Source organism: Dysidea avara, chromosome 1, assembly GCF_963678975.1.
Source record: "Dysidea avara chromosome 1, odDysAvar1.4, whole genome shotgun sequence".
NCBI lineage: Eukaryota > Metazoa > Porifera > Demospongiae > Dictyoceratida > Dysideidae > Dysidea > Dysidea avara.
In genome coordinates this window covers 14753605-14884623 of record NC_089272.1, presented here as the reverse complement: position 1 = coordinate 14884623, position 131019 = coordinate 14753605, and the positions used below count along the sequence as shown (strand labels likewise).

General features: G+C 38.7%; 3 protein-coding genes across 3 annotated transcripts; 1 reads left to right on the top strand and 2 right to left on the bottom strand.

Moving 5' to 3' along the window:
• Window positions 1–23229: 23229 nt before the first annotated feature.
• LOC136260371 (serine-rich adhesin for platelets-like) lies at window positions 23230–90659 on the bottom strand. The gene is made up of 21 exons (XM_066054115.1): window positions 90631–90659; window positions 89496–90240; window positions 88126–89452; window positions 85895–86212; window positions 85528–85845; window positions 84309–84626; window positions 84150–84259; window positions 83942–84041; window positions 82119–82436; window positions 81748–82065; window positions 53572–53838; window positions 53228–53515; window positions 39535–39801; window positions 38670–38933; window positions 38292–38552; window positions 37948–38235; window positions 36334–36594; window positions 35720–36028; window positions 30661–30912; window positions 29565–29816; window positions 23230–23498 (listed from the first exon to the last, which is right to left on the bottom strand). The coding sequence occupies exons 1-21, from the start codon at window positions 90657–90659 to the stop codon at window positions 23230–23232; spliced, it is 6879 nt and encodes a 2292-aa protein (XP_065910187.1).
• A 9061-nt stretch (window positions 90660–99720) lies between these two features.
• On the bottom strand, window positions 99721–119801 carry LOC136260293 (sushi, nidogen and EGF-like domain-containing protein 1). The gene is made up of 6 exons (XM_066054013.1): window positions 119491–119801; window positions 118286–118579; window positions 117333–117370; window positions 114605–114727; window positions 112601–112900; window positions 99721–99999 (listed from the first exon to the last, which is right to left on the bottom strand). Exons 1-6 carry the CDS (start codon window positions 119768–119770, stop codon window positions 99721–99723), a joined length of 1314 nt encoding a protein of 437 aa, XP_065910085.1. The 5' UTR covers window positions 119771–119801.
• A 3051-nt stretch (window positions 119802–122852) lies between these two features.
• Window positions 122853–124415, top strand: LOC136260216 (mucin-22-like). Its single transcript, XM_066053909.1, has one exon. It carries the CDS (start codon window positions 122853–122855, stop codon window positions 124413–124415), a length of 1563 nt encoding a protein of 520 aa, XP_065909981.1.
• The last annotated feature ends 6604 nt before the right edge of the window (window positions 124416–131019 follow it).

Genomic DNA, 131019 nt, shown 5'->3' with positions numbered 1-131019 from the left:
GGCTCACAAAAAAGCAGGGCTATGCTATGATGTGTTACTTGTCCACACCGTTATACTAATTAATTTAGCACATGATCCAATCCAGATCAGACCCAGACAATCTGTAAAGAGGGATCTGGATGACCCGACTTGGTATTAATGCTGTTTAATATCATATTTATGACTTACAAATGGCTAGTTCATCACGAGTTGCTCTTACTGATTGATATCAACAACCAACTTTGTAAACCACCAAACCACGTGTGTTCAAATAATTTGGTGTAATGCTAAACTAACCACATGTATTCGAATAGTTTGATACACCTGTAGATGGAAACCCTACTGTAGTCTATTAACACTATCAGCGGTAGAACCTTGACTGATGGCCATGGTAAAGAAGAATAAAAGGTAAATTATGACTTTAGTGCAAGCATTGTATATGTTTATTAGTATACCAAAGGTTTTTTCTTCATTGAATTAGAAAAGTTTCTGTGAACAAATTAGAGCTGTAGCTGTAGCCAGTTTTCAGCTACACTTAACTGAACACATCAGGCAGGCAAGCATTAGAAAATTCCATTAAATTTATAAACATTTTTTAAAATTCTGTAGCAACTTGACAGAAACGTTTCAGGTCAATCTGAAGACACTTTTGGGCTTGATTTTACCCAACCAATACTGTCATGTTGAAAATTGAGGCAGGTTTTTGGGTTATATTATATCACAGGCCATGTCCATACCTTCAATGTCCCTACTATACAGTACCATCATACTGTATGATAGTAGGGGGACTTTTGTAGAGGTGCCTATAGAGAAACATTTTTGATTGGTCATATCTCAGCCAAGAAAAAAAATGGAACTATAGTCAACAGGCATGGTTATAAGACACTAATTTGACTGCCTATTGTAAACCTTTTGATTGTAGATTTCGACTATAGTGTACGTTCATCTCCATACCTGTTAGTTAGAGTTCCAGATTTTCTATTTTGGCTGAAATATGATTGATCAAAAAGTTTTCTCCATAGGTACCTGTACATGTAAATATCAAAGTCCCCCACTATTGACAACCATTATACATTTGTGACATCATTTTGAAGAGAGGTCATTCTGATGAGACTAAATTTTATGAATTTGGCTAATAGAAGCAACCATTACATAAGTAGGTACTGCACATTGATATTAGCCGCCTGGCAAATTTGGTTAACTTTAATGTTTGTGATGCTAATTCATCAAACTTCCATCATCTTTACAATACATAGCTAATACTGTAGATCTCTCTATTAATGAATATTATAGGTAAACATAACACAAACTTGTGAATGGCATGATACATCATTTGTAGCAAAAAATTCATAGATTTAACTGTCAAAACTTTCTTTGATGGTACATTTATCAATAATTCCAAAGGAATTTTACTTGACTTGAGAAAGTCTCAAGATCAAAACTATTTTGTATACCATTTGCATCTAAATGTGTTTTGAATTATTATTGTAAATGCGCCATGTTCATGTGTGGCAAACTTACCATACACAGTGATGGTACTGTTATTAGTTCCAGCATGATTAGTGACAGTACAAGTGTAATCCCCTCCATCAACTGTATCTAGATCACTAATAATAAGGGTGCTGGTGTTAGTAGTTGTGGTTGCTGAGAATCTATTAGTCCTACTCCAACTGTATTCTAAGTCTGGTCCACCCTCTGACAAACAGTTCATCTCTAACTGATCTCCATTATCATATGTGTTATCACCAATGATGACCACATTGTATGGAGCAACTGAAGGATGAGACATATACAACAGTAAGTTACTGTCTACCAAAAGACATGTGGTGGGACTAAGCAATGTCTTGTAACTACAAAGCTAAAAGCATTAACCAATTTGTTAGTCTGAGGGCGTCAGTTAATCATCAAGACACACGGTAGTGTGTCGTGCGGCCCAAGAAGCCGACGTGCAACACCAGTGAGGATATTGACAAGAAGAAAGAAAATGCAATTTTCGCACCTCCGTAGCTCTGTGCTGCCTTGACGAAACACAACGATTTTTGCTGTGGACTCCAACATCAGTACTCCACATTCCAAATTTGAGCGAAATCGCTTTGCGCGTTCCCGAGATATGCGACTTCAAAAGTTGGCTCAGTTTCTTCGTTTTTTTCTTCTTATTTTTATTGCTCTTGTTGCACACTTACAAAATCTGCTATGAAATGCGAATGCCATATCCGATTGCTTTGAAATTTGGCACACAGAAGGGGGGTATAAAGGCGCATCTCGGTACCAACGTTGGCTGGAATACGATAAATAAGCAAAGAGTTATGAGCGATTATTCACGAAAAATAACACCAATATGTTGTCACGCCTACAGGGCAAACTGACCGCGTATGGAAAGAAGCTGAAAATCGGTGGGTGAATAGGTTAACTATTGAACCTCAATCCTTTTGTGGTTTGAAAGAAATCGAGCTAAAAACCAGTAAGATACAACGAAAAAACCAACAGTGTGTAACAATTACGCAATCGAGATTAGCTATTAAAAAAACTACTGCTTGCCACGCCTACAAGATAAACCGCTTGGGGTAATGCTTTGAAAATTGTTGTACAGGTGGAGTAATCATCTTAGAAAGGCTCATCAATGGTGTAGAAGAATCAGATTTAAAGCCACTGAGTTATAACACGAAATCCAACTTGGTGCAGCAAGTGCGAGATCGAGATACTCTAATAGAGCAGTCATCCTAATAGAGCAGTCACCCTGAAGAGAATTCAAGAGATCAGCTAAAAGCAAGTAACCCTGTAGAGAGATCAGCTAGAAGAAGTTACCTTGCAGGGAGTTCATGCAACTATGGAAAGATATAGTTCAGCTAGAAGAAATCACCTTGTAGAGTTCATCTACAAAGAAACCACCATGTAGAGAGTTCAGCTACAAACAAATCGCCCTGTAGAGAGATCAATAGAAGAAGTTACCTTGCAGAGAGTTCAGCTACAAAGAAACCATCATGTAGAGAGTTCAGCTACAAAACAAATCTCCCTGTAGAGAGATCAGCTAGAAGAAGTTACCTTGTAGAGAGTTCAGCTACAAGGAAACCATCATGTAGAGAGTTCAGCTGCAAACAAATCACCTGTAGAGAGTTCTGCTACAAACATATCTCCCTGTAGAGAGATCAGCTAGAAGAAGTTTTCTTGTACAGAGTTCAGCTTCAAACAAATCACCCTGTAGAAAGATCAGCTAGAAGAAGTCACCTTGTAGAGGGTTCAGTTACAAAGAAACCACCATGTAGAGAGCTCAGCTACAAACTAGTGACTTTGTAGAGACATCAGCTAGAAGAAGTTACCTTGTAGAGAGTTCAGCTACAAAGAAACAATTCTGTAAAAAGCTCAGCTACAAACAAATCACCTGTACAAAATTCAGCTACGAACAAATTACCCTGTAGAAAGATCAGCTAGAAGAAGTTACCTTGTAGAGAGTTCAGTTACAAAGAAACCACCATGTAGAGAATTCAGCTACAAACTAGTGACCCTGTAAAGACATCAGCTAGAAGAAGTTACCTTGTAGAGCGTTCAGCTACAAAGACACCATTCTGTAAAGAGCTCAGCTACAAACAAATCACCCGTACAGAATTCAGCTACAAGCAAATCACCCTGTAGAGAGATCAGCTAGAATAAGTTATCTTGTAGACAGTTCAGCTACAAACAAATCACCCTGTAGAGAGATCAGCTAGAAGAAATTGCCTTGTAGAGAGTTCAGCTACAAAGAAACCACCATGTAGAGAGTTCAGCTGCAAAGAAATAACCATGTAGAAAATTCAGCCACAAACAAATTTCCGTGTAGAAAGATCAGTTAGAAGAAGTTACCTTGTAGAGAGTTCAGCTACAAAGAAACCATTCTGTAAAGATCTCAGCTGCAAACAAATCACCTGTACAGAATTCAGCTACAAACAAATCACCCTGTAGAGAGATCAGCTAAAAGAAGTTACCTTGTGGATCATTCAGCTACAAACGAATCACCCTGTAGAGAGATCAGCTAGAAGAAGTCACCTTGTAGATTGTTCAGTTACAAAGAAACCACCATGGAGATTTCTGTAATCAAAATAATTATGTATTATATATATATATATATATATATATATATATATATATGTGACTGGATTTTGGAAAAACGATCCAAATCACACATTAGAAGTTCCGAGATAAACGGTTTTAAAGAATTGAAGCCAGCATAACTCTCCAAGGATAGCAAGCACGCGTATGAAATTTACACAAAAGATGCATCAATCTGTTACCTTTCAAGCCACTTCCAGTACTTGTAGCTGCTTGTATAGTTTCCCGCCAAATAAGATAGAAAATCTGAGCAGTTGGACGAGCGAAGTAGTATCACGAGTGCTCACAAAGGGGTGGAGGCTGGGGGGTGGCGGGGAGGGCAAAAGTTAGACCTCAAAATGGACGCAGACCACGATTGGAGTCCAGACACCAGATTACAGGGCTGTGCTGGCTCCTTAGTGGCTGACATGTAGCAAAATCAGCAGAGAACACGTCTGGCCAACATTATAAGGCTGTCCACCAGTAAACCACTGACTCTTGCCAAGCCAGGTCCTTCACAAGGCCTGAAACCGCCATTTGAGCACTCCACACCACCCAGAAAAGATGTGTGTAAAAACCAGCCTCGTGTAGTTTGATTAGTGCTGAGGGTCAAAACTTGTAGTATGATAGTGCAGCTATCCACTGGTGGTGTTAGTTTGATTTTGCCTGATGTGCAATTTGGATCGGTTCTGTAAAATCTGGTCACATATATATAATTTGTACATTTACAGATAAAATATTTACAGTACATCTACTTCATCTTTTCTTCTTCCTGTGGTAAAGAAAAAAGATAGGCCATAGGCCAGCTTTGGGGTATACAAATACAAAAAGAAATGAAATCTAATCCAAAACAGCCAAACTGTAAAAAAGTGTGCATCCCTCAAAAAGGCTATGGCGAAAAAAGATGTGAAATCCAAGGTGGTGGCCAAGAAATAGCTGTGATGGTAGGTTAATGGTAAAACTTTTAATAACGACAATTCAGGTGAATTTTGTGCCAAGACCAAGCCGCACAAAAATTCACCTGAATTGTGGTTATTAAAATTTTTATCATTAACCTACCATCACAGCCATTTCTTGGCCGCCACCTTGGATTTCACATCTTTTTTTCAGTATAGCCTTTTTGAGGGCAGCACACTTTTTTTACAGCTTGGCTGTTTTGGATTAGATTTAGTTAGCAAGAACAAGTTGATGCTCTATTACTTTTAAAAACTAGGTGCCAAATATTTCCCAAGGTACATATTTTAAATATTTTCAAAACTATAGTATTATTCATTTCTTATTCATTTTGTAAGTCAGTTATGACCTTATTTTGCTGCTAAGGAAGCATACGTAATTCTGCTTTAAATCACAAGCAACACTTAGAACCATCTTTTTAACTGTGTTTATTGTTGTTTTCTATCTACAGTGCGTCTGGATAAAGACTTGGTTCCGCTCCAAAAGGGATGTTCCCTTGTTTTATCAGAAGACATATGCAATTTCTGATTGGAGTGAGCAAAGCAAGTGACAGCTCGCCTAAAAGTCACCAAAAACTTACCTTCATACAGACAGTGAAGGACATCACTATGACAAACCTAAGGTTAGCATTATAGGGTTAGGGTTGGGTTCAGCTCTTCACCTGGGTGTAGGTCTAAGATACAAACGTACAGGAGGAGGGTAGCTAGCAGTGGTAGCACAGCTGGTACCACACTGGCCTTACACACCAGTGTACACCCCAGTTGTCCAGGTTGAAGCCCTGGAAATTTTGAGGCTTTTTCATCTTGATAACGTTTTTGTCCAAGTTTTCTTATCATACACTTCCATATATTTTGTGTCTGAACGTGTGAAACAGCAATATTAATTACTGAAAAGTACAGTGTCCATTACGCTTTGTCTTCAGCTACATTCCACCAATACAAATGAAGAACAGTAAGAGAAGTGTCTTAGCAATCACTACAGAAAATATGATCTAATCCAAAACAGCCAAGCTGTAAAAAAAGTGTGCAGCCCTCAGAAAAGCTACGGTGAAAAAAGATGTGAAATCCAAGGTGGCGGCCAAGAAATGGCTGTGATGGTAGGTTAATGGTAAAAATTTTAATAATGACAATTCAGGTAAATTTTGTGTAGCGGCACAAAAATTCACCTGAATTGTCGTTATTAAAATTTTTACCATTAACCTACCATCACAGCCATTTCTTGGCCGCCACCTTGGATTTCACATCTTTTTTCACCATAGCCTTTCTGAGGGCCGCACACTTTTTTTACAGCTTGGCTGTTTTGGATTAGATTTCATTTCTTTTTGTATTTGTATACCCCAAAGCCGGCCTATGGCCAGCTTTGGGACTTTTTTAACCTATGTTTTTTTTCTTTACTACAGGAAGAAGAAAAGATGAAGTAGATGTAGTTTAAATATATTATCAGTAAATGTACAAATTATATATATAATACATATGTGACTGGATTTGCAAAAAGTGGCCTTCCACACACAATTTTCCAACTTTGACAATTGATAACTTCAGATTGGAAAGAGCTATTGCCTTGAAATTTGGGCAGTGGTCATTTCTTTGCACCTGAACTCTCTACATGATGGTTTCTTTGTAGCTGAACTCTCTACAAGGTAATTTCTTCTAGCTGATCTCTCTACAGGGAGATTTGTTTGAAGCTGAATTCTGTGCAGGTGATTTGTTTGCAGCTGAGCTCTTTACAGAATGGTTTCTATGTAGCTGAACTCTTTACAAGGTAATTTCTTCTAGCTGATGTCTCTACAGGGTCACTAGTTTGTAAATGAATTCTCTACATGGTGGTTTCTTTGTAACTGAACTCTCTTCGAGGTAACTTCTTCTAGCTGATCTTTCTATAGGGTGACTTGTTTGTAGTGGAATTCTGTACAGGTGATTTTTTTTGCAGCTGAGCTCTTTACAGAATGGTTTCTTTGTAGCTGAACTCTTTACAAGGTAACTTCTTCTAGCTGATGTCTCTACAGGGTCACTAGTTTGTAAACGAATTCTCTACATGGTGGTTTCTTTGTAACTGAACTCTCTACAAGGAAACTTCTCCTAGCTGATCTCTCTACAGGGAGATTTCTTTGTAGCTGAACTCTCTACAGGTGATTTGTTTGCAGCTGAACTCTCTAAATGATGGTTTCTTTGTAGCTGAACTCTCTACAAGTTAACTTCTTCTATCTGATCTCTCTACAGGGTGATTTGTTTGTAGCTGAACTATCTACATTGTGCTTTCTTTGTAGCTGAATTCTACAAGGTGATTTCTTCTAGCTGAATTATCTCTTTCTATAGTTGCATGAATTCTCTACAAGGTAACTTCTTCTAGCTGATCTCTCTACAGGGTGAATTGTTTGTGGCTGATCTCTCTACAGGGTGACTTGTTTCTAGCTGATCTCTGTACAGGTTACTTGTTTCTAGCTGATCTCTTGAATTCTCTTCGGGTGACTGCTCTATTAGGATGACTGCTATATTAGGCTGACTGCTCTATTAGGATGACTGCTCTATTAGAGTATCTTGATCTCGCTCTTGCTACACCAAGTTGGATTTCTTGTTATACCTCCGTGGTTTTAAGTCTGATTCTTCTACACCATTGATGAGCCTTTCTAAGATGATAACTCCATCTGTACAGCGATTTTCAAAGCATTACCCCAAGCGGTTTACCTGGTAGGCGTGGCAAGCAGTCGTTTTTTATTAGCTGATCTCGATTGCGTAATTGTTACACACTGTTGGTTTTTTCGTTGTATCTTCCTGATTTTTAGCTCGATTTCTTTCAAACCACAAAAGGTTTGAGTTTCAATAGTTAACCTATTCACCCACCGATTTTCAGCTTCTTCCCATACGCGGTTTACCCTGTAGGCGTGACAACATATTGGTGTTATGTTTCGTGAATAATCGCTCATAACTCTTTGCCTGTTTATCGTATTCTAGCCAAAGTTGGTACAGAGATGCGCCTTTATACCCCCCTTCTGTGTGCCAAATTTCAAGGCGATCGGATATGGCGTTCGCGTTTCATAGCAGTTTTTGTAAGTGTGCGAAAAGAGGAAGAAAAATAAGAAGAAAAAAACCCGAAGAAACTAAGTCAATTTTTGAAGTCGCATATCTCGGGAATGCTTGAAGCGATTTCGCTCAAATTTGGAATGTGGAGTGCTGAAGGCGAAAGGAGTGTCCACAGCAAAAATCGTCTTGTGTCATCAAGGCAGCACAGAGCTACGGAGGTGCGAAAATTGCGTTTTCTTTCTTCCTGTCAATATACTCACGGGTGTTACGCGCCGGCTTCTTGGGCCGCACGACACACTACCGTGTGTCTTGATAGGTAAAAATTTGAGCATAATAGGCTCAGGTCTAGTAACTTCTTTTAGCTGATGTTTCTACAAGGTCACTAGAGAGATAACCATCATTAACAATTGTGATGAAAAGATGTACAACAAAACAAATAGGCATGTGAAACCTCGGACAGCATGCGAACACAAAAAGTAGAGGACTACACTGTGGGCATGGCAAGGCAAAAACAACAACAACAAAAAAGACTAATTACTGTAATTACAAAAATAAAACTGTCTAATTTGTGCACCACTCTGTACAGTTCCGTGCTAGAAAAATTCTCTGAGAGGCAGAGATACTGGCAGAGGCAGCAGCATCTAACCATTCCTTAATAATGTGCTTCGAAATCCTTATATCTGCTTGAACAAAGTTTAACAAACTAGATAAATTCTTGATGGAAGACACTTGAAAATGACCAAGTACCGTGATTTCAATGGTGTCATAATAGTTAGCAATATTTAGGTGATCAAATTCAGCCAACAGCTGCAGATACTCAGTTTTGCTCTGCTTCCTATTGCGAGCAGACTGGATGTGATGGATGGAGTCCAGAGGGCATGTTAGTTCCAACAGAGTGATGGAAGAACTCTGGGAATTATATATTACAATGTCTGGACGGTAGGATGTAATAAGGAGACTCATCGGAATTGTAGACTGTGGAGAATTATCAGCATGGAAATTAGGTATATCAGCAAACACTTTAACAAATGGGATGTCAGCAAATGCTTCAGAAAGTTTAGTGGCCAAAACACGAAGAACCTGATCATGATGGTAGGTATACCGCTGTTGATTTAATGCTGCAGGGCAGCTACTTAAAACATGAGCAGTTGTTGGGCGCCGTGAATCGCAAAGCAAACACTTCGCTTCACATAGGATGGACCATCTCTGTAAATTCACAGCGGTGGGTAGAGTGTCAGATGCTGCACGAAGGAGGAATGACAATTGACCGGGGTGGAATCCCTTCAGTAGCCTGTTCCAAGTTTTACAGGAGCTCTCTAGTTCAGCGGAACTCTCAAACTTTGACTGAACAGTTAGTGACTGTAAATGATCTTTGCATTGAGCTTTGATGGAATCTGACAACTGGTGCTTAGCCTTAATATATAACGACCGAGCTGATGGGAAGGCAGATAATTGTTTTTGAGCAATCGACAGGATGGAATAGTGTTTGTAGTTGAACTCTATCTAATCCAAAACAGTCAAGCTGTAAAAAAAGTGTGCGGCCCTCAGAAAGGCTATGGTGAAAAAAGATGTGAAATCCAAGGTGGCGGCCAAGAAATAGCTGTGATGGTAGGTTAATGGTAAAAATTTTAATAATGACAATTCAGGTAAATTTTGTGAAGCGGCACAAAAATTCACCTGAATTGTCGTTATTGAAAATTTTACCATTAACCTACCATCACAGCCATTTCTTGGCCGCCACCTTGGATTTCACATCTTTTTTCACCATAGCCTTTCTGAGGGCCGCACACTTTTTTTACAGCTTGGCTGTTTTGGATTAGATTTCATTTCTTTTTGTATTTGTATACCCCAAAGCCGGCCTATGGCCAGCTTTGGGACTTTTTTAACCTATGTTTTTTTTCTTTACTACAGGAAGAAGAAAAGATGAAGTAGATGTATTTTAAATATTTTATCAGTAAATGTACAAATTATATATGTAATACATAATATTGATTACAGAAATCTCCATGGTGGTTTCTTTGTAACTGAACACTCTACAAGGTGACTTCTTCTAATTGCTCTCTCTACAGGGTGAATTGTTTGTAGCTGAACGATCTACAAGGCGACTTCTTCTAGCTGATCTCTCTACAGGGTGATGTGTTTGTAGCTGAATTCTGTACAGGTGATTTGTTTGCAGCTGAGCTCTTTACAGAATGGTTTCTTTGTAGCTGAACTCTCTACAGGGTGATTTGTTTGTAGCTGAAATCCCTACAACGTAACTTCTTCTAGCTGATCTTTCTACAGGGCGATCTGTTTGTAGCTGAGTTCTCTACAGGGTGTTTGTTTGCAGCTGAATTCTCTACATGGTGGTTTCTTTATAGCTGAACTCTCTACAAGGTGACTTCTTCTAGCTGATCTCTCTACACGCTGATTTGTTTGTAGCTGAACTCTCTACAGGTAATTGGTTTGTAGCTGAACTCTATACAAGGTGATACTTCTAGGTGATCTCTCTACAGGATTCCTTGTTTTTAACTGAACTCTCAACAGGGTGATCTGTTCATAGCTGAACTTTCTACTGGGTGATTTGTTTGCAGCTGAACTCTCTACATGGTAGTTTCTTTGTAGCTGAACTCTCTACAATGTGACTTCTTCTAGCTGAACTCTCTACAAGGTGACTTGTTCCTAGCTGATCTCTATCCAAGGTGACTTGTTTCTAGCTGAACTCTCTACAGGTGATTTGGTTGTAGCTGAACTCTCTACATGGTGGTTTCGTTGTAGCTGAACTCTCTACAAGGTAACTTCTTCTAGCTGATCTTTTTACACTGCATATTTGTTTGTAGCTGAGTTCTCTACAGGGTGATTTGTTTGCAGCTGAAATCTCTACATGGGAGTTTCATTGTAGCTGAACTCTCTACAATGTGACTTCTTCTAGCTGAACCCTCTACAGGGTGACTTGTTTCTAGCTGAACTCTCTACAGGTGATTTGTTTGCAGCTGAACTCTCTACATGGTGGTTTCTTTGTAGCTGAACTCTCTACAAGGTAACTTCTTCTAGCCGATCTTTCTACAGGGTGATTGATTTTTTTTGCATCTGAACTCTTTACATGGTGGTTGCTTTGTAGCTGAACTCTCTAAAAAGTGATTTCTTCTAGCTGAACTCTCTACAGGGTGATCTTTTTGTAGCTGAACTCTCTAAAAGGTGACTTCTTCTAGCTGAACTCTCTACAGGATGATTTGTTTGCAGCTGAACTCTCTACATGATGATTTCTTTGTAGCTGAACTCTCTACAGAGTGATTTGTTTGTAGCTGAAATCCCTACAAGGTAACTTCTTCTAGCTGATCTTTCTACAGGACGATTTGTTTGTAGCTGAGTTCTCTACCGGGTGATTTGTTTGCAGCTGAACTCTCTACGTGGTAGTTTCTTTGTAGCTGAAGTCTTTACAATGTGACTTCTTCTAGCTGAACTCTCTACAAGGTGACTTGTTTTTAGCTGATCTCTCTACAGGGTGACTTTTTTCTAGCTGAACTCTCTACAGGTGATTTGTTTGCAGCTGAACTCTCTACATGGTGGCTTCTTTGTAGCTGAACTCTACAAGGTAACTTCTTCTAGCTGATCTTTCTACAGGGTGATTTGTTTGTAGCTGAATTCTCTACAGGGTGATTTATTTGCAGCTGAACTCTCTACAAGGTGAAATTTTCTAGCTGAACTCTCTACAGAGTGATTGATTTTTTTGCAGCTGAACTCTCTATATGGCGGTTTCTTTGTAACTGAACTCTCTACAGGGTGATTTGTTTGTAGCTGAACTCTCTACAGGGTGGTCTGTTCGTAGCTGAACTCCCTATAATAAGGTAACTTCTTCTAGCTAATCTTTCTACAGGGCAATTTGTTTGTAGCTGAGTTCTCTACAGGGTGATTTGTTTGCAGCTGAACTCTCTACATGGTAGATTCTTTGTAGCTGAACTCTCTACAATGTGACTTGTTTCTAGCTGATCTCTCTACAGGGTGACTTGTTTCTAGCTGAACTCTCTACAGGTGATTTGTTTGTAGCTTAACTCTCTACAGGTGATTTGTTTGCAGCTGAACTCTCTACATGATGGTTTCTTTGTAGCTGAACTCTCTACAAGGTGATTTCTTCTATAGCTGATCTTTCTACAGGGTGATTTGTTTGTAGCTGAACTATCTACATGATGGTTTCTTTGTAGCTGAACTCTCTACAAGGTGATTTCTTCTATAGCTGATCTTTCTACAGGGTGATTTGTTTGTAGCTGAACTATCTACATGATGGTTTCTTTGTAGCTGAACTCTCTACAAGGTAACTTCTTCTAGCTGATCTCTCTACAGGACAATTTGTTTGTAACTGAACCTTCACATGATTGTTTCTTTGAAGCTGAACTCTCTACAAGGTGATTTCTTCTAGCTGATCTTTCTACAGGGTGATTTGTTTGTAGCAGAACTCTCTACAAGGAAACTTGTTCTAGCTGATCTCTCTACAGGGAGATTTGTTTGTAGCTGAACTCTCTACACGTGATTTGTTTGCGGCTGAATTCTCTACATGATGGTTTCTTTGTAGCTGAACTCTCTACAAGGTAACTTCTTCTAGCTGATCTCTTTACAGGGTGAATTGTTTGTAGCTGAAAGATCTACAAGGTAACTTCTTCTAACTAATCTCTCTACAGGGTGATTTGTTTGTAGCTGAACTCTCTACAAGGAAACCTCTTTTAACAGAGCTCTGTACAGGGTGATTTGTTTGTAGCTGAATTCTGTATAGGTGATTTGTTTGCAGCTGAGCTCTTTACAGAATGGTTTCTTTGTAGCTGAACTCTCTACAAGGTAACTTCTTCTAGCTGATGTATCTACAGGGTCACTAGTTTGTAGCTGAATTCTCTACATGGTGGTTTCTTTTTAAATGAACTATCTACAAGGTGACATCTTCTATCCGATCTTTCAACAGGGTGATTTGCTTGTAACTGAACTCTCTACAAGAAAACTTCTTCTAACTGATGTCTGAACAGGGTGAATTGTTTGTAGCTGAACTCTCTACAGGGTGATTTGTTTGTAGCTGATCTCTATACGGGTTACTTATTTCTAACTGATCTCTTGAATTCTGTTCAGGGTGACTGCTCTATTAGGATGACTGCTCTATTAGAGTATCTCGATCTCGCACTTGCTACACCAAGTTGGATTTCGTGTTATAACTCCGTGGCTTTAAGTCTGATTCTTCTACACCATTGAAGAGCCTTTCTAAGATGATTACTCCATCTGTACAGTGAATTTTAAAGCATTACCCCAAGCGGTTTGTCTGGTAGGCGTGGCAAGTATTCTTTTTGTATTAGCTAAACTCGGTTGCGTAATTGTTACACACTGTTGGTTTTGTTGTTGTATCTTCCTGGTTTTTAGCTCGATTTCTTTCAAACTAAAAAAGGTTTGAGGTTCAATAGTTAACCTATTCACCCACCGATTTTCAACTTCTTCCCATACGCGGTTTACCCTGTAGGCGTGACAACATATTGGTGTTATTTTTCGTGCATAATCGCTCATAACTCTTTGCCTGTTTATCGTATTCCAGCTAAAGTTGGTACCGAGATGCGCCTTCATACCCCCCTTCTGTGTGCCAAATTTCAAGGCAATCGGATAACGCGTTCGAGTTTTATAGCAGTTTTTGTAAGTGTGCGAAAAGAGGAAGAAAAATAAGAAGAAAAAAATGAAGAAACTAAGCCAATTTTTGAAGTCGCATATCTCCGGAATTCCTGAAGCGATTTCGCTCAAATTTGGAATGTGGAGTACTGAAGTTGGAGAGAATGTATACAGCAAAATTCGTCTTGTTTCATCAAGGCAGCACATAGCTACGGAGGTGCGAAAATTGCGTTTCTTTCTTCCTGTCAATATACTCACGGGGTTGCGCGCCAGCTTCTTGGGCCGCACGACACACTACCGTGTATCTTGATACATGGTGGTTTCTTTGTAACTGAACTCTCTACAAGTAGCGATTTCCAACCAACCAATTTTTCACACATATTTTTGCTACTTAAATTACACACCTTCAATAAATGTTTCACAAGCTGCCGTTCAAGTTAATGGCAGTCAATGCTTCGTACTTCGTAATGAACTTTACTGGATTAAAATCCATGCGGTATTTATTGAAATATGTCAAATCAAAGTTTGAGAAATAAAAATCCCCATAGGGAGCCCGTACAAATAATTGCGTACGTAATTCTAATTGGAAGAATGCGGCACCGGTGATAGTCAAAGTTTCCGAGTGTTTCCGCGTGAATCAATGGCTGATGAGGACGAAAAAAGTGTTCCTGGGCAAACCCTATACGCTGATTTCGATTCTGCCGTGTGTTTTTTGATTGAAGGATGATTGAAGTTGGATTACGACGAAAATATGGCTCTTTAAAAGGTAAATCGCCAACTAGCATTGTTCAGAATCCAGCATTACAATCACCCTGGACTTCAAGGCATCCTTCTGCATCGATGCGAGTATAGTTTGAAGGTGAGCAGTTTGTTGTCTTGTGCGGAATTGCAATAGAAGGTTCAAGGTTGAGCATAATCTTTTCAAAAGTGGAGACAGGCACGTGATACCATCCTTGCATGGCTTCACACTCACCTGTTGTTATATTCTGGTGTATTTATTGCTGTTTTTATCCATTTTATAGCAGCTTCAGTGATTGTAATTTTGGTCAGAAACTATTTATAATTTCTCTTTGTAGTATAGTGATGTCATTGTGTTATATAATAATTATCATCCTTAGTGCTTACAATGTGACAAATAAAGCTGAGCAGTGTCCAAACAAATCTATTTTTAAAATAATATTGGTCTTATATTCTGTTATCTGATTGTCATGTTTCCAAAGTATTTGTTGATTGTGACTTGTGATGTCACTACTTACCATGTTATATAATATTACTGATTTTTCTAGTTAGCTATCCCTGAAAATCCATTGGGTACCTGTGTATACTTAGTGTTACATAATACACACAGTTTTATTTGTGAATCACTTGCTTTATTCATGTAATATTCTGAGTGGTCAGTCTACAAAGAAATGGTCACTCTTGAGAGGTTTTACCTATCTCATATGCTGTTCTCTATAAAATAGATATGTGGTGAAAATTTCATGTTATTAATAGTATCCTATCTAGATTTATGACACTTTGAATATTGTGTTTGATATACATAAAAAGCGTTGAAAATGCTGTACACAAAAATCATCACACTGTCAACTTCTTTTGCCTATATCTTTTGATAGGAACCACCGATTGAGGTGGGGTTTGCACTAAAATGACCCTGAAAAATAGCACAATATTTGTCATACCAATGAATGCATGGAATGTTAGTTATTTAATTTAGTTGGAAATCTCTACTACAAGGTGACTTCTTCTAGCTGAACTCTCTACATGTGGTTTGTTTGCAGCTGAATTCTATACATGATGGTTTCTTTGTAACTGAACTATCTACAAGGTATTATTATCATTATTATCAATTTACCAAAAAGGAAGGTATACACGAAAGGCAAAGCCTGTGCAAGGTGTCCGCCTACAAAAAACAAACATACATATCAAGACACACGGTAGTGTGTCGTGCGGCCCAAGAAGCCGGCGCGTAACACCCGTGAGTATATTGACAGGAAGAAAGAAAACGCAATTTTCGCACCTCCGTAGCTCTGTGCTTCCTTGATGAAACAAGACGATTTTTTTTGTGGACATTCCGTCCAACCGCAGCACTCCACATTCCAAATTTGAGCGAAATCGCTTTGCGCTTTCCCGAGATATGCGACTTCAAACATTGGCTCAGTTTCTTCGTTTGTTTTTTTTTTCTTCTTTTTCTTGTCGCACACTTACACAAACTGCTATAAAACTCGAACGCCATATCCGATTGCCTTGAAATGTGGCACACAGAAGGGGATATAAAGGCGCATCTCGGTACAAACTTTGGCTGGAATACGATAAACAGGCAAAGAGTTATGAGCGATTATTCACGAAAATAACACCAATATGTTGTCACGCCTACAGGGTAAACCGCGCATGGGAAGAAGCTGAAACTCGGTGGGTGAATAGGTTAACTATTGAACCTCAAACCTTTTGTGGTTTGAAAGAAATCGAGCTAAAAACCAGGAAGATACAACGAAAAAACCAACAGTGTGTAACAATTACGCAATCGAGATCAGCTAATAAAAAACGACTGCTTGCCACGCCTACCAGATAAACCGCTTGGGATAATTCTTTGAAAATCGTTGTACAGATGGAGTAATCATCTTAGAAAGGCTCATCAATGGTGTAGAAGAATCAGACTTAAAGCCACGGAGTTATAACACGAAATCTAACTTGGTTAGGGTCCGCAATCCGAAAAATCAACTTTCACAAATCGATCCCCCTACCATTGTGGGATGTTCATTGTAGTATCCCATTGCTAGATCCACCATGAAACCGGAGGCACGGTTGTTGTCTTCACAGAACTATCGATTTTAGTATTTCGTGAGATGCAAAAATTATTTTTAAAATTTCGGGCTCCACACAAAGAACAGGATAGAACTTGCTGCTTAGCTAGATATTATCTAGAGTTAATGTAGTTTAAAAGTACGCACAGTAATAAACAAATGATTTACTGGGTTCCCGGCACAGGGTTGCTTTTTCTCAAAAAGCAGAAAACGAAACATGAATTTTCGAATTCAAACTGCCCTACCAGCCAAGCCAAGAAAAGCCAACTCTTCCTCATAGTGATGTGTTAAGGTTGGATGCATAGTCTGTCTATGCTGTTAGTTTGGAAAGGATCTGAGACTTCTCACCATCTGGGTGAAGAACGTCAAAATTTTCGTGCGTCATTTCAAGGGATTCTCTCAATGGTACCAAAGTGCTTTCCGGTACTTCTGATGCCACACTGGTCACTTAATTTTGTTTAGAATGATGATAAATGATGAATCAAAACGTTTGGTAGTAGTAGTAGTTGGTGTTTCTGTGATTTCATATGATGCAGTATACCAGCAGCTCACCAGGAGCTCCACCCAGCTCGAATAAAAAATGAACTATTTTGTGCATTTTTCGGTTTGTTTTGGGATATTTTGCAGCATAATGGTGATGTAGGGTGATCTAGTGAAGATTTGAAGCTGCTGTGGAGCGTTAGAGGTGAAGTCAAATTTGGACGATTTTGCTGCCTCCCTTGATGCATAGCTTAGAGCGAGGCGTGGAAGCTGTGGATGAAATAATAATTGACAACCGCTGTTACCAAACGTTCAGGGACATCTTTTGCCATAGTTTTAGTCTATAATTGATGATTGTTGTGGCTGCAGAAGCGCTGGAAATGGGTAGAATTCGCAACACAATTCTTTGATGCTGCAAAAAATTTTGACGCTCGTCACCCAGATGGTGAGAAGTCTCAGATTTATTCCAAACTAACAGCATAGACAGACTATGCACCCAACCGTATCGAAACACTATGAGGAAGAGTTGGCTTCTCTTGCCCTGGGTGGTAGGGCAGTTTGAATTCAAAACTTCGCATTTCTTTGTCTGTTTTTTCAAAGAAAGCAACCCTGTGCCGGGCACCCAGCAAACCATTTACTTATTTCTGTGCGTAGTTTTCAACTACAACAAATCTGGATACGATTTGGCTAGTAGCAAGTTTCATCCAGTCCTTTGTGTTGAGCACGAATTTTTAAAGATAAATCTTGCATCTTGTGAGATACTGAAAATGATATTTCTGTGAAGACAACAATCGTGCCTCCGGTTTCATGGTGGATCAAACAATGGGATACTACAATGAACATCCCACAATGATAGGGGGATTGATTTGTAGAAGTTGATTTTTCGGATTGCGGACCCTAACTTGGTGAAGCAAGTGCGAGATCGAGATACTCTAATAGAGCAGTCATCCTAATAGAGCAATCACCCTGAAGAGAATTTAATAGATCAGCTAGAAATAAGAAACCTGTATAGAGATCAGCTACACACAAGTCACCCTGTAGGGAGATCAGCTAGAAGAAGTTACCTTGTAGGGAGTTCATGCAACTATGGAAAGAGATAGTTCAGCTAGAAAAAATCACCTTGTAGAGTTCAGCTACAAAAAAAACCACCATGTAGAGAGTTCAGCTACAAATAAATCTCCCTGTAGAGAGATTAGCTAAAAGAAGTTACCTTGTAGAGAGTTCAGCTACAAAGAAACAATAATGTAGAGAGTTCAGCTTCAAACAAATCATCCTGTAGAAAGATCAGCTAGAAGAGGTCACCTTGTAGAGAGTTCAGTTACAAAGAAACCACCATGTAGAGAGCTCAGCTACAAACTAGTGACCTTGTAGAGATATCAGCTAGAAGAAGTTACCTTGTAGAGAGTTCAGCTACAAAGAAACCATTCTTTAAAGAGCTCAGCTGTAAACAAACCACCTGTACAGAATTCAGCTACAAATAAATCATCCTGTAGAAAGATGAGCTAGAAAAAGTTACCTTGTAGAGAGTTCAGTTACAAAGAAACCACCATGTAGAGAGCTCAGCTACAAACTAGTGACCTTGTAGAGATATCAGCTAGAAGAAGTTACCTTGTAGAGAGTTCAGCTACAAAGAAACCATTATTTAAAGAGCTCAGCTGCAAACAAATCACCTATACAGAATTCAGCTACAAACAAATCACCATGTAGAGAGTTCAGCTATAAAGAAACCATCATTTAGAGAGTTCAGCTTCAAACAAATCACCTGTAGAGAGTTCAGCTACAGACAGATCTCCCTGTAGAGAGATCAGCTAAAAGAAGTTACCTTGTAGATCATTCAGCTACAAACAAATCACCCTGTAGAGAGATCAGCTAGAAGAAGTTACCTTGTAGAGAGTTCAGCTACAAAGAAACCACCATGTAGAGAGTTCAGCTGCAAAGAAATCACCCTGTATAAAATTCTGCCACAAACAAATTGCCCTGTAGAAAGATCAGTTAGAAGAAGTTACCTTGTAGAGAGTTTAGCAACAAAGAAACCATTTTGTAAAGAGCTCAGCTGCAAATAAATCACCTGTACAGAATTCAGCTACAAACAACTCACCCTGCAGAGAGATCAGCTAGAAGAAGTTAACTTGTAGAGAGTTCAGCTACAAAGAAACCATCATTTAGAAAGTTCAGCTACAAACAAATCTCCCTGTAGAGAGATCAGCTAGAAGAAGTACCTTGTAGAGAGTGAAGCTACAAACAAATAACCCTATTGAAAGATCAGCTAGAAGAAGTCACCTTGTAGAAAGTTCAGTTACAAAGAAACCACCATGTAGAGAGTTCAGCTACAAACTAGCTACCTTGTAGAGACATCAGCTAGAAAAGTTACCTTGTAGAGAGTTCAGCTACAAAGAAACCATTCTGTAAAGAGCTCAGCTGCAAACAAATCACCTGTACAGAATTCAGCTACAAACAAATCACCCTGTAGAGAGATCAGCTAGAAGAAATTACTAGTGTTGCACCGATAATCGGTTCAATAATCGGTATCGGGCCGATATTGGCTACTAGCCGATTAATCGGTTTTGATTAAATCAAGGCCGATGTTAATCTCCACTGCGCTATGTAGTATAATGATGTGGGGGAGGCTAGACATAAGTTATTTGGCATTTTAATTAAGTTATGTGTTAATGGTTTAGCGGTGACTACAAGCCATGCCCATAATAAACTGTCAGGGTTTAGGCCATGCCCAACAATAAACTGAGGTTTTTAGGTTTCTATGTAGTACCAGCCACTTGTCTCAACTGTATAGCAGTAGTAAAATGTACTTAAAACCTGTTTACCATGAGTAACTTTTACTTGTGGTATACATCTAACTTTACATTTTAGCCTAGAATGAGCTGTATATCAATGGTTATGTCACTAATATGAGCCATTTAATAATGATGAGGATGAGTGTTAGTGTTATTAGTGTATATCGGATCGGTTATCGGTATCGGCTAATTCTGTTGCTTAATATCGGTTATCGGAATAATCGGCTAATTTGGATATCGGTGCAACACTACAAATTACCTTGTAGATAGTTCAGCTACAAACAAATCCCCCTGTAGAAAGATCAGTTAGAAGAAGTTACTTGGTAGAGAGTTCAGCTACAAAGAAACCATTTTGTAAAGAGCTCAGCTGCAAACAAATCACCTGTACAGAATTCAGCTACGAACAAATCACCCTGTAGAGAGATCAGCTAGAAGAAGTTACCTTGTAGATAGTTCAGCTACAAAAAAATCTCCCTGTAGAGAGATCAGCTAGAAGAAATTACCTTGTAGAGAGTTCAGCTACAAAGAAACCATCATGTAGAGAGTTCAGTTGCAAAGAAATCACCACTGCCCAAATTTCAAAGCAATAGCTCTTTCCAATCAGAAGTTATCAATTGTCAAAGTTGGCAAATTGGATGTTTGTGGAAGACCCCTTTTCGCAAATCCGGTCACATATGTATAATATATAATTTGTACATTTACTGATAAAATATTTAAAGTACATCTACTTCATCTTTTCTTCTTCCTATAGTAAAGAAAAAAAATATAGGTTAAAAAAGTCCCAAAGCTGGCCATAGGCCGGCTTTGGGGTATACAAATACAAAAAGAAATGAAATCTAATCCAAAACAATCTAATCCAAAACAGCCAAGCTGTAAAAAAAGTGTGCGGCCTTCAGAAAGGCTATGGTGAAAAAGATGTGAAATCCAAGGTGGCGGCCAAGAAATGGCTGTGATGGTAGATTAATAGTAAATATTTTAATAACGATAATTCAGCTGAATTTTTGTGCCTCTTCACAAAATTTACCTGAATTGTCATTATTAAAATTTTTACCATTAACCTACCATCACAGCCATTTCTTGGCCGCCACCTTGGATTTCACATCTTTTTTCACCATAGCCTTTCTGAGGGCCGCACACTTTCTTTACAGCTTGGCTGTTTTGGATTAGATACATATACCTACGGTACACTACAAACTAAACAGTACACAACAAAACACAAAACAGTGATTAAGAAGTTACTTGACACATAAGTAATTATAAAGGTGATGCCGGAAAGGCTTTCGATTACTGTCTTCAAGGATATGTAATGGCACGGTGTTCCAGAAGAAAGTTGTGTTGACAAAAAAAGAATATCTCCTAGAATTAATGGTGGACTGTGGAGGGACTAGTGAAAGATGGTGACTTCTGGTAGATGCTATGGAATTAAATGAACAGTGACCATTAAATGTAATAGATGTTTGCTGGTGATATATGTCATTGAGGAAACTGACCGAAAGGAAACTTCGTCTTGACTGGAGAGAAGGAAGGTAACTTCTTCTAGCTGATCTCTCTACAGGGCGATTTGTTTGTAGCTGAATTCTCTATATGATGGCTTCTTTGTAGCTGAACTCTCTGCAAGGTAACTTTTTCTTGCTGATCTCTCTACAGGGCGATTTGTTTGTAGCTGAACTCTCTACATGGTGGTTTCTTTGTAGCTGATCTCTATACAGGTTACTTGTTTCTTCTTGAATTCTTTTCAGGGTGACTGCTCTATTAGGATGACTGCTCTATTAGAGTATCTCGATCTCGCATTTGCTACACCAAGTTGGATTTCGTGTTATAACTCCGTGGCTTTATATCTGATTCTTCTACACCATTGAAGAGCCTTTCTAAAATGATTAGTCCATCTGTACAGCGATTTTCAAAGCAGTACCCCAAGCAGTTTATCTGGTAGGCGTGGCAAGCAGTCGTTTTTTATTAGCTAATCTCGATTTCGTAATTGTTACACACTGTTGGTGTTTTCGTTGTATCTTCCTGGTTTTTAGCTCGATTTCTTTCAAACCACAAAAGGTTTGAGGTTCAATAGTTAACTTATTCACTCACCGATGTTCAGCTTCTTCCCATACGCGGTTTACCCTGTAGGCGTGATAACATATTGGTGTTGTTTTTCGTGAATAATCACTCATAACTCTTTGCCTGTTTATCGTATTTCTGCCAATTGTGGTACCGAGATGCGCCTTTATACCCCCTTCTGTGTGCCAAATTTCAAGGCACTCGGATATGGCGTTCAGGGGCGGATCCAGGACTTGGAAAGGGGAGGGGCACAAACAGGCAAGTTGTAGGTGGTTAGGGAAAGCTATATCCTCTTGTTAGTTGCTGCATTTTTGAAGTAGCAAATAATACACCTCTTGTAGTATCTCACTGTTGGTTTTTATCATTTAGGCTTTTGCAGATAGCTGCAAAGTGTTTAAAAGGCTCTGAATGTCTTAAACAACAGCAACACGATAATTATTTTTAGAGGCGCTAACATGCACGAAGGTGCTGGGTGACAATTTCATAGCAAGTTTGACTTTGGTTCGCTTAAGTTTCAGGTTAATTGCTAATAAAAAGTGCATATTTTTCGTGAGTTTTATAAGCTGATCTTGGCCTGGCATAAAGTTTAGTATTTAATCAGAAGTATGGCTCCTCCACAAGGTGAGGGGGGGGGGGCATTTGCCATAAATTCCCCATCCTGGATCCGCCATTGGCGTTCACGTTTTATATCAGTTTTTGTGAGTGTGCAAAAAGTTAAGAAAAAAAAAAAACAACAACAAAAAAAACAACAAAGAAACTAAGCCAATTTTTGAAGTCACATATCTCAGGAACACTTGAAGCGATTTCGCTCAAATTTGGAATGTGGAGTGCTGAAGTTGGAGGGAGTGTCCACAGCAAAAATAGTTTTGTTTCATCAAGGCAGCACAGAGCTACGGAGGTGCGACAATTGCGTTTTCTTTCTTCCTGTCAATATACTCACGGGTGTTGCGTGCCGGCTTCTTGGGCCGCACGACACACTACTGTGTGTCTTGGTCCGAATGATAAAATTAGTATCCGGATAAAATCTTAACGAATGAATATCCAAATGAAATAAATATTTGTTGCAACTCTAGTGTCTATTGTACAGTATGTACTACAGTTGGCAAAAAAAGACAAAGTGACATCGAACAGTGAAAAAAAGTCAAGTCTGTAGCCTTATGCATTGTCGAGTTATGCTTTGGCTGAAGGCATCAGTTAGCAAAAAAAATCTGTCAAATAGTAAAATTTCAAAGAAACTTGTTAAAAAAATTTGGAGTCACTCTGAAGGCATTTTTGGGCTTGGTTATGTTTAACCAATTCCGCCAAGCTCTTTTGATGGAAAGCTGAGGCTGTTTTTCAGGTGATATTGAAGGGCAAGAAAGCCCAAAACTCCATACATGTATGTATAGTGTCAAAAAACAGCTTGAGATCTCAATGAGTTATGAATGAACCAATTCAACAAACATAAGGTGGTGGCTTGAGTAAACCTGCCTGGCTTTATAATCTCAACTCACCATTCACAGTGATGGTGTTCATACTAGTTCCAGCATCATTAGTGACAGAACAAGTGTAATCCCCTCCATCAACTGTAGCTAGATCACTAATAGTAAGGGTGCTGGTGTTAGTAGTTGTGGTGGCTGAGAATGTATTAGTCCTGCTCCAACTGTATTCTAAGTCTGGTCCATCCTCTGATGAACAGTTCAACTCTAACTGATCTCCATTATCATATGTGTTATCACCCATGATGACCACATTGTATGGAGCAACTGTACAGGGTATAAAGCATACAGAATATATGCATGCATTTACATGCATGTACAATATACTGTAATGATAGACATTGTGTACTAATTTCAATCACTGATTGATTGGTAAATTGGTGTTCATATTAATTACTGTCAAATCTTGGGGGTACTAATCCATAAATAAAGTTTCCTTCTTTGCTGGACAGTTATATACCATACAGTACGTAGCATTTTATTCAAATTAATTTCAAAGTTTAGTCAAGCTTTGAAGCTGCTTTCTATGAAGTAAAATTTGACAGTTCTTTAGTAGTCTTAGTCCAGTGTCTGGTGGTAAAGTTATAGCAAAGTTCTTCACAATGCTGGAATAGAGCCCGGTACATCATAGCTATGAGTCACTCACTTTAACCAATACACCATAAAATACCTCTCAATACAGGTTTATAGTAAAGGCATGGAATGGCATACACTGTAGGTGTTAATACATGCAGTTAACATAAATGATTTTGCCAAGTTTCATTCTACTAACATCCTTGAATTTATTGTACTGCAGATACAAAACAACAGCCATTAGACACTTTAGACAATTGCTTTGTTTGGCATTACAACAGTTTTGATACATGCAGTGGTTGGTAAAATAATCATCTAATGTCACTGGAATGCAGACAGACAGTCAGGTGGACAATTGTAAACTTTGGTGAAGCCACTTTGTCATCCTTGCCACACTACCAGTAAAAAAAACAACATTAGTTCTAGGTGAGAACTAGTGCTATAGGGTATTTACGAATACGGACTACACCACTTTACAGACAAGATGAAATAACTACTCCAAAACAAAGTGTAGCACTTTGGGTTTTTAGTAAATCAAGACACACGGTAGTGTGTCGTGCGGCCCAAGAAGCCGGCGCGCCACACCTTGAGTATATTGACAGGAAGAACGAAAACGTCATTTTCACACCTTTGTATCTCGGTGATCACTTATCTGATTGGAACCAAATTTGTTACACAGTTGCCCGCCAGCCAAGGGAGTCTACATTCCAAATTTGAAGGAAATCGCTCCAGCCATTTCCGAGATACGAGCTGCCAAAGTTTCTTTTTTTTTCTTCGTCTTTTCGCACACTTGCAAAAATTGCTATAACGAGCAAACGCGTACTCCGATCGCCTTGAAATTTGGCACACAGAAAGGGAGTCCAAAGGCGAATCCTAGCATCAAATTTGGTACAAATCCGATGAATGGTTCAGGAGTTATGACCGATTATTCGCGTAAAACAAGATCGATTTGTTGTCACACCTACAGGGTAAACCGCTTCATGGAATGAGTTGAAAATTGCTATGTAGATGGAGTAACCATCGTAGGAGTGCCTTTTGGTGGTTTGAAAGGAATCGAGATAAAGACCACGGAGATATGACACAAAACCCAACCTGTGTCACAATTACGCGATCAATTTTTATGAATAAAAAAGTATTAGTTTTCACGCCTACTAGGCAAACCGCTTAGAGCAATGAGCTGAAAATCGGTGCATAGCTGGAATAATCTTCATAGAAAGTCCTTGCAGTAGTACAGAAGAATCGGATTACAAACCACTGAGTTATGATTCGAAAGCCAACTCCGTGTAGCAAATGCGAGATCGAGATACTCTAATAGAACAGTCACCCTAATAGAGCATTCGGCTAGTTTATTTATTCCATTATAGAATTTTATTACATCACAAGTTATTCTGTAGGGAGTTCAGCTGCAAACAGTTAATCTTATAGACAGTTCAGCAAGTAGACAATCACCATATGGAGAGTTAAGCAAATATATCTAGAGATTCAGAACATTACAAGTCACACTGAAAAAAGTTCAGCTATAAACAAGTCATGCACTGTGTAGAGAATTCAGCTACAATTAAGTCACTCTCTAGAGAATTCAGCTACACAGAATTCAGCTACACACAAGTCACTGTGGAGAGAGTTCAGCTACAAACAAATTACTCTTTAGAGTGATCAGCTACAAACAAAACACTTTGCAGGGTGTTCAGCTGCAACAAATCAACCTTTAGAGCGATCAGCAATGAACAAATCAACACAAATCTACCTGTAGAGAGATAAGCTAGAAACAAATTACCCTGTAGAGAGTTCAGCTACAAAAAAATCACCCTGTAGAGACATCAGCTAGAAACTAGACACAATGTAAGGAGTTCAGCTACAAGCAAATCACCCTGTAGAGAGTTCAGCTACAAACAAACCAACCTGTAGAGCGATCAGCTAGAAACAAATTACCCTGAAGAGAGGTCAGCTACAAAAAATCACCCTGTAGAGATATCAGCTAGAAACAAATCACCCTGAAGATAGGTCAGCTACAAAAAATCACCTTGTAGAGAAATCAACTACAAACAAAACACTTTGCAGAGAGTTCAGCTACAAACAAATCAACCTTTAGAGCAATCAGCAACAAACAAATCAACCTGTAGAGAGATAAGCTAGAAACAAATCACCCTGTAGAGAGTTCAGCTAAAACAAATCAATCTGCAGAGAGATCAGCTATGTACAAATCACCTTATAGATAGTTCAGCTACAAACAAATTACCTTGTAGAGAGATCGGCTACAAACAAATCACCCTGCAGAGAGAACAGCTACACACATATCAACTTGTATAGAGATCAGCTACAAACAAATCACCCTGTAGAGAGATCAGCTACAAACTAGACACAAAGTAAGGAGTTCAGCTACAAACAAATCACCCTGTAGAGAGATCAGCTACAAACTAGACACAAAGTAAGGAGTTCAGCTACAAGCAAGTTACACTGTAGAGAGTTCATCTACAAGCAAATCAACCTGCAGAGCAATCAGCTAGAAACAAATCACCCTGAAGAGAGGTCAGCTACAAAAAATCATCCTGTAGAGAGATCAGCTAGAAACAAATCACCCTGAAGAGAGGTCAGCTACAAAAAAAATCACCCTGTAGAGAGATCAGCTAGAAACAAATCACCCTGAAGAGAGGTCAGCTACAAACAAAACACTTTGCAGAGAATTCAGCTACAAACAAATCAGCTTGTAGAGAGATCAGTTACACACAAATCAACCTGTAGAGAGATAAGCTAGAAACAAATCACCCTGTAGAGAGTTCAGCTACAAGCAAAACACCTTGCAGAGAGTTCAGCAACAAAGAAACCACCATGTAGAGAGTTCAGCTGCAAACAAATCACCTTATAGAGAGTTCAGCTACAAACAAATCACCCTGTAGAAAGATCAGCTAGAAACTAGACACAATGTAAGGAGTTCAGCTACAAGCAAATCACTCTTTAGTGAGTTCAGCTACAAACAAATCAACCTGCAGTGAGATCACCTACAAAAAAGCACCTTGTACAGAGTTCAGCTACAAACAAATTACCCTGTAGAGAGATCGGCTACAAACAAATCAACCTGTAGAGAGATCAGCTACAAACAAATCACCCTGTAGAGAGATCAGCTAGAAACTACACACAATGTAAGGAGTTCAGCTACAAGTAAATCACCCTGTAGAGAGATCAGCTAGAAACTACACACAATGTAAGGAGTTCAGCTACAAGTAAATCACCCTGTAGAGAGTTCAGCTAAAACAAATCAACCTGCAGAGAGATCAGCTACAAATAAATCACTTTATAGACAGTTCAGCTACAAACAAATTACCCTGTAGAGAGATCGGCTACAAACAAATCAACCTGTAGAGAGATCAGCTACACACAAATCAACTTGTAGAGAGATCAGCTACAAACAAATCACCCTGTAGAGAGATCAGCTAGAAACTACACACAATGTAAGGAGTTCAGCTACAAGTAAATCACCCTGTAGAGAGTTCAGCTAAAACAAATCAACCTGCAGAGAGATCAGCTACAAATAAATCACTTTATAGACAGTTCAGCTACAAACAAATTACGTTGTAGAGAGATCGGCTGCAAATTAATCAACCTGCAGAGAGATCAGCTACACACAAATCAACTTGTAGAGAGATCAGCTACAAACAAATCACCCTGTAGAGAGATCAGCTAGAAACTAGATACAATGCAAGGAGTTCAGCTACAAGCAAAATCACCCTTTAGTGAGTTCAGCTATAAACAAATCAACCTGCAGTGAGATCACCCACAAAAACGCACTTGTACAGAGTTCAGTTACAAACAAATTACCCTGTAGAGAGATCAGGTAGAAGAATTCACCTTTTAGAGAGTTCAGCAACAAAGAAACCACCATGTAGAGAGTTCAGCTGGAAACAAATCACCCAGTAGAAAGATCAGCTAGAAGAAGTTACCTTGTAGAGAGTTCAGTTACAAAGAAACCATCATATAGAGAGTTCAGCTACAAAGAAATTACCCCGTAGAGAGTTCAGCTAGAAGAAGTCACCTTGTAAAGAGTTCAGCTACAAAGAAACCATCATGTACAGAGTTCAGCTACAAAGAAACCACCTGTACAGAATTCAACTACAAACAAATCACCCTGTATAGAGATCAGCTAGAAGAAGTTACCTTGTAGATAGTTCAGCTACAACAATTCACCCTGTAGAAAGATCAGCTAGAAGAAGTCACCTTGTAGAGTGGTCAGTTACAAAGAAACCATCATGTAGAGAGTTCAGCTGCAAACAAATCACTCTGTAGAGAGTTCAGCTACAAAGAAACCGCCATGTAGAGAGTTCAGCCTCATACAAACCACCTTGTAGAGAATTCAACTACAACAAATCACCCTGTAGAGAAGAAGTTACCTAGTAGAGAGTTCAGCTACAAAGAAACCATCATGTAGGGAGTTCAGCTACAAAGAAACCACCATGTAGAGAGTTTAGCTGCAAACAAATCACCTGTGGAGAGTTCAGCTAGAAACAAATCACCCCGTAGAGAGATCAGCTGGACGAAGTCACCTTGTAGAGAGTTCAGCTACAAAGAAACCATCATGTAGAGAGTTCAGCTGCAAATAAATCACCCTGCAGAGAGTTCAGCTACAAAAACATCACCCTGTAGAGAGTTCAGCTAGACGAAGTCACCTTATAGAGAGTTCAGCTACAAAGAAACCATCATGTAGAGAGTTCGGCTACAAAGACACCACCATTTAGAGAGTTTAGCTGCAAACAAATCACCTGTAGAGAGTTCAGCTAGAAACAAAATACCCTGTAGAGAGACCAGCTAGAAGAGGTTACCTTGTAGAGAGTTCAGCTACAAAGAAACCATCCTGTATATAGTTCAGCTACATTTCAAGTCACCCAGTAGAGAGATCAGCTGCAAAAAAATATCCTGAGGGGCATAATGGGCATGTAATAAATATATGTATATAATTTGTATAATTACTAATAAAATCAAAAATAATTGAAGTACTAAAATTCTTCTTTAAGTTCTTTTCTTCTTCCTGTAGTAAACATAAAAACACATGGGTTAAAAAAGCCCCAAAGCCAGCCATAGGCCGGCTTTGCAGTATACAAATACAAAAAGAAGTGATATCTAATCAAAAACAGCCAAGCTGTAAAAAAAGGTGCGGCCCCCAAAAAGGCCATGGTGAAAAAAGATGTGAAATCCAAGGTGGCGGCCAAGAAATGGCTGTGATGGTAGGTTAATGGTTACATTTTAATAACAACAATTCAGGTGAATTTTGTGCCGCTTGGCCTTGGCACCAAATTCACCTGAATTGTTGTTATTAAAATGTAACCATTAACCTACCATCATAGCCATTTCTTGGCCGCCACCTTGGATTTCACATCTTTTTTCACCATGGCCTTTTTGGGGGCCGCACCTTTTTTACAGCTTGGCTGTTTTTGATTGGATTTTATATAATTTGTAAAATCACTAACTTGGACTGTTCCATGATATCCCTAGGACTTGTCTGTTCATAAATAAAATAATGCAGCTGTTACATTGTGAAGTATAATTGAATAATTAGGCATGAAACCGTGATGACTGGCTTAGGCAATTGCTTTCCTACTGCTAGGTTATTAGCCTGCAAAAATATGTACATGGATTGGTAAGCATTGTAATGGATGGTCAAATGGACAGACAGCTCTTCGGATAGTATGTAATTACTTGCAGACCTTAATCAAATTTACACATTAGTAGACAATTATCTTGCTGATTCATACAAAAGCCTCGACTTACCATTCACAATGATGGTATGGTTACTAGTTCCAGCATTATTAGTGACAGTACAGGTGTAATCCCCCCCATCAACCATAGCTAGATCACTAATAGTAAGGGTACTGGTGTTAGTAGTTGTGGTGGCTAAGAATGCATTAGTCCTGCTCCAACTGTATTCTAAGTCTGGTTCACCCTCTGATGAACAGTTCAATTCTAACTGATCTCCATTATCATATGTGTTATCACCCATGATGACCACATTGTATGGAGCAACTGAAGGATGAGATACACACAGTGAGCATATTATGTACATACATGCATGCACTGGCAATGATACCTAACTTATTGCCCCGGGCTAGATTGCCCTGGTGTGTGGTGGCTATTTCACATTCAATATGTAAAGGGTAGTTGGGACTCTGTAGGCAGTTATTTGACTTCATAATATACTTTATAGAGGTGGACAGATATGGGATTTTTCCAATATACAATAAATGTTAAAAACATTATGACGAAAAGCTATAAAGGTAGTTGTTAAAACGTTTTTGTAAAGAAAAAGAAAATGTGCGATGAAAAGGTGTAAGCAAAAAAAGAAAAAAATTACTTAACTTGGGAATCAAACTCTTAGTCACTGTAAAACACTTAGCAACTGCTCTACCCACAGTGCTACAAGATCAAACACACAGTAAGCTGAGCATTATAGTACTCAAGTGAAATATCTACTAAAAAGTTAACTTTTTACCAATACTGATAATAGTGATATAGGTACTGATAGCAATACTGACATTCATATTGGTGCACCTCTAATGTACTTTACATCTGTGTACTCTGTACTGCATAGTGAGTGGCACAAAGACTATTATTGACAAGTACTCCAATATGATATAGCAAATTTAAAGAGCTATGTTATCTCTTAATTAGATCTTATAACCACTACTATGACTGGGTATTATCTCTTTATTTCTAAATCTGCAGGATTTAACATACTAAACTGCTACGCGGCCCATACTACCCCCTGTCCTATAATACCAGCCTCTACTGCATGCAAACATTCACACACATTTTCAGAAAGTAATTTCAGTAAACCAGATGCACATGCAACTGGTTTAACAACACTCACCAAACACAGTAATGGAAGTACTACTAGTTCCAGCATCATTAGTGACAGTACAAGTGTAATCTCCTCCATCAATTGTAGCTAGATCACTAATAGTAAGGGTGCTGGTATTAGTAGTTGTGGTGGATGAGAATGTATTAATCCTGCTCCAACTGTATTCTAAGTCTGGTCCACCCTCTGATGAACAGTTCAACTCTAACTGATCTCCATTATTGTGCATGGTGTTACCCATAATGGTCTCTTCATATGGAGCAACTAAAAATTTGTGCACAAATAATTAAATGCATGAAAGAATAACACACAACTGCTTCTTGTCAACAAATACCATTTTGCCCATGAAATGTGTTTACTGCAGTGTGGTACTGTATATGTAATATAATCAAAAACAGCTAAGCTGCAAATAAAGGTGCGGCCCCAAAAAGGCCATGGTGAAAAAAAGATGTGAAATCCAAGGTGGCGGCCAAGAAATGGCTGTGATGGTAGGTTAATGGTAAACATTTTAATAACGACAATTCAGGTGAATTTGGTCTTGGCACAAAATTCACCTGACTTGTCGTTATTAAAATTTTTACCATTAACCTACCATCACAGCCATTTCTTGGCCACCACCTTGGATTTCACATCTTTTTTCACCATGGCCTATTTGGGGCCGCACCTTTTTTACAGCTTAGCTGCTTTTGATTAGATTTCACTTCTTTTTGTGTTTGTATACCCCAAAGCCGGCCTATGGCCAGCTTTGGGGATTTTCTTTTCTTTACCACAGGAAGAAGAAAAGATGAAGCAGATGTTAAATACTTTAAATATTTCTGATTTTATCAGTAAATGTACAAATTATATATATATATATATATAATACATATATTTATTACAGAACACTCTACACGGTGGTTTCTTTATAACTGAACACTCTACAAAGTGACTTCTTCTAGCTGATATTTCTACAGGGTGATTTGTTTGTAGCTGAACTCTCTACATGATGGTTTCTTCGCAGCTGAACTCTCTACAAGGTGGCTTCTTCTAGTTGATATTTCTACAGGATTTGTTTGTAGTGTAACTGAAATCTCTACATGACGATTTTTTTGCAGCTGAACTCTCTACAAGGTAACTTCTTCTAGCTGATGTCTCTACAGGGTCACTTGTTTGTAGTTGAACTCTCTACATGATGGTTTCTGTGTAGCTGAACTCTCTACAAAGTAACTTCTTCTAGCTGATGTCTCTACAGGGTCAGCTGAACTCTCTACATGGTGGTTTCTTTGCAACTAAACTCTCACAGGATTTGTTTGTAGTGTAACTAAAATCTCTACATGACGATTTCTTTGCAGCTGAACTCTCTACAAGGTAACTTCTTCTATCTGATGTCTCTACAGGGTCACTTGTTTGTAGTTGAACTCTCTACATGATGGTTTCTTTATAGCTGAACTCTCTACAAAGTAACTTCTTCTAGCTAATGTCTCTACAGGGTCACTAGTTTGTAGCTGAATTCTCTACATGATGGTTTCTTTGCAGCTGAACTCTCTACAAGGTAACTTCTTTAGCTGATGTCTGTACAGGGTGAATTGTTTGTAGCTGAGCTCTCTACAAGGTAACTTCTTCTAGCTGATCTCTCTATACAAGGTGATTTGTTTGTAGCTGAACTCTCTACAGGTGATTTGTTTGTAGCTGAACTCTCTACACGGTGGTTTCTTTGTAACTGAACTCTCTACAAGGTGACTTCTTCTAGCTGATCTTTCTACAGGGTGATTTGTTTGTTGCTGAATTCTCTACAAAGAACTTCTTCAAACTGATCTCTGTACAGGGTGAATTGTTTGTAGCTGAACTCTCTACAAGGTAACTTCTTCTAGCTGAACTCTCTACAGAGTGATCTTTTCGTAGCTGAAACTCTCTACAGGGTGATTTGTTTGCAGCTGAACTCTCTACATGATGGATTCTTTGTAGCTGAACTCTCTACAAGGTGACTTCTACTTGCTGAACTCTCTACAGGGTGAATTGTTTGTAGCTGATCTCTCTACATGATACTTTCTTTGTAGCTGAACTCTCTACAAGGTAACTTCTTCTAGCTGATCTTTCTACAGGGTGGTTTGTTTGTAGCTGAATTCTCTATAGCGTGATTTATTTGCAGCTGAACTCTTTATAGGGTGAATTCTTCTAGCTGAACTCTCTACAGGGTGATCTTTTCGTAGCTGAACTCTCTCCAGGGTGATTTTTTTCAGCTGAACTCTCTACATGATGGTTTCTTTGTAGCTGAACTCTCTACAAGGTGACTTCTTCTAGCTGATTTCTCTACAGGGTGATTTGTTTGCAGCTGAACTCTCTACATGGTGCATAGTTTCTTTGTAACTGAACTCTCTACAAGGTGACTTCTTCTAGCTGATCTCTCTACAGGTTGATTGTTTCTAGGTGAACTCTCTACAGGGTGACTTGCCTGTAGCTGAATTGTCTATCAGATTAACTGGTTGTAGCTGAATTCCGTACAGAATAACTTGTAATGTAATATAATTCTTTAATGGAGTAAGTTATAAAGGTAGCCGAATGCTCTATTAGTGTGACTGTTCTATTAGAGTATCTCGATCTCGCATTTGCAACACGTAGTTGGCTTTCGAATCATGACTCGGTGGTTTGTACTCCGATTCTTCTGTACTACTGCAAGGACTTTCTATGATGATTATTCCAGCTACACACCGATTTTCGGCTCATTGCTCTAAGCGGTTTGCCTGGTAGGCGTGAAAACTAATAGCTTTTTTATTCATAAATATCGATTGCGTAATTGTGACACAGGTTGGGTTTTGTGTCATATCTCCATGGTCTTTATCTCGATTCTTTTCAAACCACAAAAAGGCACTCCTATGATGGTTACTCCATCTACATAGCAATTTCAACTCATTCCTTCAAGGGGTTTACCCTGTGGGCGTGACAGACCTTCGACCTTATTTTACGCGAATAATCGTCAAATCGATCATAACTCCGTGAATGTCCATCGGATTCTTACCAAAGTTGGTACTGAGATCCGCCTTAATGAGTCCTTCAAGTGTGCCAAATTTCAGCCCGATTGGAGCACGCATTCGTGTTTTATGGCGGATTTTGCGAAGTGTGCGAAATGAAGAAGTAGAAGAAGAAGAAAAAAAACGAAGAAATTAAAACAAAATTTTGTTCGCTAGTATCTCGGAAATGGCTGGACCGATTTTCTTCAAATTTGGTATGTAGACTCCCATAACTGGCCGGCACTTCTGTAGCAAATTTGGTTCCAATCGGATAAGGGATCACAGAGCTACATAGGTGTGAAAATTGCGTTTTCTTTCTTCCTGTTAATATACTCACGGTGTGGCGCGCCGGTTTCTTGGGCCGCACGACACACTATCGTGTGTCTTGATTTATTGCAAGTTAACATGCCTTGGTGTGGGCGTAGAATGGATACAGTGCAAATCTATGTACCATACCATAGTAAATGAAGCCAGCATCCTTTAGTGATAAACTAGCCATTCGAGTAGAGTAATTAAAGTCAGCAACACAGAATCCTTGAGTTGACTGTAAGGTCCATTAGAGAGGCATTGTATATTAGCAGTGCTAGCACTTGTTTCAGGTAAAAGTTTTGTCAATTGTTGCAATAGCGATACATTTACTGCAGTTTAATCCCACATATAAATATAATATTTCCAGTTACCTATATACTACATGCGTGTGGTCAGCAACCATGTTTCTGGGCTAGACGGATGACTTGACTTTCTGCTCTTTGTGTTGCCGATTTGCTTTTGTTATTTGTGGCCTTTGCAATACACTTTTTGGCACAATATGTGTTTTAACTAAGGGGTACTTTTCATTTCACATAAATCACATTCTGCTGCAACAAGCATCATTACTTATGACTGTTACATATTCCTAATGCGCATAATTTCACCATGCATGTTTTATAGGTATTTGCCCATTGGATATATGCATTGTTTCCCTTTATGCGTGGGCATTACCAACTGATATGGTATAGTGTTGCTATTACAGGGTGATAGGGAACTGAGGAAGTTTGAGGAGAAATTGGGTGGATGAAGTACTAATTATCTGTGCATGGCCAAACCAAACCAATTACGCTAAATTTAACTTATATGATTATTCATTGGTTGCTGTTATCACGTTGTGTTGCTATGCATATATGGTGCGTTGCTGCAATCTTGTACTAACTGGAACACATATTTGCTTCGTGGTCAACTGTAAATCCAGTTATGCCATATCTACAATGCTTGTCTGTGTGGTTTGTGCAAAAGTTATTACACCCTACTCCAACAATTTCCTCAGTTGCCCTTTCCTCAAAGTACTTGTGTATAGATATCTGTATGAATGTTATTTGTGTTTTGTGCTGTTATGCATATTTATGGCAATGGTGCAATGTTATGTGGTAGATATTTGCATGAGTGTTTGCTTGTTTGATGTTATTGCGTACACGTTATGGCTTTGTGGAAAATGTTATTGTGGTTAGAACTAGAATAAAGTAGGCAATAGAGCTAGATGTGGTGGAAGGGTGGTGTGTATAGCTAGGAAAACATATAGTCATGTCTATTTTGTATGCACACATACTAAATACATGGTAAGTGGTGATTGCACCCCAGGGGTGTGCACTGCTCAAATATGCCAAATGCACACTGCCCCCGGGTGTTTCCATACCAATCAGCATGTTAAGTGTATGCATAGTGTGTACTTGTTATTGGTGTGGCTAATGGTAGTGCTCACTGTGTAGTAGAGGCCAGCACTGATATTACAATTACATCATGTTTTAGTGCAGGGAGGAAAATTTTAGATTCAGCATACCAGGTCCATGACTCAGGTCCCTGCTATTCTCCTTAGTCTCTTCACCCTTTTGAGGGTTTACCGAGCTGGTCAGACAAGCAGAAGTGTGTGTGTTTGTATTGTATGTGTGCATGCGTGCACATGTGTGTGTGTGTGTGTGTGTGTGTGTGTGTGTGTGTGTGTGTGTGTGTGTGTGTGTGTGTGTGTGTGTGTGTGTGTGTGTGTGTGTGTGCATAAGGAATTTTGCATACCAGGGCTACTCTTTGCTCATACTTAACATGTACAGTCTTACCAAACAAGGTGTACATATCAGAGGTGTCCTCCATTCCATCAATGGTAGCTACACAGTAATAAGTACCAGTATCACTGGTTGATGAGGATGAGATGGTATAAGTTACACTGTTACTACCAGTGGCTACTGTTGACAATAATGAATCAATAGCTCCAGTTGATGAACCATTATCAAACTGCCACATGGTCATGATCCGAGGACCACCACTAGCAATACAAGTCATTGACAGACTGTCATTAATATTGAGTAATAGTGAAGAGCCAGATGATGGTGGAACAAACATGATATCAGTGATGTTTGGTTGAAGAACTGCACAAGGAAAACATATACCACAATTAAACTTAATATTCTAAGATGTGGTTAACACTGCCACAAGAATGTGACCTGAATGATATCTGGTCACACAGTGATGTATACGGACTAACAGTACATTGCTGTTATTAAAATAACTACTGTATATGGAGGTAACAAAAACCAACCACTAGAAAGGCCCACTCATACTACCCAAATGAGGTGCATTCATTGTGAAGAAATTCACATGCATTTCATACACAATGAAAAGTGTAACAGCCCCTCCATGTTTATAGACAAAGAAATTATCTTGGTTAACTTACTTGTTAGTGTAACATTATCACTCTCCACTGTGAATGAGTTGCCAGCAGCTCTACACATCACTACAGATTCAGTGTAGTTAATATTAGTCAGAGTGTAGCTGTTACTGATGATTTGTCCGGAGGCTGTTCCCATCTCAGAGGAGACCATAGTACCATTAATGTACCATGTGAAGGTTAGGTCTGTGGTAGACTGGACACTACACATCCAAGTGACATCTTCACCAGGAAATGCTGACATGTTCATTAATCCAACAATGTTGTCTAATTGTTTGAACAAAATAAATTGTGATCAATAAGAGCTAGAATGAGTTCCTTTGTAACAATGAATCCTACAAACTACTATATAATATGTCAAGGATAAAGGCTGGTTTTTGGGATGATGAGATGAAGAAAAAAAAACAAAAAACCAGCCTATATGCTTGACATATTATGTATTCATCAGGGGCAGTATTTCTGGGGTTTCCAGAAACCCCTGTGGGGCTGGCTTATTTCAGAACAGCTGTCCAGCCCTTAGGCAACTAGTATTGTACTGATTCTTCCTTAACTACAACTATAAACCCATAGGACATAACACATGAATCATACTCACCAATACTCATCTGCTAACTGATACTTTCACTATTCTTGCAGTAAAACTCAAAGATCACAAGTATTTTTGAGAACAAAAGATCGAGATTCTCTAATAGAACAGTCATCTACTATAATAGAACATTCGGTTGAAACATTAAACAATATTCTAGTTCTGCAATTTTGGATGCAAGCCTATCTGCAATTAGAGATGTATCGTTACAAATTTATGCGGACATTTCAAAGGTCTTTCATTTATTGGTATCTGCTTGTGCAGTACTCAATGACAGTCATTGAGGAATACTGCATTCATGCACTGAAATCGTTCTCAAATTCAATCTCAACCTTATAAGCCCTAATATTGTGATTTGCAGTTACTATTGTGATAAGGTGCTATTAATTATTTTATATACTTCCTGAATGTTAACCACCCCATATGACTTTGCCCCCCCCCCCCCCCCCCCCCCTTCCCCAACTTAGCTAGAGTACTGTTTTGTTAAGTTAGAGTGCTGTTCTGTTATTGACATAGCAGTAAACCTTCCAAGACTACACAGCAAATAGAAGAGGATATAGAAAGCCCGATAGAAGGTGACTGTAATAATGATAATGAAGTAGAAATACCAAGTAGCTATGAAGAAACAAATAGTTGATCATGACTAGCTTTAAAGCTAGCTAAACACTTAAAGATAATCATAAAGATTCAGCAGACCAATCTATCATAGCTAACTACATAACTATTGGTGAAAACATGACATATTAAACGCTAGTGAGCATAGATCAAAAACTCTGTAAAATAGTAGGTTCAAACAGTAAATTTCATTACATTTCAAGCATTGTAAAATTAAAACCTTGTCAACATCAACCCCCACATCTGAGTCCTACTACCACTGGAAACCCCCTTCTAAAAATCCTAGATCAGCCCCTGTCAATTGTTACAAATGACTAGTTCCAATTGATCAAGCATACAATGTATCACTCTTGAAAAATATTTAATGTGTGATTACATTCACACCTATGTACACAGACCATGTACACACATCAACTTACCAACAACACCATTAACAGTTGCTGTACTATTCAGTGACATTGTTACTACAGTACTTGTGATCTGACACACATAATCTCCTGTATTATTCAGCTGTACACTGTACAATGATAATGTGCTACTAGAAACAGTGGTGTTCATATCTAATGTTATTCCATCAGTTATAATCATGTCATTGTACAACCATGAAATAGTTGGTACAGGGAAGCCATCAGCAGAACAAGACAACATCACTTGGGTGCCAACTATTACTTTCACATCTTGTGGGATAACAACAAATCGTGGAGCAACTATAGATCAACAAATAACAAAACATCACATCTCAGACACAGTAAACTATACCCACCATTAATGGTAACACTTGCTGTACTATTCCCAGCATCATTACTGACTCTACACTCATACAGTCCTCCATCAGTAACCTCAACACTAGTGATGTTTACTTCATTATCAAATAACATGTTATCCTTGAACCAGCAATACATGTTAGCAGGACCCCCAGCAGCAGTACAATCAAATACTAAGGAATCTCCATTATTCACAGTTGTAGAATTGGTAACAATAGTAGCTCCACCAGAATCACTGATCTTCACATTATATGGAGCAACTAGACATAGAAAAGCATTTAACCAATAATGTATGTTAGGCAATATTTAGCTCCTAACAGAGCTAAAGATTGCCTTAAGGATATGTACATAATTCAGTAATTTGATAGAGAATTTACCTATTACTGTAACAGATTCTTCAACCTGTATTGAATTAATAGTGGCACGACATGTGTAGTCTCCAATATCATCATTACCAGCTAACAAAATAGTATGAGTAACCGTCTGATCTCCTATAATTCCCATAGTAGCATTCTCTCCATTTCTCTGCCATGTCAGGTTCAGCCTTGGCCCACCCATGGCTGAACAATTTAAAGTTGTCATGTTACCAAATTGCAGTAATACTGGAGATGATGTTATGGATACTATCACTGGAGATAACACTGTAATGGAGACAAATGAAATAACACAGTTGGGGAGTTCCAATCACTCAAAAATATAAATAATATACAGTGTAGCATAAAATAGCTAACAATGAAGATGCAACAAATATATTGATATATCACATATCGATCATACGTTGAGGCCATGATACATATCAATACTAAATTGATATATCGTGTATTGTGATATAATCAAGGTGTATGGACATAAGAAATATTACCACATTTTAATGGCTGACATTATCATGAATCAAAGCTGGTTTTTACACTTAAGCATTTTGGAAAAGAAAGAGTTTCATTATTTCCAAAAAATGAAACAAAACACTTATGTGTATACTTCACTTTGTATCATGTGATATATCACTGTATTGTGATACAATGGAGACTACATAACAATATTCCCAAATAACGTATCGTTGCAACTCTACCTAACACCCAATATGTTATCAGGATGTAGTCTATCTATTGAGCTTTATATAATATCTACCGAACTCAGTTCCTTTTTTTAAAACACACTTATGACTATGACCCATTCCTGTGTCCCTTTATATATGAGAACTAATGTACATGTGATAGAATAGACAGAAGTAACATAGTCTACCTGCTAGTGTAACATTATTACTCTTCACTGTGACTGAGTTACCAGCAGCTCTACACATCACTACAGAGTTGGAATCAGTGTAGTTAATATTTGTCAGAGTGTAACTGTTACTGATGGTTTGGCCAGAGGCTGTTCCCATCTCAGAGGAGACCATGACACCATTAATATACCATGTGAAGGTTAGGTCTGTGGTAGACTGGACACTACACATCCAAGTGACATCTTCACCAGGAAACGTTGATACGTTCATTAATCCATCAATGTCGTCTATTAGTTTGACAAAAATACTTAATATGTTTTCCTTGTAACAATAAATTTTATAAACCAGTACATTGCCAAGCATATAACTTATTAATCTTTAGCAATATTCAGTGTTATTTTAATCCCATCCAAAAACAGCTTGTAGCTGTAAAAAAGTATGCATCCAAGTAAAGCAGAGTTAACTGCAACAAAAAGTAATGATATCATAATGCGGCCATGTGCAGCATTGGAAAGGCAGCCAAACTCAAACTATTTATTGCTATCAGAGAATCTATACACATTGCTTTATTGAGAATCAAATTTGTATGGCATTTATGAAGATACTCACACACTTAAAAACTAGCAGCATCACATAGTTCTCATTAACACTTTAACAATAATATTGTATTATCTGATTAGATAATATTAATCTAATCCAAAACAGCCAAGCTGTAAAAAAAGTGTGCGGCCCTCAGAAAGGCTATGGTGAAAAAAGATGTGAAATCGAAGGTGGCAGCCAAGAAATGGCTGTGATGGTAGGTTAATGGTAAAAATTTTAATAATGACAATTCAGGTAAATTTTGTGAAGAGGCACAAAAATTCACCTGAATTGTCGTTATTAAAATTTTTACCATTAACCTACCATCACAGCCATTTCTTGGCCTCCACCTTGGATTTCACATCTTTTTTCACCATAGCCTTTCTGAGGGCCGCACACTTTTTTACAGCTTGGCTGTTTTGGATTAGATTTCATTTCTTTTTGTATTTGTATACCCCAAAGCCGACCTATGGCCAGCTTTGGAACTTTTTAAACCTATGTTTTTTTTTTACTACAGGAAGAAGAAAAGATGAAGTAGATGTACTTTAAATATTTTATCAGTAAATGTACAAATTATATATATGTGACTGGATTTGCGAAAAGGGGTCTTCCACACACATCCAATTTACGAACTTTGGCAGATCATAATGTAAGATAGGAAAATAGTATTGCCTTGAAATTTGGACAGTGATGAGTAACAACATAGGGTAATACATGAAAAAAATTTCAGGTTAGTATCTTCTTTGAGCAAAAAAGTATGGTCATTCAAGTTCATAGAATTTGATGCGTGTGGAAGACCCTTTTTCGTAAATCTGGTCACATATAATACCGGATTTGCGAAAAGGGGCCTTCCACACATCCAATTTTCCAACTTTGACAATTGATCACTTCAGATTGGAAAGAGCTATTGCCTTGAAATTTGGGCAGTGGTAATTTGTTTGCAGCTGAACTCTCTACATGATGGTTTCTTTGTAGCTGAACTCTCTACAAGGTAATTTCTTCTAGCTGATCTCTCTACAGGGAGATTTGTTTGTAGCTGAACTATCTACAAGGTAACTTCTTCTAGCTGATCTCTCTACAGGGCGATTTGTTTGTAGCTGAATTCTGTACAGGTGATTTGTTTGCAGCTGAGCTCTTTACAGAATGGTTGCTTTGTAGCTGAACTCTCTACAAAGTAACTTCTTCTAACTGATCTTTCTACAGGGTGATTTGTTTGTAGCTGAACTATCTACAAGGTAATTTCTTCTAGCTGATCTCTCCACAGGGTGATTTGTTTGTAGCTGAATTCTGTACAGGTGATTTGTTTGCAGCTGAGCTCTTTACAGAATGGTTTCTTTGTAGCTGAACTCTCTACAAGGTAACTTTTCTAGCTGATGTCTCTACAGGGTGACTAGTTTGTAGCTGAACTCTCTACATGGTGGTTTCTTTTTGTAACTGAACTTTCTACAAGGTGAATTCTTCTAGCTGATCTTTCAATAGGGTGATTTGTTTGTAGCTTCACTCTCTACAAGGTAACTTCTTCTAGCTGATCTCTCTACAGAGGGATTTATTTGTAGCTGAACTCTCTACAGGTGATTTGTTTGTAGCTGAATTCTGTACAGGTGATTTGTTTGCAGCTGAGCTCTTTACAGAATGGTTTCTTTGTAGCTGAACTCTCTAAAAGGTAACTTCTTCTAACTGATCTTTCTACAAGGTAATTTGTTTGTAGCTGAACTATCTACAAGGTAATATCTTCTAGCTGATCTCTCTACAGGGTGATTTGTTTGAAGCTGAATTCTGTACAGGTGATTTGTTTGCAGCTGAGCTCTTTACAGAATGGTTTCTTTGTAGCTGAACTCTCTACAAGGTAATTTCCTCTAGCTGATCTCTCTACAGGGAGATTTGTTTGTAGCTGAACTCTCTACAAGGTAACTTTTATAGCTGATGTCTCTACAAGGTGGCTAGTTTGTAGCTGAACTCTCTACATGGTAGTTTCTTTGTAACTGAACTTTCTACAAGGTGACTTCTTCTAGCTGATCTTTCAATAGGATGATTTGTTTGTAGCTTCACTCTCTACAAGGTAACTTTTTCTAGCTGATCTCTCTACAGGGAGATTTGTTTGAAGCTGAACTTTCGAAATGATGGTTTCTTTGTAGCTGAACTCTCTACAAGGTAATTTCTTCTAGCTGATCTCTCTACAGGGAGATTTGTTTGTAGCTGAACTATATACAAGGTAACTTCTTCTAGCTGATCTCTCTACAGGGAGATTTGTTTGTAGCTGAATTCTGTATAGGTGATTTGTTTGCAGCTGAGCTCTTTAAATAATGGTTTCTTTGTAGCTGAACTCTCTACAAGGTAATTTCTTCTAGCTGATCTCTCTACAGGGAGATTTGTTTGTAGCTGAACAAAACTTCTTCTAGCTGATCTCTCTACAGGATGATCTGTTCGTAGCTGAATTCTGTACAGGTGATTTGTTTGCAGCTGAGCTCTTTACAGAATGGTTTCTTTGTAGCTGAACTCTCTAAAAGGTAACTTCTTATAACTGATCTTTCTACAGGGCAATTTGTTTCTGGCAGAATTTTCTACAGGTTGATTTCTTTGCAGCTGAACTCTCTACATGGTGGTTTCTTTGTAGCTGAACTCTCTACAAGGTAATTTCTTCTAGCTGATCTTTCTACAGGGTGATTTGTTTGTAGATGAACGATCCACAAGGTAACTTCTTCTAGCTGATCTCTCTACAGGGTGATTTGTTTGTAGCTGAATTCTGTACAGATGATTTGTTTGCAGCTGAGCTCTTTACAGAATGGTTTCTTTGTAGCTGAACTCTCTAAAAGGTAACTTCTTCTAACTAATCTTTCTACAGGACAATTTGTTTGTGGGAGAATTTTATACAAGGTGATTTCTTTGTAGCTGAACACTCTACTTGGTGGTTTCTTCATAGCTGAACTATGTACAAGGTAATTTCTTCTAGCTGACCTCTCTACATGCAGGGTGATTTGTTTGTAGTTGAATTCTGTACAGGTGATTTGTTTGCAGCTGAGCTCTAAACAGAATGGTTTCTTTGTAGCTGAACTCTCTACAAGGTAACTTCTTCTAGCTGATCTCTCTACAGGGTGACTTGTGTGTAGCTGATCTCTATACAGGTTTCTTGTTTCTAGCTGATCTCTTGAATTCTCTTCAGGGTGACTGCTCTATTAGGATGACTGCTCTATTAGAGTATCTCGATCTCGCACTTGCTGCACCAAGTTGGATTTCGTGTTATAACTCCGTGGCTTTAAATCTGATTCTTCTACACCATTGATGAGCCTTTCTAAGATGATTACTCCATCTGTACAACGATTTTCAAAGCATTACCCCAAGCGGTTTATCTTGTAGGCGTGGCAAGCAGTGGTTTTTTTTATTAGCTAATCTCGATTGCATAATTGTTACACGCTGTTGGTTTTTTCGTTGTATCTTCTTGTTTTTTAGCTCGATTTCTTTCAAACCACAAAAGGTTTGAGGTTCAATAGTTAACTTATTCACTCACCGATTTTCAGCTTCTTCCCATACGCGGTTTACCCTGTAGGCGTGACAACATATTGGTGTTATTTTTCGTGAATAATCGCTCATAACTCTTTGCCTGTTTATCGTATTCCAGCCAAAGTTGGTACCGAGATGCGCCTTTATACCCCCCCTTCTGTGTGCCAAATTTCAAGGCAATCGGATATGGAGTTCGCGTTTTATAGCAGTTTTTGTAAGTGTGCGACAAGAAAAAGAAAAATAAGAAGAAAAAACAAACGAAGAAACTGAGCCAATTTTTGAAGTCGCATATCTCGGGAACGTGCGAAGCGATTTCGCTCAAATTTGGAATGTGGAGTGCTGCAGTTGGAGGGCATATCCACAGCAAAAATCGTCTTGTTTCATCAAGGAAGCACAGAACTAGGAGGTGCGAAAATTGCGTTTTCTTTCTTCCTGTCAATATACTCACGGGTGTAACGCGCCGGCTTCTTGGGCCGCACGACACACTACTGTGTGTCTTGATTTTACAACTTGCACACCTCGCACATGGCTGCATTATTATATCATTACTTTTGTCGCAGTTAACTCTGCTTTACTTGGACGCGCACTTTTTTTACAGCTACAAGCTGTTTTTGGATGCGATTTCAATTCTTTTTGTTAGAATAAGCATGCACTGTTGATAACAATAGGTGAGTTTCCATGGTTTTAACAGAAATCCCAGATTACAGTGACAGAATATTAAAATACAACTGTAATTTTAGTGGCATGCAACTGCAGTCAACTAACACCCATTTTAACTAGTAAACCCTTAATAACACTTTGCCTTTCATCTTGTACTGCATCAAGATACAGTAGTAGAGCGCTGTAACACAGCAATCAATATTACAGCATAGTTACACCTTCTTCCTAACACTGGATTGTATAGTTTAAATTACTAGCTACTTACAAACTTTACAATATAAAAATACAGTACTTGTAGAAACATGACTGTTCTATTAGAGTGATTGACTGCTCTATTAGAGTATCTCGATCTACTTCAGGCATTGACTAATTCAAGCGGAGAAACCACGCCCTTGCCCATATAAATAGGAACTCTTGTGAAATGAAATAAGAATATCTAATCCAAAACAGCCAAGTTGTAAAAAAAGTGTGCGGCCTTTAAAAAGGCTATGATGAAAAAAGATGTTAAATCCAAGGTGGCGGCCAAGAAATGGCTGTGATGGTAGGTTAATGGTAAAATTTTAATGACAATTCAGGTGAATTTTTGTGCCGCTTGGTCTTGGCACAAAATTCACCTGAATTGTCATTATTAAAATTTTTACCATTAACCTACCATCACAGCCATTTCTTGGCCGCCACCTTGGATTTCACATCTTTTTTCACCATAGCCTTTTGAGGGCCACACACTTTTTTTACAGCTTGGCTGTTTTGGATTAGATTTCATTTCATTTTGTATTTGTGACCCGGTCTGCGAAAAGGGCTCTTATAGCCTTTCCAATTATCCATGTTTGGCTAATCATAACTCCTAATCTAATAAAGCTATCACCATGTAATTACACCCACAGCTACTGCCAGGTTAGGGTTGTTGAGTGACTAAATTGTACGCTTGTACTATATTCACCAGTCAAGTTATGGGTTACCATATATATGCAATTGGAAAGGCTATAAGAGCCCTTTTCGCAGACCGGGTCACATTTGTATACCCCAAAGCCGGCTTATGGCCAGCTTTGGGACTTTTTTAACCTATCTTTTTTTATCACAGGAAGAAGAAAAGATGAAGTAGATATACTTTAAATATTTTATCAGTATATGTACAAATTATATATATATATAATACATATTGATTACAGAAATCTCCATGGTGGTTTCTTTGTAACTGAACACTCTACAAGGTGACTTCTTCTAGATGCTCTCTCTACAGGGTGAATTATTTGTAGCTGAACAATCTACAAGATAACATCTTCTAGCTGATCTCTCTACAGGGTGATTTGTTTGTAGCTGAACTCTCTAAAAGGTAACTTCTTCTAACTGATCTTTCTACAGGGCAATTTGTTTGTGGCTGAATTTTCTACAGGGTGATTTCTTTCAGCTGAACTCTCTACATGGTGGTTTCTTTGCAGCAGAACTATCTACAAGGTAATTTCCTCTAGCTGACCTCTCTACAGGGTGATTTGTTTGTAGTTGAATTCTGTACAGGTGATTTGTTTGCAGCTGAGCTCTTTACAGAATGGTTGCTTTGTAGCTGAACTCTCTACAAGGTAACTTTTCTAGCTGATGTCTATACAAGGTCACTAGTTTGTAGCTGAACTCTCTAAATGATGGTTTCTTTGTAGCTGAACTCTCTACAAGTTACCTTCTTCTAGCTGATCTCTCTACAGGGTGATTTGTTTGTAGCTGAACTATCTACAAGATAACTTCTTCTAGCTGATCTCTCTACATGGTGATTTGTTTGTAGCTGAATTCTGTATAGGTGATTTGTTTGCAGCTGAGCTCTTTAAATAATGGTTTCTTTGTAGATGAACTCTCTACAAGGTAACTTCTTCTAGCTGATGTCTGTACAGGGTCACTAGTTTGTAGCTGAATTCTCTACATGATGGTTTCTTTGTAACTGAACTCTCTACAAGGTAACTTTTTCTAGCTGATCTTTCTACAGGGTGATTTGTTTGTAGCTGAATTCTGTACAGGTGATTTGTTTGCAGCTGAGCTCTTTAAAGAATGGTTTTTTTGTAGCTGAACTCTCTACAAGGTAACTTCTTCTAGCTGATGTCTCTACAAGGTCACTAGTTTGTAGCTGAGCTCTCTACATGGTGGTTTCTTAGTAGCTGAACTCTCTACAAGGTAACTTCTTCTAGCTGATCTCTCTACAGGGTGATTTGTTGTAGCTGAACAATCTACAAGGAAACTTCTTCTAGCTGATCTTTCTACATGGTGATTTGTTTGAAGCTGAACTCTCTACAAGGTAACTTCTTCTAGCTGATCTCTCTACAGGGAGATTTGTTTGTAGCTGAACTCTCCACATGGTGGTTTCTTAGTAGCTGAACTCTCTACAAGGTAACTTCTTCTAGCTGATCTCTCTACAGGGTGATTTGTTGTAGCTGAACAATCTACAAGGAAACTTCTTCTAGCTGATCTCTCTACAGGGTGGTTTGTTTGTAGCTGAATTCTGTACAGGTGATTTGTTTGCAGCTGAGCTCTTTACAGAATGGTTTCTTTGTAGCTTAACTCTCTAAAAGGTAACTTCTTCTAACTGATCTTTCTACAGGGCAATTTGTTTGTGGCTGAATTTTCTACAGGGTGATTTCTTTCAGCTGAACTCTCTACATGGTGGTTTCTCTGTAGCTGAACTATCTACAAGGTAATTTCTTCTAGCTGACCTCTCTACAGGGTGATTTGTTTGTAGTTGAATTCTGTACAGGTGATTTGTTTGCAGCTGAACTCTCTACATGATGGTTTCTTTGTAGCTGAACTCTCTACAAGGTAACTTCTTCTAGCTAATCTCTCTACAGGGAGATTTGTTTGTAGCTGAACTCTCTACATGATGGTTTCTTTGTAGCTGAACTCTCTGCAAGGTAACTTCTTCTATTGATCTCTCCACAGGGCGATTTGTTTGTAGCTGAACTCTCTACATGGTGGTTTCTTTGTAGCTGAACTCTACAAGGTGATTTCTTCTAGCTGAACTATCTCTTTCCATAGTTGCATGAACTCCCTACAAGGTAACTTCTTCTAGCTGATCTCTCTACAGGGTGACTTGTATGTAGCTGATCTCTATACAGGTTTCTTGTTTCTAGCTGATCTCTTGAATTCTCTTCAGGGTGACTGCTCTATTAGAGTATCTCGATCTCGCACTTGCTGCACCAAGTTGGATTTCGTGTTATAACTCCGTGGCTTTAAGTCTGATTCTTCTACACCATTGATGATCCTTTCTAAGATGATTACTCCATCTGTACAACGATTTTCAAAGCATTACCCCAAGCGGTTTATCTGGTAGGAGTGGCAAACTGTTGGATTTTTCGTTGTATCTTCCTGTTTTTTTTAGGTCGATTTCTTTCAAACCACAAAAGGTTTGAGGTTCAATAGTTAACCTATTCACCCACCGATTTTCAGCTTCTTCCCATACGCGGTTTATCCTGTAGGCGTGACAAAATATTGGTGTTATTTTTCGTGAATAATCGCTCATAACTCTTTGCCTGTTTATTGTATTCCAGCCAAAGTTGGTACCGAGATGCGCCTTTATATCCCCCTTCTGTGTGCCAAATTTCAAGGCAATCGGATATGGCTTTCGCGTTTTATAGCAGTTTTTGTAAGTGTGCGACAAGAAAAAGAAAAATAAGAAAAAAAAAGGAAAACCAAGAAACTGAGCCAATTTTTGAAGTCCCATATCGCGGGAACGCGCGAAGCGATTTTTCTCAAATTTGGAATGTGGAGTGCTGCAGTTGGAGGGCACGTCCACAGCAAAAATCGTCTTGTTTCATCGAGGAAGCACAGAGCTAATCATTTCTCTAATCAAGACACACTACCGTGTGTCTTGATTAGAGAAATGGTAAGTATGTACAGAGACAACAGAGGGGCGAGTAATTACAGTATGTCCTGTTAGAAATAAACGCCTTTAAAATTTGTATTACTACTAAATAAGTGTACCTGGATAGGCTGTGATCTTTGAGAGGCTGTTGTCTCTTTGCTTGTCTTTTCGTGTTGAAGGAATTTAGTGCCACTGAGACACAATTGGTGAGTCAAACTATATATGTATTTGTGTTGTAAAACTTAATTGTAAAAAGGCGATTAGTGCATACACTGATAAAACATGTGTTTGTACCTCGGTTTGTACAGTAGAGTCTCTCACGATTATTAGAGATAGAGTGGTAACACCTGACGTCATAGTCATTACATAATTACTTCTGCGGGGCAGAAAATATATGCATGCCATTGGGGCACGAGATTACTTTGCCTGAGGTTTGTTGAGACTGTCTTTCTAAATGAAACCACGTTGTCAGGAACAAGGAAGAGAGTAGTATAACAGATATTTAAGGAAGCTTAGTGCAGGTTTGTTTGATCCGTGCTGGGCGAGATATGGCTGATAAATGGAAAAAAATGCGTGGGCACAAGGATTTTGACACTTCTGAAAAGTGCAATAGAAGATTCCCACAATGTTCATATTGACAAATTGACATACAATGGTTCATTATTGTTCATTCTTTCTTACTGAAGTGTTGTTTAGTGACAATGACTTTCTCGAGTTGAGCCCAAAAACAGCTGTTTTATCCTTTTAACCTGGGTAAAACCAACCTGACAATTCCTTCATCACAAAATTGGGCAGGGTTTGCCTCTGTGCCCACTGTTTGAGCATTTATTATTGATTTATATTATTATGCTAGCTAGCTACTTTTTAAACCAACCTGATTCCCAAGTGATGTTTTTCATTATGTTTCCCAACTTCTCTTTTATGTCCTGAGTAAGTTGCATGCTGAATGGAGCACCAGAAGCCAAGTTACAGCCTCTTGAAGGTGCCCCACAATTGAATTTGCCCCACTTTTTGCCTGCGGTTACACATTTTAATGTAATTTTTTGACGTAAAAGTTATCACTCTATTGGACCAGGATAAAAATTTTACTGCTATATTTAGAAGTTGTAGCGCTTGTATATCTAAGTATCTTAATAAATAATCCTCCATGATCACTAATCACTAATAGTACAGTGGAAACTGGTCATTATTCAGGCCGTAGGGACAAAATTTTCTGACCTAGCTTATTAAAGAGGTGGCTGCATTTTGCGGCCTTAAAATGGTAAGAAGCATGCTGTTCTAACTGGCTATAGAGATGGTTTTAGTGTGAACAGCATATGAGACAGTAAGTGCTGGCAGCAAGGTGGCAGCCAATCTGTCAGAGCACCAAAGGCACTGCTTCAGACATAGGCAGTTGCCTGTCAGTCCAACGTGAAAAAGTTTTCATTTTTGGTCCTTATAAGCAAAAGTGATGAAGTCATTATCCATAGGATATTATATTTTTCAGAGTATCCCTTAGTAGCCAAGCATAAGACGAACATAACACAGCATTCCAGTGGTTTAGTGGTGATCACAACACTGCCTGAGTTAAACTGTGGTGAGATTTGAGACTACCAGAAGCCCTATCAACACATGAAATACCAAATATCTAATGCCTGGCTTTCATCCACAGTTGGTGGCCACTTGTACAGAAGGGGAACAGCTGCCACAGTCTTGTAAGCAAAACAGTTACCATGCCCCTTAATTATCAATTTTAAAAATCTTAAGCAAAATTGTGTGTGCAAGCGAGTGCGATGTTGTGCTTCGGCAGTGCTGTGTATATGGTAGCCATATCAGATACTGCCTAGCAGTGACACATCATGAGTATTTAAGTCATAATATGTAACTTTATCGTCCACCTAAATACAATCGCTGAATGTGTCATTTTGTGTACAGAGCAATCTGCCACAAGAGTAAGGTTTCAGCGTATCTTGTTAACCAATAATATTGTTCACCATTGTTAACCGTATGTACAGTGAAACCTCACTTAGTGGCCACCTCTTTAATAAGACCACTTCATTATATTGGCCACCTATAGAAGGTTCCAAATATAGATAAACAGTACTTTATGACCTCATTAATAAGGCCACCTTGTTATTCAGGCCAATTTTTTAATGGTCCCAGAGCTGGCCCTATTAATGAGGTCTCGCTGTACTTATGTGCATTTTTATTTTTTGTAACTTTCTTCTTCAGGTTTACTGATGGGCACTATGAAGCATTGTTGACTGGTCCGTGCATAATGTGGTGACTTGAAATGCTAAAACGGTACGTAGCATGTCTTGTATGCAATGTGTCCACACATCCATTGTGCCACTGGGTCATAAGTGGGTTGATTATGGATTATCCAGGACAATTTGGGTCACATTTTGTCCTGACCAAGTGGATCTCATCCACTGAAAGAATATACAAGATCAGATCACTTCCATAAATGTGACTGTCTCTGGGAAAACCGGTCTTATCGCCCATTTAAAAGTACCGAGAAACACTGGTTTTAAATATTCAAAGTGTTGTAGCTGGCCAATGGTGGTAGCTACGCATACCACATTTTCACACGTTTCACAACAATTTCTTACCTTCCTGATCATCCACCAAAGAAGTAGCCAACAGCTAAGTTTCCTGCCATTTTAGATAGTTTTTAAACCGAAGTTGTCTGTATCAGGCGAGCTCCAGAAGGGTGGGAGGCGGGAGCCCTGGAAGGCGGGCAAGATGGTGTTCAAAAATTGAAAAGAAACATATTGGGATGAATTAGGCCAAGTTATGGGCTATTCAGACCCCAGAACTGGCTAAAATGAAATGAAATTTACAGCACAGGTCATTGTCCAGCACCACGGAGCTGTACAACCACACACAGCCATCTCCTCGTTGGCCAGGGTTTCATCAAGACCCCAAACCACTTGTACAGCTCGACACTGTGCTTTAAAAAAGCAGCCAGCAAAAGCAGACCACTTTACTCTGGTCGTCTGTGGAAGTGAAACTTGATAGGGCATTCATTAAGCTTTGTGTTTGTGAGAAAAAATTAAACTTCTTGTCTTGGGCGATAAGAATGGTTTTCGTAGATCCAGTCATAAATTATGGTGAAACTTGTCACATTCACTCAATAAGCAGGTAGCAGTGTATAAATTCTTAATTTGGAATTGGCTTTTCAAGAGAGGTTGTCTTTCTATACTGGTAGCCATTAAGACAGGTTGTACTGATGGAGCGTACATACTAGAGATGCAGCAATATCCTCCACTTAGTGTTGATAGTGATGCAATGGAGACTATGTATTGTTGTATTTAAATACTATACTATTATAATTATTGCAACTCTAGCACATATTTATAACAGGAATGTTTGTTAACTGTTTAGACATACTGGAGCCACACCCACTCATCTGGATTCTACAAATGGAGTCATACCAACTTGTCGTTATTGCACTTACTCGTTACTCCCATTGTTTTTAGATGAATATACATGCCGTCGTGTGAGACTTGCTACTATGGCGGGCCACTGGAGAAGATTTTCGTAGTAGTTATATCACAGTCATTGTTGTACAATTCTTACATTATTGTTGTGAAAACTATTTGGTATTCATGTGTCCTCTGTATGGTGTAATTACATGTGTAATCACATAGTGGTTTAATTTGCCATACATTAGTCCCAATAGTAGGAGTGCAATTAATCCCAAATCGCACGGCCTTGTTTCTGTAATTGCACTGTAAAGTAGCCAATAAAATAGCAGAATAACAGAAGCCTTTTAAGTGCAACAAGAAAGTGATATAATGAATAGCCAATCAAATAAGCTGACAATAGAAGCCTTTTAAGTGCAACATATGTAGACATTTTGGGTAGCCAATTAGAATTGCTGACATGCGAAGCCTTTTAAGTGCAACAACAAATGATGTAAGATGATGCAATCACCTGGTAGAAGTTAATGGCCACATAGATCTGGATAGATGTGTACTACAAACCACGAAGGGTGGTCACTATGTGATTAGTAGGCAATCACACGCATTTTCGTGCAATTATGGAATAATTGTACTCGTAACAGCCAAAATTGCACTCAAATGTGTGTGATTACCTATACTAATTTTTGTGTGAAGGTGCTATAAAATGCATGATGACAATTGTAAATTTTTCAGGTGGTTTTGCACACTTCCTTTTAGGCTAGCTACATGTGCTAATTATGGTAACCGCAGTTGTGCTCTGTGTCATTCTTTAAGCCGCGCCCTTAGAAAGCAAATTACATGAGGGAGATGAAATTCAAATTTCAAATCGAACGATGGTATGCAGCACCATACGTAGATTATAGACTATAACGCTATGGAAGTACACTTCTTTGTGGCTACATGCACCGATTAACTACACACAGCGCCAGTTCATCAATAACCAGTGACCGCAGTTGTGCTCTGCGTCATTCTTTAAATTCCGAGTTAAATTCTTACAGAGAGAAAATCACGTGGGGGGCGACTAAATTCAAATTTCAAACTAGCCACTCTCAAAAACATATGTTTCAATCTCAACGAAATTTTTAGAACAGTTTAAAGACACAGTGCCCTACATGCCAAACGAGTATTGCGGAAAACAACAATATGGGTTTTGTATTTGGCCTCTAGGTAGACTGAGGATGACTGAAACTTCATTTGGTGCTGAAATTACGACTGTAGGGTAATGATGCATGGTGAAATCAACGATGTGAATCTTGAGGCAATCGAGATAGTACTGAAGCAATAGCAGGGCAATCAATGTTCGGAGTGCACAAAGGAACGCAAGGCATGCACCTACGGTTGCATGCGAAAAACAAAAAAAATATGAAACATCCCCTTTCATGTTGGCAATCTCGATCACAAAACAATCGGCATGGATTTGCTTCACTGTTTGTGTGGTAATTACTAGTGACAGGATGAGATTAAGTCTAGAGTTTCAGAGCGATAGCGTAAATGACGGGTGAGTTATAGACAAGCCAAATTTGACAATGTTCAAATCCTCATGTGTAGTGGTCGTGTCATTTATTGCCGGCGGCGCGCGTTTCTGCTTAACTGGCTGCATGACTCACTACCGTGAGTCTTGGTGTACAATTTTATTCACACCCATAAACACAGACCTATAGACTGCTGGTTACCAAACTGCACCCAACTCACCAACAACACCATTAACAGTCGCTGTACTATTCAGTGACATTGTTACTACAGTACTTGTGATCTGACACACATAATCTCCTGTATTGTTCAGCTGTACACTGGACAATAATAATGTGCTACTAGAAACAGTAGTGTTCATATCTGATGTTATTCCATCAGTTATAATCATGTCATTGTACAACCATGAAATAGTCGGTACAGGGAAGCCATCAGCAGAACAAGAAAACATCACTTGGGTGCCAATTATTACTTCCATGTCTTGTGGTATAACAACAAATCGTGGAGCAACTATAGGTCAACAAACAACAAAACATCACATCTCAGACACAGTACACTATACTCACCATTAATGGTAACACTTGCTGTGCTATTCCCAGCATCATTACTGACTCTACACTCATACAGTCCTCTATCAGTAGCCTCTACACTAGTGATGTTTACTACACCATCATTATCAAATAACACGTTATCCTTGAACCAGCAAAACATGTTAGCAGAACCTCCATCAATAGTACAGTTTAGTACTAAGGAATCTCCATTATTCACAGTTGTAGAATTAGCAACAATAGTAGCTCCATCAGAATCAGTAATTGTCACATTATATGAAGCAACTGGATAGATACAAAAATAGTAACTAAATTAATTCACTGGCTGATATTCATTACTGACTAATAACTGTATGACTGCTCTATTAGATATTAAATAGTATTCTCTTAAATAGGTCTTTCATTTAAGCAACTGAAAATACATATGTCATTAATACATACAAATTACTTCCTTTACTTTAAACCAGGTATATGCTGTTGAACCAGGTGCGTGCCTGTATGGTTTACTGAAATTGCTTTTATAAAAACGTGTGTGTGTGTACCTATATATCTGTCTGTCTGTCTATCTATCTATCTATGTTGTCTGTATGCATCCACATGAGCAAACTCTTTTAGTGGTAAAAGCAGTCTGCCTATGAGAATTAAACACTAAATGAAGCCTGTATTAAACTTCGGCATAGGTAAGCTTTGCAGTGAGTAAGCAAATAAAATCATTCACTTTTTGATAAAACACCAAACTTGGTACAATATTTGCTTGATTCATACTATTTCATTATTAGATAAGGTGCCATTAAAGTTACCAATCACATCGTGCTCAAAGAACCTGACAAATGCAGTAAACTGCAAGACGGTTGTCAGTCACAATTCTTTTGTCGGTGATATCACGTGAAAAATAGCCTATAGGACAATTTGCTTGGATTTTAAATGTGTCTCCTCACCTTTCGTTGGTTGGTTTTCACCATAACCAGGATTTACCACTTTAGGGAAATTTGAAATTAATCCCCATAGCCTAATGTATCTTCACCATAAATGCTGACTGTATTGACAAAACCATTGAAAGTTATTCTAATATACTGTACGTTATATTGCCCAGATTTTCCATTGTCCTACTCACAACTATCATCACTCATGGTATTGCCCAGATTTTCCATTGTCCTACTCACAACTATCATCACTCATGGTGGTTGTGCTTTGCTTTAAGTTACAGGTATAAGTTCTCCTTTAAACGATTCACTCCAGCAGGGGCATAGTTATAGGATTTCCCAGGCACAAGGTCCCATTGCAAGGTGAAACGTGAACTCATATCTGTGGACTATTTGCAACACATTTGCAAAATGAAGCAAAATGAAAGTGCACACATACATTTAACTAGCAATGAAAATGCTATTTATGCAGCTTATTAAACTTAGATGTTATCGTTACCGCTGGAACTTGAAACTTAGCAGTAAAGGACTGACTCGTCACTGCTATTACTATCCCAACCTAGTATTGACTTTTCTTTATCACTCTTCCCTTCTTGCATACAGCTCCATAGCTGCACTTTGTATCCATCATTCAGAGAGCTTGAATATAACACTGATCCTCCTTAGTGCCGCCTCAAACATGACTCATACAAGACTCACTACTCCCGCTCTGGCCTGGGAGGCGACAGTGAGAATTGGTCTTCACCTGTTTTCATCAGTCTACCATTAGAGATTAAAATATACACAAATGCTCCATCTTACGAGAAGCCCAGTGAAATTTTACATGTTGGCGAGTGGTTAACCAGTGCTGTTTTATTCAATTCCACTTGCAATAATACTGTACATTTTTCATCATTGTGCATTAATAGCTAACAATTAATATGCATATCTACAGTCAACATTGTTCCCTACCCATTGGATCACATACCAGTGTATGTATAATTTTTCACTGCCATGGTGCCAATTTATCATAATCATAGTTGCTTGCCACCTAAAGTATACACCCATGTTCATTGTACAGGCAGTCCATTACGACATCTATTCTATAAGTTCTTATTGTGCTACAGTCAGATTAGAACTGCCTCCCAAGTTTAACCTGGATTGCACATTTAGAAGCCCTTACCGCATTAAAGGAGTGACATCCACATGCAAATTTATTGTTCCCATCAATACTGCAGATGGTGAAGTATCCGCTACATTGCTGTTTGGTGTATAACAGAATTGGCTATACTTCAAACTGTTTGTGTTATCATTGAGGTTTTATTCATCTTTTATGGTGTATTCATCATTGCCAGCTTGTTTTGGGGGTACATACCTCCAATCCTCAGTTGCACTTGCCTTAGTCAGTACATAGTTTCTGTGTGCACAAGAGTACTCTTGTACTTTAAACTTAAATGCATCTGCATACAACATAAACTGCTACATGTCTAAAATCATTGCAGGCTTTATACTACATAAGTAACCTCTTTAGCTCTAATTGCAAGTTTACTCGTGCTTACCAATGTCTGTATGTATAGTACTTGGCTGTATTCAGACTTGGAATACAACTGTTGCTGCTGCTGATGGGCTTTTATATTTATGTTTTGCTTACATGCTTGCAAAAATGCATATCAGTATTTGCAAAGTCACTTAATGCTCACTAATATGTGCATACATTTGTTGCTGCATACAGGTAGTTGACACTCGCATACAATCACTTGGCAGGCCTACTGTGTACGTTGCATTCATGTCATATTTACACACTCCTTTATACTTATGCTATACCTGCACACTACTTGGTACTCACAGGTTCTCAGGCATTAGTCCTGGCTGGTTCTGCAAAAACTCTGCTCAGTAAGATGCTTACCGCTATTGGTACACATACAGGCTCACTTAGTTGTATTTTCATTTGGTATTGTCGCAATTTTCTATATACCATCGGGATGTGTCATATACTTCATGCATACCTGTGCTATGTGTGGTCATTATAACTACAGTAATATTACTGTCTAAGTACGTACTATTATAATAATTTTATATGTGGCGTATAGCAAGCTTGGGCAACTGGGGAAATTTGGAGGAATTTGGGTGAATTAGACGCTAGTTATGTAGCTGTAATACTTTATCAATTGATGCCAATATTAATGTTCATGACATAGCTTGGTCTGTCATTTTGGTTGCTAGTGATCAGTTGCTGCGATTTGACATGTCTTAGTGGTTTGCTATCATCCCTTGCAAATGCTATGTTCATTCATCTACTGTATTTATGGAAGAACTTACTGCCCGCCCTATGATTTCCTCAGTTTTCCGTTATTCATCCAAACTTATCCTCTCTATATCACAAATTATATATATATATATATAGTCATGTCATGCATGATCTCATGTAGATATAATCTTACTTGCTATTATGGTATCATTGTATTCTTGTTACATGATTGTTGAACTTGTGCGTTTTCACATACACTACTGGCTTTGTGGGAAAATGTTATGTGATTGGCATTAGGAAAAAGAGTAGGCAATGTAGAGCTTGGTGCAGTGGAGGGTGGATAGCTAAGTAAATAAATGTATTATATATATGAGCACATATGTGTAATTTAATCCTCTATAAATGGTGGCGGTTGCCACTATTCCCAGGGGTGGGCCCCAGCAACCAATATGTTAATGTCTGCTGCGTATGAATGCCTGCTGTGAATGAATGTTCAGTTTGTTGTGCTCAATGTTTGCGGTGTATGAATTTTTGTTGTGAACGAAATGTGCAACGCAATAAATTGAAGTTAACATGCTTTGGTGTAGGCATAGAATGGATACAGTGCAAATCTACATAGCATACCATAGTAAATGAAGCCAGCATCCTTTAGTGATAAACTAGCCTTTTGAGTAAAGTAATTAAATTCAGCAACACAGAATCCTTGAGTTGACTGTAAGGTCCATTAGAGAGGCATTGTATATTAGCAGTGCTAGCACCACAAACTGAAATCAACACTTGTTTCAGATAAAAGTTGAACCAATCTTGTAGTATACATGAAACGTAATGATGTCATAATGATTCATCGTAATAAACTGGTTTGACAGGTTTGAGATCACGAGATCATGCCATGGTGCATGGCATGTTGGCAGACAGAAAAACTTTGTGGAAAATGTTATTGTGGTTAGAACTAGGAAAAAGTAGGCAATAAAGCTAGGTGCGGTGGAAGGGTGGTGTGTATAGCTAGGAAAACATTATATAGTTGTGTCTATTTTGTATGCAGACATACTAAATACATGGTGCGTAAGTGGTGATTGCACCCTGGGGGTGTGCACTGCTCGAATATGCCAAGTGCACACTGCCCAGGGGTGTTTCCACACCAATCAGCATGTTAATGTTCAGGTTGTTGTGATCAATGTTTGGTATGTATGAATGTCTGTTAATGTACCTCTAACATACTTGTCACCAATCTTTGTCCCACACAGGTGTTACTGATTGGTTTATCCACCACTGTCATCTGATGGTGGTGGGGTTGGTAGTTGTACAAGGACTCTGCCGTGGGAAAACCTAACCAAAATTGTAGGCTGGGACTTAAATTGGGAAGTTATATGTATATTAGATGGGTTGGTGAATACTTTTGAATGGAAAAAGGGGATTTTTCAGACTTTTGACATAGCTTGGGTGTATCAGGCCATAGAAAGGCATGGGAAATGACTTTCCACCCAAGCAGGACCCTGGGTTATACTACTACCTATACAAGCCAGAGTAAACATCTTTAACTGACTTTTCATGTCTACAAGCAGCATTATATAGAGCACACACAACATAATATAAATGTACACGCATGTATCCCATATGTGCATGCATGTACACGTCCGCAATATGAGTATCTTCATACATGCTCTAAGCACTTACAAGTTGAAGGGGGATTAAGTATAATAATACTGTGGTAGTACCAGGAGCAGGGTTGATGTCAGGACACAATTGGAATAGACCTCCCATCAGTGCCAGCTGCAGTTTATCCAGGATGCATCATTAATGCTTCTGATGAAGTAGTGAAAAATTTGAAGATACATTGAGTATGTGTTGTGGCCAAACACGTGACTGGTTAACTATGGGTGCGAACAAGGTGGTCCCAGTGTACTAATTCTGATTACTAAAGAATAGGAAGCCAATTAGATAGATAGCCTCAGTGATATATGAAAACATAGTTGAAAGGTAGCCAGCATGCTACTTAAGTATGTCAGCAGGCAGTCCTCTTCCATACAGTAGTTGAAGGGAAAGTCGGAGGTAGTGATTGACTATCTAGTTTGTGGGGTGATTGTGGTAATGATTACATCTACATCCTATTGATATAGCATCACTGGAAGGTTGTGGTGCTAATCATTAAATTATTTTACTGACTGTGCACGATAAGAACAGTTGTTGTATGAATAATCAATGAAGCGAGGATAATAATGAATCAAACATTTATTTATCATTATTATTATTATTACTAGGACCGGGTCACACATAACCAAGTAAATTTGTTAACATAAAAAACAACTTGTATTTGCTTTGTCTAACTGTGATGTATAATAAGTATCTAATCAAAAACAGCCAAGCTGTAAAAAAAGGTGCGGCCCCCAAAAAGGCCATAGTGAAAAAAGATGTGAAATCCAAGGTGGCGGCCAAGAAATGGCTGTGATGGTAGGTTAATGGTAAAAATTTTAATAACAACAATTCAGGTGAATTTGATGCCAAGACCAAGTGGCACAAAATTCACCTGAATTGTCGTTATTAAAATTTTTACCATTAACCTACCATCACAGCCATTTCTTGGCCGCCACCTTGGATTTCACATCTTTTTTCACCATGGCCTTTTTGGGGGCCGCACCTTTTTTTACAGCTTGGCTGTTTTTGATTAGATATCACTTCTTTTTGTATTTGTATACAGCAAAGCCAGCCTATGGCTGGCTTTGGGGCTTTTTTAACCCATGTGTTTTTTTATTTACCACAGGAAGAAGAAAAGAACTTATAGAAGATTTTTAATACTTCAATTATTTTTTATTTTATTAGTAATTATACAAATTATATACATATATTTATTACATGTCCATTATTCCCCACAGTATATTTTTTAGCAACTGATCTCTCTACTGGGTGACTTAAAATATAGCTGAACTATATACAGGATGGTTTCTTTGTAGCTGAACTCTCTACAAGATAAATTCTTCCAGCTGATTTCTCTACAGGGTGATTTGTTTCTAGCTGAACTCTCTACAGGTAATTTGTTTGCAGCTAAACTTTCTACATCCATGGTGGTTTCTTTGTAGCTGAACTCTCTACATGATGGTTTCTTTGTAGCTGAACTCTCTACAAAGTGACTTCTTCTAGCTGAACTCTCTACAGGTGATTTGTTTGCAGCTAAACTCTCTACATCCATGGTGGTTTCTTTGTAGCTGAATTCTCTACATGATGGTTTCTTTGTAGCTGAACTCTCTACAAGGTGACTTCTTCTAGCTGAACTCTCTACAGGGTGATTTCTTTGTAGCTGAACTCTCCACCTGATGGTTTCTTTGTAGCTGAATTCTCTACAAGGTGACCTCTTCTAGCTGATCTCTCTACAAGGTGATCTGTTTCTAGCTGAACTTTCTGCAGGTGATTTGTTTGCAGCTAAACTCTCTACATGGTGCTTTCTTTGTAGGTGAACTCTCTACATGATGGTTTCTTTGTAGCTGAACTCTCTACAAGGTGACTTCTTCTAACTGAACTCTCTACAGGTGATTTGTTTGTAGCTAAACTCTCTACATGGTGCTTTCTTTGTAGCTGAACTCTCTACAAGGTGACCTCTTCTAGCTGATTTCTCTACAGGGTGATTTGTTTCTAGCTGAACTCTCTACAGGTTATTTGTTTGCAGCTAAACTCTCTACATCCATGGTGGTTTCTTTGTAACTGAACTCTCTACATGATGGTTTCTTTGTAGCCGAACTCTCTACAAGGTGACTTCTTCCAGCTGAACTCTCTACAGGGTGATTTCTTTGTAGCTGAACTCTCCACCTGATGGTTTCTTTGTAGCTGAACTCTCTACAAGGTGACCTCTTCTAGTTGATCTCTCTACAGGGTGATTTGTTTCTAGCTGAACTCTCTACAGGTGATTTGTTTGCAGCTAAACTCTCTACATGCATGGTGCTTTCTTTGTAGCTAAACTCTCTACATGACGGTTTCTTTGTAGCTGAACTCTCTACAAGGTGACTTCTTCTAGCTGAACTCTCTACAGGTGATTTATTTGTAGCTAAACTCTCTACATGGTGCTTTCTTTGTAGCTGAACTCTCTACATTACGGTTTCTTTGTAGCTGAACCTCTCCACATGATGGTTTCTTTGTAGCTGAACTCTCTTCAAGGTGACATCTTCTAACTGATCTCTCTACAGGTGATTTGTTTGCAGCTAAACTCTCTACATGGTGCTTTCTTTGTAGCTGAACTCTCTACATGGTGCTTTCTTTGTAGCTGAACTCTTTAGGTGGTGATTTCTTTGTAGCTGAACTCTCTCCAAGGTGACCTCTTCTAGCTGATCTCTCTACAGCGTGATTTGTTTCTAGCTGAACTATCTACAGGTGATTTGTTTGCAGCTGAACTCTTTAGGTGCATGGTGATTTCTTTGTAGCTGAACTCTCTACAAGGTGACCTCTTCTAACTGATCTCTCTACAGGTGATTTGTTTGCAGCTAAACTCTCTACATGGTGCTTTCTTTGTAGCTGAACTCTCTACATGATGGTTTCTTTGTAGCTGAACTCTCTACAAGGTGACTTCTTCTAGCTGAACTCTCTACAGGGTGATTTCTTTGTAGCTGAACTCTTTAGGTGGTGATTTCTTTGTAGCTGAACTCTCTCCAAGGTGACCTCTTCTAGCTGATCTCTCTACAGCGTGATTTGTTTCTAGCTGAACTATCTACAGGTGATTTGTTTGCAGCTAAACTCTCTACATGGTGCTTTCTTTGTAGCTGAACTCTCTACAAGGTAACTTCATCTAGCTGATCCCTCTACAGGGCGATTTGCTTGTTGTTGAATTCTCTACACGGTAATTTGTTTGAGGCTGAACTCTCTACATGGCAGTTTCTTTGTAGCTGAACTCTCTACAAGGTGACTTTTTCTAGCTGAACTCTATACAGAGTAATTTGTTTGCAGCTGAACTCTCTACATGATGGTTTCTTTGTAGCTGAACTCTCTATAAGGTGACCTCTTCTATAGGTGAACTCTTTACATGGTGTCTAGTTTCTACCTGATCTCTCTACAGGGTGATTTTTTTGCAGCTGAAATCTCTACAGGGTGACTTGCTTGTAGCTGAACTCCTTACATTGTGTCTAGTTTCTAGCTGATCTCTCTACAGGGTGATTTGTTTGTAGCTAATCTCTCTACAAGTTGATTTGAGTGTAGCTCATCTCTCTGCAGGTTGATTAATTTGTAGCCGATCTCTCTACAGGGTAATTTGTTTGTAGCTGAACTGTCTATTAGGTGATTTGTTTGTAGCTGATCTCTCTGCAGGTTGATTTGTTTTAGCTGAACTCTCTACAGGGTGATTTACTTGTAGCTGAACTCCTTACATTGTGTCTAGTTTCTAGCTGATCTCCACAGTGTGATTTGTTTGTAGCTGATCTCTCTACAAGTTGATTTGAGTGTAGCTGATCTCTCTGCAGGTTGATTTGTTTGTAACTGATCTCTCTACAGGGCAATTTGTTTGTAGCTGAACTCTCTATAAGGTGATTTGATCTCTCTGCAGGTTGATTTGTTTGTAGCTGAACTCTCTAAAGGGTGATTTCCTTGTAGCTGAACTCCTTACATTGTGTCTAGTTCCTAGATGATATCTCTACAGGGTGATTTGTTTGTAGTTGATCTCTCTGCATATTGATTTGTTTGTAGCTGAACTCTCTACAAGGTGATTTGTTTCTAGCTGATCTCTCTACAAGTTGATCTGTGTGTAGCTGATCTCTCTGCAAGTTGATTTGTTTTAGCTGAACTCTCTACAGGGTGATTTTTTTCTAGCTTATCTCTCTACAGGTTGATTTGTGTGTAACTGATCTCTCTACAAGCTGATTTGTTTGTAGCTGATCTCTCTGCAGGTTGATTTGTTTCTAGCTGATCTCTCTACAAGTTGATTTGTTTGTAGCTAAACTCTCTGCAAAGTGTTTTGTTTGTAGCTGATCCCTCTACAGGATAATTTGTTTGTAGCTGAACTCTCTGCACAGTGATTTGTGTGTAGCTGAATTCTCTAGAGAGTGATTTAATTGTAGGTGAACTCTCTACAGGGTGCATGACTTGCTTATAGCTGAACTCTCTTTAGTGTGACTTGTAATGTTCTGAATCTCTACAATGATATAATTGTAGCTTAATTCTCCACAGGGTGACTTGCTTCTTGCTTAACTGTCTAAGATTAACTGTTTGCAGCTGAAGTCCCTACAGAATAACTTGTAATGTAATAGAATTCTATAATGGAGTAAATATATTAACTGAATGCTCTATTAGGGTGACTGTTCTATTAGAGTATCTCGATCTCGCATTTGCTACACAGAGTTGGCTTTCGAATCATAACTCAGTGGTTTGTAATCCAATTCTTCTATACTACTGCAAGGACTTTCTATGAAGATTATTCCAGCTATACACCGATTTTCAGCTCATTGCTCTTAGCGGTTTGCCTAGTAGGCGTGAAAACTAATACTTTTTTATTACTAAAAATCGATTGCGTAATTGTGACACAGGTTGGGTTTTGTGTCATATCTCCGTGGTCTTAATCTCGATTTCTTTCAAACTACCAAAAGGCACTCCTACGATGGTTACTCCATCTACATAGCAATTTTCAGCTCATTCCATGAAGCGGTTTACCCTGTAGGCGTGACAACAAATCGATCTTGTTTTACACGAATAATTGGTCATAACTCCTGAACCATTCATCAAATTTGCACCAAATTTGATGCTAGGATGCGCCTTTGGACTCCCTTTCTGTGTGCCAAATTTCAAGGCGATCGGAGCACGCGTTTGCGTTTTATAGCAATTTTTGCAAGTGTGCGAAAAGACGAAGAAAAAAAAAACGAAGAAAAAAAAAACGAAACTTTGGCCGCTCATATCTCGGAAATGGCTAGCGTGATTTCCTTCAAATTTGGAATGTAGACTCCCCTAGCTGGCAGGCAACTCTGCAGCAAATTTGGTTTCAATCGGATAAGCCATCACCGAGATACAAAAGTGTGAAAATGACGTTTTCTTTCTTCCTGTCAATATACTCACGGTGTGGCGCGCCGGCTTCTTGGGCCGCACGACACACTACCGTGTGTCTTGATTGTAGGATTGTAGGACCTCCATTATCTGAACATCTGTTTCAGTTCAACGTTAAAAGCTTCCAGTTAAGTGAATTTGTTCAAATAAATAAAGCTCATTTGTTTAACTTAATAAAACATACACTTACTCTAATAGAATGTTCATGTAATGGCAAGATACTCTAATAGGTCACACATTCCTCAGTACAGTGGTCCCTTTAATGTTCGGTCATCGATACCCAAATGTTTTGTTATTCAAACAGAAGTGACTGTTCTATTACAGTATTTTGTTTCAGAGTGTACACTGTATGTTCTATTAGAGTATTTAAATGGAATTCTGTATATAAAAAATCAGTTTTAACTTCCCATTATTTAATGAATTTAAATAATAGAATGACCACTGTACAGATAACAAGGGGCAAGCCATGTGCACAGTGTACATACACAAAATACATGGTAATATTATAAAGTTGATGTCACCAGTACCAATACAAAGACACTGAAAGCTCAGTACAACTTCGTAACAATGTTAAAGTATGCTATCAAAATTATAGGGCAACAGATGGACCAGCCAACACAGAGAAAAACCATCATAGACAGATTGGGAGTTATCCATCACTTAATTTTATCATATGTGCACACAACAGTCACACATTGTAAGCTAATAATGGATATTATAGCAATTTATTAAACAGTGGATCCTCAACAATCTGAACAGCACTGTTCTCAAGTTGATAAAAGTAGTAAAATTGTTCAGATTATTGACTATATACAGAACCCTATTCAAATACTCTAATAGAACAAACACTTGTTCTCAAAATACCCTAATAGAACAGTCATTTCTACTGTTGGGATTAGCAAGTGTTCAGATTACAGGAGTTTGGATTAGCGAGGATCTATACTGTCCACATACATTATAAGCTATATGCCAATAGTTTATATGATAGAATCTTAGTATGCACACTACCAACATGGCTACCCACTCCCAAAATGACTAGCTCATTACATTTACATTAGCACTGCTATTGTAGCCATCAGTACTCTGATATAATTGTAAAGTGATAGGTTTATTTGCTATGGTAGCTACAAGCTTATAGTCACTTTTAATGTGTTAGTTGGTCAGGTATCTACTCAGCATTCAGTTTCAATAACCCTTGTAGTTTGCAATAAGCAGTCCACTGATGACATTGTCAACACTCCTTAACACTGTATGTGTAAATTGATATGACATCCTACAGAAATCAAAGGTTTACTGTATTACTTCGAGATACATACCCTGTACATGATCACGATAAGTGGGTGTGACTCACAAAAAAAAGATTGTAGCAGGACTAAGTTAAAACACTTCAACGTGAATTAATTGATCCATTGCACACATGATCCAATCCAGATATTTGATTACGCATCGGATGATCTAACCCTGTGAAAGGATCAGTGGACAGCTCACTGTGACTGAACACTAAATCTACAAGGCAGACATTTCAGCACAACAAACATTCAGGATACAAATTCATCCTTCTGTCAGCCTACAACATGTGCAACAGTGTAGAGACAATTTACCAGTAAATTTAATAAAAATGAAATAGTGTGTATTTCGCCAAATTGACAACTGCAAATTGCCTAAATATTATTTTGTTGTTAAACAGCATTTACACATGCTTTGAGGTTATGCTATGACGTTATCACTTGTCAGCAGAAGTCTACCAAGTGAGTGGGCAAAAGATAATACCAGTTAATAATTCGTTTTTTCATACCGATTCACAACACTATTACACAGAAAACAAGGGTCAACTCTGTGCTCGGTGTACATAAATAATAATATTATATGGTCAACTTATATAAAGCTAATGTCCCCAATACCATGTATGACACTGAATAGGACCATTATCAACCCCATCTGCTTTATTCTCCGTACAACCTAGTAACAATACTACAGTATGCTATAAAAATTATAGCATTACAGATGGACCAGCCAACACAACACAGAGTAACAATATTAAAGAAAGATTGAAAGATATCCATTACTCAATTTCACTGAATGTACGTACAATAATCACATATGTGACCATCTCAGTGAAAACCTGTCTAGTTCGCACAACCTCCGAATTTTTTTACTTCTCAGCATTATCTGCATAGTCCAAGGAATGGTTCACCAAAGTTTCCGCCTTCTGTGGTGAGTAGTTTTGGAATTACAGTGCTAGAAAGTAGGAAGAACAAGGAAATCAATTTGTATGGTGACTAAACTAAAAATAAACTACAGGCACTTACATTCGCAGCCATAACTTCCATTTGGATTAGTCTACAAAGTTGAAATTTGGCTTACAATGTTTACCATGGATTGGCAGACCAACTAAGGTATAGTGTTTGCCTTACATTCACCTGTGCATAGGGGTATGAAGGCAATTTTGTTAAAAAAAACAGCAATAACTTTGTTTACGTCTACTGCTCTGTAAACAAACTCACGTGACTCGCAAACCATTGGAAGATTTTCGAACTCCCCATGAGTAAGATGGTGCATAGTTTAATTGATTTGAATCTTCCTTCTTCGAGTACTGGCCCGATAAAAACTTGTATATTATTTCTTGTAGCATATGTCATTTTACGGATTATTTTAAAATTTTGATTTTTTCAATACTCAAGCTTGTGCGAACTAGACAGGTATTCGCTGAGATGGTAAGTCATCATACATACGTACTGTACACAGTCATATATTACAAGCTATATGTAACAACAGACATTTAACCAGAACATAACTATATTAGTATCCTATAGCATACTGTATGTATGCGATATATAGACTATTGTTATGCGAGTAGTTAGCAACAAATTTACAGTTGTTTGTGAGTGAATCTTTGGATTTGTTTTGAGACGTGAACAGGTAGCACTGCTATAAGACAGAATCTCAGTACAAACTCCACTAGCACTGTTACCATCCACAAATTGAATAGCTCATTACATCTACATTTGCACTGCTATTGTAGTCATTATTACTCCGTGTTAACAATATTGGTTTGATTGCTACAGTAGCTATAAGCCATGTTATCTACAATAGATTTGTCTTGACCAGCAGTTGCACATCTAGTGCTGCAAGCGTATAGTAAAAGCAAATGTTCAAAGTTTATTATTTATCTTATGACACATGTGTCTGCATCATTAGTGTATAACATGCGCAGTACTGATATGTCTACAGAAGCTGCATACGCACGAAACACAAACAAGTCTTATAAGAACGACTGCTCTATGACAAACTATTTCTTGGTGCCCTTACTCGATCCTGAGCACAGTAAACAGAGTCTTTTATCATAGAAATTTTGTTTTGCTACCTTTTAGCTAAACAATGCTTGTACAGTAGCTACAAATAGTAAGTCGCCACTTATGGACTAGTCACTAAATAACAGACCACACAGCGTAATATCAGTGATTTTACAGTAGCACAAACTTGTAAATTTGGTTCAATAATACGACTTTCCCCCTACTGACTCTTGGCTAAAATCTCGTAAGTGTATTCTAATGCTTTTGCGCATTTTAATACTCAAATGGAATACCCTAAAAATTACTTGCAGTAAAGTAATAGTTGGAGTACATTACATAGAACTAACTTTCAAGTAAGAAAACATCGTTGCTTCCACCAATAATAGTGTTTTCCCTCATAGGAGTCAAGCGCCTGGTTTAACGCGCAGGCGGCGCAGCGCATTTGAATTGGTTGCTATGAGTTGCAAACCGGCCTTACTAGTTTCTGGGCACGCAAATAGATTTTACGAGTGGTAACTAACGAATTACTGGTTGTCAGGAACTGAAAGGGGATGGCGTTATATGGAAAACTCTATTCAATAACGAAGGCACGGAAGAAAAAATCCCTTTTTATTTTTCCTATCAGTTTTACTATCGTCTAACATAATCCAGATGAGCATTTGTGTGTGTGCTAAGTAGTTTCGCTGTACATTAATTAAATAATTATTAAATTAATTAATTATTTATGACGTCACTTATTATTATTATTATTATTACTTGGTTAGTAATTTTTTTGTTTTGATTGGAGGTTCTCATAAGTCTTGATTTCAATTGAAGATGTATAGGTCTGCAAGTGTAAAGGGGAATCATTAGTAAATGTGACTGGATTTTGGAAAAATGATCCAAATCGCACATCAGAAGTTTCGAAATAAACGGTTTTAAAGAATTGAAGCCAGCATAACTCTCCAAGGATAGCAAGCACGCGTATGAACTTTACACAAAAGATGTATCAATCTGTTACCTTTCAAGCCACTTCCAGTACTTGTAGCTGCTTGTAGAGTTTCCCGCCAAATAAGATATAAAATCTAAGCAGTTGGACTAGCGAAGTAGTATCACGAGTGCTCACAAAGGGGTGGAGGCTGGGGGGTGGCGGGGAGGGCAAAAGATAGACCTCAAAATGGAGGCAGACCACTATTGCAGTCCAGAAACTAGATTACAGGGCTGTGCTGGCTCCTTAGTGGCTGATATGTAGCAAAATCTACAGAGAACACGTCTGGCCAACATTATAAGGCTGTCCACCAGTAAACCACTGATTCTTGCCAAGCCAGGTCCTTCACAAGGCCTGAAACTGCCATTTGAGCACTCCACACCACCCAGAAAAGACGTCTGTTAAAACCAGCCTCGTGTAGTTTGAGTAGTGCAGAGGGTCAAAACTTGTAGTACGATAGTGTAGCTATCCACTGGTGGTGTTAGTTTGATTTTGCCTGATGTGCGATTTGGTTCGGTTCTGTAAAATCTGGTCACAAATGAAGATTGTCACGTGTATAGCAGAGAATATACCCTTGTTGTAAATCTTAGGTAAATTGTTCCTTTTCGATAGCTGGATACCTAATCCAACACGAATCATCATCATAGAGGGTAGGTTGATAGCAATGTTTCACTAAATAGATAGAACATGTTTCCTACCTCGTCTACACTTCAATTACTCCACAATATCCCCTATGCATGGGTGGATTGATGAATGTTGTGGTATGTTGTGTAAGGTGGCCAAATTTGAGTTTACTGATAGGTGATAACTACTTTCTGTACATGGTAGCTAGTGCAGATGGTAAAGGTGAAAGAAGGGTACTGTAGGCTGACATTAGTATATCTCATTTAAATTGCATATCTTGTATAATTACACATACAGGAGCAAATCTAGTCAGACTCCATGTGGGAAATCGTGCAATATGTAACTATGGTGGTATGGGAAGGGGATTTGAATGGGAATGTATTGTAGAACATATAGTATTATTCTCGCTGTAGAATGTACTTAGTTAAGTCATTTAGGTTTACAAATGGGATGGACGTCAAGATATACCTGCCTAGTATAACGAGCTGTTTACCACTGTAATTAGTATGTTTAGTTTTATGTAAGAAGGTGTATTATGTCTATTTGTCTGTACTTAATAGCTAGTCAGATGGGGAAGGTGAAATACCACTGCTGCTGCTGTTTGGTAAGTGGACGGTGGTCTACATCAAGTGACTGACTCAAGATCGTGGACATGGAAGTGTTTAGCTGTGGTGTGCTTCAATTAATAAGCAAATACACAGTTTATGTACATATTCAAACATAACATATATAGATTACAGGGAAGTGCTCCTGTTAATCAGCCAAATGTAAAGCATAGCATTTAAAGCTTGAGGAATTACAGACTGTCATGGTCATATCTGACATAGTGAGCTGCACATGATTAAATATGATGCAATGTACGTACTATAACAGTGCACATGTGATCTCCATAGTACACCCAGTCTGAAGCTAATCCTTCTAATCTTGCTATCACCATAATATGTAACAGATTTACAGGAGCTTTTCGGTACCATTTGACCCTTACGCTAACACTGTAGACTGTGTTTCCAAATAACAGTACCTTACCTGGCATAGTAGAACAGAATAATTGTGTAATTTGTTTGCTACTATGCTGAAGTGGGTTGTCAAAGACACCAACATTGTGCAGGTGCAAAGAGTACCATTGGGAAGGCTAACTATATGAGTGCTGACTATGCAACAATTAACAGGCATTAACTTGCTACAATAACACTTTTCCCTCCTCCTAAAGTTGAGTAAGATCACAAGGATTTCCTAACAAGTACAACAACTCAATATGTATGTTTAGTTAAGCTGGGATAATCAGAAATATATTACAGAAGCAGTATACTTACAACTGTTTTGATCAAGGGAAGTAAAATGGAAGAGGTAGGCAAATAATAATGTTAACCACATTTCTTACAAATGCACATTTCAGTACTAGTAATGTACCGAAGACTACACTATGTACCAGCACCTGCTATTTGAACATATTTTACTATAAGATATTACAAACACTGAAGAACCAGCACCGCAACTTCATGAGTAAATCCCTTGTATATTTGGTACACCAAAGAAGCACCTTAATAATACTAGTTCCTCAACACATTTACTCACTTTTTACACACTACTGGTGGTAAAATCTAGTCATTTCAGAATCACTATAATTGAAATCGGTGTTAACAATATTATGGGTCAATGCGCTATGTCTTTCATCACGCATCACAGACTAATCAAGTAATCATGTATACTGGTGTAATAAGTGAACTTGATGTGCTCTGAAGATATAATAATTTTATTCTATGTACTCATGCTATTACCTAGTCTGTTCCAAACAGCTGTCTGCAAATCTATAAAACTAAAAGATAATGGGTTGCAGTGATTTCTACTTTTCAGACTAAGCTACTGTCTTTTGTTGCGCAATGGTCTACTGATGCCCACTCAAAATCGTAAGGGTCTAAATGTTTCACTGCACAATAAAGCAACAGTCATATTTATAAAGCTATTCGGTTGTACACGTACCACAATCAAACTTGCTGCTCAGAAACTGGTCATGAAGAGTCCAACCATCATGTTTTGTTCCTTGTGATCACCACAAAACATAAACAAATTGACTATATGCCCGACCCTTTGAAAACCTATTTTCACGCCAGAAGCACGAAGCCAACACCAATGGCATGCCACCCAGCATGATCCACATAATTATTTCAAAATTACACATACCACACCACGCAAACACAAGCAGCACATCACCAGCACAAACCCCACCTTCCTAATTTAGTGTAGTGGTACTGCAATCCCTGGAAGCTAAGTAGACTCATAACCTGCTAGCCACAGTCTGTTACCACAAGCCACTATCCAAAGTTATAGTGAAAAGGCAGTTCATGATCAGCCACTACTGATTTCTGCTGTTAGTAAGCACGTCATTACCTGTAAATACATTTTGAAAACACTTCTCTGGGTGACAGGTCTGTGTGCAAAAGCAAAACTATCCATGCTATACATAATGTAATTTATTTTATCACAATAAATTGAAGTTAACATGCATGCTGCAGATATTGCAATACAGCACTATAAGAACTTGCACATAATTTCTGTGACCTAAGTGCACGCTATAGCGTAACGGTGCGCTATGATCTAAGCACGTGAAGTACTGTTGAGATGGTTTCAAGTATTGTGTAATCAACAAACTGGTTTAACAGGTTTGCGGTCACATGACATGCCATGTTCTTGAAAGGTGAATGGCCTGGTTAAAGAAAAGTTCTAGTAGATGAAACAAGACCGCTAGTGTCGCGTTGTGTACCGGGGACAGTGGCTGGTGAACAAAAAATGTGCCATTCACACGAGTTGTGTATGAGCCGAGCTACCATGGCCAGAGGTTCTTCGTAGCAGTCCTTCCAGCCTATGGAATCGATCGAGATGGTAAACAAGAAGCAAGGTCGTCATCGCTGGAAGTTAATTATAACCGGTGAGCTCGTTCCTTGTGTGACACGTGTTGCATGCGGCGCACTAAATTGAACGAAACTGATTGCACCATTACAATAAGACGAACGGCTATCGAGGGATACTAGCCGAGTTCTCACGCACGTTCTATAAGAAGTTTAGCATAATTAAAGTGATGCTGCGATGAATTGCTGTACTGGCTTGGTCTTGTCATTAGCTTTCAAGCTTGTCCTTTAACATTGTGTTGTTAGCTTCCGGGCTTGTCTGTCCAAGTTTGTCATAAACCTCTGTTCCAAGTGTTGTCAGCTGTTACGCTTGTTTGTTTGAGTTGTTTAATTGTTATCAGGGTGTAATAAGCTTTCACCATTAGCACGCTTATATATGCACAGCTAACGTGCCTTGATTTGCATTAGGTATTGCTGTATTTATTTTATATGCTATGTATGCTACTACTGTTGCTCATGCCTTAGTTAAGTGCTACATGCTGCTATCACATAAGGCACTGCTGCATGGTGATGCCGCATGAATGTTATTGTGCTTTAATAATAATGTGTTACATCAATGATTTGCCAGCTGTAAGCATTCAGCTTCTATTAGGTCACTGACACTAGGCACTACTTATGCTAGATACATATAGGCACTGGCTAAGGGTCACAGATGGTGTTATCAAGCATATATAGGTCATAGATGGTGTTATCAAGCATATATCGCTGGAAAAAGCAAAAATGAAAAACTCGTAATGGCTTAATGCTATCGCATTGAGAATGCTGCTGCATGATATGCTGCCATTGCATGATTGAGAGTGCTGCATTGCTGCTGTTGTGTAATGAGAGTGCTGCTGCATGATATGCTGCCATTGCATGATTGAGAGTGCTGCATTGCATGATATGCTGTTATTACATGTTTGCAGGGGCGTAGCTAACCAGAAGGTGATGGAGGGGCAGGCATGCCCCCACGAAACACTCAAAATCATTCATGATTGCAAAAAAGGCTAATGACCCAATGGTGGGCTAGCCAACATACGGTGTTGTATTATTACAGCTGAAATAACTAGCTACGTAACTATTTCAGTACTGACTGCTTCCAATCGAGGTAGCTATATTCGTCGAGCATCATCGCACGTGCCACAACTGTACTCCAACAAATTCATCCACAGTCCCGTAGAGCTAATACTTTAGTGCAAATACAGGTTACTTTACGTTAGCCACAGCCTGTGCTGCAGTCCTAGCACACTGCTGACAGGATTACATATTCACTCACTTCACTCGGCAAAATTCAAATGCCATGTATTGCACCAAATCCCACCTGTCTTGCTAGCAGAACTTGTAAGCTTGACTGATCCACTTGACTGACTGACTGACTGACAAAGTAAAAACAAGACTGCACTGCCGTACGTACAAAGGTCCAGTGTGATCGACTCGATACAATAAACTTGGTACATTTATTTAGTTAACACTTTATCATCTCGTAGGCAGTAGGTTCGTAGCGTCATTTGGTCTCCTTTGTCACTTGTGAGTTGTGACTCCTGCCGCGGAGAAGAGGGTCACTCTTTTTAGATTCAAAAATGTTCTATCACGCGAGTAATCTAGGCTAAATATAGAAGTATGTCTCTAATATTTTCGTTCGATGGATTCATGAGCGAGTTGAATGTTGTGTGTGTGCATTCACTAGCAACCCCTGGTGATACCGCGTAGTAGTGTACATAATTTACAGTCATTTGCGTGTCAGTTTAATACTGGTAAACTTGTGACGAAGGTTTTAAAAAAAATCATTTAGTGATGGGGGGGGAGGGGGGGCAAATCCCCCCCCCGCCCCCCCTTAGCTATGCCTCTGCATGTTTGGCTGAGAGTGCTGTTGCATAATGAGAATGCCACTGCATGATATGCTGCTGTTGCATAATTGGCTGAGAATACTGCCGTATAAATGCAGCCCTGGCAAAAAAAAAAGAAAAAAAAAAACCTTAGGCGCTCTAATTACACTGTATTTGTACACTCCTCCATATAGTTTGGTGGCAGCTGAGGGATGAGGATGGGACCACAACCAATGGGCAAGTATTTACTGGACAAACTTTCTCCGGTAGCATGCTATATATAAGGCTTATAACTTTGTATGTTTGATGGCTGGTCGCTTGCGAGCTATTGCAAGTATATGAGGCTATTGTGCTTTTACGCTATGCAAAGTATGTTGCATGATTCACTTAAGAGAGTACTGCTGCATAAATGTTATTGCTGCTACGATTGCATTGAGGGTGCTGCTGCATGAATATTGCTATTGCTGCTGCATGAATATTGCTACTGCTGCTGCCAATGCACTGAGGGTGCTGCACTGAGGGTGCTCCTGCATGAATACTGTATTAACTTGATTAAATGCAACGGCGTTTATTACCTTAGTTCCAAAAATCAATGCGGTGACTATTTAAACTCGACTACCACTCGCTTCTCATGAGCGATGTTTAAGCCATAATTTTCACAATCGATTGTGGGACCACTCAAATGCTGTGACTATTAAAGGGCGGTGTTTAATCAAGTAAGTGCAGTGCTGCTGCTGCTGCTGCTGCTGCTGCTGCTGCTGCTGCTGCTGCTGCTGCTGCTGCTGCTGCTGCTGCTGCTGCTGCTGCTGCTGCTGCTGCTGCTATTGCACTGAGGGTGCTGCATGTGCTGCATGAGTATTGCTGCTGCTGCTGCTGCTGTTGCTGCTGCTATTGCACTGAGGGTGCTGCATGTGCTGCATGAATATTGCTATTGCTGCTGCTATTGCACTGAGGGTGCTGCTGCATGAATATTGTTATTGCTGCTGCTATTGCACTGAGAGTGCTGCTGCGTGAATGTTATCGCTGCTGCAAGAATGCTATTACTGCTGCTGCTGCTGCTGCTGCTGCTGCTGCTGCTGCTGCTGCTGCTGCTGCATGAATATTATTGTTGCTACTGCTATTGCTCTGATTATTACTGCTTCTGTTAAAGCGTATATATTCCAGACATCAATTGGTCAATATACAATACTGCCCAAGTATGGCTACTACGACATCTAGTGACCCCAACCTGATCCCCTCAGTTGCCCAATTCCATTTGTGGCTGCTGCATGAACGTTACTATCGCTGCATGTATATCATGGCCCCAGCACAAAAATAAATAATATTAATTAATTTAAAAAAATAAATAAATAAACAAATTATCGTCACCTAATGAAACATTAGTACAGCCACGTAAATGTAATCACTGCTGTGAGCTTAAGGGTGCCACTATTGCATGATCTGCCGAGAGTGCGGAGACTAGCGGAGTACTGTGCGATGCTCTTGCTGCAGCATGATATGCAACCTCATGATATACCAAAGCACTGCTGCACGAATGTTATGACTACTGCATGCCTGCTATTACTGTTGCCACTACTATTGAACTACAACTCTGCCGCAAGTAATTTACTTCTACTGTTTCATTGCTAGTATTGCTGCCACAGCATGCATGCTCTTCACTATAGCCTTGCGAGTTATCACTGCTTCTGCAGACAGGCATGTCCTAGCTGTTGCTTTCATGTAATACCATGCTTATGCAACTGCTACACTATTAGTGACCACCTCAGTTGTCTAATCCCACTCTAATCTTACTAGCTCATGCATTATCATTACTGCCACTGCCACTGACATCATTATATTTCCATGATTGACCTACCACTAATGTGTAACCACTCTCCAACCCTTTCTAGACCACCCCCCCTCCTCTATGCTATTAATTATGTACCTAGTGGGTATTTGTATACATCCCTATCTATGGTCAAAAGTGTTTTTCTTTAGTAATACTATTATCTCCTTAAGCATGGCAGCTCTTAGACGTGCTTGGGTTATACCATTTCCACCTTTGCGTACATGAAATTGCCACCGGTTAGTTACAGTGCAGTAACTTTCTGTCGTTGAACATGCATATGTGACCACTGCACTTCAGCTGTGTTACTCTCTGCAGGTTTGCTCCATGTCCATGCATATGCAGGTTCATTGGTGTCTACAGGCAGTTAGGAGGTGCGCATATCTACACCAAGGTTGCACGTCTCTTCTCCATGTATATAATAACACCTTACTATAGGGTTTACTTTCCCTGGTGTAACAGTAGGATAGGTGTCATTGTCTAGGGAGCCTTTACACGCTTTTCCATACCTCTGCAACCTATCTACCTTCTTATGCAATTAAATATTTCGTTCGGTTGCCAATGTAACTTGTAATACCTCCAGCATACACCAACTGTTGCATACCTATATAGCTCAATGGCTGTTGCTTTCGCAGGCATGCTTCATACTCGGGTGTATGCATGTTCATTGGTGGCTGCATGCAGTTAGGAGGCTGGGTGCGTATATCAACATTTATCAGCTTGTTTTGGGGGTACATACTTCCAATCCTCAGTTGCACTTTCCTTCGTCAGTACATAGTGTCTGCGTGCAAAAGAGTACTCTTGTACTTTAAACTTGAAAGCATCTGCATACAATATTAACTGCTACATGTCTAAAATCATTGCAGGCTTTATACTACATAAGTAACCTCTTTAGCTCTAATTGCAAGTTTACATGCTTGCAAAAAAGCATATCAGTATTTGCAAAGCCACTTAATGCTCACTAATATGTGCATACATTTGTTGCTGCATACAGGTAGTTGACACTTGCATACAATCAATTGGCATTCAATGACATGTCATGTACACACTCCTTTATACTTATGCCATACCATGTCATGTATGGTATTCAATCAATTGACATCCATGTCATGTACACACTCCTTTATACTTATGCCATACCTGCACACTCCTTGGTGCTCACAGGTTCTCAGGCATTAGTCCCTACTGGTCCTGCAAAACTCTGCTTAGTAAGATGCTTACTGCTATTGGTACACATACAGGTTCACTTGTATTCTCATTTGGTATTGTTGTAATTTTCTATATACCATCGGGATGTGTTATATGCGGGCAACTGGGGAAATTTGGAGGAATTTGGAGAAATTTGGGTGAATTAGATACTAGTTATGTAGCTGTAATGCGTTATCAATTGATGCCAATGTTAATGTTCATGACATAGCTTGGTCTGTCATTTTGGTTGCTGGTGATCGATTGCTGCAGTTTGATATGTCTTAGTGGTTTGCTATCATCACTTGCAGATGCTATGTTCATTTATCTACCCTATTTATGGAAGAACTTACTGCCCGCCCTATGATTTCCTCAGTTGCCCGTTATTCATCCAAACTCATCCTCTCTAGATCAGATATTATATGATCTATATATTGTCATGTCATGCATGATCTCATGTAGATTTAATCTTACTTGCTATTATGGTATCATTGTATTCTTGTTGCATGATTGTTGAACTTGTGCATTTTCACATACACTACTGGCTTTGTGGGAAAATGTTATGTGATTAGCATTAGGAAAAAGAGTAGGCAATGCAGAGCTTGGTGCGGTGGAAGGGTGGATAGCTAGGTTAATAAATGTATTATATATATGAGCACATATGTGTAATTTAATCCTCTATAAATGGTGGCGGTTGCCACTATTCCCAGGGGTGGTCCCCAGCAACCAACATGTTAATATATGTATACTTCAAATTTTATTACACCACTTGTAATAAGAACACAGCTGCCAATGGAAACATCAAAAATTAATATAGCTAGCTGTTTAACACATTAAAACACCATCACCACTACTTACCGAAACAGGTGTTAGAGATCAGTTACCTTTATCACCATTCGATTCAGCGCTGCTTGTATCGAGATGTTCTCCACCGTGACGATGTATGATGTCACAGTCTATCAATGCGAATTGACATGTAGTACAGATCCGGCGATGATGCTACTCCTCCCTCACATTCAGAGCGGTGTTCACCGTCTAGGGTTTCGCAATATCCAATCTCTATCCTCCTTCTTCAGCCCGTTGGTTTCGCTGTTGCGCTCAGAGAAGACGTTGGAGAAGACGCTTGCCGTATGTACATCCTCCCGGTTTTGCACAGGCGATAAAGAGAAGACGGTCGCCCATAAATTTCAATTCGCTGGGGTCTTCCTTTTGTCCTCTGGATTCTTCCTTTTGTCCTCTGTCTGTGGCATGATGGCTCACCCTTAACAACTAAAAAGTCACGCTGTTCACACAAGGAGGCACGTGTTGAACACTGCGCATTTGCAATTTCCAGTTAATGCTCACTAACATTTCTAACCAATGCGTGCATAATTAATAGCTCCTACATTAACTTGGTTTAAATGTGCATGTAAACCTCATTTGTGTATGAATGTTCAGTTTATTGCGACCTATATTTGGAGTGTTTGTTGTGTATGAATGTCTGTCATGTATGAATGTTGCATTTTTGCTGAGATCAATGTTTGCTGGGTATGAATGTTTGTTGTGTATGAATGTTCAGTTTGTTGTGACCGATATCTGTTGTGATCAGCATTTGTTGTGTATGAATGTCTGTCATGTATGAATGTTGTGTTTTTGTTGCGATCAATGTTTGCTGCATATGAATGTCTGCTGTGTATTGCTGTGTATGAATGTTGAGTTTGTTGTGACCGATATTTATTGCGATCAGTGTTTGTTGTGTATGAATGTCTCTGTGTATAAATGTTGCATTTGGTGCGATCAATGTCTGCTGCGTATGAATGTCCGTTGTGTACAATTTTCAGTTTGTTGCGATCAATGTTTGCCGTGTATGAATGTCTGTTGTTTATGACTGTTGAGTTTTTTGCGACCGATATTTGCTGCAATCAGTGTTCATTGTGTAAGAATGTCTGGTGCATATGAATGTTGCATTTGTTGCGATCAACGTTTGCTGCATTTGAATGTCTGCGACCAATATTTATTGAGACCGATATTTGTTTGTGATCAGTGTTTGTTGTGTATGAATGTCTGTAGCGTATGAATGTTGCCTTTGTTGCGATCAATGTTTGCTGCATATGAATGTTTGTTGTGTATGAATGTTGAGTTTGTTTAGGAAAGCATGCAGTAATGTGTTGTGGTATGTTTGTACATGCTCAAGTTAGCATGTTAAATGTAGTTTGTTGTCCCAGCAACAAACAAAAGTTAACAGGCTAGCTTCCATTGGGTGAGTTGTCAACATGTAATACCATGTGTGACCATCTGTCACCTGGTTGCATAGGCGCACATCATAATTAAATTCCACAATTCTAATATAGTAACAGGTCAGGCTTTGCTCATCATTATTATCACTGTCACGTATGATCGTTTGGTGCTTTACCAGGGTCAATGATCCTTGAATATTCCTCAGGCAGTAGAGGATCTCAGCTAGTGAAGTTAACAATATCAAAAATTCCCACCCACCCACCCTGATAGCGTGCTTTCTTATATGTTGCTTCTGGTAACTGAGGTGTGGGTGCAAATTGCTGAATAATTAAAGTCAATAACTGCCTATTCCAAGGCTGTGTGTGTGTTATCACAAAATGCTAACTTTCATTAAATTTAATGTGTCACAACTGAATGTGCTAATCCTCATTACAATTGTATGCTTGCATTGTGGTTGCTGAATGTTGCTGCTGCTGGGTTGACGTAAGTAATACTGGATGTATTATGTAAAGTTTGCTGTGACAGTGATAACACATACTCATTGCCTATTTGGGCTGATGTATCATACCTCAGTTGCCCTACCTTCCCCAAAGAGTTGTATGTATATGTATGTATGTCTGTATAACTGGTCTGTAAAGTGATATATTGTTGTAATATGTTGTGGTCGCATGCAGTAATGTTATAGAGCCTGGTGCGGGGGAAGGGTGGTTTGTGTAGGAAAGCATGCAGTAATGTGTTGTGGTATGTTTGTACGTGCTCAAGTTAGCATGTTAAGGCATTTTAAAATGTATTTCACTATTGTGCGCACTTTGAATACAGTACAAGCAGTCTTGATTATATGGAACCATGATAAATAGTTCGTATTAGAAAACTCATAAAGTGTCTGGCCAAAGGTATGAGTGCATGCATTTGCTTAATTGTTAATTCTTTTGGTATTGTTAATTGGGGAAACTAACAGGAGTCCTGGCTATCAAGCTACCTACATTAATTTTTACTTTTCCACTGTACCTATGTAACCCACATAATTTAATTTTTCAAAACTTCAAAAACTGTCAGCTGTTTTTAAACTAAAACATTTTGGAATTTAGCTGTAAATAAAGTAATAGCACCAGTTCACTTTAGATGAAAATGCTACACTGCTATGAAGAAGTTGTATATATACTCAATTTGAAATGATGGCATAAACTCATGGACAGTATAGTAGATCGTGGTGCCAGTGGTGGGTTGATTAATCTTCACTCCTTTCTCTAAATGGGCTTTTGAATTATCTTACCCACATGATGTGCCCATGTGAAGCATTGTGGCAATAATAGCATCATGCAATTGTAAATGTTGTATGCCATCCACCCCAAATTAAGGGATGATGCACCGCACAGATGTTGTTGTTTTTGGAAATGTTGGAAAGTTTACTAATTTATTCATTTATAAAATACCCAATATCGGTAAATAGTGTGAAGTGTGGATTTATTTAATATAAAAGGCATTTTCAAATCCACCTATTCAAGAAGGATCGCTATATAAGCCAGTTGCATTGGAAAACAAAACAGTAAATCTGACTAAATAATTACAGCACAAAGGTGGTCTTTCAATACAGGTGGTCAATAATACAAATTGCACTGTACTTGGATATCTTCACTGTGTAAGACAAAGTTGGCATGGCTTTATTAAGAGTGCTTATTAGAGGTGTATGCTCCCATACAGCAATAATAGCCACTACATACCACAACATATTTAATGACATTTCTTGAACCCATTGTGGCCCACCACAAAAATTTTATCAACAATAGACCATGATCCAATAATTATTCAGTAAAAAATCAAAAAAATTAAAGTAGCACCTTTTGAAATATAAAGGATTGAAGTTTTTAACAGAGCCCTTTTATACTTTAAATAAGTTGATATCCCATAATTTATGGATCACTTGAAAGGTAAATCAACAGTCTTTAATCACTGAATATTTTTTTTTTAAATATTAACACAGTGATGAGACCAAGCGGCACAAAATTCACCTGAAGTCGGTATTAAAATTTTTACCATTAACCTACCATCACAGCCATTTCTTGGCCGCCACCTTGGATTTCACATCTTTTTTCACCATAGCCTTTTTGAGGGCCAGACTCTTTTTTACAGCTGGCTGTTTTGGATTAGATTAGACTTAACAACATTACAGCCATTTCTTGCTTGCTAATTTTAATTTCACAACTTTTTTCACCCAGGCTTTTAAGGCCACACCTTTTTTTCACAGCTTGGCTGTTTTTGTGTGGATTACTGTTTACTAGATTTATATAATACAAATTGTTTTTGATAAATAGTTGGCTCATGACAATTCGTGAGATGTGGCTATCAAAAATATTCTGTTATATATATATTATTAGAATATCTTGATTGTCATAAAGGTTTTCTTCCTTGTAGTTGCATTTATGCGTTTGTTCTCCCTATATGCACATCTGAAAAATCAAAGTAAGTTTCCTGTTAGTCATACTGAACTGTTAACATCTGTTTCTGTACCTTTGTACTGCCTGATATTGATAGTTTTGGAATTTCTGCTGCAAGCTAGCAAAGTTAAAATTTCAGTGGGGTTCCAGAGCCCCTTTGAAGTATGTATGAAATTTCCTGCCAATGGAATTGCAAATATTTACTCATTATAACTTTTATGTAATTTTTTAATATTTTAAAATTGTGACAGTAAAGCCGATTACCTATACCAAGGCACAGCTGCAAGTAACACCTCAGGAAGAAAGGCTTGGCCTTATCAATGCCAATCATCACTCCAATCAACAGTTCTTTGTCATCAGTAGAATCAAGCTATCAAAAGTGAACTTGCAGCAGTATGTTTATACAGGCCACACTGGCAGTTAGACACTCTCCCCAATACAAATATTATGAAATCATGCCTATAATGATGTACAGCGGATAACCAAATTGGGCTGTGCTTTATACAAATTCCTAGACCACACTAATAACCTTGGAAAGCACTGGTCAAATTATAGCAGGCATTGGATGGTTGCAATATCACTAATATAATTATGTTAAGAGCATGACTGAATACAAATTTGTATCATATTTTGGGGGTAATGAACCTGCAACTGAGTTGTTAACATGTTGCCAAAAGACTGTAGCTCGTAATATGTAGTGTTCTGTGTTATAACAACTTGTGTGCAAACTTATTACTAGCTAGTTTTGCAAAAATGTGATTGACACAATTATGTACACTCACCAGTAAAATTTTGTAATTGGACATATACTGAAGTACTAGTGTCCAATATCATCACATTACACTCATACGTACCCTCATCTCCCTCCATCAGGTACATAAACTGGAGACTACTAGTGTAATTGTTACCACTAACACTGGTTGGGCTGATGATCACTCTACTATCATTTGTAATAGTGTCTCCTCCTGGTTCTATCCAGCTGATCAATACTAAATGTGGCTCTATTCCACTAACTGTACTCACTGTACAATGTATTACTTGTGGACTACCTACCGTAGCTTCTTGTATAGGACCAGATGATATTATTATAGGAGTAGGAACTGTAAAGTTTATGATTTTATTTTAATATGTACGTATTTTCACTCTGAATTACCTGTAACATCCAAAATCACATCATCAGTATTCATAACTGGTATGCTAGTGTTGATCACTGCTTTACACTGGTACACTCTACCATCATCAGTTGTGCTCAGTAGTGGTATGTGGTAAACAGCTTCATACATAGTATAAGTTTCACTCAACATGGTTACATTAGCTCCCTCAACCATCTCCACTTGTACACTATTGCTACTCCATACAATATCCACTCTACTGGTGATACCTCTCACTGTAGTCACACTACACTCCAGAGTTAGTGACTGACTAACTATCTGAAGTTCAGTGACACTCACATTTACATTTGGAATAGGAACTACACAAAAGGTATAATTGGTTAATTTATACAGTACCAATATACAGCTATGCATACAATATGCTCAGAAATACTGTGTATTTTATAGTGTGGTGCATTAGTATGTACGTGATGGCTACATCATTGTTATTAGCTTGCACATGTATGTATCGGACCTATTTCTAATGGATTTAACACAACAGTAGTATTTCAATGTTTCTTTCAAGAATACCAGATTTGATAACAGAGTTTCAATACAATTATTCTATTATCACTTTGTGGCCCAAAACATCTAGTAGTATAAGGCATTTTTGTACAGAGTTTCCCATTAGGAAATATGTAGTCTTGAGTCTATAGATTTGTTTATTATGCTTTTGGGCATTTTCTCAATTTTTGCCTATTAAATTCTGTGTGCTTTTCTTTTGTGCAGAACTGTCTGATCATAATTATTAATGTGAGCAAAGAAGTGTTACATCAACTGTGACATACCAATAATAGAAATAGTTTGAAACAGTGATGTGCTTTTTAGAATATTGTATATTAGAGCAGGGATTTGGAGGCTTATCTAGCCCCCTGAAGTTACTGTATAGTAATAATATTGCATTGTTTCTACTTAAACATAAGCTGTAGCAATTGGTATTTATAGGACAGCAATTGCTCAGTATAACTTAAACACAGCACCATGCCATGAACACAATAGCATCCTGGGAATAAACACTTCAAGAATCTCATTCTCTGCGATGATTGTTTCATTGGAATGTATAACTACTCTTTTAGAGTATCTCAATCTTTTTGAAAGATCTAAATTGTTTTGCTATACCTTGTACTAGTTAGTTGGCCTGTGGTTGAATGTGTTACCCTATAATAAAACTCAAATTCACAATGAAAAGCATTCATTATGTCAAGTGCAAAAATATTACTAAGACAGGAGCTAGTACATTGTTTCTACTCATCAGAAATCATTTCACCATCCAAACACAGATTAACCCTTGACTTTGTGACTGTTGTACGTAGCAAATGTTATTACATAATGTCACGGATTATGCTGCTCTCTATTATGCTTTATGCTCTTCATCTCCTATTATGCCAAAAATCATGCCAGCATGATTGATGTAAGCCTATAAATATGGCTCCTTTACAACCTAGAATGTGAAATATTCAATACATACAAGTATTAAAATAATTATGGTCTAATGTCACTATTTACTGTCAGAAATTCAGGAATTTATCACATAGGTATTTTTTGATGCTGCCAAATATTTTGTGCATATCTTTCTAATGGTATGAATAAAGAGTATGAATACAGATTGTATAAGCGTAATGAACCCACTGATTTGTAAACATAATGTCAAAGGACTGTAGTTCCTAATATGGAGTATTGTATGTTATAATAATTTATGTGCAAATCTGACATAAAACAATTGCATGTAGCTAGTTCCATCCGTTCATTAGATTCACTTATTACAAGCTACAGTAGTTACGTATGCATAAACTTTAATGTGATCAACACAAGCACGTACACTCACCAGTAAGATTTTGTAATTGAACATATTCTGAATCATTACTGTTCAATATCATCACATTACACTCATATGTACCCTCATCTCCCTCCATCAGGTACATAAACTGGAGACTACTAGTGTAATTTTTACCATTACCACTGGTTGGGCTGATGGTCACTCTACTATCATTTGTAATAGTGTCTCCTTCAGGTCCCATCCAACTTATCATTACTGAACTAAACTCCACTCCACTAACTGTACTCACTATACACTGGATATCTTGAGGACTACCTACTATAGCTCCTTGTATTGGACTAGATGATGCTATTATATGAGTAGGAACTGTAAAGTTTATGATTTTATTTTGATACATATATTCACTCAGAATTACCTATAACATCCAAAATCACATCATCAGTACCCATAACTGGTGGATTAGTGTTGACCACTGCTTTACACTGGTACACTCTACCATCATCAGATGTGCTCAGTAATGGTATGTGGTAAACAGCTTCATACATAGCATAAGTTTCACTCAATATGGTGATGTTAACTCTCTCAATCATCTCTACTTTTACACCATCAATACTCCACACAATGTCCACTCTACTAGTGATACCTCTCACAGTAGTCACGCTACACTCCAGTGTTAGTGACTGACCAACTATCTGAGGTTCAGTGACACTCACATTTACATTTGGAATAGGAACTACATAGAATTTATAATTGGTTAATTTATACAGTACCAATATGTGACCGGATTTGTGAAAAGGGGTTTTCCACACACATCCAATTCTATGAACGTGGTAGACCATAACGTAGTGTTTAGTTAACATATAAACCTGAAATTTTCTCCATCCATTTAGTTATATTGGTGCTCACTACTGGCCAAATTTCAAGTCAAGAGCTTGTTTCTATCTGAAGTTATTAATCGTCAAAGTTGGTAAATTGGATGTGTGGGGAAGACCTCTTTTTTTTGCAAATCCGGTCACATATACAGCTATGCATACAACATGCTCAGAAGTACTGTGTATTTTATAGTGTGCTGCATTAGTATGTACGTGATGGCTATGTTACTGTTTTTAGCTTACGCATGGATATATTAAAATTATTTCCTCTTTTCTACTGCGTTTAATGAAGCAGTATAGTTTTTCAATGTTACTTTTAAGAATACCAGTTTGACAACAGAATTTCAGCATATTATTCAATTGTTACTTTATGGCTCAAAATGTCTGGCAGCGTATGGCATTTTGTACTGAGTTTTCCATTAGGAAAAATGGATCCTTTGCAAACCTGGTATGTGAAATATTTAAATCAAAATGGTCTGATGTCACTACTTAATAAAGAAGTTACCACAAAGGCATTTTTGACACTGCCAGATATTTTGTGCATATCTTTCTAATGATATGAACAAAGAGTATGAATACCATATTCAGTTAGTAATGAACCCATGAGGTTCGCAACTGATTTGTAAACATGGAGCCAAAGGGCTGTAGCTCCTATTATTCAACATTATACAAATTTGTCATAAAACAACTGTAGTTCTATGGAAATTTATTATTACTAGCTAGTTGTGCAAAAATGTGATCAACACAAGCATGTACACTCACCAGTAAGATTTTGTAATTGAACATATTCTGAAGCATTACTGTTCAGTATCATTACACTGCACTTGTATGTACCCTCATCTTCCTCCATTAGATACATAAACTGGAGACTACTAGTGTAATTGTTACCACTACCACTGGTTGGGTTGATGGTCACTCTACTATCATTTGTAATAGTGTCTCCTCCAGGTCCCATCCAACTTATTATTACTGAACTCAACTCAACTCCATTAACTGCATTCACTATACACTGGATATCTTGAGGACTACCTACCATAACTCCTTGTATAGGACCAGATAGTGTTATTATAGGAGTAGGAACTGTAAAGTGCATAATTTTATTTTGATACGTATATTCACTCAGAATTACCTATAACGCCCAAAATCACATCATCAGTACCCATAACTGGTGGATTAGTATTGACCACTGCTTTACACTGGTACACTCTACCATCATCAGGTGTGCTCAGTAATGGTATGTGGTAATAAACTTTATACATAGCATAAGTTTCACCCAATATGGTTATGTTAGCTCCCTCAATCATCTCCACTTGTACACCATCGATACTCCACACAATATCCACTCTACTGGTGATACCTCTCACAGTAGTCACACTACACTCCAGTGTTAGCGACTGACCAACTATCTGACTATCAGTGACACTCACATTTACATTTGGAATAGGAACTACACAAAGGTAAATTTGAGTTTATATATACTGTATCCATACACATACAACATGCTCAAAAGTATTATGTATTGTAGTGTATTGCTTAGTATTGTACTGTACATGAAGGTTACATCATCTTACATAAAGTTAGGTATAAAGGTAAGCTTTGTGGTTTATCAGAAACAAAAATAGCAACTGGTTTAAAATATTGCAATAATTTAGTCTTCATTAATGTTATTAAAGTTGATAATTGATAAGTACATAATAATTTATTTGTTAAGAGCATAAAGAGAAATTTGATGATCTACAATACTGTATGTTTTGTGTACTATATTTGTCCACCTAAAAAACACCTTCGCTGTAAAAAAAGGTGTGTCCAAGAAACTACAAGTACCTGTAATCCAATGTAATTAAAAACAGCTCAGTTGTAGAGAAAGACTTTATAAAAGTAAAAATAACTGGTAACTTAAAGAGCTGATATCTGGAGCGGCCAAGAATCAATCTTACTCATACTAAAAATTTTTAATCCATGCATGAACACCTTGCATTGGCTGTAAAAAAAAGTGCACCCATGAAAGTAACTGGCAATTGAAATAGCTGATATATGAAGCGGCCAAGAATGAATGCTGATATACAACTAATTGGAATTAACAAAAAGTTTAACATCGAACCTTTATCTTTCAGCTGTGTTCTACATTCACTCTTGCTGCATCATAAATTGATTTCTTTTAACTCTAATTGGCTGGTACTTTAGCCGCCTTTTTTAATATTCAGTGTATAGAGCAAATTTGATGCTAGGATTCGCCTTTGGACTCCCTTTCTGTGTGCCAAATTCCAAGGCAATCGGAGCACGCGTTTGCATTTTATAGCAAATTTTGCAAGTGTGTGAAAAGACGAAGAAGAAAAAAACGAAGAAAAAAAATGAAACGTTGGCCGCTCATATTTCGAAAATGGCTTGAATGATTTCCTTCAAATTTGGAATGTAGACTCCCCTAGCTGGCGGGTAACTCTGCAGCAAATTTGGTTTCAATAGGATAAGGTATCACCAAGATACAAAAGTGTGAAAATGACATTTTCTTTCTTTCTGTCAATATACTCAAGGTGTGGCGCGCCGGCTTCTTGGACCACACGACACACTACCGTGTGTCTTGATTCACAGTGCTTTTGTTCAATTGTAACACTAATGTAGTGAAGGTTAATAATGGCTGCCAAGACATCAAAATAGATCAGAGCATAGATTTATAAATCCCAGATACGATATGGCACACGGAGCGGAGCACCCAATGCTCTGTATAAACACTCCTCGTCTGATGAATCTTAAGAATTTGGCACCTTTGCCACCCTTGCTCAAGCGTTCTGGGTGTTCACTGGCAAATTTTGTTGACTTCTACTGCCTCACTGGATTAGTCTACGAGGAGTACGTTTCGCTTAAACAGTAGCTTAAGACCTGTAGTTTTGCATGAGGATGTAGTCAGTGTGCTATCGTTGTGAGTTCTTGTCTTGTTCAAGGTGATAACGCACGTGATTTTAGTGAACTGATATTGCCTTGTGAAAGACAAAAACAGAGTAGAGACGTGCTGACTAAATCCTCATGCAAAACTACAGGTCTTACACTACTGTTTAAGCGAAATGTACTTCTCGTAGACTAATCCAGTAAGGCAGTAGAAGTCAACAAAATTTGCCACTCACCGGTACGGCCATTTCTTATTTCCCATTGAAAGTCTAGCGAAAGAGTACTACTGTATAGTGATGGTCTATTCAAGTTCAGCAAATAACAAGAATGGCTTTAAATCTTCCTCTGAACACCCAGAACGCTTACTAACCATTAGAGACAGGACATTATCCATAACACGGAGATAATATACTATATAGTATACTAAACAGCTTTATATAATGCCCACCAAAGTCTCAGTTGTTACTACTTCTCTACTGTCACAGCTGTCACCACTGTCACTTCTGTCACTCCTGTCACTTCTGTCACTCCTGTCACCACTGTCACTACTGTCACTGCTGTCACAGCTGTCACAGTTGTCACTACTGTCACTGCTGTCACTACTGTCACTACTGTCACTTCTGTCACAGCTGTCACAGCTGTCACAGTTGTCACTGTCACAGCTGTCACTACTGTCACTGCTGTCACCACTGTCACTTCTGTCACTCCTGTCACCACTGTCACTACTGTCACTTCTGTCACAGCTGTCACAGTTGTCAGAGCTGTCACTGCTGTCAGAGCTGTCACTACTGTCACTGCTGTCACTTCTGTCACCACTGTCACTACTGTCACAGTTGTCACTGTCAGAGCTGTCACTACTGTCACTGCTGTCACCACTGTCACTTCTGTCACTCCTGTCACCACTGTCACTACTGTCACTGCTGTCACAGCTGTCACAGTTGTCACTACTGTCACTGCTGTCACTACTGTCACTACTGTCACTTCTGTCACAGCTGTCACAGCTGTCACAGTTGTCACTGTCACAGCTGTCACTACTGTCACTGTTGTCACTACTGTCACTGCTGTCACTTCTGTCACCACTGTCACTGCTGTCACAGTTGTCACTGTCACTGCTGTCACAGTTGTCACTGTCACAGCTGTCACTACTGTCACTTCTGTCACAGCTGTCACAGTTGTCACAGCTGTCACTACTGTCACTGCTGTCACAGTTGTCACTGTCACAGCTGTCACTACTGTCACTGCTGTCACTACTGTCACTACTGTCACTGCTGTCACTGCTGTCACTGCTGTCACAGTTGTCACTACTGTCACAGCTGTCACCACTGTCACTACTGTCACTACTGTCACCACTGTCACTGCTGTCACTGCTGTTACTACTGTCACTGCTGTTACTACTGTCACTGCTGTCACTACTGTCACTGCTGTCACTACTGTCACAGCTGTCACCACCGTCACTACTGTCACTGCTGTCACTACTGTCACCACTTTTATTACTGTCACTGCTGTCACTTCTGTCACTATGGTCACCACTGTCACTACTGTCACTACTGTCACAGTTGTCACTACTGTCACAGCTGTCACCACTGTCAATGCTGTCACTACTGTCACTGCTATCACTACTGTCACTTTTGTCACAGCTGTCACTACTGTCACCACTGTCACTACTGTCACAGCTATCACTACTGTCACTACTGTCACTGCTGTCACTACTGTCACTGTTGTCACTACTGTCACCACTGTCACTACCGTCCAGTGACAGTAGTAACAGTGGTGACAGCAGTGACAGCTGTGATAGTAGTGACAGCTGTGACAGTGGTGACAGCTGTGACAGTGGTGACAGCTGTGACAGCAGTGACAGCTGTGACAGTAGTGACAGCAGTGACAGCAGTGACAGCTGTGACAGCAGTGACAGTGGTGACAGTAGTGACAGCAGTGACAGCAGTGACAGCAGTGACAATAGTGACAGTAGTGATAGCAGTGACAGTAGTGACAGTAATAAAAGTGGTGACAGTGGTGACAGTAGTGACAGCAGTGACAGCAGTGACAGCAGTGACAATAGTGACAGTAGTGATAGCAGTGACAGTAGTGACAGTAATAAAAGTGGTGACAGTAGTGACAGTAGTGACGGTGGTGACAGCAGTGACAGTGGTGACAGTAGTGACAGCTGTGACAGCAGTGACAGCAGTGACAGTGGTGGCAGCAGTGACAGCAGTGACAGTAGTGACAGCTGTAACAGTAGTGACAGCTGTGACAGTAGTGACAGCTGTGACAGTGGTGACAGTTGTGACAGCTGTGACAGCTGTGACAGTTGTGACAGCTGTGACAGTAGTGACAGCTGTGACAGCTGTGACAGTAGTGACAGCTGTGACAGTAGTGACAGTGGTGACAGTAGTGACAGCAGTGACAGTAGTGACAGCAGTGACAGTAGTGACAGCAGTGACAGCTGTGACAGTGGTGACAGCTGTGACAGTAGTGACAGTGGTGACAGTAGTGACAGTGGTGATAGTAGTGACAGCAGTGACAGTAGTGACAGTAGTGACAGCAGTGACAGTGGTGGCAGCTGTGACAGTATAGAAGTAGTAACAATAGAGACTTTGGTGGGCATTATATAAAGCTGTTTAGTATACTATATAGTATATTATCTCCGTGTTATGGATAATGTCCTGTCTCTATTGGTTAGTGAACGCTTGAACACGATTTTGCCAAATTCTTAAAATTCATCAGACGAGGACTGTTTCTACAGAAGTATTGGGCACACCGCTCCATGTGCCATCCTGTACCTGGGGGTTATAAATCTATGATCAGAGCGTTCCTAATATCTGGAATTCAATTCGCCATAGAAAAGGCAAGTGATTTTCAACCTTAAAAATGTAATTTATTGTTACCAATAAATTGAAGTTAACATACCCGGTGCATCAGGCGCTAAGAGTAGCTGGAAATTATCAGGCGCTAAGAGAGATTCAAATCTAAACCCAAGCTCACATGATGCGCTGTATCTCGTGAACCGCCATGTTGACTGAAGTGTGAAAAAATCGCAAGCTTAGAAACGGAATTGCTGCTGGCGTATTACCCTGTGGGATAGCTACTACCCGTCGCTGAAATTGTGAGAAAGACTGTCGCTAATAATATTGTGTTTGTTGGACCGTGAAAGTTCTGCCGCCAAAAACAGCTGAATTCAGCCGCAATCACTACTAGGATAAATACCCAATGTTGTCTACGCTCCAAGTGCGTAAGTCCGTTTTATTTGTGTTGTGTCATTTGAATTTGTTGTTCACACCTGTAGTAACTTCATTATTGTAATGCCAGTGACCCGGCGCGAATCTCAGGATCTCCCTGTAACCGAGCCTTACACCCTAGTAGGCGCTCCCAAGCCTCAACTGGCAGCGTTGACAGTAAATACACTGAGGTCACACCTTAAGCATTACCATTTGGCTACAACAGGGAACAAGGCTGCGTTAGTAGACCGCCTCCACAATCATTTGTCTTCACTTCAACCAGGAAATACCAATCCTGTGAGTGCTGCTGGCTCACAAACAACCACCTCTGTAGCAAATACTAATAGTTCTGCGGACTCTCAATCAACAACTTCTGTTACCCATACAATGAATTCCAATGCTCAACCAGCAAATTCCACCACACAATCCACACATTCTGGCACTCTGGCCCTGCCACAACAACTTGTCGAACAGCTGGCCACCTATCTTCAGCAACATCAAACCACAACTGCAGGAAACTAGGGTAACACTGTAGATGATGATAACTTGTCTGTTGCATCGGGGCCAACTCACACCACCATGGTAGCTCCAATTCAAATGGCTACATCCACTACTGCAGTAGCATCAGCTACTTTAACACCTTGTGCCACATTTGCTAGAACCTCACTACTGACAATCACACCTGCTCTGCCTACCCTGCCATCACCTATGCCACCAGTCAACCTCACCAGGACTCAGCTACCAGTCAACCTCACCAGGACTCAACTACCGGTTAACCCAACTAGAGTCAGAGATAAAATCGCCAGAGGTGAGTACATTGATTTTGCAAGTCTGCTATCTAAATCAATGTTTAGTACACATAACCCCTTGTCCCAGCAATCAGTTACACTTCGATTGAATTCTGACGATGACTCCTTTACAGTCCAGCCAGCCGTTCCTCATAGCACCTCCTCACAACGGATATCCTCCTTTGCTAGTTGGATGGAGGCTTGGAATGTATACCTATCGGTCCGCACAGCTTTCAATCCTTCTTGTGCGGCAGAATTAATATGGTACCAGTGCATTATTACTTCAGCCAACTCCGATCACCCTATATCAGAATGGCTCAACTACGATGTAAAGTTCCGTACCAAAGCTGCAAATGACCCATCCCTTAGGTGGGATACCCACGACACAGATTTGTGGCTGGAATACATGACTTCGAAAGCCATGCAATCACAACGTTGGCCATGCCCCCATTGTGGTGCCACTAACCGTTTCCCTGACAGATGTCCTTTTCATCCGTCATCTTCAAGCATAGGAATTTCAAATGCGGGAACTTCAGATACTGGACCAGGAACTAGGCGGCGAGCCCCAGGGCACTCATCTCACCCGAGAAGGACCCAGCTGCAGTCACCAATTTGCCACGACTACAACAATGCAGTCTGCCACCGCCCATACTGCAATTACCTCCATAAATGTGACTACTGTGGAGGTGACTACCCGGTCAGGAGCTGCCTCTCCTGTAGGCAGCCCAGGTGTCAATAAGCCACTACCGTGGACTCCCTTATGACCGTTCGTTCTTGAACGTGAATTAAGCAACCATCCTAACAAAGCCTTTGTCAGGCGACTTATCAATAATCTACGACATGGCTGTAAAATCGGCTACGAAGGACCTAAATTTACCTACTTTGCTACCAATCTACAATCTGCATCTCAGCAGCCTAAAGTAATTGACACCACCGTCACTGAGGAGTGTAAAGCAGGACGTATTCTTGGACCTTTCCAACACCCACCCCTCCCGAACTTTCGCACTTCTGGCTTAGGCCTTGTGCCTAAACATGATGGAGGGTGGCGAATTATTTATCACTTATTGGCACCGCAAATTTTTAGTATTAATGATTTCATCGACCCATCGTTATATTCCTTATCTTACTGCACCATAGACGACGCATATAGAATTATCAACACGTTAGGACCTGGAGCTCTCATGAGTAAGATAGACTTAAAAAAATGCATTCCGTCTCATCCCAGTCAGACCCAAAGAATGGAACCTTTTGGGAATCTGCTGGCGTTACCAATTCTATGTAGACACATGTTTACCTTTTGGACTTAGGTCAGCCCCTCACATCTTCAATGAACTATCAACTTCTATTCATTGGATTTTACAGCACACATATGGAGTTCAACATTTACTTCACTACCTTGACGATTTTTTACTGCCGGCCCCGTCGACTCTCCAGTGTGTGAGCAGAACCTGCAAGCTATGATTGCATTGTGTGACAAGATCAATGCACCCATTAAGATGTCAAAAGTGGAAGGCCCTTCCACCACCTTAACATTTTTAGGAATTCAGTTAGACACAGTTACTATGGAAGCTAGCATAACACCTGAAAAGAAAATAGATCTCCTTCATGAACTTCATTGGATGACCCATAAAGATAGCTGCACTAAAAAGGAGCTGCTTTCAGTCATCGGTAAACTATCATTTTGCTGCAAAGTTCTCCCTGCGGGTAGAATGTTTCTCCGTAAAATGATCGACCTGAGCACTACAGTGAAAAAACTTAATCATCACATCCCTTTAACCACTGAAGCACAACTGGATATCCAATGGTGGATTAACTACTTACCCAAATGGTCAGGGAAATGCCTCATCCTGAAAAATGAATGGACACCATCACCAACACTGTACCTCTATACAGACGCCTCAGGATCACGTGGCTGGGGGGCATACTGGTCGGGCAGATGGCTGCAAGCTTGTTGGACGCCTGCCCAGCAAAAGATGGATATCACCTGGAAGGAACTGTTTGCCATAGTATCTGCTGTACATGCATGGAACTCATTCTGGTCACGTCGTAATATCCTATTTCACTGCGACAACAAATCAGTTGTGGACATCTGGGACAAGGGGTCAACTCGTGCTACATACACTATGGCCTTAGTAAGACTTGTGCAGTGCACCACCAATTGAATGTATGTGTAGTGCATGTCTCCGGTGTTTGTAATCATATCGCAGATGCATTATCTCGTTTTCAGATGGACCGGTTCTGGAAACTAGCTCCAACAGCCAACCTGAGGCCGGACAGCACCCCTGCATGGCCGACACAGACCTTCATGCAAGCCTCCTGCAATGCCGGTATCATGGAGTTGCCCAATCAACACGCCGTACGTACAGTGCAGGCCTCACAAAGTTCCACGCCTTTTGCGACCAGTACAATCTCCAGACCCACCCAGCATCTTCTCTAACGCTACAATACTTCTGTGTACATGACGCTTGCCACATCTCTTATAAGACCATTAAAGTGTACTTGGCAGCTATTCGCCTTGACCATATTGCAACTAGTCTGTAGAGGCATTCGTTGTCATCAGGGCGATAACCAGTGGAACAGATTACTAATTACCCTCAAAATCCTACGCACTTTAAAGGAGCAGCTCCGCCAGTCCTCTTACACATTTCAAGAAAAGCTTATGCTGTGGCCAGCATTCACTATAGCCTTTTATGGCTTCTTCAGAGCAAGTGAATATGTTAACCTCCGCTGGGATGATGTAACTTATGATGAAGAACAAATGTCAATTACTCTACACCAATCAAAGACCGATCCATTCAGACGAGGCCACACTGTACACATTTTTAAAACCACTTCATCTACCTGCCCACTTAAGGCACTCAAACGCTATAAGGATTCTGTCACCAGCACACCACCTAATGCCTTTCAATATCACGCCGGCAGGTTTACTCCATTGTCCCGTCCAGCAGTCACTAGAGTAATTGGACAGCTCCTTTCACAGGCTGGTCTTAATTACATGGACTATGCATCACATAGCTTTAGAATAGGTGCTGCTATCACCGCAGCAGCTGCCGGTCTTCCAGCATGGATGATTAAAAGCCTTGGACGCTGGTCAAGCAACGCTCACTTATTCTTATATTCACTGCCAACCATCAAGAACTCCAGCTATTCACCAATTATTAGCTCATACGGACGCATCCAACCAACCAGAATGGGACCCAGATTGTATGCATTGACACATTAACCAGCTAAACTGACACACCATATGCTAGTATTTGTTAACATAAATGTACATTCTGTTAACCACTGCTTATCCAATGTTAAAATTAAAAATAAATAAATAAATGAAGTAATATAAAATATAACCTTGGCGCTGCATGTAGAGGATGAATACTCAGGAAACTGGGGGAAGTAAATTTATAGGAAACTGAAACTAATTTGGGAAAAGAAAATTTGGGCAAGTTTTAACCAAATAGCCTTGAACTGTTTGCGTGTGTAATGATCACAGCTTTGTGTACTTGACTTCAACAACAACTTTTACCCGTTGCTTATTGCGTATCAGCAGTTTAACTTGCATGCCTGTTAGAACTCGAAGCATGCTAAGTATCACCACATGAATATTTATTGTGGATGGATGGTGTATGCTGCCCACTACACTGAGAGTGCTGCTGCATGCATGTTATTAGTGCTGGTGCGTACATGCTATTATTGTACAGAGTGTGCTGCTGCGTACATGTTATGATTGCACCGAAAATGCTGCTGCGTGCATGTTGTTTGCTGTACTGAGAGTGCTGCTGCGTGCATGCTGTTTGCTGTACCGAGAGTGCAGCTGCGTGCCTGCTATTTGCCGGCTGTACCAAGAGTACCGCTGCGTGCTTGTTATCTGCTGCTCTAAGAATGCCACCGTGTGCATGTTACTTGCTGCTTTGAATTGAGGTGCTGCTGCATGAGTGTCGTGGCTGTTATTGCATGATAGCTATTGCTAACTGTTACATAAATGTTCATGGCTGCTCATACTGGAGAGCGCTGACGCATGCTGCTGCATAACTTTCACCATTGCCGCAGTTAATGTTATTCAAGACAAGTTTGGTTTGTTGCTTCTACATGTGAATGCATGTGCTTCAACTGCAGCTCGGTACCTGCTGACCTGCCATCCCGTGACCCCCTCAGTTGCCCAGTTATCACCCAAATTAGACCACTAAACTGGCTTCTTTGTTTAGCTACTTGGTAGGCTTGACTAGAGTGAATTGTCGCATGTGCATGATTCAATATTACAGGTACATTTAAAAGGGAGGATTGGATGACGGCCTGTCTGTATTGTACGCATAGCTCTGGGGCGGATGGGTGGAAAAGGGACAGGCCGCCATCCTTCTTTCTCTCTTTGTGTAGTAATGGAGGTAATCGTACATAGTTTGCTGGTAAGGTGAGCCTTTCTTGTGTATTGATACCATTGTGATTAATAATCATGTATGTGTGTAGCTTGTCGTACCTAGTTTGTGATATTTAGTGCATGTCAACTAGTACAACCGCCTTAAGGTTGGCATGGGGATGGCTGATAATGTATAATTGCTCGGGGGCGGTTGGGTGGCATGCGGGCAGCCCAACGCCCATTCCATAAGGCAGTTTGAAAGAAGTACTGGTAAGATTGTTAATGACGAGCTTAAATTTCCTAATTTCCTTCTGCTATAGCTCATTTTAATCACTAATCACTACTATTTCCAAATCTGGTTCGGAATCTGAGGTATCTATCATGTGTCGTGGGTTATTACACCTTTCATTGCATGACCCCAAAATTTGTTACACCCGGTCCGTTTAGGCCATTTTGACAAGCCAATATTTCCGTGAATTGGAGGCATCATTGTACTCGCAGAGAGTTGCTCTACATGTATCAAATTCAGAAAGTTATTAAACAGACTTGAGGTAGGTGGTACACGATAATTAATTTAATTTTTAATGATTTTTCAATTGAAATGTATTGGACATGCTGTTCCAACTGGCATTTTTGCCATGAACAAAAGTATAGCAAATGTCTGCAAACTTCTTGATATGCCTATCTATTCAGGTCTCTGTGTAACAATGTCAACTGTTTAAATGAATAAAATCCCCAAATGTTTATTTTGTGTAAAAAGTGATAAATTTAAGTGTATTGCATTTAATGCTCACCTATCTGTTTTTACTGGAAATCTAGTCATAGTGATTCACCCACTAACAGTGGATGTGGTTGTAACTCTGGACCAGATAGGACCTTTATTAGTATTGTGAATTTCATATGATTGGTCTGTTGTGTTGTCAGATTACCAAGCAAGTTGTGTTTGGTGGTGACCACAAACCCATGCGAGCCCTAGTGATAATTGGCCAGTTTAGCAGCTTTGACTTCATGTGTGTGCACAAGCTCACAGCAATTGCTTTATAAGTTGTACTTTTATGCACTAGTGTAACTTAATGTTATTTAAGATCAGGTATTGGTTGTAAAATGGGTTAAAAAATATTGTCAGGTATTCACTTAGCTTCAAAGTGGGAATTGGTACAATTGCAATCCTGAATTTCCTGTTGTTGTATTGTATTAAATTATATTTACCATGTTGTTCATTCTGTTTGGTGGCCACTTGTTGTTTGACAGGTCTCCTTGTGTTCATGTATATGTACTTAGGCACCAAGACACATTTACATTACCTCTGGTACACAGTGGAGGATCTAGAAATTTCAGAGGGGATTTCAGATTGCACTTAACTTCAGCCTAGCTATAGGTCAAAGACGTAAAAAAAAAAAAGGTCACAACCTGCTGTAGAATGTCGTAATTGTGATTTCAAAGGCTAAAGTATGAAGTTTTTCATTTTACACCCATACGATGACTCGTCAATAAATTTTGGGCATGCTATTTCCAGAGGGGATTCAGCTGAAACCATTGCAACCCTCCTGTATCTGCCACTGGTACACCAGATTCACTTATAGTCTTAAATATAATTTTTTAAATGTTAATTCAGTGCCTGCTTGTTCTTTTAAAGGGCTCACTTAATGTTGTGTCATCATGCAGATACCCAAGAAATAATCACTTGGTGTTAAACTGATGTTTATTAAATTTTTGTTATGTGTTGTAATAGCATTGTTATATGTTTACTGTACCGCGAGAAATTTTCATGAATTTTGCAGCCATCTTATCCACAATTAGAATTGTCTCATTTGTTCTGTCACGGCAGTTAACACTTCCACCGCAGTTTCATACTTCCACAAAGCACCCAGGGGCGGATCTAGGATTTATAAAAGGGGGGGGGGGGGGGGGGGGGCTAACTGAAGGTACTAATCTCTTGGGTAGAGGTGTGCGAAGCACACTTCCCAGCATGCGAAGCGTGCTGGAACTAGGGGGGTCTGGGGGCATGACCCCCCCAGGAATTTTTTTAAATATAGATGCTAAATTACTGCAATTTGGAGACATTTCCACATAAAATTCATAATATTTTCTGCCTGTAGATATTTTATATACTGCCTTTAGATTATTGGTATGGCTCTTTGAAGCATGTTGTTAATAGAAAAGTTTGGGTAGGCACAGACAACCAAGTACATGATGCACCCCTCTACAATTGCACAACACTGAACAGGTGCATGTTACAATAATAATGTTGAAAGAGGAAATTTTTGAAATTTGAACAATACAAGATTGAATCTGAGAGCATTTTCAATGGAAATTGTGTACCTGAATTAAGTATTGCCATACATATTAACTACACAAGTAGATGAATGAAGCCCTTTAAACAGACCAATGCACTTCATTGTATGTATAGGTGCAGGCAGATTTGGAAAAATTCCATAACAGAACCAACTACATGTTTTCAGTGAATGTTCTATTAGAGTAGTTAGCTGACTGCTCTATTAGAGTATCTCGATCTTGTACATCTCCAATGCTGATCCGGGTCCTTGTTGCATAAACTTTAGCATAAATCCACTGATAATACCTTGGAAAGATGTTTATAAGGTGGTTTTATGAGTATTTGTATTATTAGTGATCATATAATTATGCTATGACAAAATTTCATTATAATACTCAGCATATTTATCAAGTAAAGCCTAAATATGAAGGGGGGGCTTCAGCCCCCAAAGCCCCCCCCCTGGATCTGCCCTTTGCATCATCAGTTTAAGGTGGAGTGTAGTGGCTTTCATTATGTACGTAAACTAATGTAGGGCAACAAAGTTTTGTGTGGAATGTGGTTCGTGGTTTGTGACTGTACATGAGTTTTCAGTGGTCATTCCACACAACTTACAAAATATTTCTTGTATCATAAGTGGTGCATGGCACTAAATGGAGTATTGACTACTGATTTATAGTTTCTGTACATTCTTCACGCTTTCACACCTTGTTTATAAGACATCTGCCGATTATAAATGCTCACATGGGGTGTGGCATTAAATGGATTCTAAAAGATTTCTGCTCAAAACTCCTTCCCTAGGGAATTTACGGGTCTGCACGCTTTCGCAACTTGTTTGTCAGACATTAGGGCTTGTGTCCACATCGTGTCTTTAATAGTTATTGTAGGGATTACAGGTTTGAATGGAGAAAATACGCGTAGGACCAACCAGAACTAGATAATGTCAGGCCTAGATGGCCGGTACAAACACAGGTAAGATGACTGGTATAACGTGATGATACGTGTAATACAAGGTAGAGAAATAAATTGAAATATGTCTAAATATGGCTATATTTTTTTATTTTAGCAAGGCCGCAAGAAAACGAAAACGATTAAAGATTTTTTAATTACGTAACGCAATACAAATCCATTGAGAGATGTTGCATAATCCAGGGCTAATATTGCAAAACTGACCCTACACATAAATAACTCACAGTAGTGGCTACGTCTTTTAGTTGGGCTCGTGCTCCGTAGTTTCTTGGCCGTGCACCTCACTACCATGAGTCTTGATAACATTTGTTAGTTGTTCCATAATTGTGCTCTATCACTCTTCATGCTTCTGATGAATGATTCTTATTTCAGGAGTAATTCACCATAACTTTATTACTTATTATTGGTATTGAGTGAAAGTGTATACATGGTATTTTCATATTATGCACATATACAGTATGCAGGGCAGTAGATGGACCATTACACACCTTGTCGAGTAGTACCAAATATCCACATTCCGAGATTACCCACATTGCTGGTCCTTGTAATACCAATGATCTCTGAAGTCCCCGATCCCGAGATGGTGAAGAAGTTCTCTCCATCACCAGCATCATATCCAGCAGTTGCTGCATTCCCACCAAGTCCATTTGTTCCACCAGAGGCATCACCAGTAGTCCATTGTATTAGTCCATCAGCATACAGGAATATTATAAAAGACCATAGTCCATCAGTAGCAAGCACACATTGAAATGTATTCCTCTACATGCAAATAAGCACAGAATTTAGATATAAATTCACTGGCACAATCATGTACCAAAAATGGTTAATCACACTTTGTGTGGGAGGATCAAAGTGCTGTTACATGCTGTATTTTCTATATTGTACCAATTAACTGCATAACTGTACTCTATGAGTAATACAGCACAGTTATGTGGCTAATTTGGAAAATACAGTATAGATATGCAGATAGCTGGGTAAATACAATATGTTTGGACAAATACAGTACAGTTATGCTGCGCAGTTATGTAAGGAGAGTTATGAAAACAACCTCACTCAGACAGCATGTTCAATCACGTGTATGACACTGTAAATCACTAAAACTAGCTAGACTAATCCTACAAGTTGGTTTTATAACTAGAAATAGATTACATGAACAGTCTGACGGCACAATAGATCATGTTCGTGACACTGACAAATGCTAAAACTAGCCAAACTAATCGTATCAGTTCATTCTACGACTACAAATAGATTATTATGACAACTTGCTGATAGTCTGATCACCAATAATTGAAGTGATCAGGTACCCAAGAAAATCGCTCTGAGCAAGATGACTAGGAAGTAAAATAAAACACTTAAAGCACCGCCTATGATTTCGGGTACAAAAAATACAGCGTTCAGGGATGTCTCAAGGAAAATACAGCACTCAGCATCACCCTGTGCTGTATTAGCCTCTCAACACATTCCCTTGTGCTGTATTTTGTGTACACCCATGCAGCAGTGCTTTAATTATAACATATTGTATGTTGTGTACACCAATGTACTATATGAATGTATAGTAAGTATTGGTCTCCCTCTTATACTTGTTTGTCATAGACCAACATGCATATCACACAGTACGGTAATATTTTACCCTGTACAATAAGGATCCTCCCTTAAATGATGCATCCCCATGAAAACCTACGTAGAAACATCTTACATGATGAAAAGCACCTATATGGAAAAGTCTCTTTTAAAAACAACAAAACACTGTACGGAAGAATGAATACTGAGTTTAAAAAAGGAAATTATCTAAACCTTTTATATAGTTTGCCTGCCTGCTACTTTCTAGCCAGACTGACCACAGTCGCAACTGGAGGCTAAACTGTATGACCACTACATTACACCACAATAACAAGCTCACCAGTGGCATGTGCCTTTTGGGGTTTTGATGACTGTCTGTCTTCTGTGCCCTACCTTTCCTCAAGCTGGTCATCAGAACAAAACCATATCAAAGCATTAATTTTATGCATTGACACTTCCATATTTAGATGCTACAAAATTATTTAATGCTGTTTTAGATAGTAGACACTGTACTCGTAACTGCAATGTGCATGCCAAAATACGGCTAAATATAGTCACACTTAGATTATTACTGATTTCATATTAATGTGTATTATTTTGCTGTTTCTTTGTTGACTATTCACACTTCGCTGAGGTTAATTCAAAAATCAAAATATTGTAATAAAACTGTCACCCTAATGAAGCAGCTGATTACTAACATGCTGTTATAAAGCAGTCGGCTGCTCTTGAGCACAATACTTTTGAACATAATAATTATGCTTGATTTTTGAGCTTTGCTCAAAAGGCTAATAACGGATTTCTGAGTGTATTACTGAGCTGGATTATAGGACTCATACAAATTTTTTTCAAACACCTGTTTTTGTATGACCATTGCCTTCTAGTTCACATGATTAAGTTTCTCAATGTATTATCTTGTTTATTAGAGGCACATACAGTTAACTGTGGTCTAGTTTTAGTGATCTGTTACTCAATTAGAGTTCACACTCTCTTCTAATTTACACTAATATAATATTAATGTACACAAATATAAGCATCCTTACATGCTTGCTAGATAGTGTGTGTGTATGGGAAATGTTTCTCTGGCTAACTGTTAACACTGTATAATTGTTGCAATTTGCTAGCAAGGTTGCCAAATCAAGTGATTATGCAGACTACTGCAATGCAATATCACTGTTTATGTTAAAAGTATGATTGCAAAACTGACTGAATTTTATGTCAATGTGTGCTATTCAGTGAACTCTTATGTGATTTTACTGTCAATAGTAAGCATGCTTTATGTGTTATGGTGGATGGTGTTGATTTATAACAGATTTGAAGTGGCTGAACTACTTGAGACCAATAGTCCAGACCAGTAACCTAGTCCATTAAATATATGCACCTGATAGCAAACTATTTTAAAGCATAAATTGGCTTAAGCCTAATCAAACAGTACGGTAGTAATGTTTAAGTAGGGATTGCCCCAAAAGTGACATGTACCATTAAAAATTCTGCCTTTAAAACTATTCTAAAGACACCTTACGTGACGAAAATCACCTCTATGGAATCATATTAGTCTGTCTAACATCAACTACAGCATTAAAAACAAGAATACTGTTAGCTCATATAGAATCACCAAAACTTGAAGTTTGTCTGCCAGCCTGCCTTCCTGCCTGACCACAGTTTCCGGCAAGTGTGGAGTCCAAACAAACCAGCGCATGACCAACATTTTACACCACAATAATAAACTCTTAGTGGCATGTACCTTTTGGTGATCTGATGAGTGTGTGTCCTCTGTGCCTTGTCTTTACTTTTATCTTCAGTCAAATTGGTCATTGTTTTCTTTATGCAATGAAACCATAATTGAGGTGTTAACTTTCCATATCAAAATTTTTCTTGAGCAGCGTACTTAGACACTGCAAAATTAATTATTAAACTGTATACATTGGGCAGATACCTGTGACTTCACAATTGGTTTGAGATCACATCCATTAATGGATTAATAACGATTGAGCGTGAGACCATATCTCTTAACAATCTATTTACAGTACTTGGTCACGATGACCACACACCCCTATTATTAGTCTAGCTGTAATTATAATCTAATCCAAAACAGCCAAGCTGTAAAAAAAGTGTGCGGCCCTCAGAAAGGCTATGGTGAAAAAATATGTGAAATCCAAGGTGGCGGCCAAGAAATGGCTGTGATGGTAGGTTAATGGTAAAGATTTTAATAATGACAATTCAGGTGAATTTTTGTGCCGCTTCACAAAATTTACCTAAATTGTCATTATTAAAATTTTTACCATTAACCTACCATCACAGCCATTTCTTGGCCGCCATCTTGGATTTCACATCTTTTTTCACCATAGCCTTTCTGAGGGCCGCACACTTTTTTTACAGCTTGGCTGTTTTGGATTAGATTTCATTTCTTTTTGTATTTGTATACCCCAAAGCCGGCCTATGGCCAGCTTTGGGACTTTTTTAACCTATGTTTTTTTCTTTACTACAGGAAGAAGAAAAGATGAAGTAGATGTACTTTAAATATTTTATCCGTAAATGTACAAATTATATATACTGTATAATACATATGTGACCGGATTTGCGAAAAGGGGTCTTCCACACACATCCAATTTGCCAACTTTGACAATTGATAACTTCAGATTGGAAAGAGCTATTGCTTTGAAATTTGGACAGTGGTGAGCACCACTATAGCTGAATACGTGGTGAAATTTTCAGGTTAATATGTTACTTGAACACTGAGTTATGGTCTCCAACGGTTACGGAATTGGATGTGTGTGGAAGACCCCTTTTCGCAAATCCGGTCACATAATATTATATTGATTACAGAAATCTCCATGGTGGTTTCTTTGTAACTGAACACTCTACAAGGTGACTTCTTCTAATTGCTCTCTCTACAGAGTGAATTGTTTGTAGCTGAACGATCTACAAGGTAACTTCTTCTAGCTGATCTCTCTACAGGGTGATGTGTTTGTAGCTGAATTCTGTATAGGTGATTTGTTTGCAGCTGAGCTCTTTACAGAATGGTTTCTTTGTAGCTGAACTCTCTACAAGGTAACTTCTTCTAGCTGATGTATCTACAGGGTCACTAGTTTGTAGCTGAATTCTCTACATGGTGGTTTCTTTGTAACTGAACTATCTATAAGGTGACATCTTCTAGCTGATCTTTCAACAGGGTGATTTGTTTGTAACTGAACTCTCTACAAGAAAACTTCTTCTAACTGATGTCTGAACAGGGTGAATTGTTTGTAGCTGAACTCTCTACAGGGTGATTTGTTTGTAGCTGATCTCTATACAGGTTACTTATTTCTAACTGATCTCTTGAATTCTGTTCAGGGTGACTGCTCTATTAGGATGACTGCTCTATTAGAGTATCTCGATCTCGCACTTGCTACACCAAGTTGGATTTCGTGTTATAACTCCGTGGCTTTAAGTCTGATTTTTCTACACCATTGAAGAGCCTTTCTAAGATGATAACTCCATCTGTACAGCGATTTTCAAAGCATTACCCCAAGTTGTTTATCTGGTAGGCGTGGCAAGCATAATAATAATAATAATAATAATAATAAAAATTAGCTAATCTCGATTGCGTAATTGTTACACACTGTTGGTTTTTACGCTGTATCTTCCTGGTTTTTAGCTCGATTTCTTTCAAACTACAAAAGGTTTGAGGTTCAATAGTTAACCTATTCACCCACCGATTTTCAGCTTCTTCCCATACGCGGTTTACCCTGTAGGCGTGACAACATATTGGTGTTATTTTTCGTGCATAATCGCTCATAACTCTTTGCCTGTTTATGGTATTCCAGCCAAAGTTGGTACAGAGATGCGCCTTTATACCCCCCTTCTGTGTGCCAAATTTCAAGGCAATCGGATAACGCGTTCGCGTTTTATAGCAGTTTGTGTAAGTGTGCGAAAAGAGGAAGAAAAATAAGAAGAAAAAAAAAAAACCAAGAAACTAAGCCAATTTTTGAAGTCGCATATCTCAGGAATGCCTAAAGCGATTTCGCTCAAATTTGGAATGTGGAGTACTGAAGTTGGAGGGAATGTACACAGCAAAATTTGTCTTGTTTCATCAAGGCAGCACAGAGCTACGGAGGTGCGAAAATTGCGTTTTCTTTCTTCCTGTCAATATACTCACGGGGTTGCGCGCCGGCTTCTTGGGCCGCACGACACACTACCGTGTGTCTTGATCTAAACTAAAACAGCCAAGCTGTAAAAAAAGAGTGCGGCCCCCAAGGTGAAAAAAGATGTGAAATCCAAGGTGGCGGCCAAGAAATGGCTGTGATGGTAGGTTAATGGCAAAAATTTTAATTACGACAATTCAAGTGAATTTGTGTTGCCTCCTCCACTAGGATTTGGCACCAAATTCATCTGAATTGTCGCAATTAAAATTGTTGCCCTTAACCTACCATCACAGCCATTTCTTGGCCACCACCATGGATTTCACATCTTTTTTCACCTTGGGGGCCGCACTCTTTTTTTACAGCTTGGCTGTTTTGGTTTAGATATCACTTCTTTTTGTATTGCAAGTCACAAAGCTTGCCATATGGCTTTGATGCTACTTCCATTGAACTTGTAAGGAATTGTGGAAGAAAGGAAGTAATTGTGTGTATAGCTTTTGTCTGATGAAATATTTGTATATTTAACATTAAATGAAGATTATCACATATTGTAGTTAATAAGGTGACTTCTTAAATAACTGAACTGTAGCTGAAACTCTTATTGTTTGTAGCTGCAGGGTGATTTGTTTCTAGCTGAACTCTCTACAGGGTGATTTGTTTGCAGATGAACTCTCTACATGGTGATTTCTTTGTAGTTGAACTCTCTGCAAGGTGACTTGTTCAAGCTGAACTCTCTATAGGGTGGCTGAATTCTCTACAGGGTGATTTGTTTGCAACTTTACTCCCTACAAGATGATTTGTTTCTAGCTGATCTCTTTATAGTGTAACTTGATTGTAGCTGAACTCTCTACAGGATGGTTTCTTTGTAGCTGATCTCTCTACAGGGTGACTAGTTTCTAGCTGATCTCTCTACATGATGACTTGTTTCTAGCTGAACTTTCTAAAGGGTTTTCTGTTTGCAATTGAACTCTCTACTGGATGGTTTCTTTGTAGCTGATCTCTCTACAGGGTGACTTGTTTCTAGCTGATCTCTGGATGACTTGTTTCTAGCTGAACTCTCTATAGGGTTTTCTGTTTGCAATTGAACTCTCTATAGGATGGTTTCTTTGTAGCTGATCTCTCTACTGGTGACTTGTTTCTAGCTGATCTCTCTACAGGGTGACTTGTTTCTAGCTGATCTCTCTACAGAGTGACTTGTTTCTAGCTGATCTCTGGATGACTTGTTTCTAGCTGATCTCTCTACATGGTGACTTGTTTCTACAGTAGCTGAACTCTCTATAGGGTTATCTGTTTGTAATTGAACCCTCTACAGGATGGTTTCTTTGTAGCTGCAGGGTGACTTGTTTCTAGCTGATCTCTCTACAGGGTGAACTTGTTTCTGGCTGAACTCTCTACAGATGATTTGTTTCGAGCTGAACTCTCCACATGGTGATTTCTTTGTAGCTGAACTCTCTACAAGGTGATTTCTTCTAGCTGATCTCTCTACAGGTTGATCTTTTCATAGCTGAACTTTCTACAGGGTGATTTGTTTGCAGCTGAACTCTTTATATGATGGTTTCTTTGTAGCTGAGCTCTGTACAAGGTAACTTCTTCTAGCTGATCTCTCTATAGGGTGACTTGTTTGTAGCTGAACTATCTGCAAGGTGATTTGTTTGTAGTTGAACTCTCTACAAGGTGATCCTTCTAGCTGATCTCTCTACAGCATGACTTTTTCTAGCTGAACTCTCTACAGGGCGATCTGTTCATAGCTGTACTCTCTACAGGGTAATATGTTTGCAGCTGAACTCTCTACAGGGTGGTTTCTTTGTAACTAAACTCTCTATAAGGTGATGTCTTGTAGCTGATCTCTCTACTGTATAATTAGCTGATCTCTCTACACTGTTAAAAATAGGGTGTAATCCAATCACCTTTGGGGGAGTTCTAACTGCTGTTTAAATTAAACTCCTTTGAAGGGAGTTGTAGTATTCCCCAGGTGTGCTCTAGGAGCACCTAAAAGGTGTTACAAGGGCATTGCAACACTCCCTAAGGGTGTTCTAGGAATAGCTATAAAGGTGTTCTAGTGCTCTCCATGGTGACATTTTGTTGAAAAGAAATGTAGGCTTGCTATAGCATTCCAGTAACCTTCATGTTGATTTCAATTTATACTCAATGACTACCAACAACAAAGCACATTAGCAGTACACAATAATATATTTGCAACACCTTATACTTACCACATAGTTGTTTCCAAGTCACTCTTATAGAAGTTAGCAAACTGTACTTATAACCTAATTTTCAATAGAAGCATCCAATTGTGGGTTTCAATATACCTAGGTGTAGGCAAACACCCTTACAGTGGCTTAGCTATTATTGGGGAGTAAAATGTCATTTGTGGTGTTCAACAACACCCCAAGTGCTACAATACTCCCCTAGGGTGTTGTAAATACCATGGGTGTACATGAACACCTTTACGATGGGTGTACCTGTAACACCTCGTTTTAACAGTGTATAGAGTTATAACTTTCTCTATAGAGTTATGACATGTTTGTATAGCTGAACTCTTTACAGGGTGGTTTTTTGATTGGTTGCTAAAGTCTCCAGCTACACGGTGACTTGTTTGTACTACAGAGTGACTTGTTTGTAGCTGAACTCTCTACAGAGTGACTTACTTGTAGCTGAACAGTGCATAAAGTAACTTATTTGTAGCTGATCTAGATGAACTCTCTACTGGGTAGCTTTTTTGTAGCCGAACCCTTTATGCAGTGTCTTGTTTGTAGCTGAATTCTCTACAGGGTGACTTGTTGTCTCTACAAGGTGACTTATTTATAGCTGAATTCTCTTCAGTGTGACTTATAATGTTCTGAATCTCTACAGCAACATATTTGTAGCTGACCTTTCTACAGGGTGACTTGCTTGCAGCTGAATTGTCTATAAGATTAATTGTTTGTAGCTGAACTCCGTACAGAATAACTTGCAATGCAATATAATTCTATAATGGAGTGAATTATAAACGTAGCTGAATGCTCTATTATTGTGACTGTTCTATTAGAGTATCTCGATCTTTCATATGCTACATGTAGTTGGCTTTAGAATCAGAACTTAGTAGTTTGTAATCCGATTCTTCTGTACTACTGCAAGGACTTTCTATGATAATTATTCCAGCTACACACCGATTTTCAGCTCACTGTTCTAAGTGGTTTGCCTGGTAGGCGTGAAAACTAATAGTTTTTTTATTCATAAAAATCGATCGCGTAATTGTGACACAGGTTGGGTTTTGTGTCATATCTCGATGGCCTTTAACTGGATTGCTTTCAAACCAGAAAAAGGCACTCCTACGATAGTTACTCCATCTACATAGCAATTTTCAGCTCATTCCTTCAAGCGGTTTAACCTGTGGGCGTGACAGACCTTCGACCTTATTTTACGCAAATAAGCGGTCATAACTCCGTGAATGTTCATTGGATTCCTACCAAACCTGGTACTGAGATTCGCCTTAATGAGCCCTTTAAGTGTGCCAAATTGCAGTCTGATTGGAGCACGCATTCGGCGAATTTTGCAAAGTGTGCGAAAAGAAGTAGAAGAAAAAAAAAACCAAACTTTGGCCGCTCGTATCTCGGAAATGGCTGGAGTGATTTTCTTCAAATTTGGAATCTCCTACCTAGCCGGCATTTCTGCAGCAACTTTGGTTTTAATCGGATTAAGAATCACGGAGCTACAAAGGTATGAAAATCGCGTTTACTTCTTCCTGTAAATATACTCACGGTGTGGCGCGCCGGATTCTTGGGCCGCACAACACACTACCGTGTGTCTTGATGCTAGTACAGTGAAAATATAAAACAGTCACATGTACCCTTGTAGGTGAAAGGCTGACTCAAGATGCTCTAATACATCGGTCACCCTAAAAGAATATAGTTACACATTTATAGCTGTATGCTCTAACAAAAACCAGACATTTAAAGATTAATAGTTTACAATGAGGTAGGCATACAAATGATAAAAAGTAGTGAAACAAGAGATGAATGACACAATTCAGTGGGAAAATCCCTATTTTGGAGTTGAACAAAATGGTAATATCAAGACACACGATAGTGTGTCGTGCAGCCCAAGAAGCCGGCGCGCCACACCGTGAGTATATTGACAGGAAGAAAGAAAACATCATTTTCACACATTTGTATCTCGGTGATACCTCATCCGATTGGAACCAAATTTGCTGCAGAGTTGCCCGCCAGCTAGGGGAGTCTACATTCCAAATTTGAAGGAAATCACTCAAGCTATTTCCGAGATAAGAGTGGCCAAAATTTCGTTTTTTTTTTCTTCGTTTTTTTTTCTTCGTCTTTTCGCACACTTGCAAAAATTGCTATAAAACGCAAACGCGTACTCCGATCGCCTTGAAATTTGGCACACAGAAGGGGAGTCCAAAGGCAAATCCTAGCATCAATTTTGGTGCAAATCCGGTGAATGATTCAGGAGTTATGACCGATTATTCGCGTAAAACAAGATCGATTTGTTGTCACGCCTACAGGGTAAATCACTTCATGGAATGAGTTGAAAATTGCTATGTAGATGGAGTAACTATCGTAGGAGTGCCTTTTGGTGGTTTGAAAGGAATCGAGATAAAGACCACGGAGATATGACATAAAACCCAACCTGTGTCACAATTACGCGATCGATTTTTAGGAATAAAAAGTATTAGTTTTCACGCCTACTAGGCAAACCGCTTAGAGCAATGAGTTGAAAATCGGTGTATAGCTGGAATAATCTTCATTGAAAGTCCTTGCAGTAGTATAGAAGAATCGGATTACAAACCACTGAGTTATGATTCGAAAGCCAACTCCGTGTAGCAAATGCGAGATCGAGATACTCTAATAGAACAGTCACCCTAATAGAGCATTCAGCTAATTTATTTACTCCATTATAGAATTCTATTACCATATTCTGTAGGGAGTTCAGCTGCAAACAGCTAATCTTATAGACAGTTCAGCAAGAAGCAAGTCACCCTATAGATAGTTCAGCTACAAATATATCACTGTAGTGATTCAGAACATTACAAGCCACACTGAAGAGAGTTCAGCTATAAACAAGTCATGCACCCTGTAGAGAGTTCGGCTACACTCTCTAGAGAATTCAGCTACAAACAAGTCACTGTGGAGAGAGTTCAGCTCCAAAGAAACTATCCTGTAAAGAGTTCATCTATACAAACAAGTTACCCTATAGAGATCACCTGCAAACAAGTAACCCTGAAGAGAGTTCAGCTACAGACAAGTCACTTTATAGTTTATACAGTGTTCAGCTACAAGTAAGTCACTCTGTAGTGAATTCAGCTACCACCAAGTCACTCCGTAAAGAATTTTGCTACAAACAAGTCACCGTGTAGAGAGTTCAGCAACCAAAATACTACTCTGTAAAGAGTTCAGCTATACAAACAAGTTACTCTGTAGAGAGATCAACTAGAAACAAGAGAGAGTTCAGCTAGAAGAAGTCACCCTGTAGAGAACTCAGCTGCAAAGAAACCCTGTAGAGAGATCAACTACAAACAAATCACCCTGCAGAGCATTCAGCTATAAACAAATCACCCTGTAGAAAGTTCAGGTACAAACAAATCACCCTATATACAGTTCAGCTACAAAAAAATCACTCTGTAGAGATTTCAGCTACAAAGAAGTTATGCTACAGTGAGATCAGTTTGAAACAAGAGGTTTCAGCTACAAACAAATTAACCTGTAGAGAGTTCAACTATGAACAGATCATCCTGTAGATAGTTCAGCTAGATACAAGTCACCCTATAGAGAGATCAGCTAGAGGAAGTCACCTTGTAGAGAGATCAGCTAGAAAAAGTTGTCTTGTAGAAAGTTCAGTAACAAAGAATCCATCCTGTAGAGAGTTCAGCTACAAACAAATCACCCTGTAGAGAATTCAACTACAACAAATCACCCTGTAGAGAAGAAGTTACCTTGTAGAGGGATCAGCTAGAAACAAGTCACCTTGTAGAGAGTTCAGGTACAAAGAAACCGCCATGTAGACAGTTCAGCTGCAAACATATCGCCTGTAGAGAGTTCACACAGCTAGAAACAAATCACCCTGTATAGAGATCAGCTAGAAGAGGTCACCTTGTAGAGAGTTCAGCTACAAAGAAACCATCATGTAGAGAGTTCAGCTGCAAACAAATCCCCCTGTAGAGAGTTCAGCTACAAAAAGATCACCCTGTAGAGAGATCAGCTAGAAGAGGTTACCTTGTAGAGAGTTCAGCTACGAAGAAACCATCATGTAGAGAGTTCAGCTGCAAACAAATCACCTTGTAGAGAGTTCAGCTACAAAGAAACCACCATGTAGAGAGATTAGCTGCAAACAAATCACCTATAGAGAGTTCAGCTAGAAACAAATCACCCTGTAGAGAGGTCAGCTAGAAGAAGTCACCTTGTAGAGAGTTCAGCTACCAAGAAACCATCGTGTAGAGAGTTCAGCTACAACGAAACCACCATGTAGAGAGTTTAGCTGCAAACAAATAACCTGTAGAGAGTTCAGCTAGAAACAAATCACCCTGTAGAGAGATCAGCTAGAAGAGGTCACCTTGTAGAGAGTTCAGCTACAAAGAAACCATCATGTAGAGAGTTCAGCTACAAAGAAACCACCATGTAGAGAGTTTAGCTGCAAACAAATCACCCTGTAGAGAATTCAACTACAACAAATCACCCTGTAGAGAGATCAGCTAGAAGAAGTCACCTTGTAGAGAGTTCAGCTGCAAAGAAACCATCGTGTAGAGAGTTCAGCTACAAAGAAACCACCATGTAGAGAGTTTAGCTGCAAACAAATCACCTATAGAGAGTTCAGCTAGAAACAAATCACCCTGTAGAGAGATCAACTAGAAGAGGTCACCTTATAGATAGTTCAGCTACATTTCAAGTCACCCAGTAGAGAGATCAGCTGCAAAATAATATCCTGTGGGGAATAAAGGGCATGTAATAAATATATGTATATAATTTGTATAATCACTAATAAAATCAAAAATTATTGAAGTATTAAAAATCTTCTTAAGTTCTTTTCTTCTTCCTGTGGTAAAGAAAAAAACCCTAAAGCCAGCCATTGGCCGGTTTTGCAGTATACAAATACAAAAAGAAGTGATATCTAATCAAAAACAGCCAAGCTATAAAAAAAGTTGCGGCCCCCAAAAAGGCCATGGTGAAAAAAGATGTGAAATCCAAGGTGGCGGCCAAGAAATGGCTGTGATGGAAGGTTAATGGTAAAAATTTTAATAACGACAATTCAGATGAATTTTGTGCCGCTTGATCTTGGCACCAAATTCTCCTGAATTGTCATTATTAAATTTTTTACCATTAACCTACCATCACAGCCATTTCTTGGCCTCCACCTTGGATTTCACATCTTTTTTCACCATGGCCTTTTTGGGGGCCGCACCTTTTTTTACAGCTTGGCTGTTTTTGATTAGATTGTTATAACATAACAATGTAGGGATTTTCAAACAGAGCTATGCTGTAATACAATTATTCTCATCGTTTGTTTCATAACTTTTTATTGTTTGTACCACTACATTATTTTAAATTAAAACTTTTAAAAATACAATTGAAGATTTACAGCTACTAAAACTACACAATAGTGTTCCAAGCAAGTACAATAGCCTTCAGTTTTGCAGCTCTATATGTAACACAATTGCAACATAAACACATTAATTATGCATGTACAATTACCCGATCAGTTCCACTCTCAACAGTTCCACTGTCAAAGTAACCAATGGAATCCCATGTAGCTATTAACAAGTGAGTTGGAGTAAATGACACTGACAGCCCATCCTGTATTTCTCTTGAAGCTCTTTGAAGAAAAGTAAGATTGGTGGTCTCTCGAAAAAACACAGTTCCACTCCCATTTGTTTGGATGTCTGTGTCAGCCCAGTATGGAGCAATCAATGATTCTGTAGTATTTCTAGGAAATCTGCTAGGATCAAACTGACTAAAACTATTTCCAAAGCTAATTATCCCATTGTTGTTGACCTGTATAAAGTAATAATAAACATTCACTGGCTAGTAGCTACTGATTGTGTACACTACATGATCATAGGAAACGGGCATATGCTATAATGCTTACTGTATGTATAAGTGTGTCTACAAGCTTTATAATTGGATAACAGAGTAATGTATGGTAAAGGGAAATTATATCTAATCCAAAACAGCCAAACTGTACAAAAGGTGTGGTTCCCAAAAAGGCTATGGTGAAAAAACATGTGAAATCCAAGGTGGCGGCCAAGAAATGGCTGTAATGGTAGTTAAAAATTTTAATAACCACAATTCAGATGTATTTGGTGCCAAGACCAAGCAGCACCAAATTCACCTGAGCTGTAGTGATTAAAATTTGTACCATTACTCTACCATCACAGTGCATTTCCTTGCCGCCACTTGGATTTCACATATTTTTTCACCATGGCATTTTAGGAACCGTACCCTTTTTTACATTTTGGCTGTTTTGGATTAGATATCATTTCTTTTTGTACTTGTATACACCAAAGTGTTTGTGCTTGTTTACACCAACGTGGAGGCTTATTAACCTGTCTTCCTTCTTCCTTCCATTTTCTTTCTTCCTGTCAATATACTCAGGGTGTGGCACGCCGGCTTCTTCACAGTACTGTGTGTCTTGATACTGTAGTCTAATACAGTACTTGAAATCTTTACATTTGTGACATCAAATGAAAAGGTGCACTCTATTTTCAATATAGTACAGTTGAAATGTAAACTGCACTTTGTTGTCCACTAACTGTACTTTATGAATCTTCAACACTACTAGTCAGTTCACATTCACCTAAGCCCTCGTTTTTGTTAATTAACTCTTGTTACATGGGCCAGCTGCACAAATAATTGTCAATGATACAAGTGAGTTATGAGGTTTAAAAATATCCCATACATTTAGTATGGATGATTCAGATGCACAAAAATATTTGAAATATAAAACATGCTTGTTCCAGTACAAAATCATTGGGAGCAAACGCATGTTGACCTCATTAATACTACTGGTTTTGGTGGGGGCTCAGGTGAACTTGTACTGACTATAAAACACATGCATCAGTGGTTTGCTGTCAACAACCCTCAGTATAGATGGGTGCGGCTAACATCATACTGAAACTCAGTAATCAGCAGCTTAGTCCAGAGAAAAATACTAAGGTTTATGATCATTGCACTAATTAACAGGCCTACAAGAAACACAGAACTCTAGTAATAATGTACACCTGGACTGTTAACATTCACCTGGACTACTATTAACATGTGCAAGCATGTACAGTAAGTGTACAACGAAGGTTCCATTTTAGGGTGATTTGTATATGGCACTTCAATGCACTAGAACATGCCATAAATAATTTAAAGCATTGCCTTACTTATACTATACTCACTTGGTGTTTAGCCTTGATGCTAAGTGCTTAGCCTTGCCTCATGTGCTATTAGAATTTTGGCTGCACACCTGGTATTTTATTTCTTCATAGCACTCACACACTCACAGTGATGCTTTAATATAACTATACTAAAATAGGTCATTAGCTATGAGTCATAAGGAAACATGTACTGGTGCTTTCTAATGACAGAGTAGTTCTTAATGCATTTCTATGCAAAATAAAAAATTATATTGATTCAAACCAAATATGTGAAACTCCACTGTATGCTAGTACACAGTTACAAACATCACTATTATAATTATCATGATTCACTTACAAATAATCTTCTGTAAGTTCGGTCAAAAAAGATGAAGTCTTCTTCCAGATTAACTGGTGGCGAGGAACCATCATCAGTTGGTTCTACTGTATTATCATTTGTGTCTAACCCAAATGGGTAAAACTATTAGAAAGAATGAGAATGAACCATACATAACATTTCAAAGATTTGAATACATGTATTATACTGTAACTGTATTGCAAGAAGCAATGTAAAGTCAATCTATTCCAGAACAGCCAAGCTTTAAAAAAAGAGTGCAGCCCCCAAAAAGGCTATGGTGAAAAATATGTAAAATCCAAGGTGGCGGCCAAGAAAGAGCTGTGATGTTATGGTAGTTTAATGGTAAAAATTTAATAACGACAAATCAGGTGAATTGTTGTTATTAAAATTTTTGTAATTGACCTACCACCACAGCCATCTCTTGGCCGCCACCTTGAATTAACATCTTTTTTCACCATAGCCTTTTTGGGGGATGTACTCTTTTTTTACAGCTTGGCTGTTTTGGATTAGATATCACTTCTTTTTGGACTTTTTAAACCTATTTTTTTCTTTACCGCAGGAAGAAGAAAAAGATTTAATTATAATCATAATCAAGATTTAAAGCAGATTTTTAATACTTTAACTATTTTTGATTTTATCAGTAATATTATACAAATTACATATATTTATAACATGCCAATTGTTTCCTACAGGATAACTTGTTTACAGCTGATCTCTCTGCTGCTGGGTGAATTGAAATGTATTTGAACTCTCTACAGGGTAGTTTCTTTGTAGTTGAACTCTCTCAAGGTAACTTCTTCTAGCTGATCTCTCTACAGGGTCACTTGTTTCTAACTGAAGTTTCTACCGGGTGTTTGTTTGCAGCTGAACTATCTACATGGTGGTTTCTTTGTATAGCTGAACTCTTTACAAAGTAACTTCTTCTAGCTGACCTCTCTACAGGGTGACTTGTTTCTAGCTGATCTCTCTATGGGTGAATTGTTTCTAGCTGAACTCTTTGGAGTGATCTGTTCGTAGCTGAACTCTCTAAAGATTTGTTTGTAGCTGATTTCTCTATGGGTTTGTAGCTCAACTCTTTATAGGGTGGTTTCTTTGTAGCTGAACTCTCTAAAGGTAACATATCTTCTAGCTGATCTCTACAGGTTGACTTGTTTCTATAGTTGAACTTTCTGCAGGATGATTTATTTGTAGCTGAACTCTCTACAAGGTGATCCTTCTAGCTTATCTCTCTACAGGAGGACTTGTTTCTAGTTGAACTCTCTGCAGGGTGTCATATATGTTCGAAGCTGAACTCTCTACAGGGCGATTTGTGTGCAGCTGAACTCTCTACATAATGGTTTCCTTGTAGCTGAACTTTCTACAAGGCAACTTCTATCTGTCCTCTCTGTAGGGTACTTTGTTTGTAGCTGAACGCTCTACAGGATGACTTGTTTCTAGGAGGGGAGCAAAGAGTACTCACTGTACACTTGTGAAAACTTATGGGTGATTCCCCTTGATGGCAGTTTTATTTAGGCTTTAATGAAGCCTCTCAGAATAGAGCTCTATTGCAGTAGCCAGACACACTTCATATGTTTATCTAAAGTTCTCTTATATATACTGCCAACACCTATGCATATTTACCTACTCAAAGACTGAAATTCATCCTGGAATTATGGCAGAACTAACATACTAAAACTTATTGATCCCGACATGTATCATACTCCATATACTCTGTTTTAGGACTGCTCTTTCAACTATATACTGCCTAGACTGAGGCAGAATCAGATTACTGGTCCTATCATTAGGCTTGAGCCAATTATGCCTTGAAAATAGCCTACAGGGTATGATACTTTTGAGCAGTGTTGAAACATCAAGGATTATGCACAAAAATTGGCTGTTTTTTTAGAGTATTTTCTGACTTCTGTATAAGAATAAGTGACTGATCTATTAGAGTGTATCGATTTCATTCTGTGAAGTATAAATCATCAGTCAAAAGCAATAAAAATAATAACATTACACATTTTCTTGATATGAAATGCAGTAATGAGCTGTAGTGTACTAATTCTTTGCTGTACTTGTAGTGCATGTCTAGCACATTTTTATTAAAATCTTGAAATTTTCCTATTATGCTGATACTTTTGCTAGCATAATTGGCACAAGCCCTACAAAGGGGTTACTACTTTTCAAATTTAGAAATCATAGCCCCAAGATGGAGTAAAGATAGAGCAATTAAGGCAGAGTAAATGTGGAATTATATACTGTCAGTATTCTGAGTTTTGCTGTACATGATTGTCTTATTCCTATAGTGTGCTTCCATAATCACCTGACAACTAAAAATATTAGCTTGCTAGTGCTATAATACTAACCCTGAAGTTGCTTTGCATGAGGAAATGATGTACAATAACATGAAATTTATAAAAAAGTCCTTTCATAGAGCTGTCACAAAGCCTATTCTGGGAGTCTACAGTAAACTCTAAACAAAAATGCCCTAAAATGTATGAGTGGAACATTTTAGCTGTATAAATTATGAAGCAGTAACCAATTGTTCTAATTATTGTGGGTAACTGACACTGGCACATTTACTGTACATGTGCACGAACAATTTTGAAGTACGTACTGTTTAGCAGTCATGTGTTAACCAAGCACAATGAATTTTAGCAGTCAGTGATGGCAGCATTGCCAGGAAACTGTTGCTATCATATTTTATGCAATGATCTAAACACATGCATGTATTGATATACATACATACCTCAGATAAACATGTTGCTGTTTCTGGATTACAAATCACTGAAAACAATTGATTGCAATAATATAACTTTTATAGAAACTATCACACGTAATCATATGTGACCAGGACTGTGATAATATGGGAACAGACTACACCCCAGCTTATATCTCGGCACTGGGATCACAAATTTCCATTCTGTTTCTTGCAATATAAAACCATCAAATTGTTAAATAATTGGTGAAAACTTCATTGGTTTAGAATAATGACATAAAAAGTTATACACCAATAAAGTTTGAAAAGGTAGGCAAAATATATGTGCCCACATGTCTTATTTTTGAAGTCCCAGTCACATAATAATTATTATGATTGTAATATTGCTCACAAAAAAGTGCATAAAAATGTATGCCACTAGCGTATGCTATTTTTCTTACACTGTACAACAAAATTAACACCTACTATAGTATGTATACATTGAGCTGAATCCTCAAAACCATTTAATAGCTCATGGATACAATTACAGTACACACGATCTTAAAATTTAGCTCATTTGTAGTACTACTTGACCTGCTAAAAATATTTCAAAATCTTTTTGTTCAAATGTCTGACATAATATTTATGACCAATCAAAAATTTTAGAATACATTTCCTATGGGGAAGCCATATAAGTACAGTGGTCATTACATCCCTTCCCAAACTTGTAATAGAGCCAAACCATACGTGTCTGTTGCTAACACCTTTGCTGTTACCACTGGTTGGCTGAAATGTTAACTCTGTTGAGAAAAAATCCACTTTTAATTTTAGCTATTTTTCAGGATTCAGCTCAACTTGTACTTATTATATGCATGTTGTTTATACATTATTCGTATAATGTGTGGGAAGATACACATAAACAACTGCTGCCAATTTGCATACAAACCTCCTAAATAGTCAAACTAAGTAAAACATACAAATACACATTATAATTTTATACTTACCTAAGACATCCAAAATTAATGTATCACTTGAAGTGGTACCATTTATGTTTACCAAACAGACTATAAGTCTGCCATTATCAAAGGGAGTCAATTCTTCCAGTGTGAAATTTGCACTATACACTGCTGAATTACCAACTATGATGGGATCTACATCTTCAAATGTATCCAGTGATAATATCGATATATCCACACTGCTTGTGATACCCCTCACTGTTGTTGCATTACATTCCAGCGTAAGCGGTTGATCAGAAATCTGATCAGTTACAGCTCTCAGATGGACCACAGGACTTGGAACTGCAATAACGGATAAACAATATACATATTAACAATTGGCACATGATTGATAAGACACATGACAGTGCATTGTGTGGCTAAGAAAGCTGGCAAGTCACACTGTGTATTTATTGGAAGGAAGAAAGAAAACATAATTTTATGCCTGCATAACTCCACTCCAAAAGCATACCATTTTTTGTATTATAGCTGTTTGCTAGATAGGCTGGAGGCCACACAACAAATTTGATTAGATGCGATGAAGCCATTCGTGAGATACAGGCAAATAAAGTTACATTTTTCTTCTTTGAGGGGTATGTGGCCTACTTCCTCAAAAAGTGTGTGCTTTATTAGAGTAGTATAATGAACAAGTCAATGAAAACAACACGATTACAGCTTCTGTCTTCAATAACCATCATTGTGTCTAGATATGAAAAAATTGGGTAACAAACTCCAAAGCCAGCCATAGAGTACAAAATATGAAATCCACAACAAAAAAAACAGCCAAGCTGCAAAAAAATGGTATGGCATTCACTAAAAAGTGGTAAAATCAAACGTAGTGGCCAAGAAATGGCTGCATTGATGTTAATGCTAATGAATTTTAATAGTAATGATGTTCGGACTTAATAAACTTTGATAATGGCTGTGAAAATTATTAGTATCTTTTAGTATTAAAACCATTGCATCGATTTCTTGACTGCCACCTTGGCCACCATCTTTAATTTCATAACTTTTTACCCAGGTTGCAACCTTTTCCTCACAGTTTGGCTGTTTTTGTGTGGATAAACTTTTGTACCTGTCCAACAATTTGTTTTTATTAATCATGTATTTCTTTCAATGCCTCTCTTTCATGATCAAGAAGTAACCAGAAAACAATGAATATACATGCTAAAAATTTATTACCAATGTTAATTGTTATCATGTACAGTACTTACTAATAAGGTTTTGGAGTTCCACAGATAATGAATCAACATCTTCACCAATCTTTATATCACAAGTGTACACCCCTTCATCACCTTCCATCAAATAGTCAAATTGAAGTATTGTTGTATAAGTGTTACCATCAGAAAATGTTGGAATAATGGACACTCTATTGTCTTCTATTATAACCCCATCAGGTCCTGCCCAGGTTAGAGTTACTTCACTTGTGTCTGTCCTAAAAGCTGTTGTTACTGAACAAACAATGTCCTGCATTTCACCAACCAACGCTCGCATGACTCCAGATGGTTGCAGTGTAATTGTTGGAATAAATTCTGCAAAACAAATACCAAAATAAAGCAATTAGTAATGTGTTACACCATGCTTGTTATTTAAGAAATACCTGCATAATATAATTGCCACAACAAGCTTTGCAAATTGCATGATCAATAGTAGAGGAAGAAGGTAGATGTTCTTCAACTTTTATTATAAAAACTAGAGCTTATTCAATATAGCATCAAGGCATTTAATATGTGTACGTTGCACTGGTTATGCGCTACCATTATAATAAGGATTGTACCTCTGTTTACATTCACTTAAGTGCATTCAATAAATAAGTAATATCCATGTACTTTAGACGTATAGTATTTGGTCAACCTTAATAAAGTGAAAACATTATTTGAATGAATTCAGACTAAAAAAATCAGTGGAGAAAACATATCCTTTTAGAGCCACACCATGGTTGAATTTTTCCTTATGAGTCAAGAAAGTTACACGTTTTCTGGTTTCCCATATACGTATTATACAGATACCAACTTTGGCTGGAATACGATGAACAGACAAAGAGTTATTAGTGATTATTCACGAAAAATAACACCAATATATTGTCACGCCTACAGGGTAAACCGCTTATAGGAAGAAGCTGAAAATAGGTGGGTGAATAGGTTAATTATTGAACCTCAAACCGTTTGTGGTTTTAAAGAAATCGAGTTAAAAACCAGGAAGATACAACGAAAAAACCAACAGTGTGTAACAATTACGCAATCGAGATTAACTAATAAAAAACGGGGAGTTTGTAAAAGACGGAATAAGGAACAGCGGAATAACGGAATAACTCGCATCACAACGAACGGGCATTTATATGGCTTATGCAATGTTAGGGTGATTGTACTGTTACAGCTGTGAACTCATCCCTCGTAGATATCCTTACAATGTAGGGTGATTGCGTGTACTGTTACAGCTGTGAACTACACTGCTTCGTCACTCATAGATGTCCTAGCGAAATGATTACTATACGCTCTTACTACTACTGTATGTAGCTAAGCTAGAATATACAGTAGTTAGCTATTAGTTTCGTTTTCGAGTCTTCATCCTTCCATTGGAGGGATGAAACGAAACGACTGTCACGCCCCCTTTGCTCATGACGTTGGTACTATACTTAACATACAGTACCCGCTTACGAAGTGCAAAATTACATTTGATTATAGCTCTTACTAGCTACTACTGTATGTAAAGTATGGTACCAATGTCGCGAGCAAAAGGGGGTGTGACAGCCGTTTCGTTTCATCCCTCCACTGGAAGGACGAAGACTTAAAACGAAACTAATAGCTAACTACTGTATATTCTAGCTGTGCTAGCGCAATGATACTTAACTACATACAGTAGTAGTAAGAGCGTATAGTAATTAATCACTTCGCTAGGACGGCTATGAGCGACGAAGCAGTGTAGTTCACAACTGTAACAGTACACGCAATCGCCCTAACATTGCAAGGATATCTACGACGGATGAGTTCACAGCTGTAACAGTACAATCACCCTAACATTGCATAAGCCATATAAATGCCCGTTCGTTGTGATGCGAGTTATTCCGTTATTCCGCTATTCCTTATTCCGTCTTTTACAAACTCCATAAAAAACGACCACTTTCCACGCCTACAAGAAAAACCGATAGAGGTAATGCTTTCAGATTCGCTGTACAGATGGAGTAATCATCTTAGACAGGCTCTTTAATGGTGTAGAAGAATCAGACTTAAAGCCACGGAGTTATAACACGAAATCCAACTTGGTGTAGCAAGTGCGAGATCGAAATACTCTAATAGAGCAGTCATCCTAATAGAGCAGTCACTGAAAAGAATTCAAGAGATCAGCTAGAAACTAGTAACCTGTATAGAGATCAGCTACAAACAAATCGTCCTGTAGAGAGTTCAGCTACAAACAATTCACCCTGTAGAGAGATCAGCTAGAAGAAGTTACCTTGTAGGGAGTTCAACTATACATAGTTCATCTAGAAGAAGTTACCTTTTAGAGAGTTCAGCTACAAAGAAACCACCATGTAGAGAGTTCAGCTGCAAACAAATCAACCTGTAGAAAATTCAGCTACAAACAAATCACCCTGTAGAGAGATCAGCTAGAAGAGGTTACCTTGTAGAGAGTTCAGCTACAAAGAAACCACCATGTAGAGAGATCAGCTAGAAGAAGTCACCTTGTAGAGAGTTCAGTTAGAAACAATTCACCCTGTAGAGAGATCAGCTAGAAACAAGTGATCCTGCAGAGAGATCAGCTAGAAGAAGTTACCTGTAGAGAGTTCAGCTGCAAACAAATCACCCTGTAGAAAGATCAGGTAGAAAAGGTTACCTTGTAGTTAGTTCAGCTACAAACAGTTCACTCTGTAGAGAGATCAGCTAGAAGGACTCAACTTGTAGAGTGTTCACTTACCAAGAAACCACCATGTAGAGTTATGTAATAAATATATGTATTATATATATATATATATATATAATTTGTACATTTACTGATAAAATCAGAAATATTTAAAGTATTTAACATCTGCTTCATCTTTTCTTCCTGTGGTAAAGAAAAAAGATAGGATAAAAAAGCTCTAAAGCCGGTCATAGGTTGGCTTTGTGGTATACAAATACAAAAAGAAGTGAAATCTAATCCAAAACAGCCAAGCTGTAAAAAAGAGTGCGGCCCTCAAAATGGCTACGGTAAAAAAATATGTGAAATCCAAGGTGGTCACCAAGAAATGGCTGTGATGGTATGTTAATGGTAAAAATTTTAATAACGACAACTCAGGTGAATTTTGTGCCAAGATCAAGCAGCACCAAAATGAATTGTTGTTATTAAAATTTTTACCATTAACCTACCATCACAGCTTTTTCTTGGCCTCAAACTTGGATTTCACATCTTTTTTCACCATAGCCATTTTGAGGGCTGCACTCTTTTTTTACAGCTTGGCTGTTTTAGATTACATAGTACTATATGTGGGCAGATCAAACCTGCTGTCAATTTGTAAAAAAATCTCATGGGTTTGTTATAACTATTCCTTACAGTAAACGGGTAACACAAATGCAATTTCTTATAAGTATGGTGACATAATATGATTAACATACCAATGGGAGTTGGTGAAGGGGTAGTAAAAACAGTTGTGGTAGGAGGTACTATAGTTGTAATTAGTGTAGATGATGCTACCGTTGCTGTAACTGGTGTAGACGATGCTACCATTGTTGTAACTGGTCTAGATGATGATACCATTGTTGTAACTGGTGTAGATGATTCTACCATTGTTGTAACTGGTGTAGATGATGCTACCATTGTTGTAACCGGTCTAGATGATGATACCATTGTTGTAACTGGTGTAGATGATTCTACCATTGTTGTAACTGGTGTAGGTGATGCTACCATTGTTGTAACTGGTGTAGGTAATACTACCATTGTTGTAACTGGTGTAGATGGTTCTACCATTGTTGCAACTGGCGTAGATGATTCTACCATTGTTGTAACTGGTGTAGATGTTGTAACTGGTGTTGATGATTCGACCATTGTTGTAATTGGTGTAAACAATTCTACCATTGTTGCAACTACTGTAGATGATGCTACTATTGTTGTAACTGGTGTAGATGATGCCACCATTGTTGTAACTGGTGTAGGTGATGCTACCATTGTTGTAACTGGTGTAGGTAATACTACCATTGTTGTAACTGGTGTAGATGGTTCTACCATTGTTGCAACTGGCGTAGATGATTCTACCATTGTTGTAACTGGTGTAGATGTTGTAACTGGTGTTGATGATTCGACCATTGTTGTAATTGGTGTAAACAATTCTACCATTGTTGCAACTACTGTAGATGATGCTACCATTGTCTTAACTGGTGTAGATGATGCCACCATTGTTGTAACTGGTGTAGACAATTCTACCATTGTTGTAACTGGTGTAGATGATTCTACCATTGTTGTAACTGGTGTTGATGATTCGACCATTGTTGCAATTGGTGTAAACAATTCTACCATTGTTGCAACTACTGTAGATGATGCTACCATTGTCTTAACTGGTGTAGATGATGCCACCATTGTTGTAACTGGTGTAGACAATTCTACCATTGTTGTAACTGGTGTAGATGATTCTACCATTGTTGTAACTGGTGTTGATGATTCGACCATTGTTGCAATTGGTGTAAACAATTCTACCATTGTTGCAACTACTGTAGATGATGCTACTATTGTTGTAACTGGTGTAGATGATGCTACTATTGTTGTAACTGGTGTAGGTGATGCCACCATTGTTGTAACTGGTGTAGACAATTCTACCATTGTTGTAACTGGTGTAGATGATTCTACCATTGTTGTAACTGGTGTTGATGATTCGACCATTGTTGTAATTGTTGTAAACAACTCTACCATTGTTGTAACTGGTGTTGATGATTCGACCATTGTTGTAATTGGTGTAAACAATTCTACCATTGTTGCAACTGGTGTAGATGATGCTACTGTTGTTGTAACTGGTGTAGAAAATGCCACCACTGTTGTAACTGGTATAAATGATGTAAACATTGCAATTGGGGGTGTATCTGTTGTAAGGGGTATTATAGCTGTTGAAGATGTATTTGCTAAGCAAAAGATAAACAAAAATTTAAGTATACAGAACTCATATATATACATTTAATCTAGGTTAGAGACTTAGAACAAAGGACTTTAAATTTGGTATTGGGAAAAATGATTGTTGTAGCTAATGTGCCAAAGTAGGGACTTTACCATTGAGCTATGTTGTAATACCATCATTCATCTCTTGTTTTCCTACTTTTTGTTGCATAGATCCCTGCTTCATTTTTAAAAATTTAAAAATACTAGTTTGTTTGGTTTTTTGTTGTAGCACAGCTAGCTACAATGTGACTGATTATTATACCCTCCTAGTATTTCAGTACTTTGTTAATTGGATCAAGATACACGGTAGTGTGTTGTGCAGTCCAAGAAGCCAGTACACCACACCATGATTATATCGACTGGAAGAAGGAAAAGGTATGTTGTTCCATGATCAAAATCACCATGGCCATTTCCGAGATAATATGAGTGGTCAAAGTTTATTCTAATTTCTTCATTTTTTTCTTCTCTTTTTCATTTTGCACACTTTGCAAAATCTGCCATAAAACAAGTAGTCATACAAAAAAGATTGCACTTTTGTCATGCCCACAGGGTAAACCTCTTGAAGGAATGAGTTGAAAGTTGCTACATATGTAGATGGAGTAACCATTGTAGGAGTAGTGTTTTGCAGTTTGAAAGGAATCAGACAAAGGCCATGGAAAGATGACACAAACCCAACCCCTGTCACAATGAGTAGTGTTTTGCAGTTTGAAAGGAATCAGACAAAGGTCATGGAAAGATGACACAAAACCCAACCCCTGTCACAATTACGTGATCAAGTTTCGTGAATAAAAACTATTAGTTTTTATGCCAACCAGGCAAACCACTTAGAACAGTGAGCTGAAAACCAGTATATAGATGGATTAATTTTCATAGAAAGTCCTTTGCCGTAGTATAGAAGATTCAGAGTAAAAGCCACTGCATTACAATACTAAATCCAACCACGTATAGCAAGTGCATGATCAAATATAGTACAGTGACCCATTAGAGCATTCATCAGTAAGTGCTATATTAGAGCGTTCAGCTACATAGCTGTGTAGAGAGTTCAGCTACACAACAAGTCACCCTGTAGAGAGTTTAGCAACAAACAAGTCAGCTGGTGTAGAGTTCATCAACAAACAAGTTATTCAGGGAGAGTTCAGCTACAAACAAATCACCTGTGAAGAATTCAGCTACAAACAATTCACTCTGTAGGGAGTTTAGCTACAAGCTAGTAGTGAATTCAGCTATAAACAAGTAACTTGTAGCGAATTCAGCTACTTTTGTATCTATGTTGCATAGTTACATACTGTCTGTCTATTTATTTATATAAAATTTGTATAATTATAAAAGATGTTCAAAACAATGATTACTCTTGATCACCTTCCTAATTAAACATTTCTTCAGCAGAGCACAAACACAAAAAAAAAATTTTTCAGCAGCGCATAAACAGTTCTTGACAGCTTATACTAAAATTATATAAAGTACGTGTACCGCATTGTAGAGCCATGGCTAAGAGCAAGTTCCACCTGACTGACAATGATCACGTGATCTATTTAACCCTCTAACCATCGGGTTTGCCACAAAAAATAGAGTGGTAAGAACATACACATTTTACAAGCCAACTAAAAGGAATACCACATAGCAACCATAGCTAAAGGCATTGCTTAAAGGTTTGGGAATGCTACTGTACTTTGTTTGTTGTGTAAAAATACATCTTGTTATGATGGCAAGCTAGTTTTTCAAAACTTTCGATTCGTCGAAGAAGTGGCCCCACTAAACAATATGGCAACACCAAACTTACTTGTCGCCTGCATTCTTCGTATTATAAGATCTACAAAATCGTCCATAGAACTTTGTGAATCCTCATCAGCCTCATGAAAATTCGTCCCGAGTTGGCACCCATCTTTTTGTTTCTTCCTGGACGGCTTGCGCATACATTTGGGATCACGCGTTCTTACAATGAAACAATGGCGACGACATGTGGTCAGTTACGCTTCTACAACAGAGGACTATTCTCAGTGAGTTTCAAGAAAATATGACAGAGAAAGTATTTCTTTTATTCTAACATCTCGTTTGGACGATGATATTCAATGTGCTATTAGCAAAGGAGGACAAATCATGTCAATACTCGTGTTAGAGCTTCGTTATTCCTCTAAGAGTGTAACTACTACCGCTACTATGCTAGAACAGCAAGGTATGGTTGGTATTTAACTCAACAAAAACTTGTATGCATAATTTACAAAATGTATAATTCAAATACTCAACTAATATTTGTGACCGGGCCTGCAAAAACAGGGCATGTGGGCACAAACTTCATCCCATCACTGTACAGATCATATCTCAGTACTGGAAATGTATATTTCTATTCTATAACTTGCATCATGATGCCAATTAAATGTGCACTAAGTGTTGAAAATTGCAATGCCATAGCAGAATGGTACAAAAAGGTATGAGTGATGAAAGTGTGAAAAAGTAGGCAAAAATCCAGTGCCCACATGCCCTATTATTGCAGGCCCGGTCACATTTACTTTTTGTGTGGTACAAAGTAAAACAGTTTCTACTTTCATCTGTGCACAAATGAACATTATATTTACAACATTTTATTCTGCTTTCATGACACATCTCTTTCCTTGTCGAGTTTCTTTTACTTCGTATTGTAGAGCAAACAATGCATTCCATTTTGTTCTCTGTGTGTACAGGCCAGTGCCTCAGCTCAACATTGAGTCTCTCAAGCTATTGATAATCATCGGATCTCGGACGTCCTCCAGCCTTCTGTCGAGCCTCAGTAGTACCAATGAGCTGACTAGCAACTTTCAGACGGAAGGTAAAGAAAGTCAAGTTATTTGCGACCCCTCTGGTTGCAGCTGTCAGGAAATTTGTTGCTATACAAGATGTAAGCATTCAGCAATGAACATTCCAACAGATAAGCAAAACACCGTTTCCACCATTTTCGTGATCTGCGGCCCACATTGTAATACCTATCATCTGATCACCACGATCCACACCCTTGATGTATTGTTGGTAGTCACGGAGAAGTGGTGGACATCTGACAGCCTCCTGAGTTCCATCCTTATTCCTTCTCACTATTGTTGGTAAGTCTCCATTCACTGTTGCATTGTGCATTGTACTGATAAAATGTACAAATTTGTGGTCAAACCAGACTACAGCTAACAGAGGTCCATTAGAACGATAATCATGGTAGCCTCTTTGTTTTTCCCTCTTTGATTTTACCAGATCTTTAGGAAACCCTTTCCTATTAGTATGGATAGTACCACAAGTGTTATCCCTTTCTTGTAAAGGGCCTGAGCTAGTTGTGGACTGGTATAGTAATTGTCCGTAAAAAGATGGAGTCCATCCTGTTCTAGTCCTTCCACCAAGTCCAATACTACCCTTGAACAGAGGCCAGTAGTAACATCAGACTCCACCCCCCCTCCCAGTATATATTTGTATCCGATACACATATCCATTGGTTGCATCGCCTAGAATGAAAACCTTTATGCCCCATTTTGTTGGTTTTGCCTTCATGTGTTGCTTGAAAGAAAGTCTGCCCTTGAAAGGGATCATGGCTTCATCTATAGTGACGTGTTGATGTACTGTGTATTGAGCTTCAAACTGTGTTTTCAGTAGAGTTGCAAAACGTTTAATTTTGTAAAGTTTGTCATTACCAGGGTCTTTTGTATTGTCAGCAAGATGTAAAAATCGAAAGATTTGTTCAAATTTTGTTTTGCCTATTATACGTGAAATTCCAGGTGTCTTGATGTGCTCATTTGCTACCTGCCAGTACATTTTAAGTCTTGGAAACTTGATGATACCCATCAATATCAGCACTCCTATGAATAGTTTCATCTCATCTGAAGTAATGGTGTTCCATGCTCTTGGGGTAGGTTTTGTAGATTGATTGTTATTTGCGTATTTGTTTGTTTCTGTCACAAGTAGATCCCAAACTTCATCTGTAAAAAATAACATAAAAAATTGTAAAGGTGTTGTGTCATCAGAAAAGTCTGTTGTTAGGTCAGGTGTTTTTGTGTAACTGTAGCAGTAAGAAGTTGGTTCTTGTATAACCCATGCTGTCTCATCCACAGGTTCTAAAGTTGGCAAATCTGGAATAGTCCTGTTGGATTGTCGTCTACGACTACGTCTCGGAGTTGTACTATCATGTCCTGGGTCTGTACCTCGTCCACGTCCTCTGCCTCATCAACGTCCTCTGCTTCGTCCATGTCCACGTCCTCTACCTTGCCCACATCCTCTACCTCGTCCACGTCCTCTATCAGAATCACTTCCTCCACCACGACCTCTACCAGGAACACTTCCTCTGCCACATCCGCGACCTCGTCCACGTCCTCTTCCATGTGCTGTTGTCAAGGTAGCCAAAGCAGTGTCATTATGATCAGGATCAGGTGATGCACTGGAAGAATTTGTGTTTCAACTTGATGAAGGATCTGTATCAGTGTCAGTGCTATGTGATGTATCAGAGCTGCTCTCATCATCACTGGAAGAATTTGTTTCTGAGATATCATCACGTTCGCAGTGAGGTACCACACCATGTGTACGTGGTCGTTTATGATGCCTTGAGTGAGTAGATGATTCGCTGTTTGATAATTCCTCCCTCACCATGGAAGTGTTTTCAGAATGAAGATGAGTTGTTGTACGTCGTGGCTGCTTTGCTAATGTTCTGTGTCCCTGCAAAGATAACAGTTTGTAATTATTATGTGTGCTAGTACAGGTCTGTATTTTACACATGCTACTTCATAATTATGATATCTATTTGTACTGATTTTCACTTATACAATAATTGGTTTCAGTTGAACTGTCATGTGTGATATCAATTTATTTGTATTATTAGTCAATTTACAGCTATGTAATACATGGTTTCTGTTGACTTTGCCGCAAGTTACATCAGTATTTGTATTTATAGTAGTCAGCTGGCTTACCACATTTGGTGTACTGTCATGTTCTTCCTCGCACATTCCCTCTTCATGAACTTCTGTGGGAACAAAATTCTCAAGAAGTCGATCTTTAACAGCCTTGTCTTCATTATTCAAAGTGTTGGGTTCCAATGAGTGTTGATTCGAAGTGATGTCTACCACTTCAGTCGTAGTTTCGCCAAACAAAGTGGCATCTTGTCCTTCATCCTCTTCACTTCTCTCATCTCTTTGTGGTGCTATATCATCGTGTGTGAGGATAGTCTCCCCTACCAAAGCGCGGATATTTCTATAGTCTACAACATCATCATAGCTTTCCTCCTCTCCAGAAAGGCCAAAATCTTCATCAAACATTGTTTCAACAATATCACCCGATAATACTCGTGATAACGCCATTACATATCTTTCGCGCACAATGACAAATCTTTGTGCGAAGGACCCTTTTATCCTAGTTACCAAAGGTGCAGGGACGTAATCTTTTACGCAATGCAGCGACGGCATATTACGTATATATATAAGGAATGAAATTGAAAGATTTCTTTTAGATGAATGCATTATTAGAAAATCCACCATATGGCGGTTGTGACGGTTAGAGGGTTAAGAGAAATCTCCTGTAAAATCTCAATTGAACGCACATGATGCATGGTTTATATTAATTATTGATGGCAGTCCATGTCTTGAGAGGGAAGTATGGATGATAAACATTTGTCATATTGTAACTGGATTTCAATGGAGTGGTAAAGTGTTGATTAAAAGCCTTAATACGTATACTGCTTGAAGAAGTCGAATGGATATTAAAGAGTAGAGAATACTAATGAACTCAGATTGTTGTGGAGGTTCAGTAATGAAACGAGGAGCGGAGGTTCAGTAATGAAACGAGCAGTCGAGGTTCAGTAATGAAAGGAGGAGTGAAGAAAGATGGGGCTAGTATGTAAAGTGCTACATCACCTCACACTGATTAACTGCATGTTTGCAATTGGTTTTTAGACTATTAGACATCTGGACTGACTAGTGAAAATTCACTGAGACCAAGCTGAATACTTCTGATGGTACCAAATGAGTAGCAGCAAGTACCAGTATTATCTGGCTTGGAATTATCCCATGGATGGATTGTTGACAAGGTGTACTCATACAGACCAAATAACTTTCAGTCATTCTGGTGCCAAGTTAGAAGTCCCAGAACTGTAGGTGGAAGAATTTATCTACAGTGAAACCTGTCTAATTAGGATACAGTGTAGTAAGGTCACTGCCAGGCCAAATTGTAAATCCTCAAATGTGTCATTCGTGTATAGTGACATGAGTTTGGGTGTGTTGTATTTAATGCCAGCCTGTCAGTTTTTACAGATAATCTGGTCATGCAGTTGGACGTGGTTATGGTACATACATACCTTGGGCAATGGGACCAGGTAAGGAAGTCATGAATTTCAGGTCAGTTTACATACAGAGGAATTGTATTACCTTGTGTGTTATTTTTATAGTTCTCAATTGTCAACTGTACATGGATCGATTGTAGTGGCATAAAGAGTGCAGTGAATTTCCAGGTTGGTCTATGTATGTACTAAGGAATATAGTTGTTTATTGTTTCTGAATCAGAGGTACTGTTATAATGGCACCAAACTAATACCCCTGTCAGTTTACATGTTGTGTTTTATACACCTATCAACATCATAGATTTGACAAAGTCTATTGTCAAATTCCCCAGTACTGGGGCTAAGAAGCTTGTCA

Coding starts and splice junctions, on each gene's coding strand:
- LOC136260371 (XM_066054115.1), bottom strand. CDS start 90,659: ATGGCGGTTCACGAGATACAGCGCATCAT. Junction 53,516..53,571: donor AGCAAGTGTTACCATTAATG/GTGAGTATAGTG, acceptor GTTGACCTATAG/TTGCTCCACGATTTGTTGTT. Junction 23,499..29,564: donor CCATACCATCATTGTGAATG/GTAAGTCGAGGC, acceptor TACCCTGTACAG/TTGCTCCATACAATGTGGTC.
- LOC136260293 (XM_066054013.1), bottom strand. CDS start 119,770: ATGCGAGCGTTGGTTGGTGAAATGCAGGACATTGTTTGTTCAGTAACA. Junction 114,728..117,332: donor CAGCAACATGTTTATCTGAG/GTATGTATGTAT, acceptor TCTTTCTAATAG/TTTTACCCATTTGGGTTAGA. Junction 112,901..114,604: donor GAACTTACAGAAGATTATTT/GTAAGTGAATCA, acceptor TACTTTATACAG/GTCAACAACAATGGGATAAT.
- LOC136260216 (XM_066053909.1), top strand. CDS start 122,853: ATGATTAACATACCAATGGGAGTTGGTGAAGGGGTAGTAAAAACAGTT.